The 137,051-nt window shown below is 54.2% G+C and overlaps 7 protein-coding genes across 16 annotated transcripts in view; 3 read left to right on the top strand and 4 right to left on the bottom strand.

The window, feature by feature from the left end:
• Positions 1-26,907, top strand: part of ANO8 (anoctamin 8) — a 29,687-nt gene extending 2,780 nt beyond the window's left edge. The window contains exons 1-17 of one of the 2 annotated variants that reach the window (XM_043535666.1): positions 8,670-8,821; positions 11,326-11,436; positions 12,140-12,272; positions 12,434-12,572; positions 12,932-13,028; positions 13,763-13,879; positions 14,356-14,483; positions 14,835-14,996; positions 16,472-16,624; positions 17,288-17,414; positions 17,963-18,018; positions 18,560-18,634; positions 19,949-20,662; positions 21,092-21,283; positions 23,062-23,193; positions 23,756-23,866; positions 24,266-26,907. In XM_043535666.1, the coding sequence (XP_043391601.1) occupies positions 11,370-11,436; positions 12,140-12,272; positions 12,434-12,572; positions 12,932-13,028; positions 13,763-13,879; positions 14,356-14,483; positions 14,835-14,996; positions 16,472-16,624; positions 17,288-17,414; positions 17,963-18,018; positions 18,560-18,634; positions 19,949-20,662; positions 21,092-21,283; positions 23,062-23,193; positions 23,756-23,866; positions 24,266-24,937 (3,075 nt within the window). In that variant the 5' untranslated portion in view covers positions 8,670-8,821; positions 11,326-11,369 and the 3' untranslated portion in view covers positions 24,938-26,907. Of the gene's footprint in view, positions 1-8,669; positions 8,822-11,325; positions 11,437-12,139; positions 12,273-12,433; positions 12,573-12,931; positions 13,029-13,762; positions 13,880-14,355; positions 14,484-14,834; positions 14,997-16,471; positions 16,625-17,287; positions 17,415-17,962; positions 18,019-18,559; positions 18,635-19,948; positions 20,663-21,091; positions 21,284-23,061; positions 23,194-23,755; positions 23,867-24,265 lie in introns of those variants that run through there. The other variant, XM_037885958.2, reaches the window with a different exon arrangement.
• A 6,912-nt stretch (positions 26,908-33,819) lies between these two features.
• Positions 33,820-49,967, bottom strand: DDA1 (DET1 and DDB1 associated 1). Its single transcript, XM_027834306.3, has 5 exons — positions 49,625-49,967; positions 43,607-43,687; positions 43,045-43,096; positions 42,616-42,677; positions 33,820-41,319 (listed from the first exon to the last, which is right to left on the bottom strand). Exons 1-5 carry the CDS (start codon positions 49,625-49,627, stop codon positions 41,209-41,211), a joined length of 309 nt encoding a protein of 102 aa, XP_027690107.1. The 5' UTR covers positions 49,628-49,967; the 3' UTR covers positions 33,820-41,208.
• Positions 49,968-54,209: 4,242 nt separating this feature from the next.
• MRPL34 (mitochondrial ribosomal protein L34) lies at positions 54,210-55,932 on the bottom strand. The gene is made up of 2 exons (XM_037885453.2): positions 55,662-55,932; positions 54,210-54,871 (listed from the first exon to the last, which is right to left on the bottom strand). Exons 1-2 carry the CDS (start codon positions 55,718-55,720, stop codon positions 54,559-54,561), a joined length of 372 nt encoding a protein of 123 aa, XP_037741381.1. The 5' UTR covers positions 55,721-55,932; the 3' UTR covers positions 54,210-54,558.
• Positions 55,933-56,260: 328 nt separating this feature from the next.
• ABHD8 (abhydrolase domain containing 8) lies at positions 56,261-87,348 on the top strand. Of its 3 annotated transcripts, XM_043535845.1 has the most exons (6): positions 56,261-56,887; positions 56,995-57,096; positions 77,628-78,369; positions 80,673-80,843; positions 81,399-81,615; positions 82,689-87,348. In XM_043535845.1, exons 2-6 carry the CDS (start codon positions 57,075-57,077, stop codon positions 82,839-82,841), a joined length of 1,305 nt encoding a protein of 434 aa, XP_043391780.1. In that variant the 5' UTR covers positions 56,261-56,887; positions 56,995-57,074; the 3' UTR covers positions 82,842-87,348. The 3 variants fall into 3 exon arrangements, with proteins under 3 accessions (XP_043391780.1, XP_037741590.1, XP_037741589.1); XM_037885662.2 differs by lacking the exons at positions 56,261-56,887; positions 56,995-57,096 and adding an exon at positions 60,539-60,862; XM_037885661.2 differs by lacking the exons at positions 56,261-56,887; positions 56,995-57,096 and adding an exon at positions 67,982-70,290.
• A 481-nt stretch (positions 87,349-87,829) lies between these two features.
• ANKLE1 (ankyrin repeat and LEM domain containing 1) lies at positions 87,830-104,007 on the bottom strand. Of its 3 annotated transcripts, XM_037885660.2 has the most exons (9): positions 103,712-104,005; positions 100,214-100,366; positions 98,510-98,615; positions 97,337-97,457; positions 92,930-96,247; positions 91,189-91,351; positions 90,519-90,678; positions 89,644-89,773; positions 87,830-88,683 (listed from the first exon to the last, which is right to left on the bottom strand). In XM_037885660.2, exons 1-9 carry the CDS (start codon positions 103,777-103,779, stop codon positions 88,511-88,513), a joined length of 4,392 nt encoding a protein of 1,463 aa, XP_037741588.1. In that variant the 5' UTR covers positions 103,780-104,005; the 3' UTR covers positions 87,830-88,510. The 3 variants fall into 3 exon arrangements, with proteins under 3 accessions (XP_037741588.1, XP_043391778.1, XP_043391779.1); XM_043535843.1 differs by lacking the exons at positions 87,830-88,683; positions 89,644-89,773; positions 90,519-90,678 and adding an exon at positions 90,722-90,907 and having other exon boundaries at positions 103,712-104,007; XM_043535844.1 differs by lacking the exons at positions 87,830-88,683; positions 89,644-89,773; positions 90,519-90,678 and adding an exon at positions 90,722-90,904 and having other exon boundaries at positions 103,712-104,007.
• Positions 104,008-104,251: 244 nt separating this feature from the next.
• On the bottom strand, positions 104,252-112,477 carry BABAM1 (BRISC and BRCA1 A complex member 1). 2 transcript variants are annotated; one of them, XM_037885818.2, is made up of 9 exons: positions 112,330-112,477; positions 111,287-111,614; positions 110,954-111,012; positions 110,321-110,441; positions 109,780-109,858; positions 108,586-108,610; positions 106,889-107,018; positions 106,102-106,188; positions 104,252-105,093 (listed from the first exon to the last, which is right to left on the bottom strand). In XM_037885818.2, the coding sequence occupies exons 2-9, from the start codon at positions 111,560-111,562 to the stop codon at positions 104,893-104,895; spliced, it is 978 nt and encodes a 325-aa protein (XP_037741746.1). In that variant the 5' UTR covers positions 111,563-111,614; positions 112,330-112,477; the 3' UTR covers positions 104,252-104,892. The 2 variants fall into 2 exon arrangements, with proteins under 2 accessions (XP_037741746.1, XP_043391816.1); XM_043535881.1 differs by having other exon boundaries at positions 112,340-112,440.
• Positions 112,478-113,618: 1,141 nt separating this feature from the next.
• On the top strand, positions 113,619-128,205 carry USHBP1 (USH1 protein network component harmonin binding protein 1). Of its 4 annotated transcripts, none has more exons than XM_043535880.1 (15): positions 113,619-113,924; positions 115,928-116,085; positions 117,632-117,747; positions 118,564-118,727; positions 119,416-119,700; positions 120,483-120,620; positions 121,292-121,440; positions 122,144-122,284; positions 123,507-123,607; positions 123,838-123,985; positions 124,443-124,728; positions 125,374-125,586; positions 126,103-126,194; positions 126,571-126,693; positions 127,619-128,205. In XM_043535880.1, the coding sequence occupies exons 1-15, from the start codon at positions 113,916-113,918 to the stop codon at positions 127,791-127,793; spliced, it is 2,298 nt and encodes a 765-aa protein (XP_043391815.1). In that variant the 5' UTR covers positions 113,619-113,915; the 3' UTR covers positions 127,794-128,205. The 4 variants fall into 4 exon arrangements, with proteins under 4 accessions (XP_043391815.1, XP_037741914.1, XP_037741913.1 ...); XM_037885986.2 differs by having other exon boundaries at positions 113,620-113,924; positions 124,446-124,728; XM_037885985.2 differs by lacking the exon at positions 113,619-113,924 and having other exon boundaries at positions 114,668-116,085; positions 124,446-124,728.
• Positions 128,206-137,051: the final 8,846 nt, after the last annotated feature.

Here is a 137,051-nt window from a genome sequence, read left to right as displayed (position 1 = left end):
TGAGCTCATCCCGCCTGGTGCGAGGAATCTGCTTCTTGGAATCAATCGCAGCTCGGGGTCTGGGGGCTTCGCTTCATGGGGCGGACACCCCTGGGCCTGGCTGAGCCGCGTCCCAGCTCCTGCAGTGCAGAGATCCTTTGGAACCCGGCACACCTGGGACCCGTGCTGGCCTTCGGCATAAGCAGCGTGTGCTCGTTGCTTGGATCTCTGCACCAATGGGGCCCAGCACAGACTCTGCCACTTGCTCGGTATGCAATTCTGGGGGAGTCCCTGTCCTGCTCCCTGCCTTAGTTTCCCCATCAGTAAAACAGGGATGAGAATCCCCTACCATTCAAAACCGCTCCCGTGGAAGGAGCTATGTACAGTCAAGGCAAAGCATCATCAGCCAGACAACTGGCAGGACCCATATCTAGCAATGCCCTGGTTGCTGGTGTTTGCCAGTGAAGGAAGAGCCCTTGGGCATGACTTTATTCTCTCTCAGGTTTGCTGCGGGCAGGAGTTTATTTCTCCGTTTCCTAGATGTGATGAACAGAAGCTCGTTAACAATAAAGATCTGGAAGAAGCTCAAGAGAATGAATGTACTTGGAATCCAGGCAAAGCTGAGAAACGAGTTTCCTCCCTGCAGAGATGGGAAAGGGCTGCGTTTGGAAGAGAAGCCAAGACACCAGAAATGAGACGGTTAGAAACAGAGAGAATCCGGCTGGGAGACAAAGCAGGGTGGGGACATGGAGATGTGGGGCTGTTTCTTTAACCATCAGGAGTTCTTTCATCGAACCTGCTTTCTCCTCTGGGGCGGCGCTGCTGGGACTTGGCTCTGGGCTGGGATATCAATAAATGGCCGGTGTGGAAATGCTGGGAAAGCCCCCTGGGGCTGAAGCCTCTTTGCCAAGCAAACCTCTTCCATGTGGCTGGGAACATGGTGGAGGAGGGTTCCCAGCTGCCGGAGCCACCGCTCTGGGTGTAGCTTATTCATGAATTCCATCCCGTGTGGTGGGCCGGGGCTGGACTCAGCTCACTTTAAAGCCGTGCCCATGTGAACACCCCACTAGGCTGGCACTGCAGCAGCTGATGTAGCCCTTAGCAGCTCCTTGCTTTGTCAGGGGGAGAGGGAGGCTGCTCTAGGCCAGGGGTTCAGAGCTCCCGCTGGGCTGGGTCAGCACTGGAGTAGGAGACTCCTGGGGCTGCATTGCTGACTCAGCAGGTGCGGCTCTGACACCGAGCTGGTGCTGTAGAGGGCGCCCCACTCAATGGCAGTAGGAGGGGGCCAATTCCAACGTAGGCTCATTCCATCCTTCCTCCCAAATACCCAGGGTGGTGTTGACTGGATGCAGGAGCCTCCTTCACTTCCTGTCCTAAATTCCTGGGTAGTGACTCTTTGTAAGGCTCTGTGGATCCTTCAGGCTAAGTAGGGTGAAGAGCGTAGTGCAGCGAGTTGAATGGGAGGTGTGTGCACACTGTTGCCCTCTATTGGATGGAGCTAAACTGCTCATCCGTACGTCATAGGCCCTATACAGCTAACTGCGTGTGGTGAATTTCCTTTAGCTGAAGGGGTAGGAGCTTGGGCTTTCAGAGCACAAAGATCAGAGTTCCTGTTCAGTCGGTCAGCAGGGAGCCCTTTGCTTCCGAACACTCCTGGGTGGTTATTCCATAACCTGGACTCTTAGGGCTGCTTGGTCCCTGCTTCTCTTCGGGCATCCGACCCGGTGGTCCCTGAGCTCGCTGTGTCTGCAGCCCAGCGTCAGCGTCACCATCACCACAGGCTGTGATCACTCCGATCCCAGGGGCACGCGCTGCTCCAGAGCTGGGCTTCTGCCAACATAAGCAGCTTTTCTGGTGGTGGGAAAGGAAAGGGTCCTGCTCTCCCAGGCAGGGTGTGCTGCCCCAGGTTCTCTGGGAGCCCAGCTGGGTCCTCAGCCCCGTGCAGAGGTGTGAATTAGAGGGAGTCGGGCTGGGAGCTGTTTCCTAAGGCTGAGGGCAGTCAGATGCCAGCAATGGGGGTGCGAAGCGGAATGCAAATCGGGTGCATTAGCAGGAGACCGACTGGGGGCTGGGCTCAGAGGCCAGGCCAGGCTCTGCAAGAGCCACATCTGCTGCGGGGAGGAGAAAGCAGAATGGCACTTGTTGGGCACGGTCCAGGGCAGGGACAGTTGCTCTCTTTATTGCACTTGAGCTTGGCGCCGGCGGATCGGCCCTTGGAGACGAGGGGCCTTTGTTCCCGCGTCAGGTGCGGTACGGACAAGCTTCCCATAGGACAGCCCACCAGTGGGCCCCCAAGGATCCCCCGCAGATTCAGTCACTTTGGCCTGTTCAGTCCGGGCATTGCCAGCACCTCAGCATCTCCCATCAGCAGCGAAGGCAGCTGTCACCAGGACTCCTACAAGGACGAGGACCCAGTGCAGGGCCTCCAGCCCTCGGACCAGCTCTGTCACGAGCAGTATGAGCCTCGGCCGCTAACTCCCGCCTTCAGGGGGGCTCCGCGGTCACGTGGCTTCCCTCTCGCACCAGTGAGAGGGTTGCGGTGCCAATGCCAAGAGCGCTGGAGGAAGGGTCAGCACGCAGGCTGCCAGGTCAGGGAGAGCCGCAGGACCTGCAGCTGCCGCTCGTGGTCAGGGGAGCTGGGGGTGGGGCAAGAGAAACCCACAGACATGGGGAAAGTTACAAGCAGCGTCATTACCACACATTGATCAGGTGCCTTAACGAACTAGACGGCGGCAATGATGTGGACAGAGAAACCACCAGACAGGCCGACATGTGAGTCACTGACATACAAGGGAGCCCACAGTTTCATTATAACCCTGCTACCATATCTGTGCACCAACGGGGTCCCTGGCAGCTCACCAGGCAGAATTCCAACACCGGGCTCCACGGCCAGCCAACCCTGAGCACTGCTGGATGCAGGATGCTTCCTCGCTTCCTGCTCGGCTGCCACGTCCCACCCCAGAGGTGGCTGCATTTCGGCCCTGCAGATCACTTGTTGCATGCAGGATCCCTCAGCACCAAAGACCAAGGATTTTAGTTTGCTTAGCGTGGCCGTGGCTAACCACAGCACAAGGGCTCTCAGCCCTTGCGCTCCAGGACATAAACGGATTGCAGGCTGTGGCCAGGAAGAAATGTCTTCTGCAGTATCAGGCAACTGGGTGCATGGTGTGTACCAGCCAGCATCGACCAGCGTCAGAGCCAGAATGCTGGGCTTGATGTACCATGTGCTGTTCTGATGTGGCAGTTTCTTATGTTCCTCTGCTGGTCCGTAAACAAGGTATTTGCATGAACAAGGCAAGACGGGGGTGGGGTGCAGCTATCTACAATCGAGGTGCTGGTGCTGCACCCCACTCTCTGCAGTCTCTCCTCTGGGTTGTTTTTTTAGTATCCCCTGCTTCCTCCAGACATCGCTCACGAATCAGGTCTGATCAGAGGAGCTGTCAGGCAGAGCCGCTGACACGAGCCCACGTCCCCCGTTCAGATGGCCTCTCGGCTCGAGATCCAAAGACTCCACTTCAAACAATGCTCTTTGTGAAGTTCCCTGTGGGGGGGCCGGATCCTCAGCTGGTGTGAGGTAGCCTGTGGGAGTAACTCCGATGGAGCCGCGTCGCTGCGCCCGCTGACACCCTGGAGGAGCTGGCCTGCAATTTGTTACAACAAGCAAAACTGAGCAAGGAATTAAGAAGAATCCTTGTAATTTTCATCTCAAAGCGCTTTACAAAGGAGTATCATTTATCCCCATTTTGCAGATGGGGAAACTGAGGCACAGGAAGGGGATGTGATTTCCCACTGTCACCCATCAATTCACAGGTCTGCCGCTGGCTTGAGCCCATGTCTCCTTTGGCCTGTCCAATGTTCTGTCCAATAGGCAACACTGTCTCCTCTGCCATTCCTGCTCCTGCCCTCTCTAGAACAGGAGGCTCTTGTGTCCAGCATCTCTCTGTCCTTTCAAACTACCCTGATTTCCATGACCAGCTCAATGAAGCACTCGGAGTCTGTCATGCGACATGGAATCACAGATGTTACACAACTGCTGTTTGCATCTTTAGTTTACAAAAGCATACGAACAGGCTTCCACTCAGCTTGAGTTCCAGCTTTGTCTCTCTTGTTTACCAGAGGCCGCACCCTTGTTTGGAACTATGTATTAACATGCAGTATATTACTCAGCTAATCTTACTAATCTACTGTATTGTTACAGGGTGCAAAAGTTTACAGACAATCATGGTGGAGTCTCCTGTCTGTAAAATGCACCCATTTGTCCAGTTATCAAACCTGCTGCAGGCTTTATCTTCATTTGCTGTTCCAAACTCTTAGGTAGCATTGCTGTGCAGCTGTTAAAAAGCTGCCACGCGTTCTGCCCCAGAGGTGGCTGCATTTTAGCGACAGCAGGAAACGATCCTTGCCTCTGGTTTGCCAGGCACTGAGAGGGTGAGGGTCAGTACAAGGTTACACACCGCTCCAGTCCCACTTAAACTCTGGGCTTAAATGGGACGTAAATGGCCCATACGCAGACTTTGTCAACTTCATCCAGAGCTTAAGTGACATTTTGCGCTTGTGCCGCCAGCCCCTTCGCACGGGGGTGAACGTCTCCCTTAGGGACGAAATGATCCAGTGGGAAGTCAGATCTTCTTCACCATCCATCTCCAGCGTCTCTGGGGAAAATGAAAACCAAGATGCTGCTGGTATTGGAGAGCCTAGACAGAAACCAAGCTGCAGGGACAGCGGGCGCGTGGCACTGGCATGCTTCAGGGCGGTTATGGCTGCGAGCCTCATCCCGAGGCCCGTCGCTGATTAAAGGGAGAGCAAAGAGCCAAGATTTTTCACAAACCGCCGCCTCGGGTTTGGGGGGGTTGATTGGTTTGTTTCACTTCAAAGCTGGAGCTTTAAGGACTGAAATGAAAATGAAATGTGGAGTCGGGGGGAAAGGGTCATTGGAACAGACTCACAGACACCTGCCGCAGAGCCTGAGATTAACCCCTGGCTCCCTGGGCCGGAGGGCGTCCGGCTGGCTCCCTGGGACTCACAGATGCTTGAGGGATTGCCACCGGCATGCGCAGAGTTAAAGCAAGAGTGACTGTGGAGGGATGGGAGAAGTGAAGAAGGGACGGTGGGTGCGAGGTGGGGTGGCAGGAGCGGGCGATGGGCATGGGGGGAGCCTTGCCCCTTCTGTCTGTGCAGTGCAGGGGGCAGCGCTAAGGGCTGGGGTAATCTACAGCCCTGGGAAACTCCCCAGTTTAAGGAGGCCAGGAGCAGGAAACCTCCCAGCCACCCTCCCCCCAGCTTCCTGCCCCCCCTCCCTGCTGCAGCTGTGCCCAGGAACCCTGGGCATCCACAATGCCGCGCTTGTGCTTTCCGTGCCGGAGCTCGGTGGCAGGCGCTCAGAAAGCCCTGCTTGGTTCCATGCCCACAGTGGGCAGCCAGCAGTGCCTAGCTGGGAGAAGGGCAGTCTCATGGCCAGGGTCGGCGGGGGGCTTTGGGAAGGTGTCTGTGCCCAGGTGCGGGGTCCGGCCTGGAATGCACCCCGCGAGCCGGGGAAGCTGCCTCAGGAGCTGGGGCATTGGCCCAAAGTTGGGTTTGCAGTCACAGAACATGCCAGCTTGCCCCGGCCAGGCTCCCAGTTCCACCGCACTGGGGAAAAGCCCCGCATCCAGTCTCCTGCTCCTCATAGGTCATAGGAACAGGAGCAGCCCCAAGAGCATTGAGTCTGGCCCCCTGCGAGGGCAGGGCACAAGCCCACCCCATCCCGGCTCCGGCTCCTGCTAGATCAAGCCATGGGGCTGCCTAGCACCGGGTGTTTGCAGGACGTAGCTCTGGCCCTGTTCGGATTCTGGCCATGCCAGGAGATCAGAGCTAGGGCCCTGCAGATGGGACAAACCTCGGGATTGTTCCCTCCTGTACATGCCCCAGGGCCTCGATGCCTCTGGCTCATGTGGGGTCCCCACCCACCCCTCGGGGAGATGACTGCACAGGCTGACGGGGCCCCTCGCTCCTAGGACAGGGTGCCTGATCATCTGCCTCTCTTTTCCTCTGCTCCCTTTCCCTCCACAGCCCCTCTCCCGCAGTGGGGAGTCCCCAGACACATGCTGGGAGCCCATGGGAACCTCAGTGCCTAGACCCAGGGGTAAAGTGCAGCCAAACTGTTTGTACTGCTGGAGCAGAGGGGGCTGTGCAGAGCACCATGGTGCCCGAGGGGTTAAACGAGGCCTTTGCCCACGCCCAGCCAGAACAGGGCATCCTTTCAGCAGCACTCACCAGACTGGAGAAGCCTCAGGCCTGTTCTCGCCCCCTCTCCCACCCACACGCGGGGGTCCAGCTGAGTCACATGAAATGAGTTTGGCGGGTCTCAGCCTAGGTGCTCGTGACCATCTTGCACAGAGGTGGAGCACGCTTTGGCACAGTTGGTGCTGTTTGCTCAGGAGGGACCAAGGACTGGAACAGCAGGGGGGGCTGCGGGTCAGGACTGAGGAGCATCAGCAGAGCTGGGGAAGGGGAGGGGCAGGGGCCAATGTCTGGGATAGCCAGGGGCTGCAGGTCAGGACTGAGGGGCATCGGCAGAGTTGGGGAGGGGGAGGGGCAGGGGCCAATGTCTGGGATAGCCGGGGGCTGCAGGTTAGGACTGAGGGGCATCGGCAGAGCTGGGGAGGGGGAGGGGCAGGGGCCAATGTCTGGGATAGCCAGGGGCTGCGGGTCAGGACTGAGGGGCATCGGCAGAGCTGGGGAGGGGGAGGGGCAGGGGCCAATGTCTGGGATAGCCGGGGGCTGCAGGTCAGGACTGAGGGGCATCGCAGACCTGGGGATGGGGAGGGGCCGAGGTCTGGCATAGCAGGGGGGCTCTGGGTGAGGATTGAGCTGGGGGAGGGACTTGCCCTCCCCCATGGTGCCTGGTCTGCTTGGGTCCAGCTGGTTCCTCTAAAACCTTCACTCTCCCAAGGGCAGAGTCTCAGGGAGAGATCCGCTCCCAGGCCAGGGGCCTGCTGGATCAATTCCAGCGAGGGTCCCTGAGGGTGTGGGGCTGGGTCAGGTTGTGGGACATTCAGTGCCTCCAGGGGAAGGTCACCCTGGCCACACGGCAATGAGGCAAGTGCCAAGGAATAGTGGAGTTCGTTGTCTGTGGATGGACGGGGAACCGGGGAGGCAGCCGGAGTCTGGATTCCCCTTGCTGCGGGGCAGAGCCCAGGCAGGGCCCAGCCAGCTGCGGGTGGTCACCAGCCAAAGGCAGAAGAGACATGGCCAGGAGCCCCTGGGGTGGGGATCAGTCCATTTGTCTGATAAGACCCCCACCCTAGATTAGGGGTGTAGCCCCTTAGTGGGGTTCAGGCCTCAGCCTAGATGACCCCAGGCTCCTGGCTCAGGACAGGTTCTGGGAGCTGCCCAGCCCTGCTGCCCCATTAGCATTGGGGGTGGGAAGGGCGGGTGCACCTGGGTCTGAGCCAGCCTCTCTGGCGATGCTCCCCACTGGGCCAGCAGGCACAGCCGGTTCCCAGGGTGGGGCAGGCCCAGGGTCATTCCCCTCTCCCTGCCCAGACAGCACCTGCCTCCCCGGGAGCCCTGCTGCCACCCAGAGCACCCTGGGGTGTGGAGCTGGGTGGGTCTGAGCCCAGATGCCCACCTCATCCCCTGGCACCAGCCAGCCCCTTCCCTGGCAGCCTCAGCGAGAGATGAATGGGCCACAGCGACGGGCCTCCCCCGGGGCCGGGCTGGGCTGGGCCTCTGTGCCACCCGGTGCCATGGAGCTGGGAGCATTAGCAGCCAAAGGTACCAGGTGGAGGGGCAGGGCTTCATGTCATCATTGCGAGGGGAGGGGTCACAGTTATAACCTCCCCTGGATTCCCCGGTGCTGCTCCCTCCCGCCATCTGTTCTGTGCTCCATGGCTTTAGGGGCGGGAGGGGGATTGACGCATCGGGGCAGTTTGGGCCGCCGGTCCCAGCAAGGGGCAGCTTCCCCTGCCCCAAAGAGCTCCTGGTCCACGGGCCTGATCCTGCAAGGTGCTGGGGGCCCTGGTCTCCCCTTGGCACTGACAGGAGACGAGGGAACTCAGTCTGGTGCAGGATTGGGCCCTGGTGCATGTCTGTAGCGCCCACCCCTCAGGGGCAGGGGCAGGGGCAGGGGCGGTGAGCTCCCCCAGTGCCCCTCCGGGGATCTCCGCTTTCTGGGGGCTGTTGCTGCGATTTTGTGGCATTTAATTGCAGCGAGGACAGGTGTGATTGGGGTGGAGGGGAGTCATCTGCAGGTGCAAGGGGCATGCAGCGTGCCCGAATATGGGGAGGGGGCTTGTGGATGCACAAGTGTACAAGGGCATGCAAGCCAGGGGCACCTTGGAGCTCAGAGAAGCCCAACACAGGGCTCTGTATGCCAGGGTCGCTTCTCCCAGCCAGGCAGGGAGCCAAGGATGTCCTGCCTGCCCAAAGAGAGGGGCCGGGACCCCTACTCCAGAGGGGGCTGGTGGGGCAGAGCTGGGCAGGAGCCAGAGGCCTCGGAAGACAGCGGGGGAGAACTAAGGGAGGGATTTTCGGCTGGTGCCATCCAGCCATCGTCCCCTTGCCAGGGCGGCTTAGAGCTGCACCTGGAGAGGCAGATTGGCCTCCAAGTCGGGGTTTCCTGGCTAAGCGACCGGGGAGATGAAACGGAAGCGACCGGCGGGAAGAAAACAGGGACCAGCCCCCTGCTCCCATGGGGGCTGCGGCGTGGGGCCTGCCGCAGGTTTCCATGGAGACGGGTTGCTTTTTATCCTGTCAGTTCCCCTATCTTCCCGAGCAAGCGTTTCCAGGCAGGGGCTGCGGCAGGCCCCCCGCGGCGGCTGAGGAGGGGGCGGCTCTGCCGTGGGCCCAGGGAGGGACGTAGGTAAGAAGCTGGTGGGAGAAGTGAGGGGATGGGGGGTGGGAGAGGACACACAGCTGGGCTGGGGGGGGGGCGGGTGTAGCATGGAGCTGGGACGCTGGCTGCTGGAGCGACGGGGCAGTTTGACTGGGGGTGGGGCAGGATGTGGTGGTCAGCCGTGTGCCTGGAGGGTGCACGGCCCCAGGTCCGTTCCGTCCTCCCAGGGAGGCCTCTGGGCTGACCCTGGTTCGGTGGCACTCGCCGTCCCTTGATGAACGCGGAGCGTTTGCCAGTCAAGCTCCTCTCTGGGCAGCTGCCAGGGAGGCCGGCCCAGCCACCGGGGAGGAACCGAGCCCGGGCAGAGGCGAGCGTAGGACAGGCTGGCCAATGGCTGAGAGAGGGGGAAATCGTTCTCTGACTCTGTGCCAGGCTGACTGACCCGGGGTGTCTCCGTCCAGCTGGCACGTAGGGAGATGACTGGACAGGAGGACATGGACTCACTGCCCCGCACGGTCCCTTCCAGCCACCCCTTGCGCTGGGCCCAGATCCAGAGCCCTTGTAGCTCTCCGGGCAGTCGGAGTCTGCAGGGAGCCCCCTTGCTGCGCTGCGTTGTCGGAGCTTTCGACCCCTGGAGCTGCGGGTTCCAGCCGCACGCATGCCGATCTGGGGAGAGGGTCTGGCCAGTCTGTGCCGGATCACTTGGCCAAGCTGCCAGCCCAGCGACCGGCCTTCCGGGAACGGGGACGTCGTGCTGCAGCCTGCGCCAGCCCCTTTTCACAAAGCAGAGCTCCCAGCCGCCACCTGCCACCTCCGTCAGGAACCGCTGGGGAAGCCCGGGAGAGTCTGGCCCAAGTTGCCTGCAGGCCGGCGGCTGCACAGATAGATGGGAAGGGAAGAACACGCCTTCCTGGGAGAGACCCCCGTAGCCCGCTGCAAAGGGCCGACCTAGTGGGGAGCAGAGATGGGATTTCAGCAGGGACCTTCGGGGGGTGCTAGCTCAATGGAAGGAATAAGTGGGAGCTGCCCCCTCCAGGGCTGGCTTTGATCCCCAGATAATCACCTCCTCCGAGCGCCAGCAGCTCTGGCTCATCTGTTCTGATGGAAGCGCCCCCAGCACGAGGCTTTGAAGAGACATAACAGGTGGGGCCGCGAACAGGGAAAGATGCAAGAGGAAACCCCTGGAGCCTGCTGACTCGGCCGTCTGGCGACGTTCTAGACAAGGGGCCACGTGTCCCCCTTAGCCACGTCTGAGGAGACTGAGGAACCCGGCTGAGCCAGGGGAACGGGCAGCCCACTGACGGCAGAGGAGTCTGGCCCTGGCAAGCACAGGGCATTGCCCATTGGCAGGAATCCTCTGAGCCACGCTGACGCCTCGCTGGGTCCTGCACTGACTGCAGCTACTCGGCAAAGCGACCTGGGTCTCGCTGGAGACGGCTCAGTGGAGACCCCAGCTCAGTGCACGAGGAATGGGACAGAGGAGAATGTGATCGTACCATTATACAACCTTCCCACCGCATCATTGGGGTTCCCTGACCCGGACTGCTGGTCCCACCATCTCCGAAAGGGCAGAACGGAAGTGTGTGTGTGTGTGTGTCGGGGGGAGGGTCAGAGACAGGAGAGACGAGAACGGTTATTTGTTATTTGTATTGTTATTTGTATTATTTGTTATTTGTATTAGTTATTTGTATTGTGGTAGGGCCTAGGAACCCCAGCCATGGAGCAGGCGCTAGGCGCTGTACAACCCAGAACCAAGAGACAGCCCTGCCCCTGCAGGTTCAGCTGCCTGGAGAGACTCATACAATGGCACTGTTTAGAGAGGAGGCAGCTACGCAGAGACAGGATGAAGGCAAACCACAGGCGTCTGGCTTACCTCTCCGTATCAGGGCACAGCCATGCCTCAGTTTCCCGTCTCTGGCCTCCAGTTGCCCTCTGAAGACAGTGCCACTCTTGGGCCCAGACTGATCCGGAGCTGGTGATCATTGTGCGAGAGTCCCCATGTGTCTTTGTGTGTGGACGGCTCTGGTTGGGTTTGGGGTGACTTGGTGCACACGTGTGTGGGGGGAGTGTATCTTGGGCACATGTGTAAGGTGTCGAGGGGGTAAGTGTGTGGTTTGTGTGTCTCATGCATGTCATGCCTGCGTCATGATTTGTGTGCATGTTGTGTTGTATCTTGGGGTGTTGTGCTGTGGGTTATGTGCCAGCCCTCAGCCCTGGCCAGCTGCTGGCAGCTCGTACCCACCCCTCGCGTGGCCCCCCTCCATGGCTCAGTCTAAGCGATGCCGGTCACGTGCCCTGCGGGTGAGGCCCAGTGTAGAGCCGGCCAGCCCCCTCTTTGCTCTGACAAGCCACAGCTCAGCCTGCCCCCACCCCGTCGCCCCCACCCCGTCACCCCCTCCTCCTGGGGCCGCCCCTTCCTTCCCCCATCCCCTGGAGAGTCAGAACTCCGGGATCAATGTCCCCTGCATCTACTTCCAGCCCAGCTCCCTCCCTGCCACGCCCTGACCCCCTTGTTCTGGCTCCCTTGGCAGACAAGCTTTTTGGGAAGCGGCTGCTCCAGGCCGGGCGCTACATCATGTCCCACAAATCCTGGATGAAGACGGTGCCCACTGAGAACTGCGACGTGCTGATGACCTTCGCCGGTAAGGGGCCGCTCAGCCGCATGTGCCGGGAGCGCTCTGCCTGCTGCTGGAAGGCAGCCACCTCTGGGGTGGGACATGGCAGCTGTTCGGTGCAGCGCAGCAGCGTCAGGACGGGAAGAGGCACCGACGGTTGCGTCCAGTGGACGCTGCGTGAGGGAGGCAGCATGGGCTGATCTCCTCTGGGATAGGGCAGGATGCCTGGGCTAACACCCTGGCACTTGTGGAGAACGCCTGGGGGGTTAGGGATCCCAAACGCTCAGGCTTTCAGCTCATGGGACAGAGATTGCTCCCTGCAGTACAGCACCCGCTACGGCCGTGCTGAGGCATCGGGGTCAGCACTGACTCCTACTACGCCCCTCGCTCCGTTCCCTGCGGCGCAGCGCCCCTTAGTGAGGGCACTGGGCTCACACTGACTGTGAAGGGGGAGCCCCCCTCCTGCTCCCTGCAGCACTGGGGTCTAGCAGAGGGGTGCCACCTCGCTTCCTGCAGCAGCCAGAGATTTTGCTGGTAGCCGACCCGGCCAAGGGTTGGCTCATAATAGCCTTTTGGCCCAAGTCCTGGTGTCCAGAAGTGGAATAGCCTGTGGGGGCGGGGGGGGGCACGAAATCCCCAGAGCCCGCAAAGCAGGACGTTGCGGGTGGGGGGTGCCCGCTCCCTGCCCGAGCTGCTGCCCACCTGCGTCTCCCCACGCCTCTTCCCTCAGACACGACGGACGACCACACGCTGCTCTGGCTCCTGAACCATATCCGGCTGGGCATCCCCGAGCTCATCATCCAGATCCGGCACCACCGGCACACCAAGGTGTACGCCTTCTTCGTCACCGCCACCTACGAGAGGTAGGTCATGCCCCCCCATCCGTGCTGGGGTCGCTCTTTGGCTCGCTCCCACCCTGTTGTCTTTGGGGAGGGCTGGAGGAGGGGAGGCACGTGGGTTCATCCCGCGCCCTGCTCCGCAGCCACCCAACCTTCATGGCTCCCCCCATCTCTCTCCGAGGCAGCTTGCTGCGCGGGGCGGACGAGATCGGGCTGCGGAAGCCGGTGAAGGCCGAGTTCGGGGGGGGCACACGCAGCTTCTCCTGCGAGGAGGATTATATCTACGAGAACATCGAGAACGAGCTCTTCTTCTTTAGCTCCCAGGTGGGCACTGCTGGGCCAGCCCTGGGACTCTGGCATTCGGGGGGGACCCTGGCACTGCAGTGGGGTCAGGCCTCCGCCCTGACAGTTCTTCTCGCCTGCAGGGCCGGCATGGGCGCTGTGGGGTAGGAGCGGGATTGGGAATCCATGGGGGAGGGTGACTTTGGAGCTAATGTCCTGGGCCTCTGGCAGGAGTTCTGGTTCCCCTTACACAGCCTCCCCTGTGTGCATCGGGCGATGCTGTTGGAAGAGATGTGGGAGGGGGGTGGTAAAGCAGGGGTCCCTTTGTGCTGGGCACCATCCCTGGGGCTCACCCCGGCTGGCACCACCACTCACTCCCGCCTCTCCCTGTCCGACCGCAGGAACGGCAGAACATCATCAGGTACTGGCTGGAGAACCTGCGAGCCAAGCATGGGGAATCGCTACACAACATCCAGTTCCTGGAGGGGCAGCCTGTCAGTGAGTGCGGCGCCCGGCCCACAGGAGGGACCTGATCTGACCCCACTGCCCCCTCGCGGCCCTGCCCATCTCCATCGCCAGCCAGGCTTCAAACGGCCTGGCACAGGGAGATGAATAGCCAGCTGCTCTGGCGCCAGCTGCAAATAACTGGCTCGGCTCGTCCGACCCATTTCCAAACAGGCGGGGATGGTGGGGTGTGTGCATGTGTGTGCGTGTGTATGAACATGAGTGTGTCCATGTTTGTGTACATGCATGTGTGTGTCACATAGGCCGCGGGCCAAGGCCTGACCACTTTTGGCTGGGCCAAACCTGAGTGGTGTTGTGGCCCCGGGTGCCAGGTCACGATGCCACTCACTCAGATTTTGAGGGTGCGGGGTCAGGCTGCTGGTGGGGGGGGGAGAGTGCGCCGGAGAGAGTCAGAGGAGGTTCAGATGGGGGGAATCTGTGCCCGCACCTATAAATGATGCGTGGCAGCCCCCGTGCATGTGTGCATGCATGTGCGTGTGGCAGCAGGAGGCTCAGAGCCGTGGGCAGGCGGGAGTTGCTTATCCTGCGAGGACTCTCCGTGACTTTTGCAAGACCTAAATCATCCCCTGGCACCTGTCCCCAGCTCCCAGCCCTGGCTAGGGTCCGGGGGAGGGGGAAGACCCGTGTGTCTTCCTGGGCAGGGCAGCGTGGGTCGGGGAGGGGCAGGCCGAGCGCTTGGCCCCTCACTGCTCTCTCTCCTCACGCAGTCCCCGAGCTGGTGGCCCGCGGCGTCATCCAGCAGGTGTTCCCTGTCCACGAGCAGAGAATCCTCAACCGGCTCATGAAGTCCTGGGTGCAGGCGATCTGCGAGGCCCAGCCCTTGGGTATGTACTCGCCGCCTGCTGGGGAGTTGGGTTCCCCCCCGTGGGAGGGACTGGTGCTGCAGCATAGCCATGAGCAGGGCCACTGCCAGGACCCTCGGGGGTCCTGATTTCAGGGGTCAGGAGAGGGTCTGAAAAGGGGGATTTCCCCCCGGAGTTGCTAATAGCCAGTCCATACACGTGTCCCTCGCCGGACGTGTCCCAGCCGTGCACGTGTCCCTTGCCGGACGTGCCCCATCCATGCACACGTGTCCCTTGCTGGTGTGCCCCATCCACACGTATGTCCCCAGACAGATGGGAGCACCCAAAAACCCAGACAGACACTAAACGCAGCCAGGAAGGTCGGTGCCCACTTTCCAGTGCCTGGCTTGAGAGTCGGGCTCAAGGCACTGGAGCTTCTCCTGCCCCCTCTCCGTCTGCCCCCCGCGTCCGTCCATGGGCCCCGACCTGGCTGCTGACTCCTGCTTTCCTGTCGGCAGACGAGATCTGCGATTACTTCGGGGTGAAGATCGCCATGTACTTCGCCTGGCTCGGCTTCTACACCTCAGCCATGGTGTATCCCGCCGTCTTCGGCTCCATCCTCTACACCTTCACTGAGAATGACCAGGTGAGGGTGCTGCGCCCGGGGAAGGGCTGGGGGAGCCCCGGGAGATGGGGGTGGGGGTCAGACAGTCAGGCTAGGAGCGCTACAGTGGGGCAGGGAACTGCAGTACTCGCTAGTGCCCCCTTGGGCTGATGCTCAGTGCTGCGTCCATCTCTCACTTCATTACGGGAGTCAGGACTCCTGGGGTCTATTCTCAGCACTGGGATTCGGGAGGGCAGTGGAGTCGAGCGGTTAGAGCAGTGGGGACCAGGTGTCAGGACTCCTGGGTTCGATTCCTGGCTCTGCTGCTCATTGCTTGTTATTTGTAAACTGACCCCCATCCCTTGCCCCCGGGTCTGTCCCTCCCCCTCCCAGACCAGCCGTGATATCTGCTGTGTGATCTTTGCCATCTTCAATGTCATCTGGGCCACGCTCTTCCTGGAGGAGTGGAAGCAGCGGGGGGCCGAGTTCGCCTACAAGTGGGGGACCCTGGACACGCCTGCTGAGTCCATTGAGGAGCCCCGCCCACAGTTCAGGGTGAGTGACGGGGGTGGGCAGCCCAGGGGAGCCTGAGGTCGGGGTGAGCTGAAAGCCCCTTTGCCTGAAGTGAAGTCACTCCTGATTGGCACCAGGCTATTCCAGGAGCGGGGCAGCCGTCTGCAGAGCTGAGCCAGGCCCTCCGCACCCACAGGGATCCCAGGCTCTGGCGGTGAAGGCTTCCCCATCAGCCAGCGCCCAGAGTGTGGCCATGTCCTCAGCTGGTGTGAAGTGGGGCAGTTCCCTGGAAGCCACCCGGGCAGGACCACTTAGATCATAGAATATCAGGGTAGGAAGGGACCTCAGGAGGTATCTAGTCCAACCCCCTGCTCAAAGCAGGACCAATACCAACTAAATCATCCCAGCCAGGGCTTTGTCAAGCCTGACCTTAAAAACCTCTAAGGATGGAGATTCCACCACCTCCCTAGGTAACCCATTCCAGTGCTTCACCACCCTCCTAGTGAAATAGTGTTTCCTAATATCCAACCTAGACCTCCCCCACTGCAACTTGAGACCATTGCTCCTTGTTCTGTCATCTGCCACCACTGGGAACAGCCTAGATCCATCCTCTTTGGAACCCCCTTTCAGGTAGTTGAAGGCTGCTATCAAATCCCCCCTCATTCTTCTCTTCTGCAGACTAAACAATCCCAGTTCCCTCAGCCTCTCCTCATAAGTCATGTGTTCCAGTCCCCTAATCATTTTTGTTGCCCTCTGCTGGAAGTTTTCCAATTTTTCCACATCCTTCTTGTAGTGTGGGGCCCCAAACTGGACACGGTACTCCAGATGAGGCCTCACCAATGTCGAATAGAGGGGAGCGATCACGTCCCTCGATCTGCTGGCAATGCCCCTACTTATACAGCCCAAAATGCTGTTAGTCTTCTTGGCAACAAGGGCACACTGTTGACTCATATCCAACTTCTCGTCCACTGTAACCCCCAGGTCCTTTTCTGCAGAACTGCTGCCGAGCCATTCGGTCCCTAGTCTGTAGCGGTGCATGGGATTCTTCCGTCCTAAGTGCAGGACTCTGCACTTGTCCTTGTTGAACCTCATCAGATTTCCTTTGGCCCAATCCTCTAATTTGTCTAGGGCCCTCTGTATCCTATCCCTACCCTCCAGCGTATCTACCTCTCCTCCCAGTTTAGTGTCATCTGCGAACTTGATGAGGGTGCAATCCACACCATCCTCCAGATCATTAATGAAGATATTGAACAAAACTGGCCCCGGACTGACCTTCACACCAGCTGAGGATCTGAGAGCTGGGCTCTGACACTGACGGGAGCCAGCGAGGGGCAGTGCCCCCATCCAGCTGTGCGGGAGAGCTCCAGCACTGATGGCCTCAGCAGGCACAGGGGTCTCCCGGGAACTGTAGGGCAGATCCCCTGCCTCGGTTGCTCCAAAATCCTGGAGGGATCTCCCCAGACTGGGGGGAGGTGTCTGGCCCATGGGGGGTCACAGGCTGCCGTCTCCCCCACTAGGGCATCAAAAGGATCAGCCCGGTGACCAACGTGGAGGAGTTCTACTACCCGCCGTGGAAACGGCTGCTCTTCCAGTGCCTGGTCAGCCTGCCCGTCTGCCTCATCTGCCTCTCCTTCGTCTTCCTCGTCATGCTGGGGTGCTTTGAGCTGCAGGTGGGTGACGCTCTCCCCCGGCCCAGCCCCGCCGGCCGCTCCCACGTGCCTCTCCTCCCGCCAGGAGCGGGCGCTAAACCCTCCACATTCCTGGGAGCAGTGCGGGGGCATCACGAACCCCTGGCTCCGTCACGATTCGGCCCAGCCCCAGGGCTGGCGCAGGCGCGTATGGGGTCTGGTCACCTCGGGGAAGTGAGGGCTTGAGCCCCCGGAACAGGAAGCTGATCTGTGCTGAATGGGGCAGGGCGTGGTGAGAGGAGACAGGAAGCTGTTTGCATGCCAGCATATGTGTGTGTGTGTGTGTGTGTGTGTGGCTGGGAGAGCTTTCCTGGGCACGTGAGCATGTCCATGGATGTGCGTGATGTGTGTACGCAGGAAGGTTTGTGCATGTATAAGTTAAATCTCACCTGGCCTGGGAGGGAGACTCTGGGGCGCTCTGTGGCTGAGCTTCCCCTTCGTCCCCGGCTGGCCGGCGTCGCGCCAGCCCCACGCCATGCTGGCTCCATGTCCCCTTCCTAGAGCACGGGTTGGGCAGAGCCAGGTGCAGGTGCCATCCCAGCAGGCTACTTACCACCCACCCCTGGGGCTCCATCGGTGTCTCCGCGCCTTTTAGACTCCCCTGCCCCTGGGCTGATGGGGTCCCTGCCCCTCGTGTCCCCGCAGGAGTTTGTGCTAAGCATCAAGGAGCTGCCCCGGCTCATCCGCTTCCTGCCCAAGATCGTCTTGGCCCTCATCGTCACAGCCTGTGACGACGTCTACCGGAAGATCGCGTACTGGCTGAATGACATGGGTGCGTCATCGGGCGCGGGGGGGGCTTGCAGCTGCCATGGCAACAGGGTCGGGATGTGAGCACACTCCCAGCCCGCTCTGTCCCCCACGATCCGGCCGGCCTCAGCCGAGCTGGGGCAGGCCAGCCAGCAGCCCCCAGGAAGGCCGTGGCCACCTCCAAGCTCTGCTGACTCAAGCTTAGGAGAAGCACTGGGGTTCTGGGGACTTCTCCAAACCCGCGTCCTCTGGTGTCAAATCTCCGGGCCCAGCGGCTCCTAGCAGGAGGTCCCGTCCCGCTGCAGGAGCCGGGAGCCTGGCTGGGGCCACGCTGGTCATTTGCCATTGTAACACGTCCACACTCGCAATCCGCTGCATGTCCAGGGCTTGGAGATGCTCCAGCTCGTCCCAGGGGCTAATCCAGACTCGGGGATCCCAGTTCTCACCGGGGTCAGTGCTTGGGCCCAGTGGAGCGCGGCTGGAGCCGGGCACTGAGGGTGCTGGTTACTCCTCCTTGGGGCCCTGACTCACCCTCCCCACCCCCGGGCCTGAGTCTCTCTGTCCTCATTCCAGAAAACTACCGGCTGCAGAGTGCCTACGAGAAACACCTCATCATTAAAATGGTTCTGGTGAGCTAGGGCGGGGTTGCTGTGGAGGAGGGGAGAGAATGGACCCTGCTCCCCCCGTCCCCGGTGCCCTTGCTGGGTGCAGCCGCAGCGGTGCAGGGTGGCTACCGCAAGGAGTCCGCGGGAGAATCCTTCGACCCAGGTGACCCCAGCTCCGTGCAGCGAGCACGTCGCCCCCTGCTGGTTGGCAGCAGTGACCATACCAGCCTGTGGCTTCCTGACAGCCAGGGGAGCCTCCCTTTAGCTCAGGCTGCACAGACCCAGTCTGTCACGGGGAAGGGCCCCGGCTCAACCCTGGCTGCCAACCGCTGTCCCCCAGGACCCCCCAGCGCCAGAATCCCAGCCTGCGGGGGAGACCCCTGCTGGTCACGACCACCCCGGAGGGTTAAGAACAAGTGAGGATCCTAGGGCTTGCTTGGGACCGATGGGCATGAGTCAGCCGGGGGTGTGGGCTGGAGGCCCCAGATCCTGATCCTGAGGGGGCGGGGGGGTGGGGGGTTTCACTCGCTGTTTCACACTGACCCTCCCTCTTTCTCCCTGGCAGTTTCAGTTTGTAAATTCATACCTAAGTCTTTTCTACATTGGTTTCTACCTCAAGGACATGGAGCGGCTGAAGGAGGTAAGTGGCGTCTCCGCCCCGGGAGCCCGTGCTGGGCCCGGTGTGCGAGCCGGGGAGGGGACGGCGGGGTCCGTGTGGAGGTAACTCCAGCTGGGCTCTCAGCTCGGTCCCAGGTACCCAGCACCATGAGGGACCATTGCAGCTCTGTGGCCCCCTCTGCTGGCACCCACAGCCCCCTGTCGCCTTCAGACGGAGCTGTAGATGCTGCTCAGACCCACGGCTTCTCATGTCGGGCCCCCCCCCCCGAATCACTGGCCCCCTTTAGGAAGAGAGGCCTAACCTTTCCATTGGCTCCCGCTCCCATCCGCATGCTGGGCCGCCCTAAGCCCTGCCTTGATTTGGGGTCTCAGTTGATTTCTCCTTTTCGTTGTCTCTCTCTCTCTCTCTTTGTTTGTCTGTCCCTTCCACAGCTCCTGCTCATCTTCTCTCTCTCCCAAAGCCTCGTGCGTCAGCTCAGAGACGCTCTCCTTCCCTTCATCACCCTTCAGCTCCACCTCTTTCTCATCTCCTTTAAGGGCCTCCTGCGCTTTGGCTGGAGCCTGGCAGTATCCAAAGTAGGAGGGGTGGTGGGCGGGGGCAGGCCGTGCATGCCACCCACTGGCAGATTCATCCTGCACCAGGGACCCTTTGGCCGCGTGGGTCCGCCCGGCTGGCTCGACAGTCTGGCGCTCCGCAGGGAACAGCCGTGGGACAGTTCTGGTCTCCCGGGGCGCAGGGGAGCCTTTGAAAACAAAGGAGCAATATCACAGGGCGGGAGGTGGTGGTGAGATCTGGGCCTTTCCCCTCTAGGGGGCACCAGCTCTGGTCTGGCCCCAAGGTGGAGGGACTGGCTGGCTCAAGGGGGCAGAAAATGGGACATGGGGCCTTTCACTCTTAGGGCAAGTGGTTGCAGGTGACAGGGAAGGAGGCTCCGTGTCTTTTGTCTCAAGGGTCCCAGTTCTGATTACACTCAATGGCAGCAGACTGAAATTTGCCGTCCTGTGCCAGCTTGTTGTGGGGTCATGTGTGATGAGTTTGGCGTGTCTCAGCCAGGCTGTCAGCTGATCAACACCGTACGATCAACTGCCATCCTGTGGGCCCCTTTCACCCCAATTATGGTGGGGTCCACTCAGACACTTTTGGGGAGTAGCTGAGCCTTGTGTGCACCCCCTGCTTGCCCCCCCCACTCCCTCCCTTGCCCCTGGGGTGGGGTAAGCCTCTGTAAAATAGCGGCTTGAGCCCAGCTTTGGGGCAGTGCCGGCGGGATGGAGACAGGCAGGGGAGCAGGTTCCCCAGATGTGACCCGCCTCCCTGGTGCGTCTGTCCCTTCCCCAGATGCTGGCCACGCTGCTCATCACCCGCCAGTTCCTCCAGAACATCAAGGAGGTCTCCCAGCCCCACCTCTACCGCAAGATCCAGCGGGGCGACCTGAGCCTGCAGAACATCCGCGACGTCTCCCACACCATCTTCCGCCTGCTTGCCCAGAGATACACGGCGCCCAGGCTGGGCCCTGAGCCCCGGCCTGCAGAGCAGGCGGCCAGGCTGGGCCCCGAGCCCGAGGGGGCAGGCGAGGGGCCCCAGGGGGAGAAGTGCCTCAACGGGGGCTGCGGCGTCCCCGAGGAGGAGGAGAAGCGGGAGTCGGACTCGGAGGACGAGAGCGTCCTGGACTGTGGGCTCAAGCTGAAGAAGGTGAGCTTCATCGAGCGGGCCGAGCGCCGGGGCCGGGAGCTGGGTGCCATGGAGGACGCCAGCTTCCTGGAGGAGGGCAGCCCCACCATGGTGGAGAAGGGCATGGACCCTGCTTCCATCTTTGAGCTGGCCGAGGATGAGGAGGAGACCGAGGGGCCCTCCGGCAGCCCCCTCCCGGAAGCCAAGGAGCTGGCAGTGACCCTGCGGGCTCGGCGGGGCCGGGCGGCTGAGAGCCAGGAGGAAGAGGAGGAGGAGGAGGGCAGAAAGCGGAACCGGGCCTCCTGGATTGACCCACCGGAGGAGAACTACTCCCCCCATCTCACCCAGGCCGAGGTGGAGAGCTGCATGAAGAAGTACGAGGTGAGGGGCTGCTGGGACGGGGGAATCCTGCCTCAAACAACAGGCGAGAGGAGTCTCTGTAATTGCCCCATAGTGCTCACGTCACAAAGCCCCCCTGGATCTACCCTGCTGGGCGCTCTCAGAGCCAGGACTGGGATGGGGGGGGTCAGGGCAGGATTGAGGGGCACTGGCGGAGCTGTGGGGGCAGGGAGCCCAGGGCTGGGATAGAGGGGGGTCGGGGCGGGATTGAGGGGCACCGGTGGAGTTCGTGATTGCGGGGAGCAGCCCAGGGCTCGGATAGAGGGGGGTCAGGGCAGGATTGAGGGGCACTGGCGGAGCTTGGGGTTGTGGGGAGCAGCCCAGGGCTGGGATTGCAGGGGGGACTGTGGGTCAGGATCCTGGGGCATCAGGGACTCGCACCAGCATGACTGGTCTTCCCCCTCCCCCCAGGACACGTTCCACGATTACCAGGAGATGTTCATCCAGTTCGGCTACGTGGTTCTCTTCTCCTCCGCCTTCCCTCTGGCTGCCCTGTGCGCCCTCATCAACAACATCATCGAGATCCGCAGCGATGCCTTCAAGCTGTGCACCGGCCTGCAGCGCCCCTTCGGCCAGAGGGTGGAGAGCATCGGGCAATGGCAGGTAGGGAACGGTTGGGCTGGCGGCCGGGCCCCCATCCCCACAGGGCAGTAAGAGCCACCGGGAGGGTGGGCACTCGTGTGAGAGTAGGGTGATCAGATAGCAAATGTGAAAAATCGGGACATGGGGTGGGGGGTAATAGGTGCCTATATAAGAAAAAATTCAAAAAAATCGGGATTGTCCCTATAAAATCGGGACATCTGGTCACCCCATGTAGGAGCCACGCATGGTGCTTTCAGTCCCAGGAGAGGCTGTAGAGGGGCGGGATCGTGGCCTGCTTTGTGCTGCCAGGGGACTAGCCTGGCACATGGGATCCCTGCAGGGCACAGAGCTGGCACGGCTAGGCACCCAGTCCTGAGGATCTGTGACCCTTGGAAAGCAGAAGAGGAGCCAGGGTCTATTTTATGCGGCAGGAGCCAGGAGGCTCACCCCAGTGTCCTAGGCAGCCTCCGCGTTCACCTCCCTAGTCCCTCTGGTTCTTTCAAATGGATACAGGACTGCGCTTTCCTCAGCGCTGTGCCGTGCTCCACCCCAGAGGTGGCTGCATGTTTCCGGCGGGAGAAACGACCATGTATTCTCTGTCAAGAGCTGTATGGCGGGAAACACGAGTTACAGTTTGTTAAGGACTCGGCACAGGCCTTGCCATCCCGGAGCGTCCTTCGGGGAAAATCCTGGCCTTGCAGCCTCTCTGCTTCGCTCTCTTCCTCAGGTTCCCAGTGTCTGGGGTGGTGACTTGACTCTGTAGCTGGGTCACTCTATGCTCTCGTCCCAAACCAGGACCAAAAGACTCTTCAGCCCTGCTGGGCTCAGCCATCAGCCCCGTTCTTCGCCAGCAGGCCCCAGCAGCAACGGCCTGTCCTACTGTCCAGCTGCTGGCTCCTGGGCTCCAATCATCCCCACCATCCAGGCCAGGTCTGCCCTCGTAGCCAGGGCCTCTGGCAGACGGGAACAGTCAGACAGTGCGCAGCCCAAGTCAGACTCCCAGCCCTCACCTCACCCCATAGGAGCGGCCTGGCCACTTTCCTCCCCGGCCAAATGCTGGGCTGTCTTCCTCTTAAAGCCAACGCCCCCATACAGGTGTAGTGGGGTGAGGCTTGTCGACCAGAGTTGGCTGGCCCCAGCCTGCTGGCCCTGAAGGGGGCAGGCTGCCCTGTTACGTGTGATTCTATCCAATGACAGGCAGATAGGAGGACGGCTCAGCCTATGCCATAGGGCTAGAGCCTGAGTGGAATCAAAAAGGCCCCAATTTGATGATGACTAAAAATGAGGAAGCACTTGTTCAACCTGTGGAACTCACTGCCACAGGATGTTACTGGGGCAAATACCTCAACAGGAGGAGAGAGAGCTGATTAAGGATTTCATTGGCAGTGGCACGAGCTGCGAGCCTCCTGCACCAGGGGACAAGCTGGGGAGCTCTCTATTGCCACATTCGGTGCAGCTCAGGGATCTCGTGCCTTCCCCTTCAGCATCTGCAGGGACCTCTCAAGACAATCTGCCACCCTCGGCAAAGGTTCAGTGTGTCTCCCGCGTTGTCCTAGACCTAGGATAGCAGATTTGGCTTGGCCATTCTGCCATCATGACAGAGGGGCGGCCAGGCCAAATCTGAGTCAGTGGCGTTGTGACCTGGTACACAGGTTCCCATGGCCACTCAAATTTGACCCAGATGCCCCTCCATGAGGGGGGCTTGGCGAGATGGGCTGGGTTCCCAGCTCAGTGCAAGAGCCGGCCCGCAGGTGGCGGGTGTGAGTGGCACATCTCATCCCATGGTGTTTGTCTTGCAGAAAGTGATGGAGGCCATGGGCGTCCTGGCCATCGTGGTGAACTGCTACCTGATTGGTCAGTGCGGCCAGCTGCAGCGGCTCTTCCCATGGCTCAGCCCAGAGGGAGCCATCATCTCCGTGGTGGTGCTGGAGGTATGGAAGTGCTAACAGGGCTGAGGTTTGTTATTGTAGGGTCTTCTGAGAGTCCTGGGGCTGTGCATGTGGTTTGTTATTGCATGGTCTCTGGTTAGAGCTGGAGCAGTGCATGCTGCTTTGTTATTGTAGGGTCTGTTGTTGGAGCTGCAGCTGGAGCGGTGCATTCGCTTGTTGTTGTAGGGTCTCTTGTTGGAGCTGGGGGTGTGTACATTGCTTTGTTATTGTAGGGTCTTTCATTGGAGCTGGAGCGGTGTATTTGCTTTGTTGTTGGAGGGTCTCTCGTTGGAGCTGGAGCTGTGTACGTTGCTTTGTTGTTGGAGGGTCTCTCGTTGGAGCAGGGCTGCTGCTGTTTGCTTAGCACACACCGGCACAGCATTTGCTTTGGGGTGGGGCAGCTCAGTAGAACTGCTCCGGACGGGAATCGGAGGGCGAGGAGCCCAGGGGGCCGGTCAGATTTTGGGCTCCTAGCCCCATGCCGTTTCTAAAGCAGCCATGCAGTGCCCTCTGCTGGCACGGCCAAGACCCTCCCCACAGCTCTCTGCCCGTCTCCTCCCCGCAGCACTTTGCCCTGCTCCTGAAGTACCTCATCCAGGTGGCCATCCCTGACATCCCGGCCTGGGTGGCGGAGGAGATGGCGAAGCTGGAGTATCAGCGCAGGGAGGCCTTCAAGGTGAGTCCGGCTCCCAGGGGTCGAGCGTCCGCAGCTCACACACCCCAGCTGCCCGCGTGTGGGGGTGCCTCAGCCTAGAGGTCATGTCCCCAACCCCTCCCCTGTCCCCTCGCCGGTTGTCTCAGCAGAGAGGCCGGGGCTTGGGTGGATCAGTCACTGGCCTGCCCTCTGGGTGCCGGCCCGGGGTGACGCACGTCCAGGAGCAGCCTGGGGGTTGCTCTCCCTGCCCCGGCCCCTCTTCTGCAGAGTTCCCCCCGGCCGCGGTTGCTTCTGTGTGCCCAGGGCTGGAGGCAGCGAAACCCCAGGGGAGGGGCGCCGTGACGAGCGGGAGGCTCCCCGAGCCCCCTGCCGTGCCAGGCCCCTGCCGCTAACCAGCCGCTGCCCCCTCCCCTCCCTCAGAAACACGAGCGGCAGGCGCAGAACCACTACCAGCAGCAGCTGCGGCGCAAGCGGGAGGAGGAGGAGCGGCAGCGGCAAGCCGAGTACCAGGCCCGCAAGGAGCGCGAGACCAGCCGGGACGAGGGGAAGCCCGAGGCTGCCGGGCAGGACCCCGGCCACGAGAAGAGCCAGGCCAAAACCAAAGGGGCCGGCGGCTCGTCCCATGGCTCCGAGAAGCCCAAGAGGCCCAGCTCCCTGCTGGCCACCAACAATGTCATGAAACTGAAGCAGATCATCCCGCTGCAGAGCAAGTTCCTGTCGGGGGGCGGCGCCGGGGCAGCCAGCGCCGCCACGGCCCAGTCCCCGACGGGCAGCGAAAACAAACTGCCCGGCTTCCTGAGCTTCAAGTTCCTGAAGTCGCCGGAGACCAAGAGGGACGGGGGCACCGAGAAAGTCCAGTCACCCACCAAACCGTTCAACCCGGGCAAACTGTTCAACTTCGGCAAGTCCGAGGGAGCCGGGGCCAGTGGCAACGGTGCTGCCGCCCCCCCGCCGCAGCGGCCCGGCCCGTCCTCGGAGGGTGGCGAGAAGCAGCTGCCCGGCAAAGCCCACCTCAACGGGCTGGTGGACGAGGGTGGCGTGGAGGAGGGTGAGCTCAGAGCCGAGGAGGAGAGCACAGGCCATAAACTCTAACCGGGGGGGATGGGGGACAGCGGGCAAAGGAGTTACGGATCCCGGGTCTGTTCTTCAAGCAGAATTAGGACGTGCCCAGCCTGGCGTGGGGCTCTTAGGACACCTGCACCCCCCCGCGCCATCAGGAGAGTGGAGATGGGTGCGTGACGTGAGCGGTGGCCGTCCCATCCCCCGCGGCACGGGAAAGCAGAGTTCAGGGGCTGGGGGCTGGGGGGCCTTGAGACAGGCAGCTTCTGCTCCCAGCTTTGGTGACGAGATCGGTGGCCTCAACTCAGTGCCAAGAGGCAGTTCAGCATCCTCAGGAGAGGGGCGGGAATGGAATTGGGGAGCAAAGGTGCGGGCAGCAAGGCAGGGTCGAGGGGTGCCGGCAAAGCTCAGGACTGGAAAACTAGTGGGGGGGCGGGAGGGGCCTGCCCGTCGGGGGGTGGCACTGCGTTGCAGAGGGGGCCCGTGACACAAAAGTCCGAGGACTTGACAGAGCAGCGCCCGTTGAAGATCGAGGGGCATTGGTGGAGCTGGGGGATTGGGGCTGGACTAGCAGGGGGCTGTGAGTTGGGAGTGAGGGGCATTGGTAGAGCTGTGTGTGTGCAGGGGGAGGTCAGGGCTAGAATAGCTGCAGGACCACAGGTGGATTTCTCCCTGTCTCCTAGCTGAGCCAGGACCCGCTGGGGCCCTGTGCTCTGGGCCCGAAGGGCTTGGGGGGACAAGGGGGATGTATGGGTGCTGTACGTGCACGTTCCCCGAGCGCTCCCTGTGGTAAATCTACCCTAATGCAGCACCCGGAGCCAGGCACAGAAGCTGGCCGTGCAACCAGGGGCAGCCTGAGCTTAAAGCTGGAGGGGTGGGTCGGGCAGATGGGGCTGGGGAAGCAGAGGTAGGAGCAGCCCGCAGTGGCCTTGCGCTCAGGAGCTCAGCTGGGGTGTGCTCAGAAGTCCTTTCCCCTGCGTCCCAGAGAGAGTAAGAGCCCTGGGGCCCTGCAGGCTCTCAGCAGGGACTCTCCAAAGCTCCCTTGGCTCCTGCTGAGCCCCTGGCGTCTGCTGCAGGGAAGCTGTGCCCCTGCGCAGGGCGAAGGTTATCCCCTTTCCTGCCAGCTCCGTCCCCCTGACTGCAGGCGCTCGGCCTTGGCCTGCTGTTGTTACTGCAAACACACACCAGAAGGGGGCGCTCCCTGCCTGCATCCTCACAGGGCTCAGCATTTGCTGCCACAGCTGTCCCAGCCCCTGAATCTGGCCCCCTGGGCCCAGGTCTTCCTCAATCCCTGCTACCCTGGCGCCAATTTCGCCACGACGGCCTGCTTGTGCGAAGGGTGAGCAAAGTGCCCCGTGCCCCAGGCAACAGCTGGCGATGGGCTGGATGAGCTAATGGGTCTTTCGTGTTCCTAAAGTCCAGGGTGGCATGAACGGGGTTGGCGCCACACCCGCCTGGCTCGAGTGGCAGCCATCCATCAGCCGGGGGATGGGGAATTTAGCTCGTGGGCCACCCTTGTCAAAGTCTCTAGTCCCTTTGGCCCAGCTGGGGATGGACAGCAAGGGAGCTCAGTGCTGCAAGATCAGGCCGGAGCCACCAATCCCCCTGGGGCTGGCAAGGTGTCACAAGCATCCCAGCTGGGGGAGCACGGCAGGAGGAACGGAGTGGGCGAGCCCAGGTACGGCTGGAATGAGGGGGTTGGGGGCACAGGCCCACAGGGGCAACGTGGAGGCAGAGATCAGGAGGAAGGAGAGGTGGGTCACCACTGAATCATTCACCCCTGCCTTCTCACCAGGCAGAAGCTGGCGGAATCCCATATGCACTAGATGCAGAAGGGAAACTCGCCGCTATTCCATCTCACCGTTTCCAGAGCTCTCCTCCCAGCTCTCTAGCCTCGAAATGATTTGATTTTTCCAGTGCAGGGACATCTTTCTGCTTGAAGAACAGACCGAGGGGTGGGGCAGCGAATTTGAGCCACATAATTTCCATGCATGGTCGACATTTGTTGCACTAAAAAACACCCCCAACCTAACAGACTCTATTCCGTTCTTCTTTAGACAGCTTAAAAGGCGGAGGCAGGATCTGGGAGCTGCTGCCTCCCCAGCTTATGCAAAATGTTGAGCTTTACAGTTTCCAGAACAAAGAGCACCCTGTAGTTATTTCTTCAGATTTCCAGGGAAGAAGGGTATCCAGCCCTCAGTAACTTTGGAAGAACTGGGACGTTCCTTCCCCCCCCCCGCCCCGCAATAAGGAGCTTGCACATAAATGTCATGTCAGACTGGGAAAAGAATCCGCTCAAGGTGGGGGGGCTCAATGGGGTGGGGAAGGATAAATAACCAATGATCTTAGCAACCAAATAATTGCAGGGTCTGTGGAATTCGGGGTGGGCGGGAGGGATTGTCTTCACTTCAGCAGCGGGGAAGTTTTTGCCGTAGCTAGTTTATAGTTTTATCTAGTGCTTTCATGACTGAAATCTCAGAGAGTGGCTGAGAGCTCTGCAGGTCTCCCAGCGTTTCAGCCACACTAGGATTAGCAATCGAGCTTTCGGTCTGCCAGGGCTCGTTACTTACGTTGACAGGTCAATGGCTGATACACTTCTCTGCTTGTGGCTGACTTAGCTTTGCGATTTAGTTTTGGATTGGGACGGAGGAATCTTTGACTATTTACCAGAGGGATGCTGTATGAGGAGGAAGGAGCTGGGGACTCGGCAGGGCAGGAAAGGAACTGCCAAGGAGGCAAAGTGTCTAGAGGACCATTATGCCAGGTGGTGGCAAGGGACAGCGTCCACCAGGCTGAGTCTGGGGACTCATAGGTGCGTTTACTGTCGGATGTTTTGGTTTAACTCTTTTTACAGACGTCAGTGGTCCCTCGGCTGCTTTATCATAGGAAGGAGACAAGTCCAGAACCTGTAGAAGTTCTGCCCCTGCCCCATGCGTGCCCCACAGCAAGCTGTGTACTCTCACGCACGCTGACAAGTGAATCGCTAGATGAGCAGAGCGTTTAGAACTAACATATCTGGAAGGGGACATACCCACAACGTCCCGAACAGAGAGATGGGGGCTTGGCTGGCCCCATCGCTGACATCCAATCTTTAGGGGGTTTGAAAGCAGCCAGTCTCCCCAAGTAGAAGGGACCTGGAGTTCTCAGAGTGGGTCCTCCAATGGCTTGTTTGCAGCTCCGTCTTCTGCGACTGGCCCAGTACTGTGACATTCCAGGCTTGGGGATACCAGGAGATATCTCCCAGGCCCGGAGTCTTAGGAAACAACAAAATTTTGTATTTTATTTTTATTCTTCCTCCACAAAAATGGTGTTTTTGTCTTCTAACCAAGCCATTCTGTAGCAGCAATAAAATAGGCCCAGGTGTTTGAGGATCTAACCAGAGCCAGAGAGGTGTAACACAGACTAGGGGTGGTGAAAATTTCCAGCCCTCTCTCACCTTCCGCTGTCTAATGGACAGTATTGACCAGACACCAAGAAGGGAGAGAATCTGTGTGTAGAAAATACCTCTGTGCTACCAGCCACGAAGGATAGGCAGGCTGGGGAGGCAACAGCTGGTGAAACTGCTATGATTACGTGCCGTTACTCAGTTTGGTTGGTTGCATGGTGAATGGGTGTTTAATGCAGCCGCATGGGGGCCTAGTGTTTCCTTAAATGCAGGTAAGCATGGTATCGCCTCTTTGCAAGATCAGACAGGGCTGGGTCATGCTGCTCCGAGCCACAAAAAGCCTTATGGACATAAAGTCTGGGGCAGAGTTATCTGAAGAGCAGGGAGGGGAAACCCCTCCAGTTACGTGCCTGGATTTCCCTTCCTCGGAGATTTGCCAAGAACCTTCTGATCTCTCCCCTGCCCTCTTCGCAGCCTTGATCATGGCTGTTTGCGTCTCGCTGAGATGGACTAGAAGGGGCCTCTCTCCTCCAGGGAGGGTATTATTGAGCAACTCGGCATCTCTCCCACTGCCCCCAGCCGTTGAGTGTGCTGCTTTGTAACATGTCAGCCCAGGGACCCAGCCCTGGCATCATGTCAGCAGATGCGTCCTGGGTCCCATGATAGACGGCAGGAGCCGTGACTGACTCACACCGTGGTGCTTTGGGGTGGGGGGTGGACACAGGGTCACCCCAAGAAAAATTGGGACAATCCCAGAAGGAGCAGGAAGGATGGGAACTTGGGATTCCAGGGGGCCAAGAGGCCGTGGTGACGGGATCAGAAATCCAGCAGGCGCTGGGAACAGCTGCTGTAGCGACTCCTCCTGGCTGCCAGAGGCGAGGGTGGGACCTGTGCTGCAGACCGCAAGTTGGCCTCTCCACGTCCCCCCTTTCAGCTGCCATGGAGCAGCAGCAAGAGAGCGGAGCAGTGGCAGCTGTGGGATGAAAGGTGGGGAGAGAGCACCCCCCAACCTCACATTACCCCGAAGAACCTCCCAGACACCCCAACTCCATCCCAAGGCCAAGGCTGGGATGAAGGAGGTAACCTAAGAGGCCTTTTCCATCTGCCTCTGCTACACTCCTCGGAAATGCTTGTCACTAGCTTATTTCTCGGCTGTCAGCGGTGCTGATCCCATGCTAGCAGCTGGGCTTTGTGGTCCTACAGAAAACCTGGGCCCAAATCTTGCCCTGCCTTCCAACCTCTTTGACCCCACCAGGGCAGACTTTGGCCCTAGCTCTACTAAATTAAGGTCTGGATGGCACCAGGGGTGGTGAGGTTCCTCCCAACACTGTTTCTTTGATGACCATCATACACACCCAACATTATCACCTTTCCAGAGGGCGATCTTCTCCCTGCTGGGGGTCCCAAGGATTCTCCACCCCTCCAATTATTTCCCACCACTTATCCCAGGAGCTGAGAGCTAAGCAGGAACCCTTCCACAGCTGGAGGAGCTGCTCTGCAATGATGCAAAGTCATTCCTCAACTTCTTGGTGCCACGGGCAGTACGAGGAGGAAACCCCAAGGTGGCTTTGTGTTCAAACACCGTTTTAATTTGTTTTTATAAATGATCCACCTTCAGTTTGTTGAAGCCAACTCTTGTGTTTGTCATTGTTTAAATCACGCTGGTCTTAAAAGGAGCGAGCTCTTATTTATTATGTTCACATGAGAGTAACACTCCTGAAACTATATCCTACAAGCGCCACTTACCAGGCCCCCAGCAGTCCAGGGAATTTTTAAAACATGTTTATCTATAAACATATTTATATGAGCATCTGGCTGTCTGGTGTCTTTCTTTTCCTGGGCAATTACTGTACAAAGAGTGAAGAGTTTGGTTTTTTTTTGCTGTTTTATTTCTTTCAATTGAAATTTTAAAAAATAAAGGGATTATTTATTTCTTTTTAATTTGTCATATTTTTGTAAAACCTGCAGAAATGCAATAAAAATATATTTCAACAAACATGGGTATTGCCATCTGCTGAATCAACTAGACAGTTTGCAGGCCGCGTCAGCTCCGGGGAATCATTTCTCCCGGTTTCTGTTCCTATGCCCTGGTTAGTAGAGGTCTCCAGTGTCCCATTGGCTGTCACCAATATGTGAGATGGGGAAAGGTGCGAGTACCATAGGGAGGGGGTGGCCGTGTCTGAGAGGTCACTCAGTCTGCCTCAAGGGTTTTCCTTGAGGAAGCCCCGGGGGTGTGCTTTCATTTTGAGGGTGACTGGATTAAATGCAGGAGTGGGAGCCAGGACTTGTGGGGTCAGTCCAAGCACTGGGGTAGGCAGCCCAGTGTGGGGCTAGAACAGAGAACTGGGAGTCAGGATTCCTGGGTTCTAGTCCCAGCTCTGCCAGAGATTCGTAATGGCCTTGAGTGAGTCACTTCCACTTGGCCGGTCTCAGTTTCCCCAGCTGTAAAATCAGGGATAATAAGGAAACTTAGAAAGCTCAGGGCCTGATTTTCCCCCCAGGAAGAGGCAAGATGTGGGACATGCTGTTCTGTGCCGCCCCTTCCCTATTGATGTCAAACACAGCAGGAACAAAGGGGAATAGGTGCCAGGGCAGCCATGGGTCTTGTTCCTATCCTGCCCCAAGCAGTGAGAACACACAAGGCTAGAAACCAGGACTGCCAACCCCAGTGATTCAAAAATCCTGAGTCTAGCCCCCATAAAACCACAAGATTGCCTTAAAACCATGAGATTTTAATGTCACACACAGGGTTCTGGTTATTTGCCTCCTGGTGACCAAGCCCTTTTTTGGAGGGGTGGGGGGCAGTCTCCCCAGCCAGGGGCTGGAAACTTTTCTTTGGCATATATGAAATCTGAGATCCTTCCCCCCACAAACCCACTGCCTCCAGGAGCTGGGGCTTAAAGGGAAACACCAAATCACTCAGGAGTTGGCAACGCTGACCTCTTTCCCCCACCCCCATTCTCTCATGGGCTGTCCCCACCCTGGACTGGAGGACACCCCCTGGGGGGACAGACTGACCAGGCCCAGCCAGCTCCAGCTGGAAGGCTGCCAGCCCCTCAGCAGCACGTCACCAGAGGCCTCTGGCCAGGCCCTCATCGTGGCACAGAAACCACACAGCTCCCACCAACATAGCACTGGAGCCGCTGGCTGCTCACTGGCCTCCAAGCACCACCTCCTGGCTCCCCAAACAGATGCACTCGCAGGGCATTCCCTCACCCGAGGGGCATTGCGCAAAGGCCTCTGGGACCCACAGCTGGCTAAGGGTAGCACAAAAGACGGAGGGGCAGGCAAAGCTGATACTTTGTGATCTGCAGCAGGTGGCCCAGTGATCCTGGGGGCAAGGTGGGGCAAATGTATCCCTTCACTTTTGCACTTCCCAGTCTTTCCTCTCCTGCAGCCGAAGCCACATTAACTCTGATAGTGTTGCAGAAGCTACAGGCTTGCGCATGGAAATGTGCCCTATGGATGAGGTTGCCTCCACCTATACCATGAAACAGTTAAATCCACAGTAGGCCCCGGACCAGTGGTACATAGCAGCCCTGTCAATAAGCCTATGTAAGAGCTTTCTGCATCATCCCTAAGACTAGTAGGAGTCACCACAGCCCCAAGGAATAAGGGATGATATTGACCTTGGAAATGTAAGTTTCTGTTCTACAGCCCACCAGCACTGCTCCAGTAGGCCACTAGCACCACTAGAGAGTGGGGCAGACTGGAGTGAGTAACCATTGAGAAAGGCATGACTATTCTATACCTTACAAATAAATAAGTAAAACAGTGCTTCCTGTCTCTTCCATCTGAGAAGCAGGTTATAACACCGCTATAAATATGCTTGGAGCAGAGGAGAAGAGAATGCAGGAGGACCTTGTTTACTCAACAGACAAAAGGGGTAGGAGGAAGTCACAAGATATACTCAGTGCATGACTTGTACTGTGCGATAAAGGGGTTAGCACACTGGTGATCTAGCTTCAATTCCTAGATTGTCACTAATAGAAAATAAAGTATGAGCGGCCACCTTCTACAGCTAACAAGGAAAAACATATCTGGGATGAAGGGCAGTTTCTGCCCTGCTCCAAGTGCCATTTCTAACTCGGAAGCAGGACACTTGGAGCATGGCAGAATAGAGAAGCTACAGCGTGACATTTCTAGGGGCCTTCACCCACCCACCCACAAAGAAAAGTAATAATTAAAGCTAGGTGGAGAACAGAATGCTCCTTTCCAGAGGATTTGAAATTTGTTCTCATTTTGATTGAAAAATGAAACAAATTTCAAAGTTCTCAGCAAAAAATGTACACAGAATTTTGTTTTAACATAAGGCAGGCCACAGCAGGTCAGACCAATGGTCCAATAGCCCGTCTTCCAACCGTGGTCAATGCCAGGTGCTTCAGAGGGGGTGAACAGAATAGGTAATCATCAAGTGATCCATCCCATCATCCACTCCCAGCTTCTGGCAAAGAGAGGCAAAGAACCAGAGCCCGGCCTTGCATCTCTGACCATCTAGGTTAACAGCTGTTGATGGACCTCTCCTCCATGAACTTATCTAATTCTTTTTTGAACTTTGTTATAGTTTTGGCCTTCACAACATCCCCTGGCAACGAGCTCCGTTGGTTGACTGTGCGTTGTGTGAAGTACTGCTTCCTTTTGTTTGGTTTTAAACCTGCTACCTATTAGTTTCCTGGGGCGAGCCGTGGTTCTTGTGTTAGATGAATAGGAAGTGTTAGTTACTCCTTCACTTTCTCCATGCCAGTCATGATTTTATAGACCTCTGTGAAACCCGCCATTAGTCATCTCTTTTCCGAACTGAAAAGACCCAGTCTTTTAAATCTCCCATGGAAGCAGTTCCATACCCTTAATCATTTGTATCTCTTCTCTGTACCTTTTCCAATTTGAATATATCCTTTCTGAGATGGGGCAACCAGAACTGCATGCAGGATTAAAGTATGGGAGTAACATGGATTTATACAGTGGCATTATTATATCTATCCCATTCCTAACGATTCTTAACATTGGTAGCCTTTTTTTTTTTTTTAAACTGCTTTGTATCCATCTAAATGTTTTGTTTAGGCCAAAAAAGTCAAAACTTTTCGTTTGACTGTTTTCATTTTGAATTTGTTGTATTCCAGATTATAAAAGTTTTGTTGCTATAAGAAATGTTTCATTCAGAACGTTTCACTGCTGTTGCATTCTTTCTGCTTTTTCCCTCCAAATCAAATTTTCGGCAAAACTGGCAGTTTCACACAGTGTTTTGATTTTGATTGAACTGGGTTTTCCCATGGAAAATCTTCACTGTTTTTGCAAGCAGCCCTATCAGTAACAGTTCTGTTTTCAGTGTGTAACTATTATTCTGTGCACTCACACCCATGGTAAAGTTATGGGACAGAAATATAGCATTTTTTAAAAAAAAAATCAAGCTTGATTTGGGAGTGCAACAGTCACTCATGTACCAGTTTCGGCACTCAGGCAGCAAGCAGTCTCACCCTACTGAAGTAAAAATGGTAGAGGAGAAATGGGAAAGAAAAACATTCTAATCCTCTAATTTCTGCAAATTTATTATACACAGTATCAAACATGAAATAGTTTAAAAATAAATGCAAAATCCAACAGCTGTGACATTCAACTAGAACAGAATATTTACAGTCGCTCCATTACAGCAGCCCCTCTATCGCCACACAACTCCTCAGGAGAACACATTGCCCCCTGCCCCACAGACACAGTGTTTGCAAAGAGAGTAAGGGGGAAGAGGCAGAGTTGGAACTCAGCAGGTATTTGTCCACAAGCAGAAGGACAGGCTGTAAGTAATACAGGCTCCAAGGGATACACTGTGTATTGCCAAAAAATCACCCTGGGATTTTGTATTCCAGACAGACTGTAACGGACGTAAAAGCAATCTGGGATGGCTAGAAAGATAAGGCCCAATCCCATACATTCATCTGTTACATGCAACTGACCAAGGAGACTAAGATTAGTCTTAATAAAAAACCCAGTAAAGCCTTTTTAACTTTTTAACTATACACATTGCACTAAGTCGTAAGAAACACATGTATTTGAAAGTCCAGCCAAGCCGTACTGTGCACGGTGACACAGTGCTGATAAGCACCACGGATCGTTCCTTCAGATTGCATGGCAGTATTTTCTGCAACTTCTTCTAAGTGAAGAATCAATATCCATTTTTGTCAGGACTCTTCTGCAATCCAAGCTAGACAGCCATCATCGCAGAACAAAGCAGGTGGCTAGCGAGTGAAGTAGTTTACTCTGCCCTCGTCCAACAAGTATGCATGTGTATTTAAATAACTAAATGGCCAATCTTTGCTAGTATCTCAGGGATGAAGATATCCATCTTTATACACACATTACTTAGCAAAGCAAGGAAGGAGTATTTGACTAATTACACTGTTAGATATCCCCCCACTTCCGAAAGGAAGAAAAGCACATTTAGATTTGTGTTATAAACAACCAACCACAAGATTACAGCACTGGGGTGCACTGGACAGCTACAGGGACCAGTTATCAATGTAGTATTCATAATATGGGAAGCAACGAGCTGGCCAGTGAAAAGTCATGGACTATATACTCAGCAAGAGGATTTCCATTCACCCTCAAAACTAAATTTTTTCATGGACGTGAGAGCGCCAAAGCAGTAACTCCAGCCAGATATAGCGCAGGCTAACCTCCCCACCATGCACAGCTCATTGTTAAGGCAGATTCATCCTCCCAGCATGATGGCTATTCTAGTCTGGATGTTCATCTCTCACCACAGAATGCCAATTGAGTTGAAGTGTGTGCTTGTCTGGTAGAGGAGACAAAAAGATAGTGCCACACAAAACTTCATTTGTACACAGGTGGCCTGAACAGCGTTAGAACTCAGGACCACAGAGGTGCGGGTTGACTCATGCCATTTGATTTCCTCAACCACCCCACCTCTGCCATCAGTTAATTTTTAGTTGAAAAAAGCAAAAGTTTTAACAACATGGCCCTTTTATCCCTCCAGCTGATTAGCGACTCCCAGGTTTACACTGATAAAAGCTGAACTCAGTCATAAAAGGATTAAGTCCACCAGGACTCCTCCAAAAAACATTCAGACCTTCAGTAGTAGTTTTCCCTTCTACAGAACCCAAGAATCATCACTGGAATTGCACCAGTTTGAATGAAAAGGCCAATCTGTACATATGATTAATCTTTACACTCACCACATCCAGGCACAGGCAGGGAGCAGAGAAGCTTTGTTTTAAAAAAATAAAATAAAATCTTAGTGCAGAACAAATGGGAAGGTTGGCGTTTGTCCATTCCCACTTTTAAAGTCATAATTACAAAGTTGCTGTCTTGTACAGACCAAGCTCAGCCCTCTCTACACCCAAAGGAAATATTCATCCCAATCTTGTAACAAGGAAATTAGAATGAATAGAAAAGAAATGTAAGTTCAACTCTAATGTTGCTAGTGTGATGTTGAACTCCACTGAAGAATCCACATACATCCATGAACACACAGGTCTGCAGTAATGCAGGAGACAGCTACAAAGCTGTTGGCCTCTCAAATGAGAAATGTAGGCTGGTGGATGTAAAATGGGAGTAATCCAGGGAGCCAGTAGTATGGTTCTAATGAGCACATCCACTCTACATAAGCTTGCAATTGGCAGTAAGGAAGTCAAGTAGCCTACCTGCAAATGCGGCTTTGGTCCCACATTTCTCAGCAGGTTAGTGGTACTAAACAGTGCTCCAAACCATATAAATCTCTTGATGAGATTCCATGACTAAATTCTCCACTACAAGGAGGACAAGCATACATCTGTGAACCAGCCAAGTGGAGATTGCTGAATGTGCATTCAATATGGTATGAAGGATAGTCTGTGCTTGAGTAAACAAATGATACAGTATCCTTTATTGGGCATGTTGACCAACCTAATCCTCACCCCCCCCCCCCAACCACACATGGCCCCCTAAAAACAAAAATCACACATACTTTTTATACATCGGAAGTTATAACACACAAAAGTTACAGAAGACAATCACGGAGAATCCTTCCAGTCAAAGCGATAGTGTAGCATGACTTCCCAGCTGCCAGTCAATAAATCAGGGAAAGAAAAGGCCATAATAATAAGCATAGTTGCAAAAAACAAAAACAACCCCCCCCCCCCCCCCAAAAAAAAGACGCATCTCTTTTAAACAGAAAAATAAAGTCACATTAGTGGTATAAACATACTAATGCTAGATGGTAAATGGCAGCTTTGCTTATGACTGAGGCCCATTTGAATGGCCTGTCCATGATATACATCAGCTTCTACTTAGTCAGATCTATTTTCAAAAGGTATATTCTGAAATGAGCTCCTCTGAAGTAATCCTAGCTACTGCAGAAGCAGATTTAGGATTTTTCCAGCAAGCCCCCAAAATTCTGCCTCAACACAGGAAACAGTCCAAGTGTTAACTGAATTACTGTATAAGGCACAAGAATCATGATGCCTTGAGAAAGAGAGACACCAGCCAACAAGAATCCGGGAGCTTCTAAACCCTGTAGCCCCCCAAGAAGAGCAAACAAAAATCAGTACTTTGATTCAGTAGGCTTAAAACCCCAAGTGACTGACTGCACAAGAGATTTCTTTGAACACTGCAAATAGCATACAGATTGGTACATAGGCCCTCATCTTCTCTGGAGCTCCAGACCATAGTAAACAGTGTTCAAAGAATTACACGCCACTCTGCCAGGTCAGCCGGAACCACGCTCAGCACCTGGTTCTGAACATGCTTTCAGCTTGTATGGTTTGGTACTTAAGGCCCAATCTACACTACAAGTGTCAGGGGACCAGCGGTTGCCACTGAACCTGGTCACAACACAGTTCCATTTTAGTAGTACTAGTGAATCTTCACCCTGCCCTCTAAAGAGTACGTTTACCCTGCAATTAGACACCCAAGGCTGGCTCATGCCAGCTCATCGGACTTGTGGGGCTCAGGCTAAGGGGCTGTTTAATTGTGGTGTCGATGTTTGAGCTACAGCCTGAGCTCTATGAACCTCCTACCCCACAGGGTCCTAGAGCCTGGGCTCCAGCACAATTAAACAGCCCCTTAGGCTAAGCCAGCTGTGAGTTTTTAATTGCAGCATAGACATACCCTACCTATGCTAAACCCTCAGGCACTGTCTAGGCTGGGAAAATAGGTCATAGTCTAACCAAAATTTTAAACAGACAGGGGAGCTGGTCGATTCTTCCTCACAAACACACCCCGTCCAGCAGGGTTTTCACAATGTTTCTGATCTCCATTGTAGCTTGGTTTGTAACCGGGTATGGATTCAGTGCTCTTATGCGTAACTGCATTTGAAAACATTTTCAGACTAAGCACCAACAGTAGTGTCCCTTACCAGCCTGCCAGTTTTACTCAAAACAGATCATTCTCCCTCAGCAGTATCTCTTTGTATGTCCCTGTGTTTGCTCTCGGAAATGGCCTGAATGTGTACATTATCTGTGTTCAGTTATGTACACAGATAAAATAAAGCAACCGGCAAGTCTGAAGAACCAACCACCAATACAAATAAATAGGGCCTTTGCAGAGCAGATGTGACCACTTATGACCACTGGAATGGAACATGTTCCAAGGGTTTGTTTATTTAAATAAACAAACAACTTCCCTTTCAAACCTGAATACCTTTTAAAGTTGCTTATGAGTCAAGGGCGGTAAAGAGAATAAAACCCCTTCAAACACTCCTCTGAAGTCAACACTTGATATCTGGAGTTAGTTTAAGACATCTTTGGTTTTGCCTTGTCAGTCACTAAACTTGTGATAACATCCACTACATCCAGTCTTTGTTAAAAAAAAAGAAAAGAAAAAAAAAAGGCAATGGCTACCATTGAAACAGACTTACCCATCACATCCAATCGCACTGAGGGGTTACTAAACAGAGAGACGGCACAAACTTCAATGCTATCCAGTACAGGAGCAATCTGCCTTGCAGGGGAGAGCAGATGCTTGCTAGGCTATTGCTAGGATTCAGCATCCTCTGCACTTCTCATTGAAATAAAGAGTGAAATATGTTCCTGCAGCTCCAATTTCTGCTAAAAGTCACACTAGTCACTCCAAAAATTCTCTTCTGATCTTTTTGACAAGCTTCTAAAGTTTTATAAAAACTTTGTACAATATACATCAATACTAGAAACAATAAAAATACCACTATGCGGACATATACAAAATACCAGTTAAGGGTCACTAAATCCCAGTCACTTTGTAACAGGATAATCAGAAAGTATTAGAGGAGCTACATATTATACAAAGTGAACAATGTTGGAGAAGTTCTGGATCTCTGTTTAATGTACGATTTGCCTAAGACACCAGACAGTCAGTTGGGTTGGAGGGTTTTCACATGCAACACAAACCCGATACACATGTATTAAACAGCAGTGGAAACATTTTGAACGTGTGGCAGCTTGAGGGTGGCATTTTCAAGCAGTTAGCAGCATGGAAACTGGATGGTGAGGGAGGAGGCTTTCAGTTCAGATTAGATATCTCTGACCAGTTGAGCAAGACTATCAAAACTTTCAGTAAAATGCAACAAAGATACCTGTTTGTGAGCATCAGAAGTCCATGCTGCTTGTGTATAGCCAACATCAAAAGCAAAATGCTATAGTCTGATTGAAAGGACACTCAAGAACTTTTGAGGATGGACAGGGGGTTTTTCTCCCATTGCTCCAGACTTGCTCTCAGGAAACTAAAGACAACTATTTTTTTTCTCTTTGCCAAATAAATTTTTCTAAGAGCGTGAGAATTGCAGAGATTTTTGGTAAAATAAACAAAAAAATCCTTATTTGTAAGATTTCAAAGGCTCTGCTACCAGCAAGGTCACATTTACTGTAAAGGGAACAAAGATGGGGGTATCGAACAGGATGGAACTGCCAACTCTTTAATGGTACCTCACTCGCTGTAGCAGAGAGGCCAGCAAAGCTCCAAATTCTGTCTTAGTAAGGAATTAAACTTAATTTAAACTTAACTTAAACGAGGCTGGAACTCCCAAAATGTAGCTAAAATCACAGCACTGGTTAAACTTTTGTCATCAGCACTACACCCATTTCCTCCTTTGGTATCTTACAAACCTTTTAACATGCCCTTGAAGCTAACAAAGCATTTTCCATTTACTTCTTGCATTTCACATGCCAGCATCTTTTTTGGCAGCACAGCTCTGGGAAAAGGAGTTCTGTTAAGCTGTAATTGCCAGTCGACCACATAAAATTGTAAAACCATATTTTTGTCCTCATCAACACAGCTGGTGTTTTAACCGGATAATCTGGAGGGGCACTGCTGCAGCAAAACGTAGCTATTTTAAGGGCAGGTACAATTTTAGGTCTAAGTAACTTAACAATCTTCACTGAAAAAGTGAGATGACTAATATTAGAATCAGAGTTTAGCGCCTTGTACATACTTGTAAAAATGGAGCAATAAGCGAGGCTATGTCCTGCTCCTCACGAAGTCCTGTCTCATAAGATAAACTGTGCTGCTGACGGCTTTCACTCTCATCATGCTTTTATTCTGAGCAAGCTCTGTCCCCTGGTCTAACTGGGACACAGTAGCGAAGGTGACGGCATGAGCCTCACAAGTCTTTCGTCTGAGTTTAACCACCATGGTCAAACTCCCTACAGAACTAGGCTTACCCAGGGTTTTCTAGAAAGAGGCTCACATGGCTTCTGGACTCAGTTTGTTTACAGTTTGCTGATGAGCAGAGATGCTGGGAAAAGAGCAACGGAAGGCAACAATCTAGATTTCAACCTAAAAACAACAAACTCAGCTTTTCACATTAAAAGCACAATGGACAGTCAATAGTGAGATACACACACACCTTCAACCAACTATGCTGGTTTCCTTTGACTCCACTTAGACATCTTGAGGGTTTTTGTATTTGGCTCCTACTGAAGATAGTCAGCAAAGGGTTACAGGTGACAGGCACTGAACTGTCATTGTCCAAATGAAAGAGGGTCTGCCTTTAATATAGACTGTAGAAGCTCATTTTGTTCAGCTACTTTGCATCCAGAAGTCCTGGACTCAGCTCCAGTCATGCAGTGTACGATTTTTCAGAATCACTGGTTGAGAGAAAGGAAATAGCCAATCTAGAGGCCAAGCTGTACCCAATTTGATTCTCAAATTTAACAAACAAGTTTGCAAGGTAGACCTACCAATTCCATTCCACCTGCTGCCATTAAAGACACTGTTGATCAAATACTCAGTAGGATAAAAGTATCCTTTTTTATTCCAATGGAGAAGTTGCACATACCAGTTCATTCAAGACCAAAAGGCTGTTAAAATGTAAGAGCAACCAAAGCAACACACCTGTCACTTGAATTCTCCATGACCATCGGTGTGTGTGATAACATATGCTGCCGAACAAAAAACCCACAACTGTTCTATCAAGATGACCACGTTTGATAAGATCAACATAACCCTAAATAACCCCTGGGATTTCTCAGTACAATGCTGATTTTAGAATTAACATTTCAGAGCGGACGAGACCGCCCCCCCCCCGCCCCAGTTACTGCTAGACTGAGTACAGCCAATACAGAGTTGACGACTGTAATATACCAGTGGGCATATGGATCAGAAAGCCTATACCACTGGAATTTGCATGCCGTAAATTCATGTCTCCTCTCCAGGCTTCCATGGCAAACTGGGTTAATTAAGCAACAGGTTTAACGAAATCTGGAGAAGTGATAATGTATATTTTTTTTAAAAAGGATTAAATTTATACCACATCATTTGCTGACTTGTTCCGCCATCGATTGCTCCGTAAGTTTTACAGCATAAATAAAAACTGGAGAAAAAATAAATACACTGGCTCCTATGAAGTCTGAAGTGGTTTGGGCTGCATAGTGGAGGGGGGGGGAAGGGGCGCGGAAATTTACACATTTTGAGACAAAACAGGAAGCGCCTGCAAAATAGTGTAGGAGAGAGCAAGAGTTTAAGTGTCCTCATTCATGTCCTGGCTGTCTGTCCGAGCAATTTTCCGTGGTGGTGCCGAATTCTCACCTTCTATTTCCACTTGCTCTTGATCTCTCTTCTTTGCTGCGTTCTGATTGAAGCAAAGAGAAAGGTACATCAGTGAAGTCCTCCACCACATTCCACTCCAGAGAAGGCTACATTTCCGTACTGAATGATGCATCTTGCATAAAGAGTTGGTAAAGGTCTTTGGGAGTGAAGATGCTGACGTATATGAACTAGCAGAGGCATCTTCTGAAGAACGCCAGAGTTCTGTCCAAAGCTGAACTATATTATATATTGAATTTTCTTCTAAAATGCTCTCCTGCCCCAGCAGGGCTGCTAAAGGACAATCCTTTGTTCTTAGCTTCTTTTTTATTCCAAGGATCTCAAGTGCTTTTAACTTTAATAAGACCCTCTTTTTCTCCCATTGCTCTGATTCAGTCTCTGAACTTCTCAAACCTCCCAACTGGCTTCCATCATCACTCTGAAGCACCTCATTATCAGCTTCAGACTCCTGACAACTCTGCTCCCATCTATGTTTCTCCTTTCAACTCCTCCTCCATCTCTATGCTTTGCCAAAACTTCTCTCAGTTGCTCCCTTCACCCACTCCCAGCCTCCGACCTTCTTTCTTGCTGCTCTGTACCTCTGGAGCAGCCTCCGTGTACTCTTCCCCAACACACACATTCTGAAGTTACACCTGCTCTGGGAAGCTTTGTGGCTATGACCATTCCTCACTGTGTGCGTCTTGTACTGTACCCACTTGTGCCTGTAGAGCACAAACTCAGAGGCAGGGTGCGTGCTAGGAACTTTTTATAACACATGTACACCTGGCATGTACTATTAATGTGACCCTGTGAGGTAAGCAAGATATAGGATTTTAGAGATGAGTACCTGGAAATAATACATTCAAAGGCACCCAGTAAGTCAACAGCAGAGCCAGAAAAAGAACCCAGGAGTCCTGGCTCCCAGTCTTCTGTACTATCAGTCTAATAAAGGACTATGGTCTCAAGTATACCCCCCAAAAATCCTCATTTTACAGACAGGGAATTGATGCACAAAGAGGCTAAGTGACTTGCCCAAGGTCATGCAGAAAGTGTGGCAAAATCAAACAGACCTCCCAATTCTAGGCTACTGCCTTAGTCATTGGACCATCTTTCCTCTCTCTAGAATATGAAGAGTGAGAAAGTCTACCACAGATAGAAAATTCGTCACAAGCACCTTCTGGTAGAATTGAGAAATCCAGGGTTGGCTCAGTCTTCCACTTAATTTAGTATCTATGTATTTTCATGACTAATTATAGGCATTGATGGTCACACAGTAGAAGCAACCAAAACAAACTGCACTTTAAAACCAGATACAAAGTTTTACATTAAAAAAAAGTCATACCTTTTTGTCCCATTGCTGATGTAGATAACGCAAAAGTATGTTAGTCTTTTCTGTTACTATGACTGTTGAAGAAAGAGAGAACACACTCTGAAGGCATTTCTAAGAGATAACATTTAAAACAAACTACAGTGACCAAGACTTCATACAGGTTGTGAACCTTTTAAAAAGGAGTGATAGAATCACTGTGGTTTTAATTGTCCTTATAATCATTCAGTAAGGATTGAGGAAAAGATGTGCAAAAGCGTACCCAAAAGTTAAGCATCTGTACTCTTTGGAGGCACTTAAATCTGACATAGATAGCACAAAACAGAAATTTTTTTTTAATAATCAAATGAGATTAATATTAAAAATTTGGTACGTACTCAAACACAAAATAAAAGTTCTAGTACACATCACTTGAAGCTTCAAACACAGAAGGAGCATACTTACTTTGTTCAGATGGATATTCCCTTGTGGGAAGATATACTGACGGTCTTCTGTTCTGTAGAAGTATTAGAATTGTTACAGTGCAGAGGAAAACAAAAAAACCCCAAAATTTCCACATACAACTAAGGCTGCTGAACAATCCCAGTCCTGACAACAAGTTCATCTCAACTGCAATGCTATAAAATTGTGGCAATGCAGCATACCACAGTCTCACTGTGCCACGCAGCTGCAAATTCTTCCACATGTAAAAAGAGGTCCATTTATCATATATGTGCCCCAGTGCCACTGGTAAATTAAGAATGGAAAACATGGGGAGGGAATGCCACACAGCTTTGGCTCTGCTGATATTGCATTTTTCTGAAGTACATTAATTTCATATCTGGGAAATCTCCCCTCCTGGGATTCCAATCTCAGATAAGCAGTTGTAGCTCATGATGATACCAGCAATAACTTATTTTAAGAGACCCAAGGCCCAGTTAGAGGCCATATGAAGCACCAGTATCCTCTGCAACTCTAAGACTTCAAGATCATCTCCTGAGAGATTGCATTTAGATAGAATACTCACCGACGCTTTACATACAGAGTCTGCATGAAATCTACTGAAGTTGCTTTTGTTGTAGACTGGTAAGCCTTTCAAAAAATCTGCCTAAAACGACAGAAGACAGCTTTGGTTAAACAGTGAAGCAAGTAAAGAATTAGAATAGTAGACCAGCAAAAAGATCAAGGGAGTTGCACATGCCAATAATGCTTTTTTTTTTTTTTTTTTAATCATTTGGAATTATGTTGACAGCTACGAGGTCAGATATTAAATATTCAGAACGAACACTGGTTTTCTTAAGACAAATCCTGCAGTCCTATGTGAATGTCTCATCTGTATTTCTCCAACCTAAGTGACTTATGAATCTCCAGTGAAAGGCTCTGCTGTAGCTACATCCATTTTGATATAGAGGGCTTTCTTTAAAAAACAAAAAACAACAAAACTAGTTAATTGTTGGTGCAGTAAGGTCTCATTTTTAAGACTACGATGGTAAACTGGGGAAATCACTTCTTAAGAGGCATAGTGACTGATTTAAAAGGGGGCAATTGTCAAGTTAATCATTTAAAGAAAATTAGTGCTCTTAGATAGGTTAGATTAAAACAAAACTTGAGCTATTTACATTTTTACTATTTATATTGCTAACTCTTTTGTACCTCAGCTTGAACAATGAAAATAGATCAGACATTCTTACTTTTAAATACAAGAAGCTTTGATTTCTTGGCTCATATGAACTAGTACAATGCTGTTACATTTGAGTTGCAAAGTTTCATTAAATTAAAAAAAAAAAAAAATCACAGAAACATTTATTTTGCTTTCACTTTGCTAAAGTTCTGGGCCAATTTTGACTTGACCGTATCTTTGAGTTTTACTTAGAGACAGACCTGTAACTGCACAATGAAATACTGAATCGCTGTGTACTCAGTAAAGCAAAGGGAATAAGTAGGAAAGAACGAATTTGCCCATCCTGTAGCAAGCAGCCATCTATCTAAAATATCTCAACAGCCAAAACGCATCCTTAATGCCAACGCTCTGGTTTTGTTAGGGCCTGAAAAGTGGGGGAACCTGACAGCAGAACTATTAACCCTCCACCTAATACATTATAGTTGTTCTAAAAAGGGTGTTTACTCATTAAAATGAGCTGAGTTCTCAAACAAGGTAACTACACTGAGGCAACCCCCTAGAATATATGTAGTGTAAACCTGTCAGATGGAACTTACCAGTTCAACTCGCTACACAATATGCACACGAGGGGCCTACTCCAATATAGCTACACCAGTAGATAAAATCCTCAGCACAGAGAAGGCCTAGGATGCACAGTCAAACTGACAGCCATTACTAGATCTGCACAAACACAAAGGAGGCAGTCTCAGGAAGGCAAAAGAACTACACAACCTCTATGGCCTAATCCTGTAGCCCTTGCACAGATGTAACTCCTGGTGTAGGGTCAATGGTAATTGTGTGCAGGATCAGGCCCACAATCCGTGGTTACTTCCATGCAAAGAACTCCCAAGTTCTTGAGTAGGTCTGGTTCAGTCTTCATAGCAGAGTCAGAGTAACACACTTGACAACAGCAGCACTGCCTCACTGGAAGCATTTCAGCGTAACAGCAGCAGCGGCCCTGAAGAGGCCCTTACCCACAGTTAACCAAGCTAAACCCATATGGATGGAGGGGTGTTTGTCTTAAAAGCAATAAAGGGGGCAGTGTGGTAATCAACTCAGCAGTACGCCAGACCCAGAACCACTCTGAAGCCTCTTCAGTCACAATATACCTAGAGAAAAGAAAGACTCCTGACAACAGCTGAATCTTTTAAGTAGCAGGAAGCAAGGGGACAGATATCACAAGAAGCCATTAAGTATGCTCCTTGGTGAAGGAACTGTCTTTTTGTGTGTTTGTACAGTGCTTATTACCATGGGGTCCTGATCTATGAATTGTGGGTCCTTAAAATAAGTAAGATAGATGAATGTATGAAAGGCCATGAAGGAAAATAGCTAGCCTAAACCCCTATCTCAAAAAGCAGATTTAATATCTGCACTGGAGTCATGCCTAGAGGCCCCAGTCAAGGATTAGGGCCCCATTATGCTAGGCACAACACATGCATGTAACAAAGAAACAGACCCTGCACCAGAGCTTACAACAGAAGCTTAATATATTATCTTGTGTAGAATCAACTCTAAAGATCAGAAAGAAGCAGATGATTCTAATGAGCAGAGTTATTCAACCCATTTCACGCACAACAAGAAGATAGAGTCCTCCTGCAATGCTACTGTTGTGGAAGGAGTTAAAAATCTCTTTTAATGGGAACAATTACTTTTCTGTTTGTAACTGTCATAGCTTATTCAAAGCAATAGGCTCCAGTCAGGATAGCCTCGAAGCACTATTTATACTTTGATCTTGTTTTAAGAAAAGTTAACAACAGTAAGGTTTCCAAATTTATCCCCTCCCAAGCTTGCTTTTAGGAGAAAAATAGTCCTGTGGTTACAGCACTGGACTTAAGACTCAACCAAATGGGTCTCAGTTTCCAGTTCTGCCAGAGTCTTTGTGCGACCATGAGCAAATAACTAACCTCTCTTGCCCATCTGTAAAACGGGGACAATATTACTTCCTTTCTCCCACCGTTTATCTGCCTTGTCTATCTAGCACATGCCAGCTTTTCAGGGCAGGTTCTTGTTTCTCTGTAGAATGACTAGCACAATGAAAGCAGTATCTAAGCTGGTCTTTATTTCTATTTCAGCAGAGCCTAAACTTGTTTTCAGATTCTGCTGTGTGCTCCAACTGTTATGCTGCCGCTGATGGGCTGCTTTCTTTAGCTTCTTTCATTTGCTTCCCAAGGTTGGTTTTGATTACAGAATACTCAATCTGAAAGTTTCATGACTGTGAAAAGGATATAGATCCTCTTAGTATTATTCTTACTAACATCGAGGCATATTTCACTGACTTAGCATCCCATTTCACTCTATTTAGAATTGACCTTGAGTTCTTACATACTAGAGCTAGTAAGTATTTGATTGGAATTGATCAAAATTCCCAGGTATGTTTCTTACTCTATTTAGAGAGGAAAATTTTGAACATATCCCACCGAAAACCATTTAATTTTGTTCAGCCTTTCACTGCACTTTGATGCAAGAAACTGAATATTTGCACCATTACATTAGGCTAGGCCCGGACAGAAAATCCTTTGAACTGAACTCAGACTATTACTTGGCATATAACCAAAAAAACAAAACAAAAACAAACAAAAAAACCCCACCACACAACAACCACCCTGAAAGTGTAATTATTTTTAAATAATATTTTACACTACTTCAGGTGTTTAATAAGCTACAGCTCAACCCCCATTTCAAAAATTGGATACATTCAGGCAGACACATTTCAAGGATTCTGCAAAAGGAAAAGTTGGGTCAATGTGCAAATGTAGAAAACCATTTCTCCAAATAACTGTATTGTAAGAGACCTGACCAAGAAGGAATCTATCAATAATTGCAACTAGTCACTGTAAAAAGAAAAAAATTAAAGTTTGGGAGAGGAAAACTGTACTTTCTAATCATGTAGGAGCCCAAGTCATCAACACGTTTCTGTAGCACTCCTTGACTTTACACAAAATATATAGAACAAAACTAGTCATTTTAGGAAACAGTGGCAGAAAACTGAAAAACTTGTCTTTGCTCTGATGAGTCCTAAAGTAAGACTATCTACATAAAGAGTGAGACTACTGGGCCTGAAATGGGATTGTATCACATACAGCATATGTGCATAAGCATGGATACTTTTCCCCTCATCCACTAAAAAGCAATCATAGAATATCAGGGTTGGAAGGGACCTCAAGAGGTCATCTAGTCCAACCCCCTACTCAAAGCATGACCAATCCCCAATTTTTACCCCATATCCCTAAATGGCTCCCTCAAGGATTGAACTCACAACCCTGGGTTTAGCAGGCCAAAGCTCAAACCACTGAGCTATCCCTGCCCCCTCAATGTTACTTCCCCCCGAGAACCATTATAAGTACTTAAAGATGAGGGCTAAATATTTCTCCAAGATGCAAAATAAACTCCTTAGCACTGTTTTGGACAGGTTGCAAGACAGCTTAAAACAACATTAGTTTTCAATTATTCTGCCATGCCCCCATTCACACATTATACATTTTGACCAACTAATGTACAAATGCCATTTAAACAGTGAATCAATTATTGTAAAGAACACAGTTTTGACAGAGGGCAATAAAACCTGATCAAACAAACATCCAAAAGAAACAATTCTTCCCTCCTAACTCCTCCAGAATAAGTGGGGGTGGCAGGCACCCTAGTTAATTACTTTCATGGCAATGTATTTCTAGGTGCCTACTAGATTATGTACAGCTGTCCCCACATTTAAGCATCTCATCTTATGAGAGTCCAAATATAGGATAACGCCTCAGAACGACAGCCCTGAAAATAATGGCATGAAAATCACGCAGGATCTTTTGTTAAAGGAATAATGTCTGTAGATTTTGTTTCATTGTTCAGCTTCTCCAATTAAAAACAACAAATGCGAGACAGACACCAGACTTGTGCAGGCCAGAGAATTACACACCTGCAACAAGGAATCTAGCTAGTCATTTAACACTACATGCAGCACCATGATTTCTTAGCTCTAGGCTAATGGGAGCAAGCAAGAGAGAGCTGGAGTTTCCCTGGTTACTAGCCACCACACTATTTTTCCCAGGGCAGAAGTTATTTGAATGATTCAGCTCCAACACCACTTGAAGTGTTTACTGGGCAACCACCATTACGGAAATATTAGCACGAAAACAAAAGTGATTCTAAAAAAAAACAAAAACAAAAAAAAAAACAAAAACAAACAAAAAAAACTTTTCTACCTCAGCTTTCTGCTTCTCTCTTTTCCTTAGGACAAAGAGGGAAAATGCCCCGGCCAAACCAAAAAAGCTGAGGAATGTCCTGAGGAGTCGGGAAGTGAAGCAGATCCTCAAATTTGAGGCGTTTCGCCATTTATTTTAAGGGAAGGTGACACAGCAGGAACCCCAGAGGCAGCTGTGACTAAGCTGCTGCCTGGAGAGTCTCTCCCTACTTTCCCCACTGCTATTGCTTTGAGGAGGGAGGCAGAGACAAGGCTGCATCTGCCTCTCCCATGACAGCAAGACCCCACCCCCCAAGCAGTTTCCTGAGACGGTGACCAAAAAAATCCCATTACGGCTGGAGCCCGCAGCTCTAAGCGGAGAGATGGAGAGGACATCCCTGCCCCAGCCCCTCGACCCTAAGGAGGGAACGCAGCAACACCGCTCAGCCCCACCAGGCCCCCCCGGGGATCGGGGTGGGGGGGCGGGGGGAACCGCAGATGCAGGAGCCCCACCCCCGAGCGCAGCCACCTCAGGCCTTCGGGAGAGATCACTGGCCCCCTTCCCTGCTACGCAGGCCCAGGGAGGAAACACTGAAGCCCTTTTCCTAGGCAGGGCCACACGGCTGCAAGGGAAGGCGACCAGGGGACTGCAGCCCCTCCCCCAGTCACGCCCCGCACCCCCAAAGTCACCCCTCTCCCCTGAATAAGCAGGCCCAGGAACTGCTGTTGGGGGAAGGTGGGAGGGGACCGACACCCTTCCTAGGAAAACCCATGGGGGGGGGGGGGGGGAAGAGGCCCCTGGGTGCCGGGGCTGCCCCAGCCCCACCTATCACCAGGGTCCCCCCAACAAGGGCCTAAGGTGCTGGCACTGGGGGGGGGCGTTGCAGGGGGGCGAAGGCTCTGCCCCGAGAGGGGAAACCCATAGCTGCCGGGGGTGGGGGGGGTGTTCGCCAGGGCGGCTGCAGCTGTCTCCCCTCCCCCCCCTTCAGAAGGCCCCAGGGCGCCCGCCCCACAGCCCAGCCCGGGCGGGAGGGGGGGTCCGTGGCGGCCGCACCCCAGGGGAAGGGGGCCCGTGGACCCAGCCTCGCCCCACTCAGGCTGGGGGCGGGGCCCTCTCCCCGGGAGCCCCCATGGCTACTGAGGCTCCAGACCCAGCACCCCGCCTCCCCCACCCGCCATTTTGTATCGGGGGGGGGGGGGCACAAGCCACCTACCATCTTCCCCGCCGCTGCCTCCGCCGCACGGCAACTTCTAAAAGCCCACTCCTCAGCCTAACTTGCCTCCTCGTCCGCACCGCCCCTCCGCCCGGACACGCACGCTCCCATTGGGTGGCTCTGCCCAAGACTGCAGGCCTATTGGCCACCGGACCTGTCCCTCCAATTGGCCCAGAAAATAGCCTTTTAGGTTGCGGCAGGAAATGCCCGCCCCGGCCCCTAAGGCTCGCGGGAGGAAGAGGAAAGGACCCGGATGTGGGGGCCGGCCGCGCTGCTTCATGGGAGCCGTAGTCCCAGTAATGAACACCTGGCTTCCCACTTCCCATGAAGGAGGCCATTGACTGCTGTCAGGATCAATAATAATTTATGGCTCATTATTAATAGGGTGACCAGATGTCCCTTCTTTAAAGGGACCATCTCGTTTTTTCGGGACTTTTTCTTATATAGGCATCTATTACTCCCCACCCCCATCCCGTTTTTTCACACTTGTTATCTGGTCACCCTAGCAAACAAGTTAATGATAATAATGAATAATATATATTCATCAACACATGATAATTAATCAATGATTAATAATCAGTATTCAAGTCATAATTAGTCAGTTATGAGTTACTAATTATAATGAATTAACCTATCAGTAATGGCTTATAACCACTACCATTTAATCAAACTTAGCCATAGATTCCAAACAGTAAACATTAATAACCAATATTTCATAATCAAAATCACTCAAATTAAGTAACTGATTATCAAGCACTCATAATTAAGAATTCATTCATTAATAAAGCTCTGCTCTTGCAAGCTGCTGTCCCTGGGCAAACCCTTGTATCCACAAAGTGTCCTGTTAAGGGGTGCAGAGGTCTGCCTGGGTGAAGCAGCTTGCAACATGGGGGCAAAAGTCAAGAATATTTAATCATTTCTAATGAGTCACAAATTAATTATCTCTGAATAATCTATATGAGTTATTTGTATAAGACCCAAAATGTGTTAGGCAAATTGCAATACAGACATGTATTAAGACAGGTCCCTGCACCAGCGATCTTGCAGTCCGAGCAGAAAAAGGATTAACAAAAGACACAAGGTATACTGGAGGGAGGGATACACAACAGTTCAGTGCTACTTGAGACAATTGTCAGATCTGATCCTAAATCAAGACTGTAATGGTCAATAACCAATAATAAAACAGTAATCAAAAATAAGCTATTTCACAGGCGTTCTCCACCTGTTGCAGCAATTACAGCTGACAGGATCATCTGGTCAATCTCCAGTACTACATTCTTTGTGGCCTGGTGTACATTTGTTGCCACTAACAATGCCACTGAGCGAAGTGATCCACCATCATTACCCTCCATGTGGGACAAGAGGACATCTTCATACCCATTCCACAGGAACTGGTGCCATTAGTTGGGGGAATGGTCCACATTTTACAAATAAGGAAGCATTCTGCAAAGGGGCTAACACTGAAAAACACCCATGCAAACAGCATTTTCAGGTTAATTTTGAAAATAAGGAGCGATGAACTGAGACAAAGATCTCCTAAGAACCTGTCCCATATCCTAGGAGTTGCCACAGCAAAGGCCAATTTAAAATATGATAGCTGAACTCCTAAAAAGCAGCTTGACATCAGAGAAAAAACAAGATATGAAGAACAGATGCTGACACCCGACTCATACAAAACTTTGGATTAGGGCTAAATGGGACATTAGGTTGAACACTGGGGAAAGTTCCTAAGGATAAGAATTCTATTAGGCTGTGAGAAATTACTCCTGAAAGAAAGAGTGGAAGTACCCTAAATGGGGGCATTTAAAACTAGGACTTGCCAAACAAGCTGTGGGAAACAATTCTGCACTGGCCACTGATCTGATAGTGTTAGTCTCTTCCACCTCTAATTTCTCCAGATTCCATGCAAAAGATCCATTAAAAAAAAAAAAAGATGTTATAAAAACAGAGTTGCCTCTTACTAATGCCTTTTCCCATCCTTTCTCTGGCTAAGTTGGCAGGTGTTTTGCTGGGTTTCTTTAAACTGGACTTTGCTTTCCGCATATGGGTTACAAACACGGTTGAATGATGCTCTGTAGGAGTCCCTTCATTTCAAGAAAGTGCACCAGGGCCTCTTAAGATAGGCACTGTGGTGTCTGCACACTGTCCTGAGATGGAGAAGCTGCTGAGTTCTAATTCTTGTTCCAGCTGTGGCCTTAGACAAGTGATTTTTTCAGCAGTGCTGCAGACCTGAACCTCCCATTAAATGGAAGCCGTGGTTGCTCAGCCCCTTCTTAAATTCAGCCTGTGCCTTAGTTTCCTCATCTGACAAATAGGGAGAATGATACCTCTCTGCCACTGGGGGTTGTGAGGCTTAGATAATTAGCACAGCACTTTGAGATCCTTGCACAAAAAACATAGTACTGGGCCCTAGCAGGCATTTTTGCACATCACTCTGAAAAATCATGTACAGTTGGCAGTCTTTGTTTCAAAGAGTCCCAAGCCTGCAATGGAAAAAGTACTGTAACCCATTCCCAATCATCTGATTCATCCAGCTTCCTTCATCCTCAGTTTCTCTTTCATTATTAAGGTATAACTGAAATGCAATAAACAGAGGCTGTGTTATCAGGGGAAAGCACATAATCCTTCTATTTATAAGCTGTACCCTGCCTACATGCCTTTGGAGAGGTGCACAACCTTTAATAAAAAGATATATTGTGCTCCTTGAACAGGTACAAAAAGAGCAAGATCCCACCCCATAAACAAACTCACTCCCCCCAGCCAGCCATCTCAGTGGCTACAGAATGTATACAGTACCAAAGATTCTACTAGCTAGTAATCCTCTCAGGGATCATGCCAGACTGATTGTGTTTATCATAGGAAGAGGAGTGGTTAGATGTTTGGGGTGTTGAATTATTAGTTCTGCTCTTAGGTTCCCCTACAACTGACTCTAGAGAGCAAACTGACCACCTTCCTCCTACTGGAGCCCATTTTTCAAATTGAGGGCTCTGGAAATGACCATGACTCATGCTCATGGGGACTTTCTAGCCCCCAGCTACCTTCAGTGTCCGATTCTGAGGTGAAAAGGAAGGTGTTCTCAGCCTTCTGCATATGATTCCTCCAGCTGCTAGGAAGTCAGGGTAAGGAAGATATATTGTTGAACTTCTGGAAGGAGATGACATGTGTGAGAGCTGTGTCAGACAGGCCCAACTCCTTGCCCCACATGCTGTCCCAAAGAGGTTCAGGCTCCTCTCTACTTCATTTTTAAGTATCAAGGCCAACATTTTTAACGGTCATCTTGAAAGGTTTATAAAATCAGCTCAAGAGATCTCAGGCTCGGTCCCTGAAGAGTAAGGAACCTATAATGGGCACTTTGTGGCTCCAAGCATTCCTGTATTGATTGTTAATCTGGCTAAATTCACTTTGTGGTAGAATCTCAACCTCTGGAATTTCCTGAATATCATGAACCTGATTCTCACCTTTACTGCTGCATTAGTGGTAGTTTTTGCATCCAATTTCCCCTCAAGTAAGCCATGCATATTTGTCATACTGCATTAAACTTGGAGAGGGAAATTAAAACTTGTCAGCTTTACAGTCTGTCTCATGCTTCCATTTGGAACACCTAGAAGAATGTTTACATAGTTTTTAAAATCAAAAACTGTTCAAATTAAGATACCATGGGGACATTTTTATTCAATGTCAATTTTTAAAAAATTGAACAAAACCTGCATTTTGATCCAAGTATTTAGAGAATCCTGAATATAGACTGTAGATTTTGTTCTTAAAAGCTCTCACAGCCTCACACACTCGGTGTGAAATACACCCCAGTACAGAAGGTCTTTGCAAGGTCTATGCTCCAAGGGGTGTTAAACTGAGAGACTAAATGGAAAACTTAAGCAATGCAGAGAGGTCTTGCATGGGCTCTTGGGCACAGATGTGAATTTCACCCCCACACAGCAGCAAACTAAGCCAAAGTGTGCTAAGTGAGGTGTTTGGGCGCTCTTCAGGTGCCATTAAGAAGCTGGGCATTGGAATCTTTACCCAGTGACAAAAAGAATTCTTGCTAACAGAGCAACAGGAAAGCAAAACCAACATGCACTACTGTTGTAGTTTATAACAGGACTGCAGCTCCACCACTAGGTTCAGATCCTGCAATTAAATCTATGCAAGTAGATTCTGTGGCTGCCTGGAGTCCCATTTTCTGCAACAGGACTCTTCATGGGCACATATAAATTTGCAAGATCTGGCCTTAAACTGACAGAAAAAAGAACCCTACCCCATGCCTGCTTTAGGCTCCAGACATGCAAGGTACTCATTTTCTTCTAACAGCTCTGAGGGCACTCAGCACATTGCATGATAGGGTCCTTAGTAACACAGGGAGAGGGGAGTGGAGTCAATAGCACACTGTTCGCTGGGTACGTTGGAGAATAGTCATAGATCTTGTCTTGTGGTTAACGCTAACTGCACATCCACAGATTGAAAACTCATCATTAGGTTTCTAGAGAAAGAAGAAAGTGTGTCTGCTACTCCCACAAGAAAAAAAAGAGAAATAAAAGAGTTTTTTCTTCCCCTATAGCTTTGCATTAACGAACTTAATGCAGGAAGCTTGATATGATTTTTTATTATTTTGTAATTATGCCTCATGGACGTACAATTTTTACCTTAGAACTACTCCCACCAGTTGTAATAATTTTGCCATTAAAAATAGTTAGCCATCTAGTGACGCCAATGGAAAAGAAAACCAGCAACCTACATCTGTCAAAGTACCACTCAATAATTCTTCACCACATTTTATAACATGATGGGAATAGTCAATCGCTCATGGGTGTTACATAGAGAAGTCTATGTCACTGCAAACTTTCGAGAGCTGGTTCACTCTAAAGGTCTGAGCTGCGGATGATTATTCAGGCTTGACTGAAACATTTCATGCTCAATAGATCCTGCAGCTACAACACTCAGTGGCTCAGCGATTTCCTGCCTTTCAGCATGCGTCGGAGGATCACCTCGATCCCACTGGGAGTTCTAATACGCTTGATCCAGCCATGTGTCCGTTTGCGCTTGAGGTTCTTTGGTTGATATTCATTCCCGCGTGCCTTGGTGCGTATTTGCTGAAGGCTCCATGGTGACAGGTGTCTAGGGATGCTTTGGAAGATTCCTGCAGATCCGAAGGACAGGCTGGTGCTCGGAGGCTGCCCCAAAGCATCAGAGAGGATGGAAATTGTCCTGGGCTGTGAGGGGCAGGCTACGACGTGCTGCAGCAGAAAGAATCTTGGTAGAGTGAAAAAACAGTAGAAAGAGGTTAACAGGAAGTAAGACAATGACCTACAGAGTTTGGAATCAAAGCACCATGTGTAAAACACAGTATGTGGGATGGGGTGGTCGGGACTTTCATTCAAATAATGTAATTTTGGAGGTATAACTGGTTAAATAAGGGACTTTGACAATTCATTTGAGCCAGACATAGTGAAGGGAGATGCTGGCCCTGCTTCGGCAACACACTCCCGCACCCAGCACTGCGGTCATCCATCTCTCTCTTGGCTCTACCAATGCAGTGACACACACAGCACCCCTCTGATCAGATAGTCATCACTGCTTCTGACCTCCCTTCCTCCCCATCTACAGCCAGGACCCCCACCCCACCCTCCCAGCCACACCTCCCCCCTCTCTCCTGCCCTCAGCTTCCACTCACCCCATTTCCAGTCCCCCTTCTTCTGCCCTGGCCTTCCCCTCACCTCCTGCCCCAGCCCCCCCGAGCCCCCTTCTTCTGCCCCGCCCCCCCGAGTCCCCCTTCTTCTGCCCTGGCCTCCCCCTCACCTCCTGCCTCGCCCCCCCCGCCGAGTCCCCCTTCTTCTGCCCTCACCCTCACCCCCTGCCTCGCCCCCCCCCGCCGAGTCCCCCTTCTTCTGCCCTGGCCTCCCCCTCCCGAGTCCCCCTTTTTCTGCCCTGCCCCCCCCCCATTTCCAGTCCCCCTTCTTCAGCCTCCCCCCCCCCCCCGCGGCCTGCCCCTCACCCACTCAGCCCCCCTGGGGAAGGGGGCTCTCCGGCAGCCGCGCGTTACCTGCCCGCGGGAGGCAGAGGCCAGAGACGGCCCAGGCGGCCGGAGAGGCAAGCCGCCATCCTCCTCCTCCCATCAACAACACCCTCGCCTATTGGCTCCCGCCGTCGGGCCTATCACAACCCGCGGCCACGCGGGGCTGGGGGCGCCGCAAGGGCTTCTGGGACATATCGTTCTCCGTGTCACGCCGAGGCCGCAAGGGCTTCTGGGGTCTGTAGTTCTCCCGGCCAAGCCGAGGCGCCCCGCGGGGTGTGCTGAGCCCCAGGCCCTGGGCCGGCTGGCCCCGTGTTCCCGCCTTGCCCCTTTTCCTCAGGGCCCCCCCTCCCCCCACGGGCCGTGGGTCGCCATGGAAACGGGCCCCCTGAAGGAGGGCGGCCTGTGGGCTAAAGCCTGGCAGCCCGGACTCCTGGGTTCTGTCCCAGCTGTGGGAGGGGAGCGGGGTCTAGGGGTTAGAGTGGAGGAGCCGGGAGCCAGGATTCCTGGGTTCTCCCCCTGGCTGTGGGGTCTAGCGGGTTAGAGCAGGGGGAGAACCCAGGAATCCTGGCTCCCGGCTCCTCCACTCTATCCCCTAGACCCCCCCTCCCCTCCCAGAGCTGGGACAGAACCCAGGACTCCTGGGTTCTCGCCCTGTCCCCCCCTAAATGGTTAGGGATGCGGGAGGCTAGGAGTTGCCGCACGCTCCGTGCAGGTACAAGAGGCCGTCCACATAGAACGACTTGCACGGTAGCGGCCTTAGTCTGGTTGAGGTGGGAGTTTCCTGGAGCGGGTGGGGACAACCATCCCAAAGCATCTCTCCAGTTCCTGCCAAAGAATCCTGCATGAAATTTCCTTTGCACCTGGGGCACCCAGTGAGCGAGGAGAGGGCACAACCTTTTGTGGAGCCAAAGGCCCAGTATGAACTAGTGGTACAAGGTGCAGCTACGGAAATCCCAGTCTGGTTTTTAAATGGTGCACTAAAGGCCAGATTTAACCCTGGTGCAACTCTCATTCGGTTCAGTGGGGTTGATCAGTTTACAGAAGTGCTGGACTTGGCCCTGTGTGGTGCAGCAAGTTACTTCTATTTGCTGTTCACCTCTGGAGCCCTGAGTTTAGACCTGCCAGAGGTTCAAGTCATGTGATATCAATGGGCCTGATCCTTCTGCCCTCATTGCTCTCAATATGGGGATGCTCAGAATCTCTGAAAAATCAGGCCAGCGGTCTCACATAAACAAGGATGAAGACTATAGTTAGTGAGTCACCTTTGAAAAGCCAATTCTCATTGAAAGTTGTTTATTGCGTAGGGTGAAGGCAGTGAGTGAAAACTAAGTGGTTGACATTTTGTGTCTTATAACACAAGGGTTTGGTGCCTGAAGAGGATCTGAATTAACCATCAGCTAAACAAAGCTTCTGCATGTGATGCCTTAACCACAGCATGAGATGTTCCCCTGTAGCCCTCTGGGTAAGTAGCTCCTCATCTGTCATATTACACACTGTGCAATAATAATGTTTCATAGAATCCCTTATCCATGTATTATGCCTTTCATCTAGTGGCATTGAAGGATGAGTTTTTTTAAAAAGCCTATGGGAGTTAGGTACTCACCTCCCATTTAATTTCAATAGTGGTGGGGTGCCTGATGCCCTTACACATCTTACCCAAAGCAGGTTGCAAACAATGATTGAACTTTCCAATCCCCGTTCCCTCCTGTGAGGTAGGTGTGTCCCCATTTTTCAGACAGGGGGATTGAAGCACAGAGAAGAGATTTACCTAAGGCTGTGCAGAGGCCATGGCAGAGCTGAGAAAAGATGCCATTCCCCTACTTTAACCCCTAGACCACACATGCTCCTACAGCAAGGAACAGTAGAACTTAGGAGTCCTGACTCCCAGGCTTTCCTGTTCTAACTACTAGATACAACTGACTTTAAATAATAATTTGCATTTATATGATCTCTTCCATTGTTCTTATCACGTCTCTCTCTGTCAGTGTCCCTCATCCCTCAGAAACAGAGATGGAAGCACGGGACTGATGTTCATAAACAAGGAACTGTCCTGCAGTTCCCAGGATGTCTGGCCACCCTAGTGTATCAGGCGTCACCACAACACACAGGGCTGTGGGCTCTTTGCCATGATGAATTGTTAAAAAACTTTTAATACATTTTCTGTCAAAATGATTTTGCTGGCAACAGTTCTGGGCTGTTTCTTTGCTTCTGTTAGCTCTAGGATTGAAGCACTGATTTGAGAGGCGCAGGGCTGTGCAGGGGAAGTGACACAAATGTGCACAGGCTTGGTGCTCGTTATGGCTGCGGGAGATGCTTTGCCCCTTTCCTCATTGCTAGGCCTCTTAGGGTTATCACTTAATTATGCACTCACTAGATATATGGCTGAAATGGCCATGAGCCTGTGTACCAGGGCTTTTCATTCCTTGATCCTGTTATTGGAATAATTGGGGCTGTCCAAAGAACAAAGAGAATTGGAGATGAATATTGTCTTATACTTAGAGGAGGAAATGGGAGCCAGGACTCCTGGGATTCTATTCCTGCCTCCATTGCACAGCTGCTCTATGATATTACCCAAGTCACTTAAAACAAAAAAAAAATCTCTCTGTGCCTCAGTTTCCCCATCTGTAAAACCGGAATGATACTACTGCTTCCCCAGGGGAGTTATGGGCTTGGATGTTTTGTAAAGCAGTTTTGAGATTTCAGATGACACTTTCTTTAGAAGGGTGATTATTCTTAGACCTCCATGAATACATGGTCATGTGATATTTAGCAGGAGACATTATCCATTATTATTCATTTTGGTGCTCCCCTCACAAACATTAAGGTGCTGTACAGTTACCAGAGGGATTATTTCACCTTCCAACTGAAATGAAGCTACCTGTGGTGAAGGAGAGAGCAGCTGTTCTTGGGCCAGTTACTCTATCCCACAGGTTTTCTGACTCATGATTAAACTATTTGGTGAATTATTGCAGGAATTAAAACTAGAGCAGATTATCCAATGTAGTTACACTGTATGCTGATCTGGAGTATGTAGTATACACTATTTTTTACTTTCACTTAGTAACTCAAATTTTTAGTAACAAAAAGGGGATTATTTGAAAGACTCCCTGTTTTGATGGCTCTTCCTTCAAGTTAATGGGAACCAGCAGCAGAGTTGTTAGACTCTCTCTCTCTCTCTCTCTGGACTTGATCCTGCACTATTCAGGTCAGTGGGGAAAGGATCAAGCCCTGTTCCAATTTAGCTCTGGCTGCCCAGGGAAAGGGGTAATTTAATAATAACATGGGGAAGTCAGAAAATTGACAATTTCAGAATTGCATCTACTTGCTTCACAAATCTGTCTCCTGTGTGTATCAGTCATATCTGCTGATATTAGCCCTTCACAGCCAATGCATCTACCGACCAGAGAGTGAGCTGCATTCTCTTTCGTTCACACATTATCAAATGCACTGTTTACTACAGTTCAGCTCCAGAATCCAGCAGAGAGGTCTGCAAGGTGTTACCAACACCTATGATACACTTTATCTGGATCAGAATTACTAGGTTTGCAGCACTGGTAGTTAGAAAAAGCATTGTTTTACTTGTAAACTGAGCACATTTGATCTGAAGTTCTTGGGACAAAATAAATCATTAACATGATTTGGAAAATGTAATTCACAACAAGCCGTGGATCCGTAGGTGGAGCGGGAATTGTTTCCATGTTACTGATTACTGGATGGAAAAATAATCAGTTCCACACTTTCAGTTACTTACTGTCACAGGTAATTGATTATTCATTATTGCTCTTTGATTTTGGATTCTTTAAATGTCAGAGGAACTTTTCTATAGCCATAGTGGACACCATGATAATATACTAAGTGTAATACAAACTGGTTGGGGGGACCAGCTCGCAGATATACAGGGGCCAGCATCTTCCCCCACCCATTTAATCCAGACACTCCCTTTGAAATAATAATACTTTACAAACAATGTCCTCAAGGCACCTTATAAACAGAATTAATTCTCCAATCATTCCTGTATAGATGAATATAATTATCCTAATTTTACAGAGCAGGGAAACCAAGGCACAGAAAGGCAAAGTGACTCATCCAAGGTCACACAGTGAGTCGGCAGCAGTCCGGAGTAGAACCCAGGAATCCTGGCTCCCAGTTGCCTGGTCTGGTCATTAAAGAAAAGGCCTTGTTTTCAGAACATTCCTTTCCATTGGTGAAGGCAAAGGTAGCTGGCTTGTCAGAAGAGTTTGCATTTTGTGTATTGCCAACCTCAAGCTCTCAAAACAAATGAGTCAGCCCCCCCTCCATCCCCCAAACTCATAAGATTAAAAAAAATAATTGTAGGGTCTTTTTATTTGTCTTTTAGTGTCATATTCTTCAGGGGGTCATGTTTTCAAACTTTTCTGCACAAAAAATGAGGGCTAGAAACTTACTTTTGTTTTCACATGAAAGGTAAGACTCTCACGTAATCATGTGAATCCAAGAGCTACTGCTTTACAAAAAGCACCAGATATTTGCGATGAAATTGTGAGAGTTGGCAACACTCATAAAATCATATGAATTAATTGGAACAATCTTGGCAGTAAAGTGTTTTCAGCAGATTAACAGCCGAATTGTCACAAACAGCCAGATTCCTTCGAGATGTGTCAGGAGACGAGGGACGCCCTCATGCAATTGAAGAAAAAGTCCTGGTTCCCAGCCTCAGCACTGGCAACAGGACTAGTGCACTTTACACCCCATGCCAGGGATTAGAGGGGAAGGCATGTCCCCTTACCCCTTTTTCTCTCCCAAGCTCTCCATAGGCTGTAAATTGGGTGACTTTTTGCTTCAATTGGTAAGATTCCCTGTCTGTCATCATGAAACTCCTCCTCTGTGGGAGGGATTTAAGGGGCTTCTCTATGGCTACAGAATACAAGGGCAAATAGCTCCCCAAAATCCCCCAGAGCCAGGCTATGGTGTTTTCCCCTCCACTGTGGCTCATGGAGAGAAGATGGGAGGAGAGATTCCATTTTAAAGCAGATGATTTTAGCTGAAGGGAAGGCTCAATCGTTCTTACTGCACATGCAAAAAAAAAATGTAATCAGAGCAGCTCAAAAGCTGAGCATCCTGCCAGCGCTAGCTCCTTGCACGGGCGGCTGCTGACTTTGGCTTTTCTTCCTCCCCCCTCTTTTGCTTTCTTCAAGATTAATCCTTTTATTTGCAATCTCAACCGCTGACAATTCTTGTCAATCAATGAGGTGAGCATGATGTTCTGTCTCTCTCTGTTGTACAGGGGACTGAATGTACAGCTGGAATTTGGGTCATGCACAGGGGAAAGGAGGAGGGGGGTATTCTGCACAGGGTGCAAAATGGCCAAAAGACCCACTCGGAAGCTTAAGATCAAAAGGGATTTGAGAGGCGTTAAATGGGATCTCAGGAAAATAGGGGAAGGCAGTAGCTGTCCGAGCGATGCCAGGTTGTTTGCACATAAATAGCTGTATTATCCATGCATGCTTAGGCAAGGGAAAAAGCTACCCACCAGCAAAACTTAGGTGCATGCATCTCCTGTTGTGATGCAATTGCAATAAATTATCATTGGCTCTGAGCAAGGCACCACTGTTGTTGTGCGTTGCAGATCTTCTTGGATTTTTGGCGTGGGAAAGAGGCAGAGGGGGCATCTTAATGTATTGATTTGGACTTGTTTTGGTTTTTTCCCCTTCCTCCTCCAACTGGTTCGCTCCTTTCTGTAGTTCAGGGCTGTGGCATTTGCTGCTTAAGGAATTGCAGCTGGGTTATTTTGCGGCTGTGCATTGTGTGTGTTTGTGTGTGTGTGTGTGAAACATCAGGATATCTCTGGAAGAGAAGATGAGGGGGTGAACTGACCACTAAATCCTGGAAGGGTCAGATACAGGTTGCTTCATTGTGCAATGCATGATCTTCTGTGTTTCTCAAGGTCTTACTTCCTAGGGAGAGAGACCTATGTGGCAGTAGCTAGCCATGGCTCCCAACCTGCCTGGTATGTTACAGAGGCTTTTATTTTTGTGTGATGCCATTTCTCTTTTGAACGTAATATGTCTATATTGTCATTCTGTGGGGCCCAAAGCAAAGTCCTGCCACTGACTATGGGACCCACCCCCGCTTTTTGCAAGGATGCTGCATACTTTAATTGCATCCCTGTGCAAGGGGGCTGGAACAATTTGTATGGGGGGGGGCTGAGAGCCATTGAACCAAACTGTAAACCCTGATTATAATGGAATCCACTTCAAGCCAGGGGGTGCAGCACTGGCAGCACCCCTAGTTCCAGCACCTATGTCCCTGTGTATGCTGAGAATTTCACCTTTCAGGGCTTGGTGGGAACTGCAAGCTGATCTGAATCTCTTGGGATACCATTTCTATTGCTTGCAAAATCCTCCCAGATACTTCCCAGGATCCTAATAAACCAACTAGTGATACAATTGGCATACAAGAGGCCAGGCACAATGTAAAAACCACAGGTGATAGCCTCCCCGATACAAAATGTTTGCTCCCTCCCCAGTGGGAACATCGCTTAAAAGGCACTGAGATGGCTCACTAAAAATTAGTGGTGCAAACGATTAGCTCCTGTGCTTATTAGAGATCCTTGTTTGTTTGTCATTACGTTTGAATGTTTTCTCTGTACCTCAGTTTTTTCCACCTGTGGTGGGGAGGGAGGGAAGAGGGTGTGAGGGGAGGGAGAATAACAATATTTTGCATGTTCCTTGGGGTGTTGTTTAGCTCCATTCATATCTGTGATTCTTGGATGGAAGGGACAAGAGATGAACAAATTATTATTGTAATTAGAATCCCAGCTTTGGCACATCTAATGTCACTCTCCATTTCCATGGCACTTTACAAATATTAAGTCCCCCAACTCCCCTGCAAGACTGTAAATATTATTCCCAGTGTGGGAAACTAAGGCACCAAGAAGGGATGCGAGGTCCCCCCAAGGTCACGCAGCAGGTCAGTGGCAAAGCCAGGAGAAGAACCCAGATCTCTACTGCTCTAACCATTAGACATGCTCCCCAGTGAACAATACTCTTGGTTCATCTGTTGGGGTCAAATGCTCCTCTTGACTTCTGTGACCAAAGATGAGCCAAAAGCTAAGGATGCAGAGGGGCTGTGAAAGGACATTTCCACCCCTAACCCACCCTTTGGCCTGTGGATTCTGCGCTGTGGGCATGACAGAGGAAGAAACACTTTCCATCAACAGGAAATCCAGCTGGATATGAAAGCTGACCTGCTGGCATTCTCATTTATACTAGTTCCCCCCACTGCTGGGAGCAAGCCTTCCAAAGAGGCAGGAGGGGCAGTCACAGTTGTGGGGAGGCAGCTGTGTGTCCAGAGAAGCCAGGAGGCAGTTCTGGAGATCCCCTCTTCTGGTGTGAGCAGGCAAACCCGGGTCTCTGATGGAATGATCAGTCAGGAACCTTGCAAATCCTGTTCTGGAGCAGCCCACATAGGGGATGGTTTGGCCTTTAGTCTTCAGTTGGTTTTTGTATCCTGTACAGTAGGGTGTTGATGGTGGTTGTTAGCCCAGCACCTCTGGGGGGTGGGTATGGTATAAGTGTTGCTGGGACATACTGACCCCACGTATTGTGAGCCTTGCATGCATGGCCGTAGTGTTACTGGATCCATTTTTCTTGCCCTCCAGCCCTCCATTTGCATCTTGACCCTCTTTTTCTCTGACTGTGATGTTTTGCCATCACATTATATAAAATTCAAGGCATTTCAGCTCAAAGTAGGTCAGTAAGTTGTTTTTCCTCGGCCTGCCTGTTCTGCCAGGCACGACCGTCCTGGTAGTGGGGGAGGAAGACAGGGAGAAGGGAAGTCAGGGGGCTCCTCAGTAGCTTTGTGATTCAAATGCAAAAGGCCCAAGAGCTGAGCTCGGAGACCAAGCCTGGGCTTGGAGAGCAAACAAGACTGTTTCTGTCTCGCAGGACTAGCCATCAGCATTATGGTGCTCCTGGGCATCTCTCTACTGCAGAATCAGGGTGCATTTTCCCTGGGAAGCTGTGGTGCTGGCAGGGAAGATGCATATATTGTAACTTGTTTTGGTCTCATCTACACAAGAGCGATCAAACGCCGTAATAGCACCGTCTGGGGGCTGCCGTGTGGTAACCCCCCATCCCCAAGACTGTTGCTTCTGCAGTCTGGACGAGCCCTTAGTGAACTGTGACTGCTGAACTGATACTGTCTAGACTTCTGGAGGTCGTGCGGTAACATTTCTGTCGAGATTCTTAATGAAAGGGGTTTCAGTGAGAGGAAGCCAGAAGCCCCTGCAGTGGCTTGAAGCAGAAGGTTCCAACTCTGCTCCATCCCCTCTCTGTGATGTTTCAACTGAGCCTATCCCAGACGGGTTATGCAGGGGACAGAGGTACAGAGAGAAGGGGGTTTATATAATGCTCTTTGCGCCTGACTCACTGTTGTGACTGGCGTTATGTAACTAGTGCTCAATTCTTTGTGCTGGGGATGGCAGATGAATGTACCCAGGGCTTGTCACCATGGTTACCAGAATCTTTACAAAGTTCTGTACAGTCCATATGGTTTCATTTTCAGTCTTTTCATCCTCTGGAGGGAAGAGCCCTGGATTTTTGGCTGCCCTTGAGGGAGGCAGAGTTCTCTGGTGGTTAGAGCAGTGGAGTGGGAAGTAGGAGAGTTGGGGACAGTTCCCAGCTCTTCCACTGACTCGCTGGGTGATTTTCCCCTCCCGAGTGGAGTGCTCTGAGATCTGCGGCTGACCAGCTCAGATAAATGCCGTATTTATCTGCCACACTTGCTGGGTGGCTTTCCTCAGCTTCCATTAATTCCTTTACTGAGCAGGGGCTGTCACCCCTTGAAATGTGAGCGCCAAGGTAATCATCAGTAAGGGATTTGGAAGGAATCCTGTAGGAGGGCAGGGGAGGGTGTTGGTTTGAGCAGCAGGCCGGCGCTGGAGGCAGCTTGCTGGGCTCCCAATAACCTTCCCAGCTGAGTATATAAAACAGAGGTGTCCCAGCTGAAGAGGCTTCAAAGGGAACAGCCCTGTATTGTTCAGAGGGGGCCTGCCTCTGTTCTGGAATATCCGTTTCCTTCAGTTCTATGGATGATTGTGCAGTTAACTCTTTCTCCCCCAATGCAGTGTTTAAAAGGGGTGGTGTGCGGTGGCATAATGGCCCCAAGACACTGTCAGTGGGTTAGGCCAATAACAGGCTGGGGAGAGGGGAGGGCTCCTTCTATGCTGCAGCACGATTCAAAGTTCAGTGTGGAAAGAACGTCCCAGCACTGACACGTGATCGCTTGGGCTCTGTCACCGAGAGGTGCTTCATCATTCTGTACATCTGGTTTTGCCTGATGTATATTTTTCTCCTTTAGCCTTTTTCTGCCTGGTCAACAAACACCCCTGATCTATGCCTAGTGTAGGGAGGTAGGGAGGGGGGCAGGGAGGAGTTAATGGACAGCAGGGGGTTGAGAATCAATCCGTGGCCTAAGCCAAAGAAGCATTTATCAGCTACCCTTATCCTTAAGGACCTAGGTTCTGATCCTTCCCATTTACTTCAGTGGACTCTGGATCAGGCCCCTAGTTCTGCTGGCCTCAGGCACTTAAGCACTGTCATTGCTGCCAGTGGAGATATCTGGCTTCTAATCTGCAGCGCAAGCACCCTTCCTGCTGCGGGATTTCGACTAGCACCATGGAGAAGGCCCATGAGCCACATGGGAACAGGTGGCAACTGTGAGAAGGCTGGAGAGCTGCTCTGTGGGTCTGTAATCAGGAGGTGAGAAGCATCTTTGCACAGGGCAGGAGAATTTGCTTCTCCGGTGAATCTCTCTCCAGCTAGCAGAGTCCCTGCCTGAGACATGGTGATGGAAAGGTTCCAAGGAAATCAGGTCTGGAAATGAGCGAGATGGGCTAATTGAGTTTATCCTGGTAAATGAATCAAATTCTAGCAGATCAGCCAGAAATCCTATTACGTTCACTAGCCTATTACCCATACGGAGATCATTAATACCTCGTGTTATTGAGGGCATAGCTTAAATCCAAGCCCTTATTGGAAATCCCGGGGAAATGACCTTTCTGGTGAGGTATGAGGTGAGCTTTGACTTCTAGTAGCCTAGGAGTTCAGAGGACTGGCTGTCAGGACTCTTGGAGTCTATGCCTGGCTCTGTCACTGACTCCCTGTGTGACCTTTGACAAGTCACATCTCTCTGAGTCTCAGTTTCCCCATTTGTAAAATGGGGGATGATGCCTTGCTTACAAGGGTGATGTGCAACTTAAAGTACACAAAGGGCTTGGAGATTCTCAAATGGAAGATTCTGCAAAGGGGAAAGGATGGTGGAGTCATCTTCCAGGGAGATATCTGAGACTGACTCCATCGCTCATGGGCCCTGGCTCTATTAGGGAAATCTAAGCAAAGATTGCACACCAGGGCTACCACTGCTTCGGCCCCGCTGGCACCAGCAACATTGGGAACCCTAGTAGGGACACTCCTGCTGTCGTTATAAGCACGGTATCATGTAGCCCACCTCTGAGCAGGTGGTTTAAATATACCCCAGCTCTGTCTACACTAATCCTCCCACCATTTCAGTAGGATATGAGCCATGCAAGAGGGAGAGAATCTAAGAAAGAGGCTAGTGCAGAGAAGGCTGAGGGGTCTCCTTCCAGACCACGGTTCCCTGCTCTGCACCCGGCTTCCTTCCATTCTGCCTTTTCATATCGCAGTCCGGCCTCGTTAGAGGCTGAGTTTAGCTGACTCTTGGCTTTGCAGCTGTGCTAATTTGCTGGTTGTCAGGGCTGATGGCTGAGCACTGTCCCACGCTGAGCATTTCCGGGTGGGAGTCAGGCACCAGGCACAATGGGAAGAATTAGGGAGAAAATCTTCCAAGGGCTGTCTCAGCAGGTTGTGAAGTAGACAAGCCCTGCCTTGGTTTCCGTCATCCTGTTTTCACTCTGATGTGTGGGGCGGGGTTTGGAAGCCTTTGGATGATTTGGTTCCTTGGGTTTTCAGTAGGGGTCCCTCTCAGTCATGATTAGAGCCTCACTGGCAATATTGAGAGACGGTGAGGACTGAGCGCCCTGCCCCCAAATCTGCTGAGCCGGTCAGCCCCATGTGAGTGAGCAAGTGTCCCTGCAGTGAGCTGTTGAACTCCCATTTCTACCACCCCTCATATTTATTTCTTCTCTTCAGCTGATGTAATAGCCATGTCATTCCTTCAGCATGTGTCACCCAGTGGTTAGAGCAGTGGGCTGGCAGGCGGGATTCCTGTGATCTGTTCTCACGTCACGTGTATTCCTGACTCACTGTGTAAATTCTGTCCCTCGGTTTCCCCAGCTCTACTATGGGGTAGTACAGACCTCTTGGGAGGTGGCAGGTGTGTAAAGTTGCATTAATGAATGTCTGCAAAGTGCCCTGAGGTCCATGTATGAAAGGAACTAGAGAAGCAACAGCATGATTCTTCTGGACAGGCTCAGTGCTGTTAATGATCACAGCTCCCAGGAGAACAGATTCAGCAGGGGTTGGGAGCATTGGGAAGGGAGGATTTCTGTCTGTAACCCAATAACAGCTGCAGGGAATCTGGCATCCTGGGGGCCTGGATCAGGTGAGTCAGGATGGTACAGAGACCTGTTGAAGGGGGGATGGGTAAGACTGACCGCTGCCCTCTATCCATTAGGAGCAAGTCAGAGACAAGGATCAGCACTCCCTTCCTCCTGAGGAAGTCTGGGTCTTGCTCAGCCTGATGGTCACAGCTTCTCCTTGCTTTGCAGGGGAACTGAAGAGAGTGGGGTTGGCTCATACACATGTGTGCAACCTTGCAAAAACATCTGCTTGCCTGGGAGAGTAATTTTTTTTTGATGGGCAAGGGAGACCGCCCCAGCTTTCCTGATCCATCTTCACGGGAAAGAGCCAAGTAGGGTTTGTGCCTGGACGGGTGAAATGGTCCAGACGGTTCCTTCCCCCCCACCCCCGGTGGAGGAGCTGTGAACACCATCTCGGCCGTGGGGAAGACAGTGTCAGCACAAGGGCGGCGAATGTGTGTGTGTGACTAGGTGGTGGGAGCCGTGCAGCCGTGGAAGGAGCAGCCTTGCAAAAGCGTTTAAGAAATCAGCTCTGCCTGTGAAAAGCAGGTTTCTTCAGCCGCAGCAAACGCAGGCAGGCAGGAGACAGTTTATCCTTTTAGCTGCTCCGCTCCCGCTGCAGCCTCTCCATTAGTATTTGCTGAGAGCCGCAGTCCTGCGCTGCCAGATCAAAGGCCTTATTAACTTCCTTCTGATGGCATTTGGGCTTGAGAGGAAGGAAAAGAGGATCACTGAGAGATGAATAACGTACGCACGCTGCACAGAGGGATGGGGGAGAGAGGTGCAGGAAGAGGAGAAATCCACAGCCAGACTGAGGGTGGCAGGAGCAATTGTAGCAGTTAGAGCAGCGGGCTTGGAGTCAGGACTTCTGGGTTGTAGTCCGGGCTCTGCTGCTGAATCACCATGTGACCTCTGGGGCAAGTCACTTCCCCTTCCTATGCCTCAGTTTCCCTGTCTGTAATACTGGGGCGATAATACCTTACTTACAGGGGTATTGTGAAAATTCAAGTGTAAATGGCTTCAGGAACCTCACAGGGAGGGGAGGAAAGGGCAGAATGAGAGGGATTTATTTGGGGTCAGGGGGAAGTATATGTTCTATAGGGACGTTCCAGAAATCTGTTTCCCCAGTGACCCCCGGAGCAGCCTAGGCAAACTCTCCTCAAAGTGACCCTGGTACTGATGGGCCTCTTCTGGCTCCCATCCAGGCTACTAAGCCTGCAGCCCGGTGACCCAAAGGGGTGAGTGAGGATTTAGCCAAGTGAGGTCTGGGCTGGAAGCCCCACTCGTGCTGGGAGCCAAAGGCAGAATGAGACAGTCGGTCTCTGCTGCGCCGTGGGGAAGGGAGGCCAGTCTGTGGGATCTGCTGCTCTCATTTACAGGGCTCATTTAATTAAAAGGCAGTTAAGCTAATTATTGTCTGTATTCAAAACAAACAGAACCAGAGCATGAGCAGAGGGCTTGAGCCATTAACCCTTTGGGCTTGGTGCTGCCTGGTGACCACAGCCTGCCTACCCTCGGAGCAGGGTCAGCGTGGGCAGGGGCAGAGTCAGCTTCTCTCAGGCAGGGCCCTCTGCCCAGCACTGTCCTGGCAGCCCCCTTCTGGGGTACGTGGGGAGTTCAGGCCCCATTCAGCCCTTGACTACTGGCCAAGGGGCTAGTTGCCTTTTCATTGGCAATTGCAATCCCATCTTGCCCTGGAGCAAGTGCTCAGACAATACCGCACCGCTGCCTGCTCTGCTCTGACCGGGCCCCAGGCCTGTTCCGTAGCTTACGTCCAGTGCCAGGTGAGACATTTGGTGCAACGTGTCGGTTTAACTTTTCCAATGGGGCATTGATCAGGAGCCCAAGTCTGGCACCAACTTGCCTGTCTTCCAAAGTGGGGCAATACAACCTGCAGCACCGAGAAGCAAAGTGCCTCCAGCTCATCACAAAGGCAGTCAGGGCTTCTCCCAGCTGGGGGTTCCAGTCAGGCTCTGGGTAGCTGAGTGCCATGTCGTGGCCAGCCGTGTCCTGTCCCAACAAGAGAAGGTGTGTACGCATCTCCCTTCGCCTTTGGTCAGGTAAGGAAAGGGGGTCCGATTCCTCATTGTCCTGCCGCTGGGGCCTGGTGAGTACAGCATATTACCAGCTCTGTGTACTAGGCTGTTAAACCTGCTTGGCCCCGGGTGTGACAAGTGCCAAAGGCTCCGGGCAGCGCTGACTGACCCCTGGTGTTGGTTAATGTACTTCTATAGGACACGGGTGTTTCTCAGCTTGTTTTCAGTCAATTTGTGGTCGCTGTTCCCATGTTTGTAAGGATCCTGACTTGCATTTAATCAAAAGAGAAGAAGTTTCCCCAACTCCCACCAAAGGTATTTGACGTAGTGGGAGGACAGAACTGACCCCCTGCTGGTCACAGGGGACCTTAAAACAGCTGGACAAAATTCCCTTTAAATGTGATCCTCAATAATACAGCTTAGCTCTTGCATTGACTTTTTTCATCCATAGAACTCAAAGCACTATGCAAGGCTGCTACAGATGGGGAAACTGAGGCCTAGAAAGCCAACATGATCTGCCCCCATGGTCACACATCAGACCAATGGCAGAGCTGAGACTAGAACCCAGGATCCTGGTGCCCCATCCACCAAAGGTGTGAAAATGGGAGTCAGCAGAACCAAGTTTACGCTACTGATTCCACCCCCGAAATTTACGCAGGTTATTCCCATGTCTAACCCCACTGAACCCTCTTTTCATATGCTGGGAAGTCTCCTGCTTTGACTCCCTTTTGCTGTGTCAGCTGGGGAATGAGTTGTCCCTTTAAGAGCAAAAAGAACTGGGGTGGATGACACCAGCTGGTTTAGTGCAGCTATTAACAGATACAAGGATTAGGAAGCTGCCAGAAAAATCTTGGCATTCTAGGGATTGTGCTGCATCCTGCACGAGTGCCCATGGGACATGTCTGCGCTGGGAGGAGAGGACGCCCAGATGTGAACTTGGCTGGGTCCAGAAATCACAGCACAAGGGCACTGGCTTGACATTGCCTGGCCTGTGTGAGGGTTGTGGTAGCTCAGGATCTGCCACTCCACCGTGTGATGGGAAGAGAGACCCTCTCATCCTTGCATGCTGGCTGCTTTCAGGGTAAGTTCTCTAATGCCTCCACTGGTGTCTTCTTCCTCGCTGGGGCAGAGATGTGAACTAACCTGGGCCTGACCCAGGATTCCTTAGGGTCCAGTTATCCACTTCCCTGACTCTGAGGGCCAGGAGCCTTGGAGGTGCTGCTGTATTCAGTGTACAAAGCAGAGCCCTTGGATCCAGCAGCTGAATCTTTATATGATCCATCACCCTGACAGGAGGCAGGTTTTAATGTGTCCCCTTGGGAAGCATGGGTTCTGCTAACACGGACGTGACAGCAAAGGGACATGGCAGGTTTAGATGTGGGACCTGACTCTCCTCTACCTTGCACCGTCAGTGATCCCCGTGCAAAGTGAGTGCATTCCGATCTGGTAGCGTCATGCACCTGCTTTGCAGAGGTGACACAAGTGCCAGTGAATCGGGCTCATTGTACCTCGGATGATCTTTGCTATATTTGATAATAATATAATTCAGGAATTAAGTAACATGTACACACTTGTGCAAAGTGTTATGGACAGAGGTAGTTTGGTGTGCACATATGTGTACGTATCAGACACAAGCTAAAATATGGTAAAACTATACCTGCGACCCCATCATTTTATTATTTGGATTGTGGTAATGCCAGGGGCGGGCGGGCGGGCGGTTCAGCCAGCGTTTGGACTCTGTTGTGTTGAGCATGGTACCAGTAAATCTGTCCCTGGCCAATGGGGAGTTCCCACTCCAGGCTAATGGCAGGATGTCAGGAATGCAGGAGGAAGCTCTGGTGAGGTGTCTGTCAAGTCCTGTTGGTACATTTCACTGTCCAGATTGTTACATGGCATGTGTGGGGCTTCCACTTTCTGAGCCTTGAGTTCAGAGCTCGGAGAGACTTGAATTGTAGCTACTTATCCCAAAAGGAAGAAGGGAATTGACAGGAAACTCCCCTTGCATAAACCCTCTGACTTTGCTAAGGGAACTGGTGCTCAGATGAGCTGCGTGAAATAAACGGGCTGCCCTTGTGGTGAGAAATCCCTGGGAGCGGCCAATTGTGCTGGGGGCCGATTGGGCAAAACCACTTATTGGGACTAGCTGCTGATATTGAGCTGGCATGTGGCACATCCAGTCTGTTCCGCTTAGATTCTCGTACCGTGCCCAGCGTCGTGGTGTCAGAACTTCTGGACTGGCACTGTGAGGGGGAAAGTTATTTCTGATGGATGAAAGTTTTATTCTCCATCAAGTGCATTTGAATGTTCTTTGTCTGAGCCCCTGTGGCGTGGGGGATTGCGGATAGGGTCTGGATGGCTTGCGGGGTGCTGGGGTGCTCTGTAATGCAATGCGAAGGCCATTACGGCCAGCGGAGCACAGGATCCAACATGTAAAAAAGTTTTGGATCCCTTCCCCCCAGCTTATAGTCACCCCCTGCTCCTCTCCTCCCTTCTAGGCAAAGGCCTCCCTGTGCCTTACAAAGATGAACCCGGGAGGCAGGGCTGGGTCATTTTCTTCAGCTTGGTAAAACAACTAGCCTTGGGAGACTGCAGATGGGTCTAGAACCCAGGAGTCCTGCTTTGCCCTCCAGCACCTGTTCCTCACCCAAAGCTGAGAACAGAACCCCGGAGTCCTGACTTCAACCCCCTGGTCCAACCTCAAGACCACCTGTCCCCCAGGATTTATTTTGACTGCTCTAATTCCCTCTCCTGCCATCTGTGAACAAAGCTCTTGTCATCCTGCCGGCAGGTGGGTTTGAAGTGTGTTGGTGGAGTGAAGTGGCCAGCTCCTGACAGCCTTGCTGGAGTTTATACACTTAATTCCCTGCTGGAAGCATACGCTTCCCTCCCTCCATTCTGCAGGGATTTGCTGTCTGGCTGGCAGTAAGTGCAGGCATTAGCTCCGGTGGGGGCTGGCGGGGGGAGCTCTCCCAACAAGCCAGCCCCCTCTGCACAGCAATGGATCCAGCTGTGCTCTCCTGCTCTAACAGCCCATCAGCATCAATAATTCACTGCACCAGCCTGGGCCTGGTAAATAAGAAATGCACTTCGACCTGCCCCGCGGGAGGGGGAATCTCCCCTTCCCCCCTGCAGGGACCGCGTCCTACAGGCTGCCTGACCCTGGACGAGTTTGGCTCCTGCGGGGAGAGGGTCAGGACCTGACACAGATATCCGGGTGTGGATCCTTTGGTAGCATCTGCTCTGTTTACCTGGGCCTTGGGGCCTCTCTCTGCGGGGATGGTGGGTCTCTGTGCTGTGCCACAGAGTCACTTCTGACCCATGTTACGTTCCCAGGATCCCCTCTGTAACTGCTCTTGGCATTCAGATTACAGATGAACTTGGGTAATAGACGAGCTCTTCATCTCGCCCCCTGGGCTTCCATCTCCTGTTCCCATCTGCATGAAACAGCCTCCGTCCGCACGCACCAAACACCCACCTGTAAGCCAGGGCATCCAACAGCTGCAGCTCAGGCTCTTCTCTACACTGTTGGGTTTTGCTTCTCCAAATCCAACAGTCTGACATAAATCCAAGAGCTAAACCCAGTCCTGTTCTCCACAGGGGCTGGCCTGGCTCACTCCCAGCTGGCTGCTTGTTAGCCTTTTAGCCAAGGACCAGGTGACCTGAATCTTACCACCTGATTCTCAGACTATTCACCTGGGAGGCAGCTAATTAGTCACAGGCGGGGTGCAAGCCAAAGGGCCATTCCACCGTATGACACCATCCCCCTAGTCCTTCTTCCAACGGTGGTGATGATCCTTTGACCTACTGTTTTATCTGGAGGGCTAAGCATTAGAGTGGGAGTCAGGAACTCCCAGCTTCTGTTCCCTGCTTTGCCCCTTGGGCAAGTTCTTACCACCTCTCTGTGCCTCAGTTTCCCCATCAATAACAGGGATAATGACCCTGATCCACCTCCTAGGGTGGCAAGTTGCGGGGCTTGAGAGCATGGCTAGTATGAGCTCACTGCACTGAGGGCGATTACACTAGTGCTATTGCACTGATTTCAGATGTCCAAGCATATGGGGTGAAATTGACCCCACAAGGCCTCTGTTCCTCTTCAGTCCAGGGTGACCTAGATGGGAGCCTAACTTTGCTGTCTCCCTGCCCTGGCGTGAATTTCTCCCCAGTGCACAATCTAGCATCCCAGTGCCGCAGCAGATAGGAGCTACGCTCCCGTGTATCCCTCTTACTGGGCCAAAGTTCCCCCATCTGCACCATAGCAACACACGCTGAGCTGAGTCCCTGGCTCGAAGTCACCCCGCCTCTCCTCAAGACAGGTGCAGGCAACGTCTCTGGGGGATCAGGGCAGGTTTGAACATAAGAAGGGCCATACTGGGTCAGACCAAAGGTCCATCTAGCCCAGTACCCTGTCTTCCAACAGTAGCCAATGCCAGGTGCCCCAGAGGGAATGAACAGAACAGGGAATTATCAAGTGATCCATCCCCTGTTGCTCATTCCCAGCTTCCGGCAAACAGAGGCTAGGGACACCGTCCTTGTCCATCCTGGCTAATAGCCATTGATGGACCTATCCACCATGAATTTATCTAGTTCTTTTTTGAACCCTTTGCTGTGACCTTGGCCACTTTCCCTCCTTCCCTCCCTTCCTACCCCACATTTGTCCATTGGGTTGAAAGCTTGTTGCACAAGTATTTTGCAGCTTTCCCTGTAACCCTGACTCTGTATTGCTTTGATTCCCCATTCCTCCTGCTCTTCACGGCCACTGGCTTGGCCCATGTGCCCGCTGTGGACGGGCGGGAGGAGGGACGCAGGCTGGCAGAAGAGTTGTCCACATGCAAAGATGCTGCAGGGCACACAGAAACCCCCGTAGTTTCTGATCCAGAAGCCTGGTTTGAGACTCACTCTTGCAGCCGTGGGGACCTCTGGTGAGGACACATGTGGACGTGCGTATTCTCCAGTAAAGAGCCAGCACCTTACAGCTGGCCGGAGTGTTACTGCAGCCCGCAGACACATTACTCCAGCATCCAGTACTTGCACAGAACGGGCTGTTTCTCCTGGACCTCGTAGCATTGCTGGGCCGCTATGATCAAAGCGGCTCTGGGTCTAACTGGGACAAGGGAACGGCCCACCGTTGTCTTGGCAAGCCAGCTGCGGGGGGAAATAGGAGACCCTGCTCCAGAGACGCGTGGTGCCAGGGAGCTGGATGGTAGCGCTGCTGCTTTCGTTCCCCAGCGCATTGACAACTGGCAGCAGCTGGGACTTTCGCCGGCACTTTGGCTCACAGCGGCTAGATTTTGACGCAGGTGGATGTTGAGTAAACTGGCAACCCTGGAGCTAGAAGTCACCTGCTTCTGCACAGAGCTGGGACAGTGGCGGGCAAGCGTCCCCTATACCGATCCTGCTGATTTCTCAGCCCTGAGCTGGAAGAGCCACCCTTGGGGTGAGAGAGGAGCCCAGTCTCCAGGACTTATTTCACCCTTGGCCTCCCGACTGAGAACTGCCAGCCAGCGGGGCGGGGGCATGTAGTGCCGATTACACCGAGACCCACCAACTCATTTCACATAGGGGCCACCCAACGGTTACATCTGTCAGCCCCTGCCAACCTGGACTGCTTTTGAATCAGTGTGCTGCAGGGGCAAGTTGCCATATCCCATCCCCTATTGTTATTTAATAGGTCGTGCCCAGAGGCCTTGGTCAGGATCAGGGCTCCTCTACACAGGTAGCGCGCCTCCAGAGCACCCCCTCCTGGCTAGGGGGGCTCTGTGGTGCCTGTCTCAGGTTTCTCCTCACTAGGGTTTTCCATCGCTCCTGGGGATTCATGCAGCTCAGCCCTCCTGCAGGGTCACTCTCATGGTCTAGTCCCCTTTTTGGGGTAACAAAAGTCCAGCAAGAGTCCACCCAAACAGGAGTCCTTCCACCCCACTTGAGTTCTTCGTCAATCCACTCCCAGCCCCACCTGGCTGCAGCCTCTTCCCTGCAGAAGCCTCTCTGTGGAGCAGTGACTCGGGCCTCCCACCTGGAGTCTCAAGGTTGCAGGGGCCCTCCAACCAGCTCTCGGCTGGGCTTTCCTCCTTTTCAGTCCCGCTGCCCAGGTAGGCGTAGCAGGCTGGGGCTAATTGAACAGGGCTGGCAGACCTGAGGCCTCCTGGCCCTTAAAGAGGCAGGTTACCCTGTTACACACCAGCAATGCTCAGTGTTGCCCAAATGGCCCCTGCTCCAGGGAGTTCACAGGCTAAGACAGGCCCCATCCAGGCTCTCACTGGTTTGAGATGGTGAAGGCAGATGTCATAGCTTGGTCTGGGTCCTCTTACTGGGGGTGGCCCGGACTATGGTGGTCTCTCACTAATCTGTGTCCTTAGCTGGGCCTTCTACAGTCTGGTCCTTGAGAGGCTGGAAGGCCAATAAGAATGCCTCCCGCCCCCTGAGGAAGAGGAGCCGTAATTACACCCCCCACAAACTCCCCTTCCACACGATTGTCAGACTTGGTTTATGGAATGACTGTAATTAAACCCTCCAACTCTATTCCCTGTAATTTCAAGCTCCCAATATTTGTACTGGTGGTTTTGACTGGAGATGCATTATTCAGACCATTCAAATCTATATATGTTGGTGGTTGTAGCTGCCTTTCTTTAGCGGCTAACTCGGGGCCAGAAGTAAAATGTAGATTTTTTTAAAATGTGCTCTTCTTTGGGAGTTTCTTTGTTGGCAAGCGTTGAAGAATCTGATTTAAACGATTCCCTGAGTTTGAGCTGATTCAGAACTGAGAGGGGATAGCAAAGGTGTACGTGTGGCGGGGGCGTGTGCGTGTGACTGGGGCGGGGGCGTGTGCGTGTGTCTGTGGAGGGATGAGAGGGTGATTCGTCGGAAGCAGCAATGGAACTGTGTGTCACAAAAAACATTTACATTCCCCTTGCTGTCTGGCTCCGCGAGTAGGTTCCTTTCCCAGCCTGCATTCCAAACTCGCCCCTTCCTGGGATTTGGCTTTAGCAGTAACCTAAATTCCAGCTCAAGCCTTCCCTTCAGGCTTGGCTACACCTGTTGTTCCTCGCTCAGGCTTGCTCAGCCCACACTCTAGATTCTCCCTCTCTTTCTTTCTGCCCAGAACCCACGTAACCCCTTCTCAGCAGAATCGGCCCCTCCTCACAGGGTGGGGATGTTTCAGGTTAGAACTGCCAGCTGGTCACAGACTGGATCTGTGGTCTCAGCTAAGTCTCTTCTCTTGATGCCAATGACGGTAATAATCTTCCTCTCCTCCCATGTTTGTTGTAAATTCTGATTAACGAGTGTGTCTGTAAAGTGCTTTGAGGTGTGTGGGCGCTAGGCAAGGGCAAAGGAATAGTATTGGCATGTGTATGTGTGGTGACCTAGATACATGCCCTCTAATGTTATCTCTTCTGGGGCCTGTCTCTGCTACTGTGGGTGGCTGTGAGATGCCAGGGATTGTTGCTATCTAGACGCTGGTTTATTGCTACTTGAGTTTATCTCCAGCCAGGCTGGCTGTGCGTCACACCCGACTTGCTTAATCACAGTTGCCATCAATGGAAGGGAGTTATCCATGCCACTCAGCAAGTCAGGAATAGAACCCAGGAGTCCTGACGAAAGGGGACTAGATAAATCAGAGTGTATTTCTCAATCGCCTGCAAAGCATGTATCTGGTGACCTGGGTAGCAGGAAGGCTGCAGCAGTGAAGGGGGGACTGTTACTGTGTTTTGTGAGTCAGGACAGTGGGGTTGTTTTTGGCACTGTTCATGGGACTTGAACCTCCTCTGACTTTCACTGAGGTGACTTTGCTGGTGCTCTGGTAGCGCGAGGAGAGACTCGGGCTGCGTCTCGTCGCCAGTGCCCCATCTGGGCATTTGGAGTGTCTCTGCCAGGGCACATCTGTGCTAACACTCCGCAATTAACATCTCCAAAGCAGGAGAAATGTGCATTGCTCAGAGCCAGTGGCCACTCTGATCTCATTTACCCCGGGGCGACGCCACTGGCTCGACTTACTGCTGATTCACACCAGTGTAAGTAAGAACAGAATCAGGCCCCGTGGGGCCACACTAGGGATTTCTTTCTTCTGATTTTGGGGGAGGGTGACAAAGAGCTCTGGCTGCAGCGGCCTGATTCCCCGCTGCTTGCACTTGGTGGGTGTGAAGTGCTACAGAGCCGAACGGCAGCATGTCCCACTCCCTCTGCACAGCAACGACACACGGTGCAGGGTAGAGAAGAACCAGGCTCAGTCGTGTCCTGCTCACACTGGGCTGCTTGGCTCTCCCTGCCCTGAGACAGGCCAGATCCTCAGCTGCTGTCAATGGAGCAATGCCGATTCACACCCCGCTGCAGATCTGGCCTGGGACGGGAGCGCGGGTGGGTTCAGTGGGAGTCGGTGTCCTCGCTAACAGCTCTCCTCCTTGCTTGCCTTTCACCCCTTTCCAGGAAGCATCATGCTGACCAGTATCGCCGATGGGATCATGTGTTGCTTGATGGGCAAGACAACCAATGCGGTGGGGCCCGTGGACAGCTTTGAGTCCAGCGACGGCTACAGCTTCCTGGAGGTGAAGCCCGGGAGGGTCCTGCGGGTGAAACACAACCTGCCCACCCGCCAGCCCGAGGAGGGACCCGAGGGGCCCAAGCGGGGTGTGGTGCACTGTAAGCGCAAGATCACCCTCTACCGCAATGGGCAGCTGGTGATTGAGAACCTGGGCGATGCCATCCGCTCCGAGCTCCTGCACTGCCAGAACGGCCCCATGGAGCCCCAGAGCACCATGGAACTGGAGCTCTCGGACGTTGCTGGCAATGCCTCCACCCAGGGCACCGCCAACCCGGGCTCCAGCGCCCAGCAGGCTCTGGCGCCCGGCAAGCGCCGGAAGCGCAAGCCCAAGAAGGTTGTCAACATCGACTGCAAGAAGCAGATCAGCAGCTGCAAGGGGACGCAGAGTGACGTGGTGCTGTTCTTCATCCACGGCGTGGGCGGCTCCCTGGACATCTGGAAGGAGCAGCTGGACTTCTTCAGCAAGCTGGGCTACGAGGTGGTGGCCCCAGACCTGGCTGGACATGGCTCTAGCTCCGCCCCGCAGATCGCGGCCGCCTACACCTTCTACGCCCTGGCCGAGGACATGAGGGCCGTCTTCAAACGCTATGCAAAGAAGAGGAACATTCTGATAGGCCACTCGTACGGGTAAGGCACCAGCAGGTGGTGAGGAGGCTGGCACAGTGGGTAACTCCCCACCCCAGCATAGTCTTCCCTAGTGAATGGGTCTCTCAACACACCGTGTGGGTCAGGACTCCCCGCTGAAAGAAAGATGATAGGACTAGAGTCTTTCAATTACAGATCGGTCCATCCGGTCTCATGTCCCACCCACTCATCAAGCTGGATTGCACCCCTGGGCCATCCTCCTGGACTGGCCCTTTGGAAGGTGGGGGAAGCCCCCCATGCAGCTGGCCCATTGTCCCGTCAAGGAAACTAGCAGCCCAAGTTGCAGCTGCAAGGCTTGTGCAAGGCCAGAGGAAGCAGTAATGCAAATAGACCTCTCTCGCTCTGGCTCTGCTTGGTAGGGTAGCTGTGTGGCTTGTCCCTTTAATGGTAGCTTCTTCCCAGTGGGCTCCTTGCTGTCAGGGGTGGCTGGAAGTGGTCAGCCTCCTTCCTGATCCCATGATTATTAGTTTTTATTTGGTTCTTAAAATCTGGGAGGAGACTCTGCAAACCCGGCAGTGGCTGCAGCAAAGCCCAGTGCATCTCCTGCTGCCTCTTGTCGACTGGTGCATGATCCCTACCCCCAGGTGGATTCAGTCTTCAGCCCCAGATCACAGGCCCTAAACGTGCACTCTGGGGGGCTGTGGCGTGCTGGCTGGCCCTAGTGTCAGCTCCGCTCCCCCTGGTCACTGCTGCCCGGGGAGCAGAGGTAGCCGGCGCAGTTCCCAGTGGCTATGCAACGAGCTCTGAGCCACGCTGGGGAAGTCTGGGAACAGCAACTGGGCAGGCCCCCCACAGCATTTGCTTTGCCCCCAGGCACTGCGGGTGAAAGGGGAGATCACTTTCCATGGCGCTTCCCATCCTTGGCCTCTCTGCCGAGACCTCCGACGAGAGGGCTGGCTAGAGGCCGGTGGGACAGAAGTCCTGTGCTGAGACCAGTCACCTCATCGCACAAAGGGCTCGGGCCAGACCTGATCTGGATTTGAACTGGGAAACCGCATCTGAACATCTCCTTAGCTCGGTCCCACCCCCTTGGCCTGTCCAGCTTCGATCATGCCCCAGGGGCTCCCGGCCACTCACTTGCAGTCCAGTGAGGTAGAGCCAGACAGCTCATCCCAGCTCTTGCTTTCCCGGTAGGGACCAATATGCATCATCCTTCAGGGTCTAAACTGAGGGCTGGAGACCTCATTTCACTTATGATCAGCACCATCTCCCCTCTGCTCTCTAATGCTGGAAGCCAGGCTGCACAAAGACCCCCATCTGTGACCTCTGGGGAGGCTGATGAAGGGGGAGCGACTGCTCCCAAGCAGTGCTGATGACCTCTCCTGCAAGGGGGAGGGGGCCCTATAAATAGCAGTAAGTCCAAGAAAGTCAATTAGGCAGCAGTTAAGCAGTGCAAAGAGCAGTGCGGGGAGAAGGAATTCGTAAAGGAGCAGGCCCTCGCTGCAGCCTCCCGAGGTATTTAATGGCGTGGCCAGGAATGGAGGAGACAGATACGGGCTCAGAGCCGGTGAGTGAAAGGGGATTAGGTTTGAAAGGCAGCTGTGGAACGTGAAGGGATCTTGGCTGTCAACTAGAGCGGAGATGAAACATCCCCCCGCCCTCCCGCCACCCAGGTCCTTGTGCGATGGACACTCTCATCCTTGCTGTCTAATGATTGATTTGCAGCGCAGTGAGAATCAGACACTCGTTAGAGGCTATCCCTGTCCCAGCTCTGGAGCGTCTGTGTAATTCAGACCCCAGTAATTATGGAGCAAAGGTGCCCTAGCAGCTGGTTGAGTTCAGGTGTGTACGTAAAGCAGGACTGAACCGATCAGCTCCCTCCTGCTCTGGGGCTCAAAATGTGTCTCAGGCAAAGTAAATGGTACAAGCTGAGTTTCACTTGGAGCAATGATATTGGGGTTCCTCGGCTCTTGGTCAACCCACGTGTTTCAAGTAGGACTGGATTAGCAGGGGAGGATTAAGGGTGGTCGGCAGAGCCATGTGTGTGGGGAGCCCAGAGATGGGATAGCAGAGAGGGGGCGCAGGTCAGGAGTGACTGGCGTTGGCAGAGCGGTGTGTGTAGGGAGCCCATGGCTAGGACAGCTTCCGAGGAAGGCGTATCTCCTCTCTAACACAGCACTATCCCATGGGGGGGGGGAAGGGGGAGAAGTCCCCCCGGCCGCCAGCCTCAATCCTTTTTGTACTCGGACATACGAGTATCAACAGCCTTTGTAACTTCCACGCCAGCTGGTGTGACTGCGGGTGCCCCCCTCCCATCAGATAAATGTCCCGTCTCCTCCTTGCAGGGTTTCCTTCTGCACCTTCCTAGCCCATGAGTACCCGGACCTGGTCCACAAGGTGATCATGATCAACGGGGGCGGCCCCACTGCGCTGGAGCCCAGCCTGTGCTCCATCTTCAACATGCCAACCTGCGTCCTTCACTGCCTGTCCCCCTGCCTAGCCTGGAGCTTCCTCAAGTGAGTCGCCAACTCTTCTGACAGCTGTGGCTGGAGAAAATTAACACTGGGGAGGGAGAGGTTTGCAGAAGGGTATGAAAAGCTTCCCCCTCCTCCGCTCGGTACGACGGGCCGTACCAGCAAGGGCAGAGGCAGCGCTGGGGATGCGCCAGGACAAGTGGCAGCCACATCTGGCAGCAGCTCCCCACATCTGCTTCTCACCCCCTCTTGCACAGCTTCACCTATTGTCCCGCTAAGCATGGCATCTGAAGGGGCTAGTATGCACCCACAGCAGGGGCCTGGCCAGCCTCTCGCAGCCCCAAGAGGGGCCCGGCTATAGCTGAGCAGAGACGCGCAGGGGGAGATCATCTGGGCTCTGCCATTACCCAGAGACAGTCAGTCCGTCCGCCCAGCAGGCAAACGGCAGCTCTCCCTCCCCAGCCCATCGCCCGGGCTCACTCCCTGTGCCAGGCATCTTCTGCGCCAGCTCTCTGTGCTACTGCAGACCCAGCTGGGCTCCCCCTGACCTGGGCCATGCTGATAACTCTCCCCCACTCTCTGTCATGTGCCCGGTAGGGCTGGCTTCGCTCGCCAGGGTGCCAAAGAGAAGCAGCTGCTCAAGGAAGGCAACGCCTTCAACGTATCCTCCTTCGTCCTGCGGGCCATGATGAGTGGGCAGTACTGGCCGGAGGGTGACGAGGTCTATCACGCCGAGCTCACCGTGCCGGTGCTGCTGGTGCATGGCATGCATGACAAGTTTGTGCCAGTGGAGGAGGATCAGCGGATGGCCGAGGTACGGTACCGGCAGCCAGACCTGCGTGGGCTGAGGAGCACAGCGTGAGTTAGAAGCAATGGGATTTGCTAAGTGGCGTCAGATCGTTGGTCTGTGTAGTCAGCATCCCCCTTCTTGCTGTGCTGGACCAGACCGGTGGGGTCATATTGCCTGGTTTTCTCTGCCTCTCCCCAGCTGCCCCCCAGTGAGACCCCTGCCCTGGGATCTCCCCTCCCTGCTGTACTGACTCAGGCCAGGACCCATTAAAACCCATCAGCCCTGAGTGGCTGGAAGGAACACATCCTTCAGGTGCAGTGTGCCCTCTCATTGGACAGAGCCCAATCTAGCTGTTGCAGCCATTGGATGAAATGTGGTTCTGATTTGCATATGCAATTATATCATCCTTCCCTTGAACTCCCTCGGCTGTCATGGTGGAGAGGCAGAGTAGGGGTCCAGCTGGATGCAGTCCTGGGGGCAGAGCCACCCTGTGTGGACAGCTGTGTGCAACATGCTGGTCAACTTGGGCAGGGACCCCCACCCACTGCCTGCCCCCCCTTCCCTGCCCCTGATCAGAGAGGGCACGCTGGGCTCAGGGCACATCTCCTCTCTGGCTCCTGTGCTGCCAGCCGGCGGCCCTGGAGGTCACCCTGCTCCCCCAGGCTAGCTGGAGCGTGAGCGATGGCTGACGCCTGCCAGTGCATGAACAGACGGGCAGAGCCCTTCAGCTGCCCTTGCCTGGCGTTATCTCCTCTTCCTCTGGGGACGAGCAGCGTGGAACGTGTTGCTGGCACGGGCAGGGTGGCTCTCACAGCAGCTTGCGTCCCAATGAGATAAGCCAAGAGCTGGGTGCCAGGACTGGAGCTGGGAGGGAATCAGTCCATGCCCATTGAGCCTGACCTCAGCCCCAGGGGCTCTGCCATGAGTCTGACAGCTCCAGACTTCCTCCTTGCACCATCAGTTCAGCCCTAGTATATGCCCTCCCCACCCCCGCTAGTGCCCACCTGTATGGGAGGGGGAACTGCTGGCTGGGATCCTGACTCTTCCAGTTTCCATAAGCCCTGATGGCCAAGCTGTGCCATGTCCTCTATTCCCAGATCCTGCTGATGGCGTTCCTGAAGGTGATTGATGAGGGCAGTCACATGGTGATGATGGAGTGTCCGGAGACGGTGAACACTCTGCTTCACGAGTTCCTCCTGTGGGAGCCCGAGATGCCCACCGGGGAAGGGCGAGAAGTGGAGAAGAAATAAGCCAGTCAGCGAGTGGTGACCCGGCTGAGGTGCTACTTCGACGGGAGGGACTTTTCGACATGGAGAGAGACGGGGTCTGAGTGCAGGAGCGGAGGGGGGTGTGGTGGAAAGGCTCCTCCCTGGCCACGCCTGGAGCTGTTTTCTTCCCTGGATACAGCTGGATTGGAAGCTGGGCTGGCTGGCGGTTAAGCACAACGGCTTCAAGGGGAGCCTCTTTGCAGGGCCTGGTGCGTGCAGGCTGGTGGCAGGAGTAGGGCAAACTGGCCGAGGGCGCGCTCCCTGGGAGGGCACGCAAGCTGCATCTTCATCCTGTTTCCTTGTAGTATAATTTCTCTCATGCAGTGGCCCCATTTAGGGCAGGGAGTGGAGAAGGGAGACTGTGGGGAGGGGCTCAGACTGGTACAGCATGTGGGGCCTCTCCGCTCCCCATAGCATCCCACCCACCATTAACCAAAGGGGTGCTTTAAGGGAGAAGCCACAAGATGAGGATGGACAAAGCCACAAGGGGCAGGCTCTTCCCACGAACTCTTAGCAGCTAGATCCCCCGCTTCGCTTCGGCTGAACGTGAGCCAGCCCTGGACAGCTGACGCGCCTCACCGGAGGGCCAGTGGTGGGCTTGACCCTGCCCGACACAGGGTACCTGCCCCGAGGAGCTCACAACCTAAAGGATGTGTGGCTTTTGCCCCGGGGAGAAGAGGCAGAGAAGTGAGGACTGGTCACCATGCATGTCTGGCTTGTAGCCGAGCAAGGCGGGATAGTGACTGGTGGTGCCAGACTCCGAAGAGCAGCCCTTGAGCCTGGCTCTGGGACAGAGGGACGGCTCCTGCTGAATGCTAGCTGCCCTGCCTTGGGGCTGGGCCCATAGATCAGCTTGACACCAGCTGTCCAAGAGGAGGGGGCGGATGAGCAAAGGCCGAGCTGTCCAGCAGCAGGGTCTACTGTTCTCAGCACACCCCAAGCATGCCTTCCACCTCCTAACCCACCAGTGCTTTAGGTACCTTTTCCCTGGCTTCATCCACATGACGACCCTCCGTTTCCTCACACAACCTTCAGTGAACCGATAGGGCCAGGGGAGGGTCTTGGGGAACTGATTTTGACGCCATCCCATGATCAGTCAGACCGTAGGTCAATGACATTGCAGCCGGATTCACTACGACCCCAAACTGCTCCCTTCACTGGGGCCAGGTCCTGCCTCAGGGCATTTTCCTCACCAGCCTCCCGCTGAGCATCTCCCCCGTGTGTAGTTTGGTAGCCTGGACGGAAGCTGAGTGTGTCCGGATGTGAAGCGGAGAGGGAGCCGTGGCACATCATCATCTAGCCATTAACACACCGTGCGTCCATCCATCCCCGTTAGCGTCACCTTTCGCACCCAAACCTGGTGGGCATCAAGTAATCTAGCCCTGGGTTAGTGTGGGGAGGGGAATGCTATAAAGAATGAGGGAATAACTACAAAAGAAAACCAGTCACGTTACCTATAGATGCCACTACTATGGAAAAACCACCCTCTGATGCTGTCCATGCGGCTTTTCCTCTGGACCCTGGCAAAACCAGCAGCGGGGCAGGTACCGGCTGAAAGGGGCAGGGAGGGGCTGAGTCCGTTGCAGAACGGGCTGCGAAGGGTTGAAAGTTGAGCTCTGGGGCTCCCCCTCCACTTTGACAGCAGCGACCATTTGATCCCTTCCACAGCGGGGTGGACAGGAGCTGGGGCCAGTTTAACAGTGTCCAGCTGCAGGCCAGACTGACCCAGAGGCAGAGGAAAAAGTCTCCCCCCAGCCCTCATTTTCAGCTACTAGGAGTGAGGGGATGGGTGGGGGCTGCTGTGTGACCGAGGCCTGGCTGGGACAGCTGTGCTGCAGCTCTCCCCCACGCAGCCAGGCCTGTCGGCTCCCTCCTGCTCCATGCTGGACTATTGCCAGCTGACGGCCCATAAAGGAACAGCGCTTCGTGGCCATAGGGCTGCACACCCAACCCTGTGTGGCATTGCCCAGGCCGCCAGAGCCCACGCCGGGTGCAGGGATCTTCCCTTCCCTGCTCCGTCATCGAAACCAAAGAGATAAAAACAAGCCTGTTTGTCCTGTACAGGCCTCCGCAGAGCAGCTTCCGCACTCTGCAGAGAACTGAACGGGGGCGGGGTGGGGCAGATCTTCTGGACACTTTGCCCCAAGAACAGGCTGAGCCAATCCTCTACTGGAGCTGGATCAAGTTGCTGGAAGGATCTTTGGGGGCCTCCTGAGTGCAGCTGACCCCCTGCTCTTCTGCACAGCCAGGGGTGAGGTGCTTCCAATGTGCCAGGCCATGGGAGGGGCTTCTGCGCCCACCTCTGGGTGACAGCACCACTTCTCCAAGGCCAAACCTGCTCCAGGCACGCTCAGCCCTGCCACAGACTGCAGCGGCTGTGGGCCAAGCCAAAAGCCACTGCTGAGCTTGGCTCGTCCCCGGGAGCACAGCCCTAGGGTCTCTGACACGACAACAGTAACCGCCATAAGCCTAGCGATGGCCCTTCCAGAACAGAACCCGTCTCCCGAGCCAGCAGGTTCTAGTGGGGAGGAAGCCTGAGTATGGCAACCCACCATATGCGACAGCAACCTGACTCCCTGCTCCGCGGGAACCAGCAGGTATGGATCACTGACTGAAGGGTGTCACTCCCGGGTTCTCCTGACCCATGCGGCTGTGGTGGACTTGGCTCCTGGCCCCTGCTGTCTGTACCTGTTTGTCTCATAATGAGAATTTTAACGACTTACAAGGAGGTTCAAAACATGTTTCCATTTAGTCGACTTTGCCTCCAGTGAACTGTGTGACCAAGTGGCTGCTATTAACCAATTGAGGCAGGAAACTCTAGACTAACGCCATCTAGACACCCTTGTCATCAGTTACATGGCTGGACGACCCCCATGTTACAGCATCTCTGTTATTCTTTGTGTCCTTAATTCTTAGTGGAAGCCGCCTAGCACTTCAGCCTTCTGATGTTTTATTTCAGAGCAGCTGCAGAAATGTGCATAGACCTGTTGTAACCTTCCATTTGTTAGGGACCATCCAGTTAACAATCCAAGGGGACCCTCCCTTTGCAAACTGAATCCTCGGGGGTTATTGCTGTGGGGCTCGGAAGCACTTTGCGTTTGAATGAGATGTAGAACTGGTCAGGAAAGATCCCCCAGCTCGCTGGGAAAGGGCAGGGGGAACGTTAACCTCATTGTTCTGGCCCAGTCCCACTCTGGGTAATTACATTGTGCCTGCTTAAATTAACCCTGCCATTGCCAGGTGAAACAGTTGTGCAGCCTTTTGCTGCACGCTATTAAACAGCTGCTGAATTTCAGTGGGCAGTGGAATTATCCAGCTGTGGTTTGGACAGTCCTGGCTCACTGGAAACTACAGACAACAGATTCTCTTTGCAGGGGATCTGCATGGGCATTTCAGAGAGAAGCAGCAACTCAGCCAGCTCTTGCCCCGAGCAGCAGGAAAATGACACAGCAGCTTCCAAGGAGGAAGAGCTGCACTGATTAGGGACTAAATGGCAGACAGGCTCCTGCCTCTAGTTCATTGTTATGATGGGGTCTGGAAATGCTAACACTGCTCTGAGAAAGCCGAGGGGTCTGTCAGACATACCACAGAATGAGGAATATGTAGTAACAACTCCATTGCCAGAGAATGGATTTGCACTGGACCCTGCGCTGAGTGCAGACAGGGACTGGCTGCATGGTCAGCCAGCCACCAGAGAACACTGTCACTGTAGCGTAAAGAAATCTCTGCTTACTGCAGTAGACAGACTGTTCCAAAACAGTGGCAGCAGTGGGCAGCTATTGACGATGGCAAAGGAAGAGGTACTGGACCCAATTCCTCCTCACCCCACACCCTATGCAGTGCCTTACACCAGTGGGTGTAGAATGCTACCGACTCCAAACAGCACCACCTTAGCACTAAGGGTTAATGGCTGCCCAAGGTGTGGGGTGAAGAGGTGCAGCCCTGTCCCACCCTTCTCCTCGCCCTTAGAGCAGGGTGTGTTCAACTAGCCGCACTGATGGGTGGGAGGGCAGGAGCTATTCTCCAGTGAGGCGGGAGAAGCGGCCAATGCTTTGGCTAGGTTCTCTCCTGCTAAGTGGCAAGGGTGTGGTTCTTAGAGAACTGTCCGTAACCACCAGCCCCAGGCAGGCTGTGGCCCCACAGACAGAAGCCTGCTGCTGGCACTGGACTGCCGTGCTGTCTGATTTGACCATTAACAGTCCCTCCCTACAGCTGGGCCCCAAGAGCTGCTTCCCCCATCCTCCCGATTTGTACTTGGAAACACAGGGTTGACCTTGTCGCTGTGTTGAGGTGACTGTTACTGTGCCCTGTTGTGGTACACGTTCTTTTAAGTGTTTGTTGCCATGAATTCTGGAGTCTGTGCCACTTGTACCTGACCCTGCTTGTGTGGAAGCAAAAGGAAAGTTGTGCGCTGTGATCCACCATTTAAAAATGAAACCCTAACCTGTGAGCGTGCCATTTCATACAGTAAATATCTACGATATTCTGAGCACATGTGACTTTATTGATAGTGACAGGCTCCTGGGGCAGGGTCTGGTCTGGGCTCAAACATAGGCCCTAGTTCCGTCACTGCTGCTCTGAGCCGTTAACCTCTCTGCTGGTCACAAGGAGAGTCTCACTGAGTTTTAAAGCATGAGCAAGGGAGCAGGGTGTCTCACAGGCCGGGCAGGAGTCTTATGGCTCTCCAAGGAGCCTGTTGGAGCTGGTACTGAGAACAGCCCCGATCGGTTCAAAGGGGTGTGAGAAAACCAGCTCTGAGCCTAAAGATTGGTACAGCACAATGGACCAGAGAGATTAAAATGTGTGAGAGAAAGAACAGGGAAGCCCAACACCTCTCCCTACTTTGAGGTGGAGATGGGGAGGAGGAATGATCTTGCACTGTTTGCTTCACAAAGCAGAACAGAGGCTGGGGGATGGACTGAGACGAGACCCAGCTCAGATCCCTGCAGACAGACAGGCTGAAAAGCTTCTACTTCTGAGTTAAGAGCCATCCACAGTGATTTATTTTTTAAAAAAACACACTTAGGGAAGAATAATAAAAAACTTAAAAAAATACAAACCTTCAAGCAGCACAAAAACTAGCAGTATGTAAAAGGTCGTGCTCCCCAGCGCCTGCTCTCCCGCAGCTCTTTCTCCATGTGCAATTCCACAGACAGAATCAAGAACATGAACAGACATTAACAGATACGATGTTTAAAACTCCCCTGCCCCTCACATGCCGGTCAGCACACGACACTAGAGAATGATTCTGCTTCCTACAAACGTCGTAAAACCCCCAGGTGTTCTTTATTCCTGACTTCTCGAGGCTCCTGCTAAACCTCAGAGCAGCAGAGATAAAAGACAAATTTAATTCACGTTTCGGTGATTAAAAATCCCTCCCCGGCAGGCAGGAGGCACCTTCCACGGCCAGTTGGCCAAGTGCAGTTTAACGCTCCCCCTTCTCTAGGGAGAGGTGAGCAGGCGTCAGTTCCAGAGCAGCATGGATTTCCCCTTTTCTCGAGCAGCAAGTTTCAGCCCTGCTGCCGGTGGTGAATGACTCCAAGACCCCGTCTGGCTAAGAGCTCCGTCATCCCAGCGCCCCTCTGCGAGCCGTACACCTCCCCGGCTCACCATACGCAGTCATCCAATTGGTGCTGCAGCCGGGAGCATCCTCACTGCCCAATCTGGATGTCTGCGGGACGCAGCTGCCGTTCCCCTTCCGCCAGGAAGATCTGCATGGCCCTGTGCAGCATGTGAATCCCCAGGCACCGGCGACGCTTCATGGGCCAGCTTGCCACCACGCCATAGTAATTCCCCTTCTTCTGATTGGTGAGCATCTTTAACCCTGGAAGGGGAAGGGGAAGCATGCTCACTCAAGCCTTCTGCAGTAAGGAGGTGGAGGAGTCAAACGGTTTCACTAGCAGGGGAGCCCACAGCTTGATTCTCCCCGCCCCCCCGTCCCCCAGCGGAATCACCCCCATCCTGTTCCAGCCACGTGAAACTTCTCTCTGACTGCCCCATGGGAAGGCTGCTGAAGGAGGTGCGTTTCCACGGAGCGCAACAGAGTCTCAGCTGCTCGTGTCAGGAGTGAGTTCAGCTCAGTGACAGCCCCCCCCCCCCCCATTTCAGGCAGGGCGCGTTCAAGCTAGGCCCCCCAACATGTGGAAATCTTTCCAGCAGAGTGCCGGAGGCATTGCCTGCCCATAGCAGCCCAACTGCAACTGAATCAGAGAGAGACTGAAAACAGGAAACGGCAACCTGGCTGCAGAGAGAGCCAGACAGGCTCTGACGCAGAGACGGTTAAACCTGCTTTACAGTAGAGGCAAATCCTTTCTCCCCCCCGAAAAAACAGTGTACATTTGCCCCAGGCTCCAAGCCCCTTGATCTCAAGAGGATGGGATGGCTAGAAGCTCAGAAGGGCGAGCAGACTGAGGTTCACGTGAAACCAAGAACAAATATTTCATCTTCAAAGTGCTTTATAAACAAGCCAACCCTCCCTGCCCCACTAGGAGGCAAGTTGTCATCGCCATTCCACCTTTACAGATGGGGAAACTGAGGCACGGAGCTGCGAAAACTTCCCCAAGGTCACGCGGGGGGGATTCAGTTTCAGAGCTGGGATTGGAATCTCAGAGTTGGGGCTCCCCGTCGTGGGCTCAGAGTCCAGTCCCTCCCCTTCTAAACCACATCACCGTGGGGCTATGGAGGGAATGGCCAGATGGGGGGGTGTCTTTAAAGGATTTCGGGGAGCGGGAGAAGCTCGTGTAAACCTAGGACAAAACCATTGTGCTACTTGCTACTGCCTTACCAATCGCATCCACCAAGCAGGCCTCCCGCGTGTAAGCTTCCACTGGGATGACGTTCTGGAAGCAGTGCACGGAGATCACGCCCTGGCCGCCCGCCCAGATGTCCAGGATGTGCTGCACTTTGGGGCACGCCTGCGGGGGGGGGGGCACAGTGGTGACTACAAACCTTCCAACACAGCGGTTTTCAAACTTCATTCATTTGCAGACCCCTAAAATAAATTTCGAATGGAGGTGCAGCCCCCTTTGGAAATCTTAGACAGTCTGCGGACCCCCAGGGATCTGCAGACCACAGGTTGAAAACCACTGGGGCGGCAAGTTATCCCGTTAGACACACTGGGCATGGGCCATTCCCAGAGACATTTAAATCCAAGCAATTTTATTCTTCCAACTGGTTCTCGGCCAGATCTGGAGCAGCCAGCTCATTGTCCCCTGACAGGTTCCTGGTCATTCTCCACGGGACGGCCATCTCTCCAGGCCCTCATTGACAAGTGGTACAAGCGTGAACGGTGCCAAGTAAGAGCCCTTAGGCCCGAAGCCCTTTCCATCCACAAAGCAGGCCGGCTCCCAGCACCCAGCCATCAGCTGGTACCAGCTTCCTGTCACTACCAGGCAGCGTAGGAGTCAAAGTGGCAAACCTTGACGTTAAAGGGCTCTCCTGAGGCATGCACACCCCACACCCCTTTCCACAGGGGACTAAACAGCTTTGGGCCAGATGCTGGCCCTGCGTAAATCAGTGAGCGCCAGCTTTACGCTGATCTCATCTGTACAGCGCTTGTGTTAAATGTGGGTTTTAAACCTCGGGCAGAGCAGAAAAGTCTCGTTTAGGGCCTATCGCCGCCTAGTGGCCGTTTGTTTTATGACTCCCCTGCCCAGTTACCTGCTTCTTTCCACCCTTGTAGTGAGTTAAGGACTGGTAGAGGTGGCTGTAGGGTCGGGAGCGTTTTCCTTTGCCCACGTAGAAGATGGCACTGACGAAAATCCTAAAGCAGTCAGCCTGGCTCACGTGCTGGCAGCGGAAAGGTAAGTTCTGAGTCACCCTGCAAGAGGAGGCAACGCTGAGCGTAGAAGGGTTTGGTCTCATTTGCTGTTCCTTACACACGCCCCAAGTCTCCGGCTGAGCTACTTCTCAGCAGGCTGCTGCCCCGCAGGACTCCTCTGGGGCCCCGGCTAGTTTCTGTGTATTGTTATTAGCTCAGGCTCTTTTAAAGGGTCTCAAAAATCACCAGTCACTTCGGAAAATCTTGGCCAGCGGGCATCAGTTCCCTGCTGGTACAAACACGGCATAAACCATCTCCCCTGGCCCCACGTAGGTCCTGCAGGAATAGGACAGCAGAGGCACTCCTGCCAATGGAGCAGTAGGGTAGAAGAGAAAGTTCTCCTAGTGGACCTTCCCCAGGAGATGGCAGTTTTAAGGCAGGTCAGATGCGGGGACCTGCAAACCTCATCCCTACAGACGAAGAGTTCAGAGAAACCCCCTAAGAGAGAGATGGCAAAAGCCGCTCTGCTTGGACATGGTGCAGGGAGAGAGCTGGGAAGAGAGGCCATACCTGGGGTCCAACAGCAGATAGTTAAAGCTGGACTTCAGCACGCCCTCCCTCCACTTCCTGTTCTTGTCGGGCTTGTCGAACTGTCTGGAGAGAGCCATGTCGTCGTCCTTGCAGTCGGGGATCTGAAAAGCCTCTAGCGCAGAGGCCAGCTCAGGGCTGAGTCCTGTGCCAGTGCAAGAAGCAGCCCATTTCACACACACACACTCCCCCAGAAAGGCGGGAGGGGGAGAAAGAGAGCGTACAGCTAGATTAGACAAGGCAAGGCGAGCCAGAGATGGCTAGGCAACGTGGAGTAATTTGGACATGCCAGAGAGCACGCAGCTGTCGTCTCTTCCCAAGAGACATCACAACAGCAGAAATCTAGTGACTGCAGCACTTTGGGCTGTAGGTTACCAGGTACGTATGCTCTGGATCTGGGCTATCGGTTTGTGTTTCCTTACACTGATTACCGTCCTCTCGGCCTCCGGATAGCTAGCCTTTCCTAGTCCTTTAAGTGAACGTCACCACATCACAGCGGGGGCAAAGCTACAAAGAAATCCGGCCATTCCAAACTGCCTCAGCAGCAGTCGGACCCAACTGGGATTAATGCCACTTAATTCTCTGGCTCTGAATGTCCGACTAGGTGCTCTGGGCTGTTGGGAGAGGTCACTATAGTGAACTGGTAGCGTTTAGTGCCTCAGAGCCAATACAGAGTGGAGTCCAGGCTTGGTAACTGAGCAACGCAACACCTGGAAGGGGGAGTAGGTGCTTTCTGATGCTGTCGAGGAATGATTCGTCTAGCAGTGATGCTTTTAACAGAAAGAGAGCTCGTGGAACAAACCAAGGGGGTTGGCATGGCAGAGGGGAGAAAAGGGGTCATGTAAGTGGTTGCTTTCTTTGGGGTCTGCAGTGATGTGGACTCAAACGCACCTTTAAAGAAACCTCTGTACACAGGAGCTACACTGGTTTAATTTGAGGTGAGAGTTTAAACCAATTTTGTCAAACTGATGCCAAACGCCACGTGGGACTTTACTTCATGTTCAAGCAGATTGAGGCCTGGTCTACACTAAAAAGTTTGGCTGACCCAGCTATGTTGCTTTGGGGGGGGGGGGGTGAAAAATCGACCCCCCTGAGTGACGTAGTTAAGCTGCCCCGTCCCCCGTGAAGACAGGACTAGGAACTCTTCCATCGATCTAGCTACTGCCTCGCAGGGAGGGGGATTAGCTACGCCCGCCATCAGCCCAGGTCGCGTCTACACGGAAGCACTCCAGTGACGCAGCTGCTGTTCCACGGCAGCATTTCAAGCATAAACAAGCCCTAGCTCTATTAGCAACAGATTTAAGCTAAACCAAGATTATAGTGTCCACAATGCGGTCTGAACTGGTTTAACTAACCCAGTGCAAGTTTGTGTGTAGACAAGAGCAGGCCCCAGGACTGGAAAAGCAGCAACAGAAAAATCTGTTAAAATGTTAATGTTGCAGACCTTGTCCACACAGAAAAGCTGCACTTGTTTAAACCGATTTAGTAAAACCAGTGCAAATCCCTGTGTTGACACTGATTTCAGTTGGCGAGGGGCTTATTTCAGGTTCCTAATCCACTTTAGCTAAACCAAATGTACCCGGTTTAAATTGGAGCAGGACTCTGCAGGAGTTTAACTAAATCTGTTTAAACAGGTGCAGCTTTCCCATGCTGACTTGGCCTCTGACAGAACAGCTTAGCTCAAAGCTCCACACCCACCTGTTCCCTGAAAGAAACTGCTTACCTGCAGACCTCTTCCTGGCCTGGGTGTTCGGGTCTTTCATCAGTTTGTCGAGCAGCTGCTCGTAGAGCTTCCTCGTTAGACCCGTAACGGGCCCTGGGTTCGCGCCCAGCTTTCTCAGCTTCCTAATGAGGGCCTCGTCGGAAAGGAGATGCAGCTTGGAGGTTGCCACGGGTGCCTTGCACTGCGGTGGCTGGTTCTCCTTGCTCTCCTGCTCCGCCAGTTTGCTCTGGTAGGCTCTCCAGTCATAAACGATAGTGTCATCGGAGCTTGTAGTATCTGCAAGGACAGACGCGTTGTCCGTGCACGGGACGTGACGCTCGATTAGCGCGTACCCTTCCTCCTCGTCCATGTAGAGATATTCCACTGGCTCACAGGTGCTGAGGTTCACAGGGCGGCCGCCGGGTGAGAGGGGAAAGTCCTGGCTGCATGAGTCCAGCACGGGGCTCAGCCTCCCTGAGAGGTGGTCGGTGGCAGACGTTGCCCGAGAAGGCCTCCTGGAAGATAGCCGACTGAAACTAACCCTGGAGGGACCAGGCTGCCTCTTGGCATCCAGCTGAGGCTGACGGCGCTCCTCTTGCAGGCACGCACTGAGCAACACTCTCCCACATTCCTCACTCACAGCATCGGACTCAGCCTGGGAGAAGGCTGTTGCACCAAGGGGCCTGGTGAGAGCAACCTGCCATGTTGGGTCTGTGCAATCACCCTCCCCATCCTCTGTCAGCCACATGCTGTCTAATGGGGGGTTGTCTGTATCGGAGCTTGGGAGGTGGGGAGGGATGCCAGCGTGGCAGGCAGCACCTGGCTCGGCTTCGCCCTTGTTACCAGACAAGGCCTGCTCATTGGTGCCCCCATCAGAGTCTAGCAGCACCGTGGGGCTGGCATCTGGGTAGCTGCTACGACCAGCAGAGGACCCCGAGCGGCTAGTGGCTTTTGCGATTATTTCAGTATCATCCAGGTCATTCGTTTCTTCTGCTTCCCAACAAGATGCATTTTCACCCCCCGGAGCGACCCAGCTTCCCCCTGCAGTATTAACTTCCAGACAGGGGGCAGGGCCAACTGGCATCCAAGGCATCCCCTGGGGGCTCCTAATTCTCCTGGGCCGCCTTGGCATCTCCAGCGTCTCCTCGAAGAGCGATGAGGAGGAGTTGCTGTCACGCGCCGCGGACGTCAAGCGGCTCTTTGTTCTGGGGGTGACGTGGCAGGGAAGCAGTGGTGAGTGGAAGGACTTTGTGGGAAACATCTTCTCTTTCTCACTCAAGTAAGAGAGCTCCTCTTCTCCAGAACTGTCAGCGGGACTGGCAAGGCGCTGGATCACTAAGGTGTCAGCTTCACTGCTCAGACTGGGAGGCTTTACCGATCTCCCTCTGAATGGGTTGCCGTTCATTTCTTCCTCTCTGCTATTGTCTTCCATGTCCCCGCCTGGCATCCCCGTGTCCGGCGTCCCTCCTGTGGCCCCACCTGGCGTCCCCATGTCCGGCGTCCCACCCGTGGCCCCGCCTAGCAGCACCGTGTCCGCCGTCTCTGGGTCAGACCCATTTGCAGAGGGATCCCATTCCTGAGTATCGGCTTTTCTTGCTACCCACTGGCTACTGGTCAGTTCTGTCCTTGCAGAGAGACTGTTCTCTGTGGAAAGCAGCATCCCCTTCAATTTACGCTGCAGTACCCAGTCTGCAATAATTTGCTTGCAGTTCACAGCGGAGGCAGCTTCCCAAGGACCAGCCTCCTCAACCGCAACAGCAGCCGGGGTCAACTGATGTGGTTGCTGAGTTGACAAGATGTTTGAGCCGCTGTCATTCTGCTTGTGAGGGACACACTCAGCCTGTACCGCTTGGGAAGGGCTCGATATCCCCGTGTCTTTGAAAGATTCGTGTGCAGTGCCGCAGGTACACAGCTCTGAAGCTGGCTTCCCAGCGGAGGTCAAACCAGAACCATCCCTGCTAATATGGGATGCTTCTGAACTAGCATATAAATGCCTTCCTCCTGCAGTCTCTGTGTTCTGTGACGCGGAGCGGGACACGTGCTGCATAACTGCTTCCAGTGCAGATGGCATTTCTACCAGCTTCTCGCAGCTCTGACCTGCGGTGCTGGCCATCAACTGTTTGCCTAAGCACACTTGTGAACTCCCATCTTTGCTGCCAGCGTAGCTGGAATCAGCACTTCCGGCCCCGGCACACCGAGAAGAGCTGCAGCATTGTGTATCTCCACCGGTGCAGCCATCTTTCCCTTCCAAGCATTTCTTCTGCTCACCGTGGTCAGAAGCATCTGCGGCACTAACGTAAGAGTCGCTGTCACAGCTGCCATATTGGCTGCCGCTGCTCTCGGGGCCTCCGCTAGGCACCTGTCCAGTGACGCAGGGAGAGTCTGAATTTTCATGTGTTCTGGCCAGGAACGTTGGATCCATCACTGTCTTTTCCAAGTCATAAATGGCTGTGGAGTTAGCCCGACAGAACAGGTACACGTGGTCTGGGGATGTGACATCCAATCCTTCCTGGCCATTCACCTTTCCTAACATTTCGAGATCAAGGAAGTCACTGAGCTGGGACAGGCCCAGAGTCCCGTTGGCATCACTAGCTCTGGGGTTGCAGCGTGGCCCGGAAGGGCTTTCCTTCCAGTTCCCATTGTTACGGAGGGGGAAAATTTTAGGGGACTCACAGAAACTGACACTTCTCCGTGCCCGCACTGCATGGCTCATGCTGCAACGCTGTGGTTGAGAGAAGATCATGGGCTCCTTTGAAATGGATTCATCCTGGCAAGGCACTGGCTGGGAAGACAGATCGTGACCACCATCTGTTGTGTTTTCATAGCCACGGCCAGGTGGTGTCAAACCATTGTCTGTCTCTGAGGAAGGAGAAGCAGAAGCTTCATCCCCAGGAAGGCCCTGTGTTGTAGTCAGACCTGAAGTTAGTTCTCGAGGCTCATTACTGGCTGAAAGCCAAGTGCTGGACAGTACTGGCTGAGGTAGGCCAGGACGGCTGCTAGGATCATTGTCAGACAAAGTGGAAGGTCCTTGGGAACGCCCCGGGTGTGAATAGGCACAAAAGGCCAATGTGGACAGGGGCATTGAACCGCACGGATGGTCCTGGAGATTCTCTGGGATACAACTCAGCCGGCCACTTGCATCGGCAGCTGCCGCGTTGTTAAAGGTGACACCCCGCCCTGCGTTACTGGGACTCCTGTCCGGCAGACACTTTTGGGTGCTGCTAAGCGGTCCAAGATCATCCCACGCTTCAGAAAGACTTGAGATGATACTGGTTTCTGTGCAGTCGTCAGTCAGAATGGAAAGGAAGCTCTCAGTTCTTCTGAAGCCTTCATGGCAGACTGTACAAGACAGAGCGACACACCAGTGTTCATTATATTAAAACAGCAAACATCAACGTATGTTTGCGTCTTACAAACCATGCTAACGAAACACACACAGCAGTTCATCTGCAGTACCACCTCGTTAGCAAAGCAGACAGTCAGGCACCAGCACTCCTAGAAACTATTCCTTGCTCTGCCACTGACTCCATGTGTGACCTTGAGAGAGTCACCTCACCTGTCTGTCTCAGTTCACTCGCGTGTGATGTGGGGAGCACCTCGCAGCATGCTGTCAGGCTTCATTTTTAAATCAAATCAAAGCACAGTACAACTCAAAAGGATGCAGTGTGGTCTAGTGGACAGCGCACAGGACTAGGGCTTAGGAAACCTGGTTTCTATTCCCAGCCACTGGCCTGCTGGGTGACCTTGGTCAAGTCACTTCTCTTCCCTGTGCCTCGGTTTCCCCATCTGTAAGATGGGGATACTACTACTGCTCTGCTTTGTGAAGCACTTTGAGATCGACTGATGAAGAGTGTTACCTATGAGCTGGGTATTATTATCATCACAGCAATACGGAGCATTAATCCAGTTTGCTTTGGTTTTTCTAGACTGCAGATAAGTGAAAATGCTTGAGAGCAGTTTGTGGGATTGGGTCAGGGGATAGAGGGATCCAGAGGCTTTCATTTCTAGGTCATATCAGGCAACGAACAGCAAGAGTCCTCATCTGTTGGTTGTTCAGTGCCTTGCTAGGTCAGTAGAGAGACCAAAGACTGAGGGGCCAGAGGCTTACAGTACCCTCTCAGCGCCACGGAGATGGTCTCTCCAAGTCAGGGCTGAGACAGATGGTTTGTGGGAGGACGTCTGCAAACAGACAGCGGCCCAGAATCCAAAGCCTTTCCCCAGCACTTATTGCAGGGAATGTGTTAAGTGTTGGGTTTTTTAAATACAATTTTGCACTTATTTAAGTGTCAATTCCTGCTTCAAACAGGGGCCAGATAGAGCTCGTGAGAAGGTGATTCTCCCGAGGCAGCTGAAGCCCTTACAAATGAGGGCATTCACAGTTCAGAAGCACAAGCCCAGCACTCATTCAGAAATGCTTACTGCACTTACATGTGTGCGTGTTTGCTCCATCGGCCTCCTCTGGGAGACAGGCATGCTGGAAGCCCTGCAGGATTTGCACACACATCTTGTTTCCCTGTTCCAAGGCTAAGTCGATTGCTCTGTTTCCATCCTGAAGAGCAAAGGCACCAAAAAAAAAAAAAAAAAAAAGGATTAAACACATACCACCTGATCATGCTCTGCTTCTCAAGGGGAAACACTCTGCTGGGAACTACCCAAGTGTAAAGGTGAGACCATGCTGCGCTACTCAGCTGGAAAGCCACATCTGGAGGCTCGCCAACCTTAGGCTGGAAGAAGATTGCCCGTTATGCAGGTGATGTATGTAGTTTCCAGAGACAAAGGGTCTCAAGCTAAACAGTAAAGGGATCTAGTGGAATAAGAAGAAGCTGTATTTAAATAGTGCTGATCACACCAAAACACTTTATTAATGGAGGAATCACTTCATTCATTACTGAAATGCAGCCACCTCTGAGGTGGAACGTGGCAGCTGTTTAACTGCGCACAGCAACACAACAGGAATCAGGGTGTAGAAGAATACTGTACCCAGGTGAAGCAAAAGGCTCACCATGGGGTGAATGAATATAGGTGGATCTTCCTGTTGCAACACAGCCATGAGATGTCAGCTCCTCAGGGCAGGGACCATGCTTTTATTTCTGCCTTGAACAGAACTGGCAGTTAAATAATAAGCTTTAATGACAAGTGCTCAGGGCCACGGACAGTTTAATACATTAATGTTTCCGCTCTTGCTCAGAGTGACAAATGGAACAAATCTGGTGGCCTCTAATCCCTAAAAGACATTCACCCACATCATAAAATCACCAGTCAGTTCGACCCAGGCAGTAATCTCTGCTCAGGACTACAAGGAGACATGGTTTTCCATTCAGGGTCCCTCACTGGTTATAGATTCATAGATCTTAAGGCCAGAAGGCACCACTATGATTATCTAGTCTGACCTCTGGCATAACCCAGGCCACAGAACATCACCCAGCAAGTCTTGCATCAAGCCCACAAGTTGAGCCAGAGTGTATAAGTTAGAAAGATCCAGTTTAGAAGACTAGATAAAATGATGAGAGAATCCATCACAGCCTTGAGAAATGCCTGTCCCTAAGTTAGTTAGCAAGAGCCTGGAGAAGATGACAACACTGAAATTATAATTATACGAACCTGGTCTTCGAGATTTGGGTCCCCTCCGTTCCTCAGTAGGAGCTTCAAGCATTTGTAACATCCCCAAGAAGCTGCCACATGCAATGGCGTGAGTTCCTCTACTGACCTGAAATACACAGGGCCCCAGGTTTACATTCCAATACCTTTATGTGCCTTAAGAAAATAATTCTTTAAATGCCAATGTGTGTCTATTAAAATGCAACAAAGGAAACAGGAGATTATGATACAGTATAGTGAGTAATACCCGCTGATTGGTGTATATTTTGGTACATAACATTTTGCAACTACTTCCAACCTTGTTTGACAAAGGAAGAAACACATTTCATTTAGTATTGTCTTGTCAAATGTATGATTGAGTCTAGTGGAGGGATGGACTGCAACCACTCTAAATATTGGTATATCAACATGATAAGACACACAAATGTTTTTCTTTTTATACGTAAGGTCTGAACGAGCTCTCCACTGACAGCTAGTGATGAGCTGGGGGGAAAAGGCTTCAGGACCAGATGGTATTTACATGAACACACCTACTCAGCCTAGGTATCCAGCAGACAGAGCTATATTGCCAAATGATTTGTAACCCAACACCAACCAAAATTGATTACTGGATGGGTGCTCAAGCTGGGTCTGTGTTATATTGTTAAGAGGGGCCTTGGGATATTGAACCTGGCACTTGTTACTGCTGACTCCATCTTGCAAAACGGTTACATACACTCCTTGTACAACCTGTCATGATATAGACCATAACAAGGTTTGTGGCAGTTTGTATTATTGCAAGCTTTCTAAGAAACACATAATTCAGGAGAAGTTTATTATTGTTTTATAAGAGATCAGAGTTTCATATTTTGTCTGTCTTTGCATATGCAACTTCTAAAAGAGTGACAAACGTTTAAAATTTCAGAGGGTGGTTTAAACAGCAATTCTGTGGAGGGCAAATCCCTGAGACACGTTATCGTACTGAATGCAGTTCTGAACACTGGCTCACAACGCCCTGGTTGAAATGGGACCATCTTCAATAGTAACACTTCTCACAAGTTTACAGTTTACAACTATTCTTCTCTGATCAAACCTCACATGCATCTCATCTTTTTAGCTGTGCAAAAAAGAGAGGCAAAAAGTCATTCCAGCATCTTTCAGTTCAAACGTGATTCAACAGGACCCAGCATACCCGGATCTCACACATTTTCCGCACTGGGCTGGAGCACAGACTACGTACCTCCCTGATTGCCCTGCCTTTTCAGCAGGTGAGAAATAAAGCCACACAATTCACATTGAACACATCTGTGTCCAGTCTGTCAGTTTCAATGCTCTCAGATAGAATCTTGAGCAAGAATCTCCCGTCCATCAGCACATTGTGATAATCCACCAAACAGAAAGTTATTTTTAGGTGTACATAAGGAAAGACAGATGTTAACTAATCCAGGATCACAAGTTTGGGGTAGATTTCCCAATGACTAGCGCACAAGACTAGGGGGCAGGACTCCCCAGCTATCCCCAGCTTTGCCAATAGCTTAGTGTGTGACCTTGGGTGAGTTACTTCACCTCTCAGTTTTTCTATCTGAACAACAAAGACGTTGCTTTGCAGTGGAAAGAGAGAAGGATTAATTCATTAACGTCTGAAGTGCACAAAGTATTAAATGGGCTTCATCGGCTAACTAAAAACTGCCCCCCTTCTCCCCAAATTAAAAAGCTTCCCCAGATTACCTGGCATTTGGGTTGCCGCCATACTGGAGAATCAGCTTCAGACAACGAACCCCACTTTCCCTTTCTTTGCCAGCAGCCAGATGGATCGCTGCATTTCCTTCTGGCAGAACCAGGTTAGGATCCGCACCCTGCTTCAGCAGTGCTTCCACATCCCTTCAGATGTACAACAGGGCACCAATTACACGCTGCCAACATGGGATAGTCACACAGCATGACTAGACAGGGACCATTCAACATGAGACTAAGATCTTCGGGGCAGGGACAATGTCTGTTTAAAGTTTCTACAACAGTCATTCCACTATGTGAGTATCAGATAACAGTACTATAGACCTGTCATTTATTAGAAGTCTATCATCTAATGCGAGTGGGTGTGCCGGAAGATACATAATTTCAATGTCTAAAGATGCATCTTTCAACTGAGGTTACACTGCTGGCAAGAATCTCTCCTTGTCCCCCAAAATCTCCAGACATGTGCTGGTTAGGGACTGGTGTTCCCTAGCAGATATAATCCACTGACAAATGACATTTTTTGTAACAATTTTTTCCTTTTTTAAATCTATTTCAGGGTTTTATGTTGCTGCTCTTAGCCATGGTATCTGAGCACCTGCCACATAAAATCTATAGCAATTGCAGAGTCCCTACTGGCCTTCATTGAATCTCATGCATGTCTCCCATTTCAAGATGAAGTCTGCATGAGGCTGCATTATGCACACTTTAAATTTTATTAAATTTACTTGTGTGTTTTTCTTAAATTGATTTGGGTCAGGTTTTTCTCCCTTGGATTGTTTTTTTCTTGGGGAGAGGGGTAGAAAGTGGTGTCATTCTTACAGTAAAATGCACTTTCTGAAGAGGAAGGTTTTGGCAGCAGTTCATAACAATAATGTGTTTGTCACTAAAACGCCTGCAGACGCACTTTCTCTTCTCACTCTTCATCGGGTGGGGGGAAATATACTTGTAATTCACAAGTGATTCAAGATTGCTACAAGTTTTGCAACAAACTTCTGGCCCTCAAAACAATGCACACAAGGAGCACCTACTACTTTATCAGTAGCCTTCACTCGTCACAAGCTTCCTGTTGCCTCTGGCTGCTGGCTTTCCGGAGGCAGCACCTGGTGGGGTGCTCCCCCCTTTGGATAGCTTTCCCATGCATTGTAGACTTATGCTTCCTGTTTCTCCTGATTACTTGTTTAACCGGAGGCCCTATTTTCAGTGAGAAGGCAAAGGCTCCGCCCCTTGTTATAGTCAGACTTAAACCTCAGGCTTCTACTAACAAGTCCAGACATATCCCTTGCGTTCTGAGATTAGATAGCTCGTTGTTTTCAGCAAGATATAGGGGCGTTTGAATCCTCTCATTTCTACCATACAATCATCAGAGCAGCCTTTTTCTACCCACACTTTAGAGAGAGAATTCCCCCTAGGCAGGAACAACTTCCCCTCTCTGTGCCTCAGTTTCTTCATCTATAAAATGGGAATAATGATACAGATCTGCTTTGTGATCTACTGATGAAAACCATTACCACCACCTCTTAAACACACCAAGGTGCGAAATAACCATGAATTACCATTATACAACCAGCAAAGATAAAACTAGTTACTTTCTTGGAAAGCATAATACAAGTATAGTGAATTGCTTGACATTGGAATTGCAATGACTATGAGGTACAATTTGCAAAAAGGTATCAAATATTATTGCACATGTTCAAGCAAAGTACTGCATAAATGGTATAGGGCTACACACTATTGTATGCTTTGGCTCATACCAGCAGGCAGGCTCAGAGCTGCAATGAGTGCAAGGTTACTACTGCTTATTTATGTACCCTCAGAAGCATCTTAGGTACTTGGAGACATACAAAGACACAGGCTCTGCCCGAAAAGGTTAGTCTACCCAGATGACACAAGCTCAGGCAATTGGACAAGACGTGAGCCACCAAGCAGTGAAGAATCCTTAATGCCTGGCTACTGCTCCGCCCTACGTTTGATTAGTGCTGCTTTGTGACAGCAGGGTGGGCACGGCAGCTGGCAGACGCACACCCACACAAGCACCATAGGCCTGTATGCTTTGGCGCTGCCCTCCATGGGGGCTGAGTGGAAACCAGGGAGTAACAGCCATAGAATCAGTGGCAGGGGACAAAGTTGCTAGCTAGTTAGTACAGGGAGTCCTCCCCTCCCCAGTGCTGCACATTCCTTCCCCTTCCCCCCCCCCACTGGGGGGAGTCCCCCAGCAATGCAATGTGCATGGTGAGCACCTGTTTCTCCAGTGTAGCAAGCCCCTTGGTGCACAGCGAGCTACCTCCTGTCACCAGTGCAGTGTGTCCCTGGTAGCCCCATAGCAGCAAGGTGCCTTCCCCCTAAGTGAAGCAACCCCCACTGCACACTGAACCTGCCTGCTGACCCCTTCTCAATGCAGTGTACAGTAACACCCCCACTGCTACCTATAGATTAACCCCCCCAGTGCAGTGCATGCAGCGACACCCCCACTGCTACCGAAAGATTACCCCCCCAGCGCAGTGCATGCAGCAACACCCCCACGGCTACCTATAGATTAACCCCCCAGCGCAGTGCATGCAGTGACACCCCCACTGCTACCGAAAGATTACCCCCCCAGTGCAGTGCATGCAGCGACACCCCCACGGCTACCTATAGATTAACCCCCCAGTGCAGTGCATGCAGCGACACCCCCACTGCTACCTATAGATTAACCCCCCAGTGCAGTGCATGCAGCGACACCCCCACTGCTACCTATAGATTACCCCCCAGTGCAGTGCATGCAGCGACACCCCCACTGCTACCTATAGATTAACCCCCCATCGCAGTGCATGCAGCGACACCCCCACTGCTACCTATAGATTAACCCCCCATCGCAGTGCATGCAGCGACACCCCCACTGCTACCTATAGATTATCCCCCCATCGCAGTGCATGCAGCGACACCCCCACTGCTACCTATAGATTAACCCCCCCAGTGCAGTGCATGCAGCGACACCCCCACTGCTACCGAAAGATTAACCCCCCCAGTGCAGTGCATGCAGCAACACCCCCACTGCTACCTATAGATTACCCCCCAGTGCAGTGCATGCAGTGACACCCCCACTGCTACCTATAGATTAACCCCCAGTGCAGTGCATGCAGTGACACCCCCACTGCTACCGAAAGATTAACCCCCCAGTGCAGTGCATGCAGTGACACCCCCACAGCTACCTATAGATTAACCCCCCAGCGCAGTGACACCCCCACTGCTACCTATAGATTATCCCCCCAGTGCAGTGCATGCAGTGACACCCCCACTGCTACCTATAGATTAACCCCCAGTGCAGTGCATGCAGTGACACCCCCACTGCTACCGAAAGATTACCCCCCCAGCGCAGTGCATGCAGCGACACCCCCACTGCTACCTATAGATTAACCCCCAGCGCAGTGACACCGCCACTGCTACCTACGGACGAAGCCCTCCCCCCACACAGCAACCTGCCCCCGAGCAGCGCGCCCCTCCCCCGCTTACGGGGCCTCCTCGCCGCGCAGCGCCTCGCACAGCCGGGCGGCCAGGGCCGCGGGCCCCGCGCGGCTCATGCCGGCTCCGGGCGGGGAGGGGGGAACCGCTCCCCTCAGCGCATGCGCACACCGGGCGGCCCCCCGCCCCCTCCCATCTCGCCGAAGGCGGGGCCGCCGCCGCTCCTCCGCCCGCGGGCAGGCTCCGGAGCCGTCCCCGGGGGGTCCCGAGCCGTCCCCGGGGGGTCCCGCTCACGGCGGCGCCATCTCGCCTCAGCCCCGGGCAGCGCCCGCCCGGCCGCTTCGAACCTCCCTCCCGCCCCGACTGCGCCTGCGCGCCCCGCGGCGCGCCCGCTCCTCATTGGCCGCCGCCGCTTCTCCCTCCCAGCCAATGGGCGGCGGCGCGGCCTTTGCAGCCCCACCCGCGGCCGCGTGCGAAGGGCAGGCGGGGATGCCCGGGGAAAGCCGCTGAGTGAAGGGCAAGAGCCGTGATGGCCCCAGGGGCTGCAGCAGGGGAGGGACCCGGGCTTAAAACAAGACAAGGAGCCAGAAACCCTTTTGCTGAAAGTTTCCTTTCAACCTTTTATTCACCGGCTTGGGCTTCAAGGTAGATTGTTGCAAAGCTTTTTCTTTAAACCATCATTTCACTAGACCGGCCGACCCCTTAGGGTGCCCAATAAAACACCCAGCATGGCCCTTAGTCCCGGTGGGGGCGGCCAATCAAAAGCCCAGGCTGCACCGAGGCGTGGAAGTTAACATAGGCGAGAGCTTGCCAACCCAGCAAACGCACACCTGTAACGGAAAATCCCATGGGTGTTCTTTGCAACTATTTAAAACGAAACACGTCTGGCCAGTAAAACCCTTGGATGCACAGAGAGGCAGAAAATCACCCAGCCAGTTAAAGCCGTTGTTACGAGCTTTATCTTGTGATGCAAAGTTCTGACCTTTTAACTGGCAACAACGAAATATTAAAGGCAATTCATACAGGCAGCTTTATGAAGAGAGTTGGTTTGATGAACACTTTTCCTAGAGATCTGACAGAGACAGCAATTCTATGGGCAGTTAAACTAAAAAAAACTGTTTCCAGACTTTTGGCTCAACAGTACCCTGGGCACAGGACACCTTGCAGCGAGAAGTGGCCTCCTGAATTTTGCGACACTGGTAGATAGAACTGGGCACTTGAAGGATCATTTATTACACCGTGGCTTCAATTTCTGCTGGCTCTTCTTCCTCCAGCAGGCTGTAGGAGGCGTGCGTCTGGAAGGGCCTCTGGAGGGGATGGGCTAGGAGCTTAGCCATGCAGTTGTGCAACTCCACGGCGGGGCCTGTCACAGACACTTCATATTTGTAATTGGTGCCTTTGGTGTCCAGGTTGCTGAAAAAAGTGTACATCTCCTGGAAAGGGACAGAGCAGCTCAGTTACAATCAGGCATTGAGTATGAGACAAGGGCCGGCCAAAGCACACTGCTGGGGTCAGGAGACTTGGCTTTTATTCCCAGCTCTGCCACTGACCCACTCTGGGACTCTAAGCAAGTCACTCTGGGCCAGGCTTCAGTTGCCTTATCAGTTAAATGGGTGATAATGCTGTCTGACCTCTGGGATGCCATGGGGTTTAATTCATTAGCATTAACTCATTAGCACCCGGATGTGATCCTCAGGCAGACAGCACTAGAAATGTACACTCTGATCACGAGCCGATGCCTACTGGGATGCCAACACTTGCTCACTAAGAATGGTACTAACCGAGGCTGGGTTTGAACTGACCATTTACCAGTGAAATACCAATCCCACAGGTCAATATCAGAGTCAGCACAAAGGTTTAAACTGGACGTGTAACCCCGTTGGGCCTAGATATTATAGTACAAGTATGCAACAGTGTACAGGCCTAGACCATTGTAATACCCAGGGCCACGGCAGGAGTTGAGATGTTAATAATAAGCATTGGACTCGAGACACTGTTCAGCTGTTGCAGTCCTAGTCCTAGAGATTATTAAAATAGAGAGCGTGTCCAGATACACACATGGAGACACCCCCAAATACTGGCTCTGTCCTCAGTTGATGTCGTAAGCTTTTACCTCGAACGTTCCCCAGAAAAGGAAGATGGCAATCTCTGGGCCACAGGCTAAGAATGGAGCCAGCGTGTCTGCCATGGCAGGCGTCGCCACTGGACAGCTGGAGGAATACGCAAAAGGTACCGACTGAAAGAATGTCTCCATCAACCAGCACTCAGGGAGGGAAAAAAAAATATCGATGGATCTTAACCACTGAGAGGACGTTCAAGAAACAGCCCAGGACAGACAGGGATGCCAGAGCCTCCTCCGTGCCCGAAGCAATGTGTGATGGATTGGGGAGGATTCAGACAAGAGAGGGTGGATCACACTACGGATCCCACAGGGCTCTCACCTTCCAGCTTGTCTCGTCCTCTTTCTCCTCAGCACCATTGTGGATATAAACCACGTCAAAAAAGAAATAAGGGCACTGAAGCATTTTCTGTAGAGAAGAGGGGAAAAAAAAAAAAAAAACATTCCTTCTTACTGTAGAGTCTGATTAGCAGGCTCCATGGCAAAGCAGAATCCCAGGGTAAACGGCCAGGGGGAAAGGTTGAAAGGTGCCAACTTGAGCTATGCGGCGCTTGAGATCCTTGGGTATAGCAAGGAGCAGTGCACCCGGACTTTACCTCACACACCCCCCGCCACCCCCCGATGGGACCCCTTCATCTCTCAGGACAAGATTGGTGTCTCTGGTCCACTTAAATCTTTGGTTCCATGGCCGATTCATGGTGGCTGCAGCGGTGGCTTTTGTGCCATGATTGCCAGTCGGCTGGGAACCAAGCCGAGATTAAGCTCATTCCAAACAGGCCATCATTATGGCCATCGCTGCTGACCTGGGCTGGATGCAAACTACTCCCTGTTATCTGGCCTGAGCCATCCAGCCCCTCCCATAGCAAGCACGTGAGAAGACTTGGCTTTGGGGTCAGATCCCAGCAGGCACCATTGGATCTTTAGAACTGCAGGAGTTTATGGCTGATTCACAAAGGTTCTTGGTTCCAATGAAAGTGCCCAGCACCTCTGACAGCCAGCCACCACTGGACAGTAATCTGGCAGCACTGGAATGCTGCTTTCTGTCTGGGACGACATGGAGTGCAGCATCAAGGACAGCCCAATGAGTAGGAAAACCAGGAAACACCTACCTTCATCTGCTCTGTCATGGAAAACTGAGGCTGACAGGCTGGCCGGCTAAACACCAGGATGGTCCTGACCACATAGGGAGGCGGGATTGTCTGGATATTTTCCGTCACCGGCAGCTCGATCTTTTGCTGTCTGTGCCATTAAAGAGAAAGAACGCGGTTCAGAAATACCACCACATGCGCTCGAGAAGCTGCTGGGTTGGGTTGCTAAATAAGCACATACACAGCTACAGTTATGCTGGAAGGGGCCAATGGCTACCAGCAGGTGAATCTTGGCTCCAAAGATAATCATAGACTCTGTTAAAGCCAATGGGCCAAGCGCCTGCTTTCAGGTTCTACAGAAAGAGCAAACAACATGCAATAAAAACAGCTGCAGATAATGGGGCATAAGATCAGAGCTAAGCTGCATGGTCTGAGGGGTTTCCCTGGTTGCAGATACAAGGGCTAGGACATCAGTTGCAGCCTGTGTGTTTTGGAGAAGCCCAGCAGGAGGAATTCTGAGCAGGACCCTGACAGGAAGCAGAAAGAGAGTTTCTTGGGCACAGAGCTCGCTGGAGTGGCAGACCCGGGGATCTCTCAGCAAAGAAGCTCCCTGCTGCTGTTTGTTTCTACTGTGTTCAGGGAAACAGGACTTTTTTTTTTTTTTTAAATAAGCAAGTGAAGGGCTAAAATCCAGATGCTGTTTGTTACAACCTGATATATAGACTGTGTCAGCTCTTTTTACAGGCCCAAAATCCAGAGTTTGGTCAAGAAGACAGAGGCCTAGCAAAGAGTGAACAATATTAGCGAAGAAGCAGAACGAACAAAGGACAACCTTGCTTTTTGCTCAGATAAGCTTGGTCAGCAAGAAGCCAGGTGGAAATTATAATTGAGGGCTTTATCTCAAAGTTGCAAACAGACCAAAGGAATAAAAGGGGCCCTGTTTCTTCTGTAGAAGAGGTGCCTTCCTACACACCAGCCTTGAGTTTATGGAAGAGGTTCAGACATATCAGTATGAGATATGATATCCTCCCTCTCACAGATGTGCACCTCTCCTCCAAGCCATTGCCAGTGCCTGCCTTAGAAACACAAATGAACAACTAAAAGACAGTCTTTATTGCTATATACTTTTCATTTGTCCTGTTGCTTGTCCTAGGTGTGTACCTGTCGGACAATCAGGGGAGCGACTTCATTCCTATGGATCCCAAATCAGAATTCAACATATATATTTTATACTAACACACTCTATATATTGTTTAAAGGAAAACACCTGTGTACTAATTAAGTGTCATGTGTTAACCTGAAACCATGGGCGGAGACATTATGTAACCTTTTGACCATTGGCTACTGTGCTTATCTTGTCTTGCTGCTAGACCTATCCAGCGGTTTGGGAGTGCCAACCCCATCATTTCCCTCCGCCCATGGAAAATCCATATAATCCATTGTAATCAATTGCTTGGCAGTGTCTCTGAGCCTAATAAGCAAGGTGACACTCCGCCAGCACTGTGCGTAATAAACCCACATACTTGATTCTACATGGTGTCCATATTTTGTTCCTTCAGCAAGAATACACCAAGAACGAGACCTGATTCGTATAACTGATTTCTCATCCTAATGGAAACAAGGCCCTGGACATTGGCTAAACCGCTCAGACCAAAGGGGCAATGCAACTATAAAAGCAAAATTTGCAATTTCTGCCTTCCACGGAGCAGCAAACTTACATGAGATTGAAGAGGCCTTCGAGATCTAAGGTCCGAGAGATAAGGACTGGTCCTTACACACACACGGCCCTTCCAGATGCTATTAGGTGTTTTTAGCTGGTGAGCTTGTTGGGGGTCACTTGGCATGGCACTTGGTTTGCGTAACACCTAGCACCATGGGGCCTGAGCTGGGGGGACCTCTGGGAGCTACTGTAAGTGATAAGCAATCATACATTTCTGATCGGTCACACACTAGAGGGTGTGGGGACAGGTTGGAACATCTACACGTATTTAGGAGGGCATGCAGAGTATTCCCAAATAAAATGCTAAGTTTTCCATCTATCCTAGGCGACGTGCTACCATAATAGGTGAGCATCTCATAACCTTTAATGTATTTATCCTCCCAGGGCAGGGCTACTAGTCCCATGGGACAGGTGGGGAATCAAGGCACAGAAAGGAGTGATTTGCCAGTGTGTCTATGGCAGAGCAGAGAACTGAGCCCAGGTCTTCAGAGACCCAGGACAGTGCCCCTAACCAGTGCATCATCCTTCCTAGCTGGTGCATCAGCACTGACTCTGCAGTCCCCTGCTCTAGGAAAATGCCAGCCAAACTCAGCTGAGACACCACACCAGGAGAGATGTCTGTGATCTCTCTGCATTTGTTCCCTACAGGCAGCACTCACTTACACTGGGACCTGCTGCCATCTTCTGGCAAAACAGCAGATAACAGAAATATATTTGGGCATAAACTTTCGTGGGCTAAAACCCATTTCATATTCCCAAATAAATTTGTTAGTCTCTAAGGTGCCACAAGTACTCCTCGTTCTTTTTGCTGATACAGACTAACATGGCTGCAACTCAGAAATATCAAAGGATCCCCCAGATCAGATACACACTTTATGAAATATATCCGTTACAACACAGTCCTTTGTTCCCAGAATAGGATTCACTCTCTCAGGATCTGGGAAGTTCCTGACATCAGGCCTGAGTTGGGCTCTAAGGTTTCTAGACAGTCAGGGGGCTGAGAAGGGGAGAATCTGCATGTGCACATTGTCAAAAGACTCCGCGGCTGCAGGGCTCACAAGCCCTGTTTTGAAGACCAATGTCACTGTGTTCACGGGCGACTAGCGGCGCTGTGGGATTGGAAGGCAAGAAGGATCTCAGTCCCATCCACCTACAGCACAGACCCCAATCCCCACCCCCCATCAAAGGATACTGAACGACTTGCAGACCACGGTTTCCAGGTCATACAAACAGCTGCACACTTCTCTGGGGTCAGAGGTGAAACCGGAGAGCTAAGAGACAAGACAGGAGATGTTAAAGGAAACTGACAGAGACTCCCTCTGGAATCACACCAGGATGGTGGTGTGAGGAGAAATGTATCTGTGCAGTGCTTAGCACACTGGGATCCCCAGTTTCACAAAGGGTTCCCTAGGTCCTGTTGTGAGAGAGGCTATTAAAGGTGATCTGAAAAGATGACACCCAAGGCTTGCCCCCGGGTATTTTCTGTGATGGATAAAGAAGCCCTGCCAGGGGGTTTTGAGATCACTTTTCAATTTTTTCTACTTCTTCTACAAGTTAGGAATTTGGGGCTTGCCTCCTGTTTTTCCCAGAAGACCTCACCGCTAGGACTGGGGTACCACAAACACCTACATCAGAAGTAGAAAACCCGACTAGATAGCTGCTTGGACAGCTGCAGCCTGGCTGCTCCTCGGTATCCAAAAGGAAAGTGCCAGGCCTGCGGGGGTCTCACTCACCCAGGTGGCATCATTGTTCACCACCACCAGAGCGAACTCATGGCATTTGTCGATTTTGTGCTTTGTCCTCACAAACATCTCAATCATCTTCTGGGAGATGTTCAGGGCATTGGTTTTGGATCTACAGAACAAGCGAGAGAGCATGCCAAGGTCAGCAGCTGTCTAACACCTTCCCATCCCCCTCCTCTCCCAGCATCCATGCATCACATCCTTAAGGGGAGGTTGAGGGAGTGCCAGCCCCCTGATCCGAACTGAGTCTCAAACCTCTTTGCCTTTCCCCTCTGGCTCACTGTAACATCACTCCCTCCCTATTTTCCGGGCTGCACTGTCTGATGCTTTGAACATCGGCCTGACACCTGGACCCCGCCATCGCACATGTCTTTCCTCACCATCCCCATGAGGCCTTGTCATCCATAGACCTCCAAGTACTTTACAATAGGAGGGTCAGCATCATTAGCCCCATTTCACAAGTGGGGAAACCGAGGCACAGAGAAGGGAAGCAATTTGCCCAGGGAGTCAGTAGCAAAGGTGGGAACGGAACTCAGATCTCCTGGCTCCCAGGCCGGTGCCCTGTCTGCTAGACTGCATTAACGGCATTCACAAAACACTGACCGATAGACAGCAGCTGCTCACCCATTAAAGGATTCTAGTTTGGGCAGAGACATTTCCTCAGAGAGGTCTAAGCAGATGATCTGCATTAAAGAAAACAGCAGCATTAGCATCTCACATCATTCATGAGCCCATCACACTGGGAGCTTCGGCTTTACATTGACCACTAGTCCCCAGTGCCCAGCTGAGTGGCAACGTTTAAACACACACATGGCCAAAAGAATGGTGCAGGGTTAAATCGGGCCATTTGGCTCAGTGACCTGGGCGCGGACTCTCCCCAGCCAGAAGGGCCTTGGCAGAGAATGCAGGAGATCCACCCAACGGGTGGCGGGCCAGGAGCGGGACTCTGGCACTCACCACTTTCTCAGGGCAGTTCACCCTGGGTGTCTTGACCTGGAACTCCGTGGGCTGGGCCGGGACCTGCCAGTCTTTGCCGTTGGGCGTGGCAGCGCTCTGTGGGCTGTCATCGGCACTGGCCGCCTCTCCTTCCCCCTCGCTGCGGTTCCCCACGCTGGCCTGCGCGCTCAGGGCCCGGTCCTCGGCCCCCTCCGGGTTGGAGCGGGTTCTGGGCCTCTGCTCCGTCGCCTTCTCCTCCTCCTCCTCGGCGGCGCTCCCGGGCTCCGAGGTGTCCATCAGGGTGCTGCGCTCCACAGGCGACTCCAGCTTGGATGCAGCACAGGGCTCCCTGGTTCAGGCAGAGGGAGATAAGCGGCTCGGTGCAGGGATGCTGCACGGACAACCCTGCGTACAGCCCTCCACTGGCCGGCAGCGGCCGGAGTGGGCTAGACGGGGCCTGGCGGGCCTTTCCCACCTCCCCTCCCTATGGCTTGGTGCTGGGAGGGCACCGGGATCTGGCCTTTGGGTAGGGGTCCCCAGCATCCAAGTCAGTCAGCCTGGGCCCCCCATCGCTCCCCCCAGCCCACCCCCCCATCGCTCCCCCCACAGCCCGGTCCCCCCCCATTGCTCCCCCCACAGCCCGGTCCCCCCCAGCCTGGTTCCTCCCATCGCTCCCCCCAGCCCACCCCGGTGTCCCCATCGCTCCCCCCCCGGCCAGGTCCCCCCCAACCCACCCCGGTCCCCCCCTCGCTCCTCCCCCTCGCTCCCCCCACAGCCCGGTCCCCCCCAGCCTGGTTCCCCCCATCGCTTCCCCCACAGCCCGGTCCCCCCCCATCGCTCCCCCCCCGGCCTGGTTCCCCCCAGCCTGGTTCCCCCCATCGCTCCCCCCAGCCCACCCCGGTGTCCCCATCGCTCCCCCCCATCGCTCCCCCCACAGCCCGGTCCCCCCCAGGCCAGGTCCCCCCAACCCACCCCGCTCCCACAGCCCGGTCCCCACCAGCCCACCCCACTTCCCCCCTCGCTCCCCCCGTCCGGCCCCCCTGGCCCGGCCCGTCGCTGCTCACCGCGACCTGCCTTTCCCCCCCGCAACCCGGAAGTGGCCTGGGCGCCGCCAGCGCTAGGGCTGCTGGGAGATGTAGTTTCCTGGGCCTCCCAACCTGCACTGGGGTCCATCCGCCAGTGGCAAACTCAGCCCCGCCCCCGAGCCTTGTGCTCTCCAATCACCCCCGCCATGCACAGACCTGCCCTCGTGGCGCATCAAAATTTGCATGCCTATTTGCATATCTGCGACATGCAAATTTTCTCAAATTTGCAGCTAGCCCCAAATCCTCTCCCCACCACAACACGGCCGGCTACCAAATTCTTCCCAGCTCCATAGGCACCATTGTATGTACATGATTCCACAGGCTCATTTGCATACAGCCATAAACTTCAGCTTGTGGTCAATACCCGTTGCGGGCAGGGAGCGTTTGTTCGGTGTTTGTACAGCCCCTAGCGCAGTGGGAGCCTGGGCCATGACTGGGGCTCCTGGGTGCCATGGCAAAACCCAAAGAAAAACATGCCTTCCAGCGTAGCCGGTGCTCGGGGACAGGCATCTCGTATCAAACCCCAAGCGATGCCTTCGCTAGAAACACTGCAGCTGTAGCACTCACCACAGCGACCGGAGGGGCAGGAGCTAGGTCAACAGGAGGCTTTGCAGGGGTTCGCTCGGCTTAACGATGTCTCTCAGCGCTTGTGGATTTTTCACCCTCCACAGTGATGTCGCTGGGTCGACCTCACTTTTTAGTGCAGACTTGGCCTGAGGCATGGTCCACACTGAAAAGTCTGCCGGCATGACTACGTCCGTCGGGGTGGGGACAAACCCCAGTGTACACACAGCTGTGCTGACGGAAGAGGGCCTCTGTCAGTGTAGTTAATCTTGTCCGGCGAGATGGGCTTCTTACACCGACAGAAAAACTCCTTCAGCCAGCCTAGGCTGCATCCACACTCGGGGGCTCTGCCGACTAGGGCAGACAAACCCTTGCTCTCAGATGTGACAGACCCAGCCCTCTATCTAGACACTTATCTGGCCTCCGTGACTGAGCACCTCACACCCCCTGTGAGGCAGTGCCACAAGCAATATGGGACACTTTATAACGATCCCCAGCTCCCTTCCAACCTGCCGGATCTTTCGAACACTTTCCTCTGTGTCCAGAGAGAGGCTTACGTCTCATTCGGCTGTAGCGACGGCAACGGGCAGGACAGACTCAGCTCTACCTTCCTGTCTATGGGACGCGCAAGAGTTAAAGGGCAACAGAGCCTGCAGCCAAGTTTTACAAGGGAGAGGAAATATACACAGGATCGGGAAATGGGAATGGGCCGGGATGCCGGGAAGCAGCACAGACGGCGGGGAGATCCTGGCAGAGCCGTGTTCTCCTCGCACTAGGACAGTCTGAGAGGTGGCTGGGCTGCGCTAGGCCAAGGGTCTTGGAGCTGCTGCTGAGAAGGGGGCTTCTAAAAGCAATGGCGTTGCCTGATTATCTCCCCTGTCTTTTCTCACCAAAGCGATAGGACCCTGCTGCTTTCTGTGACTGTAACCTCCTGCCCCAGGGATCGGATCCTCAGACGTGACTCCTCTCGTGTGGAAGGAGAGAGGGGCAAAGGAACAGGGATGGAGAAGGCAAGTGGCTTGCTCCTGGGGGGCCTGGGCAAGGGAGCCTCGCCTTGCAGGCAGGGAGGGTTATGGGTCTGGCTTGGCTTTGCAATTGCTCTCGCAGGGTTTAGACTGGCTGTGCTTCGCTCTGCAGTGGGGAAGGACGAGGTGCCCTGGGCCCCTGTCTCCCTCTCCCAGCCTGACTCTACCAGGAGCCCCCAGGGAACAGACCACCGTGGCATTGTGGGCGATTCAGCCATGGCCAGAGCTTTTGATCTCACTGCACCAGCCTGGGCTCCACCCTGCCCTGCCATGGGGACGGGCTGGACAGTCTGATGCATCTTTTCGCTCTCTGCTATGACCCTGTAGGGCCCTTGCCCCTCCACACAGTCACAGCCCAGCTGCTACTGCAGCCCTGGGCCTGCATATTCTCCCCCTCTGCTGCTCAGGGAGGGGGGAATGGCTAGCGGCTCCATGGGTGGGACTGGGAGACCTAGCCCTGCTCCTCACAAGCCAGTTGCTCGTGGGGTTGCAGGAGGAGCGCGGCATCGCGTGGGCATGCAGCTCCAGAAATCCTACCCTCACTGCAGGGATCCTGTACGGCCCTGGGGAAAGGGCCCTAGAGCGGGCAGAGTGTCCTTCCCAAGAGTGCCGGGGTACCCAGCATGCCCAGGGTGTGCGGTGGGGGGCGCTGGCTCAGGGTGGTGGAGGGCTCCCTGCTCACGCTAGGCACCAGTGGGCTAACCCTGGGCTGATGTCGCTCCTGCTGCGGGGAGGACATTGTTCCCACTGAAAACAGGAAGCAGCTCCAGCCTTTCCTGGTTATGTGCTGGCTGAGACGCTTACAAACCCGCTGGCTAACGACCCATGGAGGGCTGCACTGCCCCTCTCAGCCCAAAGGGGGCGCAGGCGGGAAGCTGCAGGTGGGCATGGCGTGACCTGTAAGAGCACCGGCCACAGAGGCACTGAGAGTAACCAGGAGCTGCTTATTCCTCGCATAGGGTGTAACGGGGCTGACGTGCTCCAAGGTCGCAGGCTGGCCTCTCTGCCCAGCGGGAATGTCACCCCACAGGAGGAGTGGCATCTCCCTAGTACAGCTTCCAAAGCCAGGCTGCTTGCGGGGGCTGTAGCTGCATCACTTGGCAGGCCTTATACATGAAGCAGGGGTGGGCTTGCCCAGTGGTTGGCTGGGAGCCCCCCAAACGAAGCCCATGGCGCTGAGTGGTACCGCCGATGATCCAGTGCGGGGGGGGGTGGGTTTGATTGGGGTGCTCCGGTGTGAAACAGGCATCCCCAGCCTGTGTGGTCATTAAAGATCCTATGCCACTCTCGGCAGGACTCAGGGGGTTACCTCCCATCCCCTAGTGTCCTGGCCCCATTCCAACACAGGGCTTTGCGAGCTCCCGTCCTTTTGCTGATTTTTTCTCCTTAAAGCCCCAGCTGCTGGACTCCGGTGATTATGGGAGAATTTCAGCTTCAATTTTTTTAAAAAGTCAAATCCCAGCCTTCCTGGCTGGGGAGAAAAGCTTGAAAATGTGACCCCCAAAGGTTCCAAACCTGAAAGGTGAATAAAACACCCCCAATGTTTCACTTGTAAAATCTCTGGATTTTTAAACCAGTATCTGGATTACTGGGAGACAGGTTCATGACTTTTGCATGCTTGGGGCCTCCTGTCGCCCTGAAACCTTTCATCGGGCCACCATACTCTTTACTTCCTGTTGTCCTAGAAATTGCTGTATCAAGCGGCTAGTTCAGACTGGCTGATGCGTTCCACACCAGAGCTGGCTGCTTTAGCAATGCACTGGTGGGTGGGTGCCCTCTTGGCCCAATTCTCTGTGGCCCTGCCCCTGGTGCTGTTGTTTACAGTGCAAAGTGACTGAGAAACACAGCTGAATCCAAACGGAGCACTTTGCACAGGTGTCAGCGACAGGATGCAGGGAATCAGGGCCATGGTCGGTGCAGGCTCTCAGATCTTTCGGCATGAAAGGAGCCTGAGATGTCTGGGGTTCTCTGGGCGGGGTTCTCTGCAGGGCGAGCTGGACTCAATCTCTGAGAGGGAGGAGGAGGCCGACGTAGCAGGGGCGGACGAGCGGGCAATCCTGCGCTACGAGGAGCACATCACCACACTGCTCGTCACCATCACCCAGCTCCACAGCAAGGCCGAGCAGCTGCAGCAGAGGAGAACCAGGTACCTGCCCTGCTTGTCACAGTCCCCTAAAGGCCCTGCCAACAGCTCCTGGGGCATCAGGAGCCCCTTCAGGGGGGCACTGAAGGGCATGCAGTTAACACTGTTGGTGTTGTGGCATAGAGCAGCAATGCCAGGCGGGGATAAACACATCCGCCTCTAGCCCTTTGTAGGACGGGGTGCTCTGGCCTGCTGGGCTTCCTGTGACTCATCCACAAAGTGTGTGTTATGTCCCCCTCGAGCGGCTGCTCCCCACGGAGGATAACAGCCCGCTACTGCTGCCAGCTAATGGAGCCCCTCTCTAGTGCGAGTGGGAAAGGGCTGTGCTGTGTTGTGGATGGCTCTGGGTTCAGTTTCCGTTGGTAGTGCAGGACTGGGGTTGGTACAGCCATGCTGGGCCTGGGACTGATTGCCCATGAATCCTCGCCCAGGCCTTCGCCTCCTCTTGCCCTGCCTGTGCCGAGACCTGGCCTCTCTCTCAACTCCCCTTCTCCCTCAGAGCAATAGCTCCCTTTCTGTCTGTCCGTCCTAGCTCCCCCACTGGGGCGCGAGAGCCTTCTTCTCTGCCCTTGGGAAAACTCTCATTCTCATCTGAAAGGCCCGCGCCCCTCTGGCTGGTAGCCCTGTTTCTCTGTCCCTTTTTTACTCTGGATCAGCTAACTCTGTGAAGCAGTTCTGGATACTGCTTGTAGAAAAGATGCTCTTTAAAATGAGGTTGTCATCTATTCTGTTCTATTCTATTCTATTCTGGGTCTTGTACGCTGCCTGTCACCAGGGTATCTTTGTGCCTGATTCTTTAGCTGAAAACATGGCCTCCTTTAAAGGCTATGGACTGGCTGCTGTGGTCTGACCTGCCTGGCTTCATCTAGCAGTGACTTTGCGTTCTTCTTCTTTTCCTGCAGCCCTGGGGAAAAAAGACAGGAACTTTCTAACAACCCTGCTCATCGACCTGGGCTGTCCAATTGTCACGAACATTTACGGGCTCAGATCCACAATTTTCTTGTCCTCCTGTCCCATGATGATGAAAAAACTCCTGATATTTTACTCGCCCATCACAACAAAAACAAAACAAAACAAAAACCCACGATTCTAATTTTGCAAGGCTGTACTAAACGTGCTCTGGGAACAGGGGCTTGCTATTAATCCAGGTGCTCACTAGATGTCACTGTTTCTTAGTGGCATAATATTAATCTTTAGAGACTAACAAATTTATATGAGCATAAGCTTTCGTGAGCTACAGCTCACTTCATCCGATGAAGTGAGCTGTAGCTCACGAAAGCTTATGCTCAAATAAATTGGTTAGTCTCTAAAGTGCCACAAGTACTCCTTTTCTTTTTGCGAATACAGACTAACATGGCTGTTACTCTGAAACCTGTCATAATATTAATCTGGCAGCAAAATATTGGTGTCTTAGAGGGCTGGTTTCAGGTGGCTACACTCGCACCTGGAACTCAGCTGTCTCACATCAGTTGCCCCCTTTGCCATGTCTCCGGGGGATTGGAGTCAGCCGCTCTCTCCCCGGGCATCCTCTGGCTTTGATTTCCTGCAGAGAGGAAGATGAGTATTCAGATCAGTGCTCCGAATACACAGCGAGCCTTCCCAGGTGTGTGCAGAGGCCCTGCAGCTTAGCCATCCGTCCGTTCCCCATGGGCTGCATGGAGGAAGGTAAAGGGGGGTTCATTATATTTTGCCCCAAGCTATCCCACGCCTTTTGGAGGCAATGAGGTCTAGTGAGCAGACCCAGGTCTTCTGGGTTCTATTCCTGCCTCTGCCACTGGCCTGCTGAATGACCCAGGGCAAGTCACTTCCCCCCTCCATGCCTCAGTTTCCCCAGCTGTGAAATGAGGAAAATGGTACCACCCCTGCTATGTCAAGCACTTTGAGATTGCTGTGGGAAGAGCTCTTGGCAAGGTTTATTATCACTGAAAGGGTTTCATCTCGTCAGGGGCCCCGTTCTCACCAGATTCCTGACAGATCCTGGGTCCCAGAAGTCGCAGGCTGCCTATTGTGTACGGACCCGGCTAGGGTCGCCGCCCCCGGGTTCGTCCCGTCGTGATGCTGCCGCGTTGCCTCGGCCCTTGTGTCACTGCAACGCCAGCCCCAGGCAACGGTGCACAGGCCTGTGGAAGTCGGGGGAGGCGGGATGGGACTGGAGGGAGGCAGGATGGACTCTCATGATCGAATGGGGTGAACACAGGGATGCCATGGCAGGGGCAAAGCCTGCCAGCTGCTTCCTGGTGGTACAGACTCATGGGAGCTTCTCTTCCTGCCGTGGGCTCCGGCGGTGGGCCTGCTGCTAAATCCACGCAGGCAGTCGGTGCCAGGAGCTCCGTCCCCTTGTGCCCTGAGAGGAGCCACAGCCTGCTGGTCTGTCCCTCTTTACGGCAGCCCCTCTGGGATGCAGCCCAGATCCCTGAAGGAGGAAGGGGCATGAGCCCCACCAGCCCTCCCCCCGACTCGTCCCCGTCTCTCCCCCGCTAGGAGGCAGCTCCGACGTGTTCCTAGATCTGCAGCAGGCTGTGGCCTCTCTGGAGAATGCCGTGTTCTCCCGGCGGAGCCAGGCTCGGCTGCTTGGCAGTGCTGGTGGGGAGACGGGCGCAGGCAGCCCCAGCGCGGTGGGAGAGGAGTGGGCCCAGATAGCCAAGGTGAGCAGACCTCCCTCCCCCCCTTTCTTAACCGCCCCCATCCCCTCTCCCTTCCAAACACCTGGCCTGGGCTCTCAGCCTTCCCCAGGCTGGGACAGGCGGGGTTTGCCTTCTCTATGCAGCGACCCCGACCTGCCCTGGCACTGAGGCCCAGCTCTGTCCTGGGGGACGGGCAGCTGGTTCTCTGGGGCCTGGCCAGTCCCCTCTCCAGAGGGTACCCACGGAGGGCAGCTACAGCCAGTTGTGATGGTGTCTGAGGTGGAAGTGCACCGAGACCCACCTGCACATACCCCATAGAGGCCAGCAAGCAGCCATCAGGGCTGCCCCTTGATTTGGAGCCAGTGCCCTCTAGAGGGAAAAGGCCTGGCATCCCATTCCCTGCCCCCCCCCCTCAAGCCAACCAGTTCCCCCGCCCTGGGGGCAGATTGGAGCAGGTGCCCCATAGAGGAAAAAGGCCCCTTGTCCCATTCCCCACCCTCCTGAGCCAGCCAGTCCCCTGATCTGCGAGGTTTGAGTTTAAATTGCCTGGAACCAGAGGTGGTGGGGATGCAATGAAGCCTAGATACCAAGGTGACAGGTGCCTTACACAGACCTAATTCCTAGGGAGAGCTCTGGACTCCTAGCATGATGCAGTGACCGTAGCTTCAGTGGGTGACTGGTATGAGTGTGTGTGTGTGTTGCATTTCAGACCCTGGAAGAGGTAGAACGAGGCCTGGGGGGTTTTGCGGGACTCCCAGAGGACAACAGGAGCTGTCCCTGGAAGGCAGCACCCAGGGCGCAGGGGGAGAAGACGAGCGAGGCCAGCCCAGGGCTCTCAGCCGAGGACATGAGCTGGATCAAGAAGGAAATAGCCACATACGCAGAGAGGAATGCGGCTCTCCGGGTGGCGCTAGAGAGCAAGGAGGAGGAGCTAAGCAGGTCCAAGGTCACCCTGCAAGCATTCCAGGAGGAACGGGAGAAGCTCCAGAGAAAGGTGTGTATGACAGTGGTGATATCCCCTGCCACTGACATGCAGCCACCTCTGGGGGCAGGGCAGCAGTGCTGCACCCTGCGGGAAAAGGGACTTTGGCCAGTGGTGGTAGGTTCAGGTCTTCTCACTAGTGCAATGGATGTTTCACTGTCCATGCAGGGCAGCCAGGACCTCATTTGGGAAGCTCTCAACCCGACTGCCCCAAGCACACAGCCACATGGGTGATCTTTTTATTTGCAGTATTTTATTCAGCCAGTAGATGTGAGTTCCATGGGAGGTGGGGGTGCTCCCTGGTAAACACAGCGGACAAAGCTAGAACTCAAGCAGTGGGGAAGCCTGTGTGTTTGCAGCCGTTTTGTTCCCTACACGCCTGATGCACTGGATCCGTGATTTCTCATCTTGTGGCAAAATGCATGGGGGTCACATTACCTGCCTCCGGAGGATGAAGGGCTGGGCCACCCCCCTGGCAGTGGAGCTCTTGGCCCCCCAGGAGGCCGGGTTCTGCTCAGCCTGTTGAGCTATTCCCCTGGAAGGGGGCTGGGTGACGGGGCACTGAAGGAGGGAGGGATTTCACAGTGTCCGTGTTGGGATGCGAGGACCTCGGTTTCACAAGGTCTGGGATCTGTGTGGACTTGGCTTGTTAATTTCCTGGGTGCAATCCAGACTCACCCCCCTCACTTCCGTGGGGCTACTCCGGAAGTACTCCGGTCGCTGCTGTCAGTCAGCCCTTGCTGTGGCTCGCTGAGTCCATGTGAGGTGAGTGACGGGTGCCGCTCTCTGCTCAGGTCCAGGAGCTGCAGGACTCACTGCTCCGAATCGAGACACTGTCCCAGCCCTGCAGCCCCTCAGCATCTGCCAGTGACACTGTCAGCACCAGGGGGTCGGTCAGCCCCGGCGGGGAAGGGGAGCCCTGGCCGCTCCAGGTGAGTGCAACGCCAGGTCTCAGTGCTGCTTCTCCGTCCCATCCCGCTAGGATGCTCACTGCTCACTGCGGGGGGTCAGGATGCCAGCCGGGCTGCAGCTCCCCAGGCTGCTGGGTTATGTGGCTGCCAAGCTCCGAGCCGGGAACGACCCGTAGACACGGACGAGCAGCTGCCAGCCAGCTGCGGGCCTGCTCCAAAGCCCACTGCAGCCGATGGAAAGAATCCCCAGCTGACCGCAGGGCGTTTGGATCCGGCCCTGTGTGCATCACCTGCAACAGGCAAGGAGCCAAGGGGGTGTAATACATGGGCTGCAGGCGTGTGACCACGTCTCCCTCCAGGGGCTGGCCAGAGCGACTACAACAGCCGGCGTCTCGCAGCCGGGGGATTTACTCCTTCGGCTCAGCTGAGAGAGGCTGGGCCAGTCTCCACTGACGGCTGTGGGCACTGGTCCCAGGTGGCCGTGGATTGTGACACCAGCTTCATCCCTGCTGTGGTGTTTAACCGCAGCTTTGCTAATGCCCCACCCTGGGTGTCACCTGCGTGCCCCTATCCCAGCCCCCTGGGGACCTAGGCCTGTCGCCGTCCTGCAGGGTGTCCTTACATCCACCCGCAGCCTCCGCCAGGCACAGACTCATTCCTGGGTTTGTCATCCCCGCTGGTGCCCTCTGCAGGACCCAGTTGCCGCGGCCCAGAGCCTGATCCGGTGCTTTCAGAGCTGCTCCAGCACCCAGCACCTCTGCCGCCTGTTCCCCCAGCACCGCCCCCCAGCGTCGGAGAGCCACGTCAGGGAGTGGGAAGCTCGGACGCAGCAGCTGCGAGGGTGAGGGCAGAGGCTCGCCAAGTACTTTACCCATTGGACAGGGCAGCCTCGCACCTGGCCCCTCCCCACCAATGAGTGTGATCATCCCCCAGGTACAGGCAGGGGAAACTGAGGCACGGAAAGGGGAAGTGACTCACCCAAAGTCACACAGGAAGCCTGGAATAGAAGAGCCAGGAATAGAATCCAGGAGTCCTGACTCCCCTCCCCTGCACTAAATGCTGGACCCCATTTCCCTCCCAAAGCCGGGAATAGAACCCAGAAGTCCTGACTCCCAGTCCCCTACATTAAGCACTAGACAATACAGTTTCAGACTCTCACGTCCAAAGCTCTAATGGGCAACCCCTTCCCGCCGAGGATGGTGAAAATGAAATGCTGCCATGGCCCCAGTATTTGGCACATCCTCCTCCTGGGGTGAAGGGGGAGTCCTGGGCTGAATTTCCGGGCTGGGGAGGGCTGCAGGATGTCCAGTGGCACCCCGGGGGCTCGTTCCAGAGCTGCATTGACGGGTGGCGAGGGTCCCTTTGGGAGGAGGATGTGTAGATAGCACGGGAGGTGTATTGGTCGGGCATCGCTCGGGGATGCGGAAGAGCTGGGTGGGTTATAAACCGGCCCTTGTCCCCGAGGAGCCAGCCCTGCCCCATCCAGTCCGATCCCCTTGGTGTGGGTCACAGCTGGATTCTCAGCGCCGCGCCTCCCGCCCCAGGTGCATCGAGAGGCTCAAAGGCCTGAACCAGCTGCTCTCGGGGACGCTGCAGGAGTGGAAGGGCCACTCGGAGAGGCTCAGCATGCTGCTGGGGCAGCACGAGTCCAACAGCACGGCCCTGCGCCTGGCCGCGCAATACAGGTGAGGGGCCCGGCCCCGGGACCCGCGCCTGGAATCCCCCCATGGGGAGAGAGGAGCCCAGCTGGGCCGGGAGGCGGAATGGACTGTGTGGGACGGGCAGGGGCACAAAGGGCTCCGGGGGTTGAGGGGGGGGGTGAGGGGCTGGGGGTGCTCAGGAAGGGGTGCGAGGGCCTGGGGAGCTCAGGAAGGGGCACAAGGGACTGGAGGGCTCAGGACGGGGTGCGAGAGGCTGTGGGGGGCTCAGGAGGGGGTGCGAAGGCCTGGGGAGCTCAGGAGGGGGTGCGAGAGCCTGGTGGGCTCAGGAGGGGGCACGAGGGGCTGGGGGCTCAGGATGGGGCGTAAGGGGCTGTGGGGGGCTCAGGAGGGGGCGCGAGGGGCTGGGGGCTCAGGATGGGGCGTAAGGGGCTGTGGGGGGCTCAGGAGGGGGCACGAGGGGCTGTGGGGGGCTCAGGATGGGTCGTAAGGGGCTGTGGGGGGCTCAGGAGGGGGTGCGAGGGGCTGGGAGCTCAGGAGGGGGCGCGAGGGGCTGGGGGCTCAGGATGGGGCGTAAGGGGCTGTGGGGGGCTCAGGAGGGGGCGCGAGGGGCTGGGAGCTCAGGAGGGGGCGTGAGGGGCTGGGGGCTCAGGATGGGGCGTAAGGGGCTGTGGGGGGCTCAGGATGGGGCGTAAGGGGCTGTGGGGGGCTCAGGAGGGGGCGCGAGGGGCTGGGGGCTCAGGATGGGGCGTAAGGGGCTGTGGGGGGCTCAGGAGGGGGCGCGAGGGGCTGGGGGCTCAGGATGGGGCGTAAGGGGCTGTGGGGGGCTCAGGAGGGGGCGCGAGGGGCTGGGGGCTCAGGAGGGGGCGTAAGGGGCTGTGGGGGGCTCAGGAGGGGGCGCGAGGGGCTGGGGGCTCAGGATGGGGCGTAAGGGGCTGTGGGGGGCTCAGGAGGGGGCGCGAGGGGCTGGGGGCTCAGGATGGGGCGTAAGGGGCTGTGGGGGGCTCAGGAGGGGGCGCGAGGGGCTGGGGGCTCAGGAGGGGGCGTAAGGGGCTGGGGGGGGCTCAGGAGGGGGCGCGAGGGGCTGGGGGCTCAGGATGGGGCGTAAGGGGCTGTGGGGGGCTCAGGAGGGGGCGCGAGGGGCTGGGAGCTCAGGAGGGGGCGCGAGGGGCTGGGGGGCTCAGGACGGGTTACAAGGGGCTGGGGGCCCCGCCAGCTCTCAGGCTGCTCTCTGTGCTTGGCCCGGCAGCGAGCGCTGCGTGGAGGCCTACGAGGTGCTGCTGTCCCTGGCCGGGGTGAAGCTGGGGCCCTGGCTGGAGCCAGTGGAGGAGGGAGATGCCCTGGACAAAGGTGAGTCCTTGCAGCTGGTCCCCTCTGACCCCGCAGCCACCAAACGCCCCTCACTGTGGGGCTGGCAGCTCAGGGGTCGGTGCGGGGAGCCCATCGCTCCACGGCGCCCCCAGGGGCGAGGGGGGAACCAGCTGCCATGTGCCCGGCTCTGCCTCGGGCTCCAACCCCGCCAGGAGCGGGGGGCCCTGCCAACAGAGGACGCACCAGCATGAGTTTGTTCCCTGCTCTAGGAGAGCCCGGGGCGCGCGCCCCCAACAGCCCCGGCGGCAGGACGGGGGCTGTGCTGGAAGAGGCCAGGAGGTTCCTGGGGAGAGCGGAGCCTGAGGGCGAGGAAGCCGGGTCGGGGCAGGACGGGGCTGGGACCCATGGATGGGAAAGGTAGCAGAGCTCCTATGGGAGGGTTGTCCAGGGAGTGGGGCTGTGGGCTTCTGAGAGGGGCCCCAAGACTCTGATCTGAGCCCTGAGGGATGGGACCCCGAGCCCCCAGTCCGGGGGGATGGGACCTTGAGCCCTGGATCCTCCCCCCCTCCACATCCAGGGGGATGGGACCCCTTGGCCCCAGTCCCGGGGGATGAGACTAGCAGCCTCCAACCCCAGGAGTCACAGATGGGACCCTGAGCCCCAGAGCTCCCCCATCCAACGGGATGGGACCCTGAGCACCCCCCAGTCCCAGGGAATGGGACCATGAGCCTCCTACCCCAGGAGATGGGACTGTGAGCCCCCGAGCCGCCCCCCCATTCCAGGAATGGGACCCTGAGCCCCCAACCCAGGTCCAAGGGCTGTTGGGCCCCTCCCCCTCTTCTCCCAGCCTGCTCTCGACACCTCTCCGTCCCAGCAGCACCCCCAGCCCCGGGGCCCTGGGGCCCCGAGGGGCGGAGGAGGGGATTCTGCACGAGTACATCCGGCAGCTGCGGGCGGAGCAGGCCTCGGTGGAGGTCTCCCTGCTGGAGCTGGGCTGCCAGGCCGCGCCTGGTTCTGCCGGTGCCGTGATCCAGAGTAACGACACCATCAAGGCCAAGCTGGACGAGGCCGTCAGGGTCGCAGGCGGGGTCCTGCCCAGGGAGACACCAAGGCCAAAGATGGAGAAGCCACAGCTACTGCACGACTTAGTGGCCATCAGGGTAGGCACGGGGCAGGACGGGCTGGGCTAGCGGCCAGAGTGCAGGGCGGGGAGCCAGGACTCCGGGGTTCTGTTCGTGGCTCTGGGAAGGGAGTGCGGTCTAGTGATTAGAGCCAGGTCAGGGTAGGGGGTTGCTGGACTCCTGGGATTTGTTTTTGGCTTTGTGAGGGGAGAGAGGTCTAGTGGCTAGAATGTGTGTGTGTGTGTGTGTGTGTGTGTGTGTGTGTGAGGACTCCGGGGTTCTATTTCTGGCTCTGCCACAGACCTGCTGGGTGATCTTGGGCAATGCACATCCCCCCCACTGTGCCTCAGTTTCCCTCGCTGTATATCAGAGGCCCAGAGGGCGGCGAGGCTTGGTTAGCATTTGTGAAATATTATTAATGGGGTGACTGCTGAGCAGGCCATAGCGGGAGCCCGGAGGGTGGGGTGAGGGGATGGGGGGAGCACAACGCGTGGGGCATGTGGGCCTCTAGTGGTGGGATTGTCCCCCCACAGAAGGGCACGAGCCGGGAGATCTGCTTCAGCTACTGGGGACCCTGCGTTTAGCTCGGGCCGGAGGGGCCAGGCCTGGGGAGCCGGAACCCGCCGTGGCCCAGGGCCAGCCGCTCTCTTCTGCCTCCCTGACGGCGCCTCCCTCTGGCCCCAGGAGTCAATGGCGGATCTGAAGACCCGGCTGCACCTGGCGGAGAAGGAGACGCGAGGCCTGGAGCTCTGCAGCTACACACACCGGGCGCAGGAGGCCGCCCACCTGCTGCTCATCGAGCACCTGCAGGGGGAGCTGGACGGGCAGCGGGGCCGGCGCCCCAGCTCCGGGAGCAGCAGTAGTGGAGACAGCACCAGCTGCAGCAGCTGCCTCGGGGTACGTCAGGGGCTGGGCGCCGCCCGCCCGCCTGCAGACACAGCAGGGCAGGGGGGCCCCGAGGCGCGGCCAACTGGACCCCGAGGAAGAGGGGCGTACCTGGAGGTGGCCGGGGTCAGGGAACGCAGGAACAAAAGGGAAACTCCCTGGGGCCTGGCCCATGAGGCAGCCACGGACCCCAAAGGAGAGCAGCTCTGCCCCTGACCTGGGCATTTCACACCCATTGTGCACTGGTGCAGATGGCCCCACGGAGTGGGGGATCTGCCCCGCCCGGGGGACAGGGTGGGGGGTCCCGCAAGGGGGATCCAGGCGAGAATCAGTGCCTCTGCCGGCTTCACAAGGAGCCGAGAGGCCGTTGTGACCCCGATGTCCCTCCCGGGAGTGGGGGGCCGGTGGGTTCTGAGCCCAGCTGACGGAGAGGTTGTGAGCTGGGTTTGTCAGGTGCCCCCGGGCCCCGTCCCAGCAGCCGCTGCATGGTGATGGGGGAGCTTAGGGGATCTTCTTGGGTTTCTCCAGGACGTCGGGAGACGGGAGGCAGAAGCTGCTAGACCCCAGGCTGCCCTGGATCGGGAGACGATGATGCTGGAGCTGGTTGGGGCACTGGCCCGGTGAGCACCCCCTCGCCCTCCGTGGAGAGCCCCTTCCTCCACCCATCTGCTGGTGCCCCACGTCCCCGCCGCCCCCCTCCCAGCCCTGGCAGTGTCAGTGACTGCACAGGGGCCACAGTCTGGGTGGAGGAATCGGGGCCCCTGCCCAGCTCGGGGGCCCACAGTGGAAAGATCTTGGGCACAGTGCAGTGCCCCACGGCTGGAGACTCAGCCAGCAGCTGTGGGGAGGGGAAAGGTCCAAGCTTTTGGAGTAGGGGGGGGATCCCATCTCAGGGGACGGGGCAGGGGGAAATCCAGTCTCAGTGTGCGAGGCAGGGGGCCTCCCCTCTCCACGGGATCTGTGACATCCTCCCTCAAGCCTTCATTTCCGTGGCAGGAGCAGGGAGCTGAGGGGCCAAGCCCAGGGCCTGGCGGCCTCCCTGGAGCACCGCAGCACGACCAGCCGGGTGCAGCAGGCCCAGTGCGTCGGGATCACCAGAGACTTCTTCCAGGCTCACAGGTGGGGATGGAGAATCCCAAGGCCCTGCTGGGAGCCCCTGCACCCCCTCCTCCACACAGCCCCAGTCCCAGGGCTCCCTCCCGCCACTCTCCCGGGGCTGCAGCCCAGCCTGGGAGCTCTTTGTCCGGTGTCTGCAGGAGCCAGCTGGGGCAACGCGCCCCGAGGGGAAAGGTCCGAGGGCAGCAACCTGGCGACGCCTCATTTGAACGGCTCTGAGTGCTTGGTAAAGACAAGGGCAGAGCCCAGGTCTCTGTGGGAATGGAGCCGAGGCCGCACAGGGCATCTGCAAAAGAGCTGGGGAAAGACCCCAGGAGTCCTGGCTCCCGGCCCCCTGCTCTAACCCACTGGGCCCCACTCCCCTCCTCGGGCCAGGGGTAGAACCCAGGAGTCCTGGCTCCCAGCCCCTTGCTCTAATCCACTCCCCTCCTCGGCCCAGGGGTAGAACCCAGGAGTCCTGGCTCCCAGCCCCTTGCTCTAATCCACTCCCCTCCTCGGGCCAGGGGTAGAACCCAGGAGTCCTGGCTCCCAGCCCCTTGCTCTAATCCACTCCCCTTCCAGGGCCAGGGATGGAACCCAGGAGTCCTGGCTCCCAGCCCCAGCTCTAACCCACCGGGCCCCAATCCCCTCCCAGGGCTAGGGGTAGACCCCAGGGCCACGTGTCGCTCCCAGCCCCCTGCTAGTCCCTAGGCAGCAGCCTCTGTCTGCAGCAGGCCGTTTGGGTGAGATTGCCAATCAACGTGCACCCAGCAGAGGGGTTTAGCTGCACTTTGGCTAAGGCCCAGAAACACCCCAGGGGCTTCCCTGAGCCTGTCTTGAGCTCTGCACCTCCCTGTGCTCCCCGCCCCAGCTGATCCCGGAGCAGCTTCCCTTTCCTGCCCCATCCCGCGAGCCAAGTCCCTGCTGCTGAGCCCACCTCTCTCCGCAGCGCCCTGGTGCTGGCCTACAGGAATGCCAGGAGGAAGCAGGAGGCTCAGCTGCAGAGGCTGGAGGCCCAGATGGGTGCGATGGGCGAGCGGCATGCGGAGCAGCTGCGCTCGCTCACACAGGCTCTGCAAAGGCTGGAAGAGCGTCGCGTGGCCGGCAGCGAGACCTGCATCTAGGGCAGAGCCACGGTGGGGGGTGGGGATGGCTGAGTCCCTCCTGCTGGCGTGCAGGGGTGACCAGCTGACAGGGCCCAGGGTCGCCTCTCCAATCCATGGGGAGCTGGGAGCAGGGGGTCTTCTGTTCATTGAGTTTATTGCTCATAAATCACACCCCGCAGCCCCCTGCTAGCCCAGCCCTGGGCTCCCCACACACAGCTGTGCCCATGCCCCCCAGCCTGTCCTGGTTTCCCACCCAGAGATCTGCACTGGGGGGAGGTTAGCGCCTGGGAGCTATTCTTGGTGCTGAGCAGGAAGGGGTTAATAGCAGAGGGTTGTACAGATGAGTTGGGTCTGGTTTTAGTCCATGCTGGGCCCAGGGGCTGTGGCATTTGGGTGGAGAGGAAATCACTCAATAAAGAGATCTCCAGTCCGAATGGGACTCTTCCCTATGCCTTCCGGCATCCCCGAGGGCACGGACAAGGCTGAGCTGTCTGGGTCTAGCCGGGCTGCTCTTTGCACGTCCTCTGTTACAGACTTCCATAAATTTTACCTCTCGAGTCTTCTGCTGCTGCTCCCCCAGCTGCCCAGGGGGACGCCTGGCATGGCAGATTCTCCAGCTTCATCCTTAACGCGGGTCCTGGAGATCACCATCCTCTGTTCTGGACAATGTTAGAGACAAGGGGTTGCGGGACTCCAGTCCCTTCTGTAAGAAAATACACAGCTCCTTTCCCCTGGGCCTCTCCTAGGGGTGGCAGGGGGTGGGAATGGGAACAGGAAAGCTCCTGCCTTTCCGGACGGGGTGTTTCGCCTGGAGGGAGCCAGAATAAGCAAGTTCTGACCCTCTCTGAATGGAGCCAGGCACCTTCCGCATTCACACCTATCCCAGCACAGACCTGCAGTGCCAGCAAAGAGCCAGCGGAGGGCGCCTCTGCACACAAACGTGGAGCTTCTCTGCCCTGGGGAAACCCAGCAATGCAAATCGACTGGGGTAGCCTCAAAGCCAAGTGCAGCCCCAGCACCGGGCCCAGACCTTCCCAAGGGAGCACGTTCTTGTAGCCTCAGGCAGAGCAGCATAGAGGGGAGGCCCTCGCTGAACTCAGCTGCTTTTAGTAACTGATCTAGCTGTTTTACATCATGCACACTTATCCTGTGGAACTCTCTGCCACAAGACCTTGTCGAGGCCGAGAGCTGAGGAGGAGTCTAGGGCCAGTCCCCCCAGTTCGGCGCCCGTTCAGTGCTGGGCCAAGAGGTTTCGGCCCTCAGTGGCTTTGACGTCTGCAGTCGCCTTCGGGCATGGCGAGCTCCCACCTGCACAGTGAGCTCCCAGCCAGCACTGAGCAGGTCAGGCAGGGGCTCGTGAGCAGAGCAGCATCTCCCTCAGCCCTGCCCCAGGCACTGTCTCTCTCCCATGGTCCATAGGACGGGCGGGACGTGCTAGTCGGATTGTGGAAAGAGCCACTAGCATGATCTGGCCAGTGCAGAAAGGGAGGAGGAAAAAACAAGTCCCCCCCCAGGCTGTGGGCAGCCTCAAAGAATATGTGAAGTGGAGTCATGTGAATAGCAGCTTGGGGAGGGGGGTGGAAGCAGGGAACCCTTTCGATCCATCTAGCAGAGTGCTCGCCGCCCCAGAGCAGCAGTGATCCCTACTGAGGCCAGGGAGTTGACGTGTGCCTGGCCCGTTTAATACCAGCGCCGAGCCGGGGGCACTCGAGAGTGCGTGCGCTGCCTGGCCTGGGGCAGCCGATCGCCTTGGACCCACTGCTGCTCAAAGCAAGCCCCCCTTCGGCCTGACCCCCGCTCTGTGCAGCGGTTTCTAGCAGGCCCTTCATTGATGCTGAGCAGTGGGAGCGGCTGCCCGGCCTGCCCCTGCATTGCACCAGAGCCTGAGTGATCCGTCACTCGCTGCCCTGACTGCACCCAGGACGGATAGGTCTGGCAGAGAGAGGAAACCCGCCTCCCCAGCCCCGGCAGCCGGAGCGGAAATGGGGCATTGTCGCTGGCCTGGGATCTGCACGGCGTCCTTCATGCTGACTGTGTCCCCAGCACGCAGCGCAGAGCCCAGGGCCAGGGCGATCAGAGGCAGAGAGCTGGCGAGAAGGGGGCTGCTGCACAGCGGGGCTGCAGAGCAGACGGTTCCCGCCCTCTGCGGCGAGGAGGCAGCGGGTTCGACGGGAGGGTGACGAGATTTGGGCGTTACCAGGGCAGCCCAGGAGAATGACACCCTGTAGGCACAGAGCAATGCCGCCTTCCCCACCCTGCCCTGCCAGCGCATGGGGCCACACCCGACTCCGTCGAGCACGACACAGCTCCCCGGCCGCTCTGCCTGCGGGCTGGGGATGCCCTGCCCACTCGAAACTGGACTGCGATGCACCCACGTCACCCACTCAGCCTGCAGTCACAATCCCTCCCTGCCCCCGCAACCTGGGCTGGCTGGAGAGGGTGACTCCGGTCCCCCATCCGCCGCCAGGCCCCCAGCTGTTCTCGGGGGTCACAGGCGGCTGGGCTGGCAGGCTCCGGCAGAGCAGGTCAGCTCATTCTTGCTGGGAACAAAGACCGCCCTCCCCCCCATATTTCCTGGGCGCCGTTGAAGACATTTGGTAACCCCGACAGTGGGATCAGAGGTGACAGCGGCAGGAGGGCGCGATGCATATTCATGAGAGGAGTGAGGCCATGACCTCGGTCGGGTGGGGCCTCCCTGGCGGTGCAGACGGAGGAGGGATGGTCTCCAGGGACAGGATGCAGCCAGGGCCCAGCCATGCAGGCTTAAAGCCACTGCAGTCAGTGGCGTCACGAGCATCGAGAGGCAGCAGAAGCTGCCCCTGATTCAGTGCCTCGGCCCTGGCCGACGTGGGGGTGTTGCTATATGGGGGCTTCCGTTCTCCAGAAGCCCCGTGTCACCCCGCACTCAGGACCCAGCTGGAGCATGACCCAGCTGACATCTTGCAGGGTCCCGAACCACGAGTGAGGCCCCCAAGCTGCCAGTCACTCAGGCCAGCAGCGGAGCTGGGGCTGGCCCTGGAGCTTGCCTGGGCTGTGGACTCCCACCTGGCCCTTGCTTCGCTGGACCCGTCACGGGCTGGTTGTAAGACCAGGCTAGACAGATGCCTGTCAGGGCCGAGCTGGGGTTCCTCGGTCCTGCCTTGGCGTGGGGCTGGACTCACTCACCCCGGTGGCTGGTCCAGCCCTGCCGGTCTCTGAGTCTATGCTAAGGGGTTGAGGAGCTGCTGTGTTGTCCGGGGTAATTGACGGTCTCGGCGCTATCGATTCACCTAGCGCCGACCAACTGTCGGCCTTTCCCCAAGGAGGCCAAGTGTCAAAGTGCGGGTGGGGGGGGGGGGGCAGGCTGGGGGCAGCTGAGCAAGGTCGTGGGTCTTTGATGTGAAAACGGGGGAGCGGCGAGAGCGGGTGCGCACCCACAGCTGGGCAGAGGCACGAGGCCTGGGGTCAGCCGGGTTCTATGGGGGGGTGACCCCACTTGAGACGGGGTCAGGCTGGCAGCTCCCGGGGCAAGCAGGCAGCGATGGAAACGGGCTGGGTTCCGTGTTCCTCGCTGCGGGGTAAAGGCTGTGTGCTCCAAGGCGGTGCCGGGCGGGTGCAGCCGGGCGTGCCGACCGTGTCTGTGTGTACACGGACAGGCGTTGCAACCTCAGCTGGAGGGGAGCAAACGGGCACTGCCACCTTGCCCAAATGCTGGGAAACGGGCCCTGCTATTCAGCCGCAGGGCGTTGCGGACAAACCACCACGGGGCCTGGAGGACAGCACAGGTCTCCACTTCCGGGAGTAGCCGCCATGGTGCCGCTCTCTGTCTTTCGCTGCTTTGCTGGAGGGACTGCCCTTGTCCTTTTCCTTGTAGCCCATCACCCATCCACCCCCAGGCTCCCCACAATTGTCCTGCAACCGTACGCAGGTGCAGACTCCAGAAAGGTGGAGACTTGGGGCCGTTCCCAGCCATGGCGTCTTCCCGCTGGAAGCAAAAGGCCTGTTTATCAGTGCTGTATACACGGGGAGTCCCAGCAGCCCAGTCCGGACGCTTGCGGAGTTCAACAAGGCACTGGGAGCGAAGGCTGCAGGGCGCCGGCCGGGAACTGGGTAGTAGCGATCTGGCAGGAGGAAAGTGCCGCGTGTTTCTTCCCAGGGCAGGGTAGGAACTGGAGGTAAGAAAGGCTTCTCCGGAAACGCCCTGAGGGGGTGGACCCAGCAAGGAAATGCTGCAGTTAAAACAGGAGCACTCGAGTCACATGGATTTCAAGGACAATTTCAGTTTGTAGCTAATTGCTGCAGAAAAATTATCCCCTCCCCTGCCAGAGCCTGGGCACCGCTGGATCCCGCTGAGCCCATGAAGCTAATTACCCAATACACAGGACACCAGCCCAACGGGCACAGAAATAGGTTCGTGGCAATTAGCATGTCCCAGCCCTGTAACGGGAGTCAGCTCCAGCAGCCCTGCCCTGGAAATGCAAGCCGGGCTGGGAGAAGATAGCCTCACCTCACCTCCAGGTCTCTCTTGGGAACATCCCAGAGGAAGGTCAAGAAGCTGTGCTGTCTGGTGGCTGGCAACGAAGGGGTTAATGGGAATGGACGACAGGGGCACCTCTGGCTGCAGGATCTCCAGCCTCAAAAGCCATGAGTCGGGCTCCAAAAATCTCCTGATTTTGAAAACGTTGGCTTGGGTTTATTGGCTCTGAGGCCTTGGAGCCGTGCTGGCTGCAGGGTTTCTGAGGCTTTGAAAGCTCTTCTCACGTCACATCAGAACAAACCACATGGCGAGTTTTTGTGAAGTGGGGTTTTGGCGAAGGTCCCTTTTCGGCATGCAGGGCCAGGTTTGCAGGCCAGATCTCACTCTGGAACCGAGCGGGAAGTCCACCAGGGACGCGGGAACCTTTCTGTTGAAAATGTTATCGACAACCAGTAACGGCTCCGCAAAGCATTCTGACTCGGAGGCGAAGGGGTTTTCTGAGGAAAACACATTTTGTTGAAAATGTTCCGACCAGCTCTTACTTTTGAGCCCCTAGGTTTCCATTCACCAGCTTTTCCCTCAAACTTCAGGGCTGGGGGCGCTAGCTGAAATGAAAGCCGGGAGTCTCACATGAATCACAGGACTCCAGGAGCTGGGGCTTTGCAAAAAGCACCAAATCTCACGAGACTCACAATAAGATCACGAGAGATCACAACACTGCGTCTGATTAGCCCCATCCCAGTGGCCTGTTGTTTCAAGCACTGGCCGTGGTTTCGGTTCCCAACAGCCTAATCCCATGCAAAGAATGTGGCATCCATATAGGTTTCATGAAAGATGAATGTCTATGGGCCTGGCCCATGTGCACTCAATTCCCCCAGGGCCAAGCACAGGGAGAGTTTTCCTGAGCAAAGCCAGTGGGATTCAAGCCCAAAGGCGGGGAAACCCCTGTGCTGACTGCGCCGGGAGGCGGGCAGAGGACTGGAGCCACTCCCAAGGGAAGCATGACTGTAGGATGGTGCAGTGGTTAGGACGCTAGCTGGCAACCTAGGTTCAATTTCCTGTCCCTCCACGGACGCCTGGGTTGAGTCACTTACTGGCTCAGTTCCCATCTGTCAAAGGGGGGTGATATGATTCTTCTGAGGTGTGTTATGGTGGAACATCAGAGCCCTGATCCTTGCTGCGCTAGGCGCTGTACAAACACAGAACAAAGAGATGGTCCCTGCCCCACAGAGCTTACAATGGGGTGTTGGGGGAGAGCTACCTTAGGAATTGTCAGGGGCCCGGTCCCTACGGTGATGGATGTCACGGTAAGGACCATAGATAGTGTAACAGCACTAAAACCAGCCACAGGCCAGGTTTCATCTGTGCCAAGTAGGTTCCCATTGCCCGTGTCCCTGGAGAAGGGACTTTCCCCGCACGCTGGATGGGGACGCCTGGAAACGTGTAAATATGGAGCAGGCCTGCAGACGTGGGCTGATCGCTGGTCTCTGCTGCGGCCAGTGCGGGGGAGCCGCCAATGTCATCCCCCGGCCGCCCCCTTCTCTTTCTTGCCTCTCCCCTCTGTGACTGGCATGGTGTGGAATCCGCCCCCTCCCCGAGTCAGAGGTTTCCCAGGGGCTGGCCCTTGGACAGGCTGACCTGCGGGTTGAAGGTCCGTGCTCTTTGCTCAGGCCCCTTTTCACATTCAAATGGGGGCCTCGGAGCTTTGTGAGCCTGAGCCGGGGTCAAGCTTCAGCGAGAGCGAAAAGAAAGGGCCGGGGCTGCTGCCCCGGCTTTCAAGTCCCCTCTCTGTTCTGGTCTGTTTTCAGGGCGAGCGCAGGAGGGAATAGCTCATGCAGAACCCGCGCCTCCCCTCCCACCCAAGGCCCTTTGCTGACACGAGCGGGGCAGGCCTCTCCTCCCCCATGTGAACGAGGCAAAGGCAGCTTGTTATCCTTAGGGGAAGCTCCGTTCCCTGGCCACTGCAATGCAGCCACCTCTGGGTGGGATGCAGGAGCAGTTTAACCCAACAGGATGGAGCAGCACCATGCTGGGTACTGGTTCATGCCCGCTAGTGAATTGCCAGCAGCAGCTGGTTCCCGGAGACCCCGAATCCCCAATTCGTTGGACACCCTAGGCTCCTACCCTGGGGTGGCTGAGGGCCTGGTAGGCCCTGGGTGGGGGTTAGGACTAGCATTCTGGCTGCCCTATGGGCCTTGCAGTCGCTGGGGAACAGCCCCGGTCACAGCCCCTCCTGGCCATGGAGTGCTCCTGGCTCCAGGCCCTCTGCACTGGGGGCATCCCTGGGGTGCTGTGCAGCCAGGCAGCAGGCCTCACTCTGGCCCCAGCTGTTCTCCCATCCAGGTACTGACCTGGTTCCCCTTGTGGCTGGGCCCGATGAACAGCGCCAGGTGCTGTAGGAACCATCAGACAGGAGGAGAGCCGAGGTCCCACGAGTCCTGTCTTGGCTTGCTCGACAGGCAGGTTCAGGAAAGTCACCGTGGACAGGAATGGGCTGACAACCGGGGCCACACAGGGCTGGGGAGCACTGGGGACAGCCCTGCCAGCCTGCTAGGCTCCCCTGGGACCGAGGCCCAGGGTGCCCGTGAAAAAATCACAGTATGCAGAGCTTAGCAGTGAGCTAGAGCTTCCCTCCACCGCTCACCCAGCACCTGACACAACAACTCCTCCTGAAGGATCCAGGGCAGGGAACCCCCGGGGTACCCAGCACCCCTCCCTGCATGGCAGAGGCTCCAAGGGTGACCACTGCGGGAAATCCAGCAGCGCCCAGGCTAGCTGAATGCTTCAGAGCTGGCTGCTGAAGCAGGGGGGAGGGTTCTGGGCCTGACGAAGACAAGCCAAAGGGGGATTTGAGCAGCTTTCCTTCCCTGTCTGGGCTCCTTGCGTCATCCAGGCAGGTTGCTTTGTTCCAAGATTAACCCTGGAGCCTTGCCAGCGGAGCCGCAGGTGTGCAGCACCTGGGCAGGTGAGGCTGTGCCTGTGGGGGGCTGGGAGTGGTGAGAGCTCAGCGTCCATAGCACGTTGCCCCCATGACACCCCTGGGCATCCATCCATACAGTGAAAACCGCACTGGTAGATCCCCCCTTGCCCCTGCTGGGTATCTGTCTGTCTCTCCTTGTCCATCTGGTCTAGGGGACTGGTTCTTATGATGCTCAGGCTTCTCTGGCAGCGTAAAAGGGTGGGCACAGCCCCTTGAGGATTCCCCTGGCACCGGGGGCCTCCGCAGTGGGTGTGGAGCTGGGGTGTCCCCCCAGCACTGGGGGGATGGGGTGAGGGGAGAGCACTGTGCTATGGTGGTTTTCTGCATCCCAGCACCCATAGTGGGCTATGGTGAACACCGCATAAGTTAGAGCAGCCCCAAGGCTGCTCCAGTTTATATCAGAGGCCAGCAGGGCCGTGCAAAGCCCCATGCACAGGAGCAGGAGAGCTGAGACTCAGGCCCTCGTTCTCTATGGGGACCAATTCAATGTACCAATTGGGCAAGAGAGCCCGTTGCTTCTGGGGTGCAGGGGCCTCGCTCTCCCATGGCAGGGCATTAGTGGTTCACATCCAACCCAGGCAGGGTGTGAGTAGAAATCACGGAATGGAATGGCCTCTGCCAAACAAGCTGGTGGTCCCGGTCAGTGCTAGGTGTGGACGCTGTGCTGGAGTCCTGGGACCTTGTGTTTGGGAGGGAGGGGGGTTCCGGCCGAGGCATGCACTGCTCCAGTGGGTGGTTTCACTTTGATTTCCAGCTTCCAACAGGCCGGAAAGCTCCAAGCAGAACTCAGCCCAACCTCTGCTGGCGGTTCAGCTCCACACCACAGAATCCTGCACCTTGTCCACCTCCGAGGTTCCCCTGGCTCCCCGGGGGGCCTGCCTGGCGGGTTGTGTGTGTGTATCTGCTTGGGGAAGTTTTGTGTGTGTGTGTGTGTGTGTGTGTGTGTATGTTAATGATTTGTAAGCAGCTCCAGTGTCCATGTCACTAAAACACCACATCAAGTTTAGCTGGGTTGTTACTGGGGCCCCTGAGCGTGGCCTTGTGGTTCAGGTGGAGGGTGGGAGTGAAGCTGTCTCGGATCGGGCGGCTGCTGTCCTAGGTGAGTGTTTTCATGCCTCAGCTTCTCCATCTGTACAGTGGGGTGTTGGGAAGCTGAAGTCAGTGACGTCTGCAAAGCGCTTGGATATCTTCAGCTGGAAAGGCACCACTGCCCTGCACCCTTAGCACGGGGGCTCTCCACCCCAGAGGGGACCCACATGGATATTGCTGGGTTGGGATAAGGAGGGTTAATCCCTCCTGCTGTCCCCCCTGCCCTGGGCGCCTCTCTGGGCAGTCATTTCTTGTGCACATGGAGCCTTTCAGCCTCATCACGTTCTCTGTTCCTCCCGGGCTGTGTGATAATGAAACAGGGTGTCTGCAGCCTTAGCAGGGCTCGAGTCCTTCTGCCCGCGGCCACCGTCCCGAATCAAAAGAGGAACGGAACGGCTCTGTGGCCTGGTTCGGATCTCGGGTGTGGGCGGCTAGTGCTGGCTGAGTCAGGCACCACATGCAGGTCTTTCCCAAACGGCCCCCCTCAGCTCTGCCAATGCCACTCAGCCCTGAGATGCAGCCCCCCCCAGGCCTGGGCTCCATGAACAGCTGTGCGGATGCCCCTCACTCCGGACCCTCAGTCCCGCCTGCTATTCCAACCCGGACTCCCGCAGCAGATCTGCTGGCGACCCACACTCCTGATCCACCCCCCCACCCCCCCCAGTTATTCCACTCCTGGGCCTCCCCTCACCCCACAGCTACCCCTCGTCCGGGGGGGGCATTTTCCTGTTCGAGATGTTTCCGTGGCCTA

Source organism: Chelonia mydas, chromosome 25 (genome assembly GCF_015237465.2).
Source record: "Chelonia mydas isolate rCheMyd1 chromosome 25, rCheMyd1.pri.v2, whole genome shotgun sequence".
Classification (NCBI taxonomy): domain Eukaryota; kingdom Metazoa; phylum Chordata; order Testudines; family Cheloniidae; genus Chelonia; species Chelonia mydas.
This window is presented reverse-complemented; position numbering and strand designations above follow the sequence as displayed.

Bases quoted from the DNA above. Each gene is read 5' to 3' on its own strand.
- MRPL34 (XM_037885453.2), bottom strand. From the start codon at position 55,720: ATGGCGGCTTGCCTCTCCGGCCGCCTGGGCCGTCTCTGGCCTCTGCCT. The intron at 54,872-55,661 runs GTAACGCGCGGC...CACTCTACCAAG, and splicing joins CCTCTGCCTCCCGCGGGCAG to ATTCTTTCTGCTGCAGCACG.
- BABAM1 (XM_037885818.2), bottom strand. From the start codon at position 111,562: ATGGACACCTCGGAGCCCGGGAGCGCCGCCGAGGAGGAGGAGGAGAAG. The intron at 110,442-110,953 runs GTGAGCAGCTGC...CTTGTTCTGTAG, and splicing joins AAACTAGAATCCTTTAATGG to ATCCAAAACCAATGCCCTGA. The intron at 105,094-106,101 runs GTGAGAGCCCTG...GTCCCTTTCCAG, and splicing joins AGGACGAGACAAGCTGGAAG to GAGATGTACACTTTTTTCAG.
- ANKLE1 (XM_037885660.2), bottom strand. From the start codon at position 103,779: ATGAGCCGCGCGGGGCCCGCGGCCCTGGCCGCCCGGCTGTGCGAGGCG. The intron at 98,616-100,213 runs GTAATCTGGGGA...TGTGTATTTCAG, and splicing joins GGCGGCAACCCAAATGCCAG to GTCAGTAGAGGAACTCACGC. The intron at 88,684-89,643 runs GTAAGGCAGTAG...TTCCCCTTCCAG, and splicing joins CTGCTTGGTGGATGCGATTG to GGTTAAAGATGCTCACCAAT.
- USHBP1 (XM_043535879.1), top strand. From the start codon at position 115,829: ATGCAGGGAATCAGGGCCATGGTCGGTGCAGGCTCTCAGATCTTTCGG. The intron at 119,701-120,482 runs GTGTGTATGACA...CTCTCTGCTCAG, and splicing joins GGGAGAAGCTCCAGAGAAAG to GTCCAGGAGCTGCAGGACTC. The intron at 123,986-124,442 runs GTAGCAGAGCTC...TCTCCGTCCCAG, and splicing joins GGGACCCATGGATGGGAAAG to CAGCACCCCCAGCCCCGGGG.
- ABHD8 (XM_037885661.2), top strand. From the start codon at position 70,245: ATGGGAAGAGAGACCCTCTCATCCTTGCATGCTGGCTGCTTTCAGG. The intron at 70,291-77,627 runs GTAAGTTCTCTA...ACCCCTTTCCAG, and splicing joins GCATGCTGGCTGCTTTCAGG to GAAGCATCATGCTGACCAGT. The intron at 78,370-80,672 runs GTAAGGCACCAG...TCCTCCTTGCAG, and splicing joins CTGATAGGCCACTCGTACGG to GGTTTCCTTCTGCACCTTCC.
- DDA1 (XM_027834306.3), bottom strand. The intron at 43,097-43,606 runs GTGAGTATTCTA...ATACTTCTACAG, and splicing joins ACTCTGTATGTAAAGCGTCG to AACAGAAGACCGTCAGTATA. The intron at 41,320-42,615 runs GTATGACTTTTT...TGCTTCAATCAG, and splicing joins ATCAGCAATGGGACAAAAAG to AACGCAGCAAAGAAGAGAGA.